Raw genomic sequence first — 144,179 nt, forward strand, 5'->3', positions numbered from 1 at the left:
ACTGTCCACAAGGAGAACTTGAAAATGAGCTGAAAGCAAAGCTAATCTATTGCCTAAAAATCGAAATACAAACTAGCTAACTTCTGCCTACAAAATGACTAACCATTGGCCAACTACTAGCTAACCCAAATGAGGCCCTAAGCCTTCTTATTTATACAAATTGAGGACCCCAACAGTCCTCCTAAACTTTAGGGGCTCGGCTGCCCAAAACTTGTAGTTAACAGCAGTCCTACTTGACTTGCTTGGCTGCCCTTGTGCTAATTGATTTGGTGGCCCTTGAACTCCGAGCTGATGGTGGAGAATTCGAGGTAAGGGCCCATAAATGAAGGGAACACCTTCCTAAAAATACTCTCCACGAATTTGGCTACCAAGTGCTCATTTCAACCATTGACTTTGTCTCCAAATTCACCAAAAAGGCTACACAAAGCACACATTAGACTTGTTGGCATAATGACTAACCCAATTCACTCTATTAGCATAAATATAATCAAAAACATGCAATAAACTAATGAGAATGGTGGATTAAGTCGAATTAGGAGGTTGAATGAGCCCAAATAATTATCCATTTTTGGGGCTCATCATCACCCCCCTACTGAAAGTCTTGCTCATCCTCTGAGCAACCAACCTATCTCCTAATCTTTGATGGCCCTGGTGGCCTCCTTGTCATGCCAAGCTTCTGAAGTGATGTCCACTTCTCTATCATGAAACCATGCTTTTCTCTTTGCTTCTTTTCACTGCCTGTGCTTCTTTTCCTAGAGAATTCTCAACTTTGGTATGATTGTGCAAGTATATTCAATCTGATAGTGGCAATGGTGGTGAAAGGAGATGAAACCAGTGGAGGATGGAAGAAAAGAGTGGTTGCATGCCTCCTCAACAGACTTCAAGCTTCAAATCCCTCTCCATAATTGATTCTAGCCTGCCCAAAGGCTTCTACAGGATGTTTCTGGTAAAAATACAGAACTTCCTGTAGAAAGTCCTGTAGCTTCCTGTAGAAGGTTGAACCATGACTAAATTGTGTCCGAACCCTGAAAAAAAATGAGTGTTCATGGAGGGGATGGATGTGCTTAGGGTGGCCAGCACAGGTGCTGCCTCCCTAGCTAAAATCTCGGCCAATTTTCTCCTTCTGCTGCCCTTTCCCCAAACTTCCTGTAGAAACAGTTCTCTGTCTTCCTGTCCAAACAGTCTGCTGGCTTCCTGTAGAACCAATTTTCTCTAATTTGGCTTGCTTGGCTGGGGGTGCCTTCTCCTTGACCTGTGTTGTGGTTGCCTTGGGTGTGTCCCTACTTGTTTGGCCTTTTTCAGTCTTCTCTGCCCGTGCTTGCAACCGCTTCTCCCTTGGCATTTGTGTTTTTACTTCACCCACAGCTTTGGCCTCAACAGCTTGTCCTTTTCCCTCATTCCTCTTCTTATTCCTTCTGTGGTGGTCTTTCTTGTGTTTCTTTTCCACTGGCTTTCTCTTCTAATGAGTGGTGGGGTAAGCTTTAGGGTCAACCCTCTGAAATCCACAGTTGCTAATGTTTTTGATTTGGGTTGCAGGAACTTAAGGAACTCCTCTGTGATTTCATCATCATGACCTTGAATTTTATCACAGAAGGTCATCCACTTTGCATAGGTAAACAGGTCTACCACCTCAGGAGTTTCTCTCAACTTCTTGGAATCCGAGGGTTCCTTTCTGATAAACCCTCCAGGCATGGTGAGAATACCCTGTTTTCGGCTTGAGCTCTGGTTAGAATGGAAATTCAGATGTGGCTTTCCTCCTTGGTTCTCAGGACAAGATTTCTCTGTTGTTTGTATCTCCCCTTTCACCAATTCTCTGGTTATAATACTGTTGCCGCCCAAAAATAAACTTTTCACAAGGAATTAAGCCCTCACAGACAGAGTGCAGAGCTACTTTTCACACTAACCATATAACAGTCACAAAAAAAGTAGTTTATATGTGCACAGGTGAGCGTTACAGTGGTTTGTCATTAAAATGGGGAGAGTTTTCTGGCAGGAACCATGGAGGTGAATATGACGCAGCACCATTCAAAAGAAATTCTGTGTATTATATAAGCAAAACACTGTCTGGACCCACAGGCAGATTGGTTCCAATATTTTTCACTTCAAACGAGATAATTCACCACCTTTCGAAAATTAAGCATGGGGATGGCATGTTCGAGCCTACCTCTCTTCGAAACTCCAATTTGTCGAAGAAAAATCCAGGCTTTTCTGCTCTGGAAGGCTGTTTTCTGTGTTTCCTGTAGAAGACTTCCTGTAGAAACGCCTGTAGAGCGCGACAGGCGGGAATTTCTTTAAGAAACGGCAGAAATCTCGAGAAACCAGGCAGAAATCTTGTAGAGGACCACTGGTTAACTGATCTGGAAGTGGTGGACATGTGCTTCAGTTGACCGCAGTTGAACAAAGAGTGGTGAGAGTTTCAGCCGAGCGTCGTTTAACTGCAGCGTGATTCACGTGAGAGAGTGAAGTGGCCAAGTGTACGTGGCCACATGCAACTGGAAGTGTTGTTCCTAAACTGTGCGTTTTCCCCCTGTAATCACTGCCGTGAATTGAACTAAAGTTTAACCGGCCAACACTCCTGGTTGCTTTAATTTTCACGTAAGTCAGTTGTCCACGTGTACTGCGTGACTTCCAGCTGAGTGCTAGAGAAGGAAATCGGCTTAACCTTGCTATATTCGTGGCTCAATTTCACCATTCCATTCGTTCATGCATTTCTTTAATTAGATTCATGCAATAGAGGAACAGGTTTTAGTCATGTACCTGAAGTCAAATGGCTGCTGTGAAGTGCTTTTTGCTGCTGCATGCTCATATTCTGCTGCTGCATGCCTGGATCCTTTGGTTGCATGAGGGCTTGGCTGATGATTTTTGGTTGTTTTTCCTTGTGCAGGTGTCCTCTGACCAGATCTAAGTTGCAGGCATTTGTTTCCACGTTCAAATCTGCACCTTCAAGCTGTTGCTGCTGAATTTTCACCGGACCAGAACTTGTTTTTGCCATTGCTTCCAAACGGTGAACCGGATTGATCTGAAACTTGCTGAGCATGTTCCTATCATCATGATGCACCTCCCATAGCAAAATCGTGATCAATGGATGCACAGATTTCGAGAAAAATGGAAAATGGCTGAAGATTTTAGAGATCAATTTCTCGGAAACCGTGCATCGGAATCGGATGAAACTACTTGGGTAGGCTACTATCACCCATGTGCATCTCCCCATGAAACAGGTTTTGAAACGGATGCACGGATATGGAGAAAATGCAAAAATGGCTGATGGTGATGGAGGCTGATTTCTTGGAAACCGTGCACCAGAATGGCCTGAAAATTCTCGGGCATGTTGCCATCATCCCTATACAATTCCTTGTAAAACGGTTTTTCAAATGGATGCATGGTTTTCAAGTTATGGAAGAAACAAATTATGTTCTATGTATTTTTTCTTCAAGGCATTTTGCAGTTTTGTTGCATGGTAAGAAAAATGAACTTGGGCTGTGATGCAGGTATGGAGATGATGGAGGAGGAGTTTGAAGATTGCAGGAGGACTTTTGAACCCTTGAGGAAGCTACCATGTTCGCCAAACTACTTTTTTTAAATCCATTTCTAGCTTCCTACAATTTCTACAGGAACTTCCTGTAGAAGCACAATGAAGAAGCACAATGAGGTGGAAAAGATGATGGAAAAGGGCGAGGGATGGACACAGAGGTGCTTGCAGACCTAACCAACAGATTCCAAGCTTTATGTTCCCTTCCAAAATCAAATCTGACTCGCTTGAAGGTTCTACAGGATGTTTCCTGTAGAAATACAGAACTTCCTTTAGAAGGCACAAAAATTCCTTTGACCTTGTTTTGAGTGACCCTCCTGACTTGAAACGTCCTTGCTGTAACCTGCAATTATTCAATGCAAATTAGCTTTATTTTTCTTTTCTTTTTCTCTTTTTTTTTTTTTGAAAAACAACTAGGGCGCCTCATGGAGGTTTTCACCCTAATTGCCTACCCTGGGCGCCTCCAAGGGAGGTTTTCACCCAGAGATCTTATTCTCTTTTCTCTTTTTTCCCAACCCATTGACCGCCTCATGGAGGTTTTCAATCAATGAGCCAATCTAAGGCGCCTCTGAGGAGGTTTTCACCTTAGATTTTTATTTTTCCTCTTATTTTCATTTTTTTTTTAATCTTTTCTATCTTTTTTTTCTACCCTACCCTACTTGAAAAACAAAATCATTTTCAAGTGTAAGTATACTTCCAATGGAGCCATGTGCACATCGAGATTAGAGACAAAATTATGTGGCGGCTTGAGATGCATGCTTTGACAGCTATCCGGATTTCAGAGACCAAATGACTTGACTTTGAAGGGATCAAACATAGCTGAGGAAGAGAGTACTGCTGCAACTTGGTGAGCGTCTGAAACCATATTTCAATATAGCTCTGATATCCTTGGTCCTTTTGCTGATCTGGATCATGTTTCATGTCACCTTCTAACATGACTTCCTCATCTTCCTCTTTTTGCTGATCTTTCTCTTGAATACGTGGAAGATTTGATGGTAACCATGAAGGATCTTTCTTTATCTCTGCTTATGATGTCTTCTCTTCATCGAGTAAAGCCCGTGGTTCTTTGATTTCCTCTTTTGAATCTTCTTTTGCTTGATGTGGTCCTTCAATGCTTTCAATATAGTCTCTTTTTTGCAATACTCTTCCTGAGCTATGGTGAATATCTTTGAGCTCAAGAGGAGTCATTTGGACATGTTGTGCCTCAGCTTTGCAATTGGGTTGAGCTGATCCATGGTATGGTTTTGGAAATGGTGGTACGGGTAGTTGAGTGGAGGTGTGTATTTGAGATGGATGCGGATGGGGTTGTGGTTGGGTAGGCATTTGGGGTTGCCTTGGTGGAGGAGGTGATGGTTGCGGTTGAGCAGGTGGTGGAGGAAAAGAAGTGGGAGGAGTGTTGTACTGAGGCCTCCACCACTGATGAGGTGCATTCCACTGAGGTTGTGGCTGAGCATAAGAGTGAAACGAATGAGCAACTGGTTAGGCATAATATGGATCTATGAAGGAACAAGGAGGAGGTGTGAACCAGGAAGGATGAGCAAGGGGACCCTAAGAAGGCATGAAAGTGGCTTGATAGGGGTCATAATAGGTCTCGGATGTCCCTTGCAGTTCCTGCTGATAAGATCTAGGTTCATGTGGCCTCCTTTGGTTCATATAATAGAGTGATTCAGTGGCTCCTTTGGCCCTCTGATATGCAGCTTTGATTTGGGTAAGGAAGGGCACTGATCTGTAGGATGGTATTCTTCACATACAAAACACTCTTCTATGGAGTACAATGGACATTCGTTCCTAGGATGCTTTCTAGTGCACCGAGGACAAAAAATGGCCAAAGCCCTCTTGGCTTCTTCTTGCTTCTTTTGGATCCGCAAGGTATCCAGTTGCATGGCAAGAAACTGCCTCATATCACTCTTGAAATCTTCCACCTGATCTTCAAATTCGTCTTTGGACAAGGTGCTACTCCCAACATTTCTGCTTGTAGCCATTTGCTCCAGAGGAATGGTTTCTTCTTCTTCTTCCCTTGAGGTTCTTCAAATATGTCTTGTTGTCCACCTAAGGGTTCTTTAACCACAGCCATCGAAGAAGAGAGAATGTTGGTTGTGTGAAGCAGTGGGGGTGTTGTGCAATCATTTTTCTAACTTATCTCTACTCCTACAAGGCATGAAATGAAATCTTTTTGGTTGATTTTTGTATTTTTCTTCTTGTACCTGCAAAAACTAAAATAGATTGAAATGCAACTAACTATCTTGCTGAAATGAAAATGCGGAATTGAAATGAAAGCAGGAAAGGACTAATCTATTTTGCTCAAATGAAATTACAAGAATGAAATGCTAATCTACGCTTGCAGAATTGAAATGCTAATCTATGAAAGCGGGAAATGCTAATCTACTTTTGCATAAACGAAATTGCATAATGGAAATGAAATAAACTACTTAGCAGAAGATTGTAGTGGAAAATAGAAGAAAAGCGGCAATCACCAATATTCTGACGCTTCCCCGGCAACGGCGCCAAAAAGATGGTGGGCTCCAGTATTGCAGCAATAATGTTGCAACTCCTGGAACTCCCTTTTTTAATTTTATCAACCCGGTAGTTCGTAACAAACTTGAAAGCGACGGTGCTGTATGCACAAGTACTAGCTCTTGCTGCAGCTGTCACTTGGTCAGCTAGCACAAGTCCGCTAGGGGATTAAGCCAACTTCTATGAGCTCTTAGAAGAGGCTTTTTAACTGATGGATGAAAGCTAACTCAAAGGAAGCTAATCTACTTGCGAAAAGAAACTGAAAACCAAAAAGGAAATGCAACCACTAGCAAACCCTAATTCTACCAGCTAGTCCTACTGATGCAAGGAGAGAATGCAAACTACTAGAAGGGATGTCATTACTTCTATGAAGGTAAAATACATGTGTCTAGACTACCTCTACCTGAAGAAAACATCTTTTTGTATTTTTGAATAAGTTATTAGAATTATCATGCATGTGCTTTTAACTGTTTTTTACTGTGCAGAGGTGGATCAAGGAGGCGAAATGCTTGGAAGAGGTCGGGAAGGTTCAGAGAGGGTCTAAGGAGTCCCCAACACCCTTCCAGAGAGTTTCACAGAGTTTGGCTATCGAGAAACCTCATTCGTGAGCTTCTACAGGAAGTCTGCAGGGGTTCTACAGGATGTTTAGGATTTCTACAGGATGTTCTGTAATTTTTCTACAGGATGTTCAGAAATGGGGTTTTGAAGCATGGATGGAGGAAAAAAGGTGGAGGAATGAGTATGGAGGTGAAATAGGGGTGTAGGGGAGTTCAAGACTTGGAGGATGGAGTTGAGGAGTGGCGTAGATGGTGAGATCTGTTCAAGGAGGGATGAAACGATGTTGCACAAGAATATGAGAATCATGGAAAAGTAAGCGGATGAGGCAAATGTAAGGTAAGGGTTCTAAGTGAAGGGTGAAGCAGGTAGGTTGGATGGAGTATGGGCAGGTAAGGAAGGATAACAGGTACTCTGCAAGTGGTTTTTCAAACTAAATAAACAAACACTTATAAAACCTATGACCTAGTTACTTCACTCTAATCTGACCTAACAGCAAAAGGAAATGAACAGAAGTTTATTTGCAAGGAAACCATGTGAAACAACTATGCAACTAAGCAATCATAAACCTAAACATGCATCCAAAACTGATATCAAGTTCTACAAATGAGATTCGAACACTAATAATTGCATGGTGAAGCAAAGAATGTGTTTTTGTGGGCAGCAAGGTTACATTGGTCCCAGCTCATGATTCCACTGAAGGGGAGGTGAGATCCAAAGTACTTGGTAGCCTTTTTCTGAATATATTCCATGTGATTAACCTATCAAGTAAATCTGAACATGAAGAACCTTTTTAATCATCGAAAGCAACCTAAATAACAACACAATATTTAAATCTAAATAGCAGATTTTATTCTAAGAATGCAGCAAAGACACATGAAAGTAAACAAAGGAGGTATTGGGCGCTTGAGATGGGCCCAACCCCAAGAGCTATAGCCTCCTAAGAGAGATTTAGAGCTGGTGCAAAGCTGGATTCATCTTTATTGAGAAAGAAAAGAAGAGTTACATCAAAATTGTCCACAAGGAAAACTTGAAAATGAACTGAAAGCAAAGCTAATCTATTGCCTAAAAATCGAAATACAAACTAGCTAACTTCTGCCTACAAAATGACTAACCATTGGCCAACTACTAACTAACCCAAATGAGGCCCTAAGCCTTCTTATTTATACAAATTGAGGACCCTAACAGTCCTCCTAAACTTTAGGGGCTCGACTGCCCAAAACTTGTAGTTAATAGCAGTCCTACTTGACTTGCTTGGCTGCCCTTCTACTAATTGATTTGGTGGCCCTTGAACTCCGAGCTGATGGTGGAGAATTCGAGGTAAGGGCCCATAAATGAAGGGAACACCTTCCTAAAAATACTCTCCACGAATTTGGTTGCCAAGTGCTCATTTCAACCATTGACTTTGTCTCCAAATTCACCAAAAAGGCTACACAAAGCACACATTAGACTTGTTGGCATAATGACTAACCCAATTCACTCTATTAGCATAAATATAATCAAAAACATGCAATAAACTAATGAGAATGGTGGATTAAGTCGAATTAGGAGGTTGAATGAGCCCAAATAATTATCCATTTTTGGGGCTCATCAATCCCTCTGCCCACCTGGCTTGAAGTTTCCCCTACTGGAGGTCTCTGCATGAGTAGATGTATCTACTCGATCTCCTCTCAACTTCCCCTATTGTGGCTGCTCCACAACCTCCTAAAGTTGCTACACCAATCGTGGCTCCTCCACAATCGTTTGAGACTTCTTATGGCGCTGCATGTTGAGAGGTAATATACCCTCCCTCTCAACCAACAAGTCTCCATCAGTGGCCTTGTTGCTCAAGGCTTTGCGTGCTTCTTGAACCTCAAGAGCATACAGGTTCTTGACCCATGAACCGATTTGCTTCACCTGGCTAGTGATGATGTGTCTAAAGAAAACCTTTCCCTTATTGAAGACTACATCATAGCCTCTGTCTTCTAGCATCGTGATCAACACCAAGTTTCTCTTCAGTCCTGGTACATACTTGACATCAGTCAAGGTAATTCGAGCTCCATGCTCCCTCTGAAAAATAACCGTGCCTACACCTGAGACACTATACTTTTCATCATTACCCATCGCTATGAGTATTTGGAGATCTTTCTCCTCCAAAGTACTGAACAAACTCTTGTCGCCGGTCATGTTGAAAGAAGCTCCACTGTCAAGAAACCAACCACTTCCCACCATGGATGAAACCATGCATGCGAAGAGTGTGAAATCCAACTCGAACTGTGAAGCAAGTGCCTCACCTTCAGATCCTTCCCCGGATCCCTTCTTGGATTTTCTGTGGACAATTTGTAACAAAATGGCCCACCTCATGACAATGAAATCATCACACTTTCGATTTGTCAACCTTCTTCCCACCATGGGAAGAACTAGATTCGGGAAGAGAAACCTTCTCCTTCCCCTTCTTCACCTTACTCGCTAAGGCATAGTTTTCCTCATCCTCCATGGATGAAGAACCATCTCTGGTGCTTCTTCTTATCTCCTCCTGCATCAAATCCGACCAAAGTCATTCCCAATCTAGCAGTTTCTCTATTCCATTAACCGAGTCATAGTAGCTATGCCAGCTCTTAGGAAGACCGAGGAGTGCAAGACTCACCATGTCATCATCAGCTGTCACAATCCCTACACTTCCAATCTCATCCCTGCATGAGGTGAGATTGTTCAGATACGTAGAGATCGTGTCGCCCTTTTCACACTTGATCTTTCGAATTTTGTCCTTCTGTGCCAGCTTCCTCTGATCACTGCTATTCTGATAAAGATCTTTCAATTTTTTCGACATCAAAAACGGATTATCCTTCCCATGGAGGCTCGAGACTATGTGGTCTCGAACTCCCTCCAGGAGGATTCTCCTAGCTCTAGCCACACACTTCTTCCATTCCACCAGTTGAGTAGCATCAGTCAGCTTCGAGACTTCTTGATCAATGAAGTCCTTAAGGCCATTATCTTCTAATACTGCCTCCATGTGATCCTTCCAGACTATATAATTCGAACTACCATCAAGGGCATATTCAAGTCTCAAACCATAGAACGCCATTGGTGAAATAGATGTGATAAGAGCTCAATTCAATATTCAGAAACCACAAACTTCAACTTCTCCCTTCTTGTATACTGTTCTTCCTTGATCACCTATGCTCTGATACCATGTAGAAATTCCCACTGTAGATCACCTGGTAATGCAATGTACTAAAGAAAAACACTTGATCTACTTCTACAAACAATTTAGCAGAAGCTTAATCGAACATGAGCAACATCAATAAGAACACATACAATTGATAAAAAGGAATCAATCACACATAACACAGAAGAATTTACCCAGGGAAAGCACCAGCCTAAAACCCCATCTCTGTATTATCAATCAAGTGGAAATCCTCTTCAAGATACAAAAAGAATCAGCTCAAAAGTTATCCTGCTCTCTCTGTACTCTAATGATGAAGCTCGTAGACTACCTAGGCCTGTATATATAGGCTCCACAAGTCGTCCAAGCTCCTATTTCCTTGCGCAGTTTTGATTGGGTACAATGTCATAACATGTGTGAATTGGCCACATCATACCTATTGTAACCTCAGGTCCAACTACGCAATCCATAAGGAATAACATTCCTTCTGCATGCAATGAATATTCACCAAAGAATATCCTAGCAACTGATAGTACATTGTCCCTCCATCTGATCTCAACTGGGTCTCTGTCTGAACTGACATGCATGAGTTATCCAAGCTATAATATTTAGTTATCTGAAAATACCAGTGGTTACATGCATGCAAGCATTAACAAACTGAATCTAATTAATTTAACAACTTGCTAAATTAATCTAACTAGACTTGACTAAGTTAACTGAGCCAACTAATTACAACTCATCCTCATCGTTTAACTGATGGTTAAATTCCTCAATCAAAGAAGAAACTATTGCATGTCCCCACATAGACTTCAAGTTCATAATTCCTTAACTAATTAACTCAAACTGAATTAATTAATCAATTTACAAATCGTTGTTAATATCAAATTCAAATTTTACTTCCTATTTCTAGTCCAGGGACTAACTAAAATAGGAATCCACACTGAACTGCTAAAAATAGAACTTCTATTTTTAGCACTTCCATTTTTCATTCCCTGTTGCCCAATCCAACACTGGTACCCAAACTGTTATTTTTAGCAGTGCTATTTTTAGCACTTCTATTTTTAGCAATTTCTTGTTGCCATTTTCAACATGGACTTCATGTTTAATAACATCTTTCACCTCTCTGAACACCACATCTTGGTTGTACACAAACTTCCTTGTTACTGGGTTCCAAAGCTTATAACCCTTTAAACCATCCTTATACCCAATAAAGATGCACTTTTTAGATTTACTATCCAACTTGGTTCATTTCTCCTTTGGAACATGTACATATGCATCACATCCAAATACCCTTAGATGTGAAAGAGAGGGTTTCTTACCAGTCCATACCTCTTGTGGAATCTTATCCTCCAATGTTGATGAAGGTGATCTATTGACCAGGTAACACGCTGTCTCCACCGCCTCTGCCCAGAATTCCTGTCCTAACCCAGCACCACTGAGCATGCTTCTTGCCCTTTCCATCAATGTCTTTTTCATTCTTTTTGCAACTCCATTTTGTTGAGGTGTCTATGGAGTAGTCTTCTATCGTGCTATACCACACTTCTTACAGAATTCTTCAATTTCCTTACTACAAAACTCTCCACCATTATCTGTCCTCAGCACCTTTATCTTCTTCTCTATCTGGTTTTCCACCAGAGCCTTAAATTCTTTAAACCTGTCAAAGACTTCAAATTTCTTCTTAAGGAAATATATCCATGTATTCCTTGAGAAGTCATCTATAAATGATACATCATACACAGACTTACCTAGTGATGGAACCTTCACAGGTCCAAACACATCACTGTACACAAGCTCTAATATCTGTTTCGCCCTCTTACCACCAGAGGGGAAACTCACCCGATTCTGCTCTCCATATACACAATTTTCACAGAAATCAAAATCCAAAGAGCTATTACTCATACCTTTACCATGAAGTATTCGAAAGCCTTTCTCTCCAATATGTCCAAGCCTTTGATGCCACAGCATGGTCTTCTCTCCAGAGACCACTATATTTTCTGCTCCACTTTCAGGAACCACAGAACTGTTGCACCCATCAAAAACCATGCTATCTTGCAACTTATACAGAGTTCCAATCCGAACTCCCTGCATCAATACCATTGCTCCATGAACCATCTTGCAGGTATCCTTCTCGAACACTGCTTTTACACCTGCATCATCCAACTTGCATAAAGAAATCAGATTTCTGACCAATGCAGGAATATGCAGAACACCCATAAGTGTTCTAACCCTTCCACCTTGCACCTTCAACTTTACTTTTCCACGACCAATGATTCTAGCCTTCTTATCATCCCCTAAGAAGACATCACCACCATCGTATTTTGTCATACTCGCAGAACCACTCTCTATGGGGAGTGAAGTGAAAGGATGCACCTAAGTCAATCAACCATGCCTCATGATCTACATGTGTACTTGAAGAAGCCAAGTACACATCCCCGCCTTCATCTAAGGTGGTTTTCGTCTCTGCAGAATGAGCATCATCAGATCCCTTTCCTTTATCAAGAGCTTTAGATTTACAGTCCCTTTTGTAGTGCCCTTCCTTTCTGCATTTCCAGCGCACCACCTTTATAGGTTTTCCTAGAGATTTAGATCTCCCTCTAGATTTAGGTCTCCCACTCTATGACTTATTTTGTCTTCTGTTCTGGGACCGTCCTTTTACATACAAGGCATCACCATTCTGGCTCTCCATAATTTTCCGTCTCATCTCCTCCGTCAACAAGGATGAGACTATTTCATCAAACTGCAAGGCAGTTGCATTGCTACCTATTGTAATAACCAGACTATCCCACGAATCTCGTAAAGAACACAACAAACTGATGCACTTATCTTCATCTAAAATTTTAATATCAACAGATGCTAACTGACTTACCACGGTATTAAATGTGTTTAGATGCTCTGACATCAAGTCTCCATCTTTCATCCTCAAGTTATACAGCTTTTTCCGCAGGAACAATTTATTCACTAGACACTTAGATTGGTACAAAGTCCCTAACTTGTCCCACAAAGCCTTCGTCGTAGCTTCCCCTGATACATTCAACAATACTGAATCTAGGACACGCAATTGTATTGTGCTATTTGCCTTCCAATCCAACTTCTTCCATTCTTCATCGAACACTCCCATTGGTTTAGTACTCAGATATACCGTGATCCACTGATCTTTATCCACCAACAGATCCTCCATCTTGAGTTTCCACAATTCAAAACTCTGACCATTAAATTTCTCAATCTCTATATTTCCACTGCTCGCCATCTTCTTTCACCACCAGAATCGATCTCGCAGATCTCCCACTGAACAGGGTCTACCATAGTCTCGAGTGAAACCCCTCAGCAACAAAGGCGTCCCCTTGAAGCCAAAACTACTCTGATACCAAATGTAGGTTTTAACCTCGTACAGAAATTACCTGCATACAAATTCTAAAACACAAAAAATAAACAATGTGAGAGCATAACACATAAAACACGTATACACAGATATTTTCCCCTGGATCCCAAAACCAGGACTACTAGCTTGATTTTTCATTATGTTCCTTTCAATGTTGTAATACATATTTATACATGTCGAAGCATCCAATACCATGGACCGAAAACCATCGCGTCCAAAACCATGGACCGAAAACCATCGCATCCAAAAACATGTGTGAAAATCATGCACAAAACCATAGGTGGGTCTGCCCAACCTAACATAGGTTCCAAAACCAAAATTTTCCAGGACCCCATAGATTGGGCTTACCTACACACCTCAAACCCCCCTGTGACCCCCTCCCCCCCCCCACGCTACGCAATCATCTCAACAAAGGGGGGTCTCCGCCCCCCTCTAACCCCTCGATTAACTACGTGGGCTAGTCGTGGAAAGAATATAACACAACCCAACAAGAAGGTGCATTGGTAAAGCCAAAAGGCATAACCAAAAATCCATAATGACCCTCATGAGTTCTAAATGTTTTTTTCAAAATGTATTTAGTCTTCATTCTGATTTGATGATATCATGAACGAAGATCCAACTTGGTGAAGTAAATTGCTCCATGTAATTCATCCAATAATTCAACAATGACAAGAATGGGAAATTTATCTTTAATAGTGAGCTTATTGAGTTCCCTATAATCCCGACACATGCACCATGATCCGTATTTATTGTCCACCAATACCACTAGAGCATAGAAAGAACTTTGACTAGGTTGAATTATTCCGGCCTCTAGCATTTCTGCAACCATACGTTCAATTTCACTCTTTTGGGCCTAGGGATATCTGTAAGGCCTGATGCTTGGAGAACCACTTCATGGAATCAAATGAATAGCACGGTCATGATCACGAATAGGTGGGAGGATTTTGGGAGTCTCAAATACCTTGGAATGATTGTCCAGGACTTTTTGGAGATCTCGAGAAATAAATGATTTTGATCTAGAAACCTCTAGTGAACATAATTCTACAATCACGCCTCATTGTTATTTCTTTAGAAAACTTTTCATGCCATTAGAGCTTATTATCTTTCCCAATTTCCCTATGATGCCCCTTAATTCAACTTTCTTTCCTTCCCATAAAAAAATCAAGAAAAGTTCTTGAAAATTAAAAGCTATCATACCCAAAGATTGTAACTATTAGACTCCTAGTTCAACATCAACACCACCCATTGGAATATAAAGCATTGGACTATTCAATACATATTCTCCCATGGAAAGCTTGATATTATGGCACTTTCCAGAGAAATTTATGGTTCCTCCATTTGCAATCATCTCTTGACACTTGGGTATTGCTCGAATCAATCAACACTATTACCTTTTTCTTCTTGATATGTCCTTCTATCTTGAGAATTTGAGTGGTAATTCCTGCCAATGCATTACAAGATATGGTCAGATTCATTTCTTATTTCTCTAGGGTTGGTTCTTGGTGTATATCCTCTTCTTTTGACTTTTCTTGTTCCTTTTCTTTCTCCTCTTCACAATCTATATTAAATAATTTCTTCTAAACACACTTATGACCTTTAGTGTATTTTCTATTACAACTGTAACAAAGCCCTTTTGCTATTTTTTCTTCCAATTATTGTAGTGTCAACCTTGTAGGTTGTGGAAGGCTAGGGGGACCAACACTTCCGTCTTTATAGTTGTGAGTGGTAGGCTTCCTTGTTGCCATAATTTTGCTTTCAATTTTTCTTGCCAACCTAAATGTCTTCTCCAATAAATAAAGTTCCCAAAAGAGGACCTCATGTTGGATGTTATCCTTTAAAGTCCCTATGAACACATCAATCCTATGCTCTTTTGGAATATAGTTTACCCTTATATTCAATTTTTGGAAGTTCACAATGTGCTCCACCATTGAACCCTTTTTTTTAGATTTCTTAATTGGCTAAAGAAGGTGTTGCTCTTTGTATCCTCATAATCTTCTATCACTTCCTCCGTAAAAATTGACCCCGTGACAATTTTTTTACGAGAGCAAAGCCATCAGTACCATACAAATTGATTGGGTTCCAAATATAAAGTTGCAATGCGTACCTTTTGTGTGTTTTTCACATTATGGAGATCGAAATATAGCTCCATCTGTAGTATGTTACAGGATCCTTGACATCAAACTTTCTCATATCGATATTTGGAACATGGTGGGTCTTCAATCCAACGTTAGAGTGAGTCTATGAAATCATGATTAACATTTGTTTTTTTCTCATCATGAGTTTCCTTTACTACCCTTTCACCATTTCTTGTAGCAACTTTGTCAAATTTATCTTTAAATATTCCATGTGGCCTTTAACTTTTGCTTCTATACCATCCATCTTAGTTTCCATTCCATTCTTTAAACTATCCATCTTAGCTTCAGTTACTTTTTGTGAGAACGAAATTTGTTGCACTTGGTCTCATAATTTTGATATATCATGTTGCATTTCTTCCTCTTCTTCATGTGTTATAGTAGAGATTTTGGGTTTCTTACTAGGTGTTCCCATTTTCTTTCTTATAGTCATCAATTAATGATATTTATGCTTCATAATTCCCTTTGAATAACTTCAAACTACTTTCTCAGACAAAACTTATGAAAATTTAAAAATAAACTGCACATTTTTTTCGCTTTTTAGGAACTTGATATTGAATCGATGTATCTATGTAATTTTGGATTTCCATGGTCTGAAATTTCTTCCTCTAGTAGCCCTATGAGTCCTCTTTCCAACCCCACAAGCATGATCGAGATTGGATTCTCCAAGAAATAGTTATGCTAAATCTCCCACTATGACCTTATTATATACTGGTTCAGTGGGGCGAACTTGTACAAAGTGCCATGTGTCACTGTTTCAACCTTAGGCTTTGAAAACGATACAAAAAAACCTGAAGTCTGTCTTATTTCTATCACTTTCTACAAAATTTCAATATGATGCAAAGAGATAAAGTTATGGCGATTTTCCCAAGGTCACCTATTTGAGACAAAAATTGGGAGCCTATAAAAACCCTAAATTCCTTGGATAATATCTCTAAAAATATAAAGAGGGAAAATCTGAAATTCGGTCATGAGGTTCATCAAGATTCGGATCAAATGGGTTCTAATTTTAGCTTTTGAAGCTTCTTAGACAAAAATTTATAGTGAAGATTCCACGATGACCTGTCTGAAGCAGCGAGACCTTGGAATCCAAAGCTCTGATACCAAATGTTATGCAACCAGCTCACAAAATAGAAGAAGAGATATATCAACGACTTCAAAACTACCCTCTTTGAGGAGGCAACCTTCTTTACATTACACAAATTAACAATGCTTGGATGATACAAATGAAAAAACTTTCTTTCTATATATAGGAGACTAAAGGGTCACAATATAGTCACAGTCGACACAACAATAATAATGTAAGGGCACAAAAATAAAATAGTGGGCTTCTATGAGGCACAATAATAACAATATGGGGACAACATGGGCATAACAATAACAATAAGGGGCTACAACGACAATAATAATGGGGGAATACACTAGTATTATAGGGACCTAACACTTCTCCCTGCCAAACATCCTTATGAAAGTGCCACCGGATAAGGCATACCAATTTGCAATGTTGAGAAGTGTCTCCATCGTTTCTCGAGACATGCAATGTGGATCATGTTCAAAGATCAACTTGTAAACCAGGATGATGAAGTGGTTAGATAGCCTTTCCATGACTCCTTGATAGTTGCACTCAGAAAGCAACTTGCGATAAGTATTCACAACGTTCTCTGATGGTTTCCATGGCCAACCCATGCCAGGACATTAATGATGGGCACAGATTGCATCGAGTAGGTACGCGAACATATAGAATCTCGCTTGCTCATATTTGGGTGGATTCCGAGCATTAGCCACATACACTTTCAGCTGAAGAGACAATAGATCCAACCAATTGAATGGCCTTCTGTCATTTTCCAACTGGTCCAACACAACCACCCAGCTCTGTGGAAAGGTCTTCATTCTCTCTTGATCGTGCAATCGACATGCAAATAATACCAAGAGTTGGTAGGCCTTTCTGAGTGACTTATTCTTGTAAACATGACTTGGTGTCGCTCTGAACTTCGACAACTCATTCACCCAACGCTTTATGATGTCTCTATCATTCACATTGCTAAGGGGAGCATAGAAAAGTGGATCCATGCGGTTCACTGGCTGTGGAAAGTGATACATTTGATGATTGTTTTTTGTCCTGAAGGTAGCAAGTTGTATTCCACTAGAACTTCTCAATGTCATCGTCTCAGGATCTGTATGTGAGACAATCCAGTGAATGATGTCCACACATGGGAAGTCGGGGTACCTACATGCAACCTTGTGAAAGCGTGACCGATGGATGTTTACATAGACACGTCGATCTTCCAGATCTTCCTTGAAGTTTCGTGTAAAGATGTCCTTGATTTCCTGCCATGTTATTTTCATGCCCTTCTCTATGAACAGTTTTGTGTCTGCATAAATTGGCAAGTTTACTGACACTTGTTCAACTGCTTCTCTAGTGCTACTCTCGACAATGTCCTTTGATGCAGATTTCATGGAAGCCATGTTACCTATACTACTGGAGAGCTTCTCAACAATTGATGTACTTGGAGGCAGAGAGGAAACTCATGACATGCAAATGTTAGCCTGAAATCGAAATCACTTTGAGAACAGATCAAACAAAAAACTGGGAAACTGTTGGGAAGGATTGCGCAATCCTGGCTCTCAAAGGTGACTGACTGTCAACTAGATCTATGCATTGTGCAATCCCAGCTGCCAGTGGGGAGGTGATGATGACTCGAACTGCACAATGCGCAGTTCAGTCTGCCTTGATGCTGGTTGGGACTACGCATTGCACAATCCCAGTGGGCAAAGGCTCAGCGACTAGCTCCTGGTACTGTGTTGTGTGCAATTGGATCCAGGCCTTGGCAGCCTCTGCACAATTCCTGAAGCCAAGGCAAAGTCTTGAGATCCAGAAATGTGCAGTGCATGTTGGGGAGGAGCAAAATCCGGGCCAAAGAAGCCCAGATCTTCCGAAGGGAAATATGAAAATGAACAGATTTGAAAATGTAAGTGATGGTTGGTGAAGATATGAGTGAATGATTATACATGAAAATAAAACGAGTCTAGGAATCAATCAAAATGAAGAAAAATGAAGCTTTTGGAGAGAGTTTCTGCAATGGCGACCGTTAGTGCAAAAACTGGTAATGCATGTGACACTTAGGAAAGTGTTGACATGGTGAATGTCCGTTATACCAACAAGGGGAACTAGCCCGATCGCAAGCCCAAATTAGGCCTACTTCCGTTTGGACTGGCTAGTTCCAACGGGTTTTAAAGGACCCCGTAAATTGTTAAATGCGTTGATAGATTGCTTCCGAGAGGAAGACTTCAATTAAATCAACAAAACAAAACAGCTAACCTCTATGTATTAAATCCTATCTACACTACTTCTACTTTCCTATGCTAAACTTAACTATTCTAGTCTATCCTGCAGGAGCATAATAAAAGAGATTAAACACCATAAAATAAATTCCAAGTCCAAAGAATCAATTACTGAGTTCATAGACGAACAAGGTTGTATTAGATTTGATTGCAATCATATTACTCATACAGGAATACACATTCCTTTCTGCATAAATAAACCTACAACTGGTGTTTAATATGGTTTTGAATCAGTGATCGCTCATAAGTTAACCAAGCAATTGAATCATATTCAAATAAACAAGACTAATCATGAATAGTATGCCGTCAATATGCACAAGCATAAATCACATTTATATTTATGCCAACGACAACACTCTGCTTCAAAACACATAAAAGCAAGGAAAAATAATCAGAAACTACAGGCTCCTTCTTTGACCAAACAGTCCTCCTTATTCACAATAAATCAAAATTGTTCTTATCCAAACAAAAATCCCCTTCTCCTCTTCGGAGGTAATACTTATGCAAAAGCACTTGACTCTACGTCTACCTTGCCTCTTCATCTTCCCCACTATTTTCGATATGAAAATCGAGTATACAGGGATAGAATCATCAGTGTAACCACTGACACGTAGAAAGAATATCTGCTGGAGCGATTCATTTCCTGAGGAAGTGAACAGATGTTGGTAAAAAGGTGGAATGTGTGTTGCCTTCCCATGATGAAAACCGGGACAGATTTGCTTTCAGAGTGTACAGGCAACACGTGGGGTTCCGACCCAGAACGCTTGAGGCAGGACCTTTAAATACAATGCATACATGACTCTTCGAATCCACTCCTGCGTCCTTTATTTCTCGCCTGCAAAGATAGTTATCATTAGCTTCATGATTGTGAACAATATAACAGAAATGTTCAAACAAAACATAAATGTTGCCTTCATTAACTTTTATAAAACTACGGGAACAAGTGTGAAAAGGATTTACGCATAAAACACAGGCAACACACAATTTCTCGCTCAATCCATAGGCTTGGCATGGTCTTCAAGGGATTCTTTTAATTGCAATCGGGTATCGTCCCCTCTGCGGGTCACAGTACCCATGCCTTCCACTTCCCCGATGTGCGATTACACTATCGGGACTCCACAGGCCCGCCTTTTACACTAAAAACCCACTCCCTTTGTTATATCGATAATTTTTGAAAACACAGGAAAACAAAGAAAATCTTGCCCTGATCACTCAAGACGGCCCTCAAATTTTATGTATTGGGGCCTATGAATATCGTCGAGTCCGGAATATCATATCGCAATATGCACAATCCTGGGACTCCACCGATTTCGATATGGGACAGGGCTTCGGACCTGAAAATCTATATATCATATTTGATAAGCTCAGCGGGTCCGCCATATCGTCGCGCACATTGTGTATAAAGCCTGGGCTCCGCCGATATGCGATATGTGATGGGGAGCCAAACCCGATAATGGACACAATGCGGTTAATAATGTTGTTGGGTCCAGTGATCCAGGTGGATGTTGGTGGCCACCCACCTATCCCACTTGGACCCCCACAACTGTCTCTTTTAATTTTTCAGTTTCCGTATTGTAGCACAATTTACTATTTTTAGCAGTTTTTCAGGTCCTGAACTTCAGGAGTATCCAGTTTGAAAATGTATGAAATGTGGTACCTGGAGGAGAGAAGATTGTAGGTCGGCGCCTACGTACTAGTATCTTAGCTAGTACAAGAGCAAAGGGGGTTGGAGCTCCCTTCCAGGAGAGTCTGGAGAACGAGAGAAGGTTGTAGCCTTCTGCAGGTTGTAGCCTGTGTGCTGGTAAAGGACTGCACCAGTACATTGTAAAAGAAGTTTCTTAATAAAGGAAGATAGAAACGAATTGCAGCAAGTGGTTTTCACCCACATTGGGTTTCCACCTTATATCATGGTGTTCATGTGTGTTGCTTATGTGTATTGATCTATCTGTTTTACTGCTACTGTTGACTGTTAATATGGCTAATAATGTTCTGATGCATCCATTAAAGATCACATAACTGAATCATGAGTTTAATGGTTATACGCTAGTTGCAATAGACACACTCGCGTATATACGCGGGTATACTTAACTGAAGTAGCGTATATGAATCTGAGTATGAAATTGAAAAAGTTCAGTTGATTAGATAATACTGATTCACCCCCCCCCCCCTCTCAGTATTATTTCAAACAAAAAATTCCATATCTATGGTGTAACACTGAACACTAGTATAACATGGAAAATTCCTTTTATCAAACCTTCATTTAATGAATTAATTAAGCCTTGTAAGTATTGTCTTATTATTTCCAAATATAATTTGGTAGTTGAACCCTCGTAAAATAAATATATAATGAGTGATCCAACAACAATTTTAAAACAATAATTTTGTAGTCTCACACATATGGTTACTTTATTAAGATCTATAATATAACTCTAGAAACAAAGGATCTATCATCGAGCAAAAATGGGGCAAATATGAAGCCTTATATGAAGATATAAAACTACATACAGAAAATAAATGGATTCCAAATATGAATGCTAAAGATCAAAATTAACTCCTCAACAAAGGTAAATGCCAAAGTTCAAATGGTGACATTTTTTTGTGGTTTTTACATATGGAACTATCAAGTTCCTCTTTCTTGGATGAACCATGAATGAAAACCATATTACTCCTTGAGGAATCAAACCATGTGCTTGTCTCGAATGCACGGTAGAGATGGCCACTGTGTCAAGCTAGTTTTAATGATAGATAAAATGCTTGAACACCAAAGTTCAATGCACAATTCTCCTAAATATGATATCAATCTACAATGAAGATTGAAGCTTTCATTCTCTTGTCTTAAAGCATCTAAACCATGCAACAACATATCAATGTGAATTTTAATAAGAGGAAAAATGTCTAAAGATGAAGAGACCATTGCACAAGTGTGGTGAATGAATTAATCTACCTCTGAGTGAAATGTCCCTAGGAAACTCAAAACCTATAATGGAATAACCCTAAGAATAATGAAACACCCACCGACTACCAAGAGATGGGACAGAAAAATTGATGGACTAAGGCAACTAGACACAATTAAATCATTGAGTTGGATGGTTTACTTGTCTCTAGGGTAAATGGATTAAATCGTTGAGACAAAGTCACAGCTTGCCTTGGAGGTGAGGAGTGTGTGTCATATGGAAAATTCACTAACTTGAGAGGCACATCATGCCTTGGAGCTATTGGGCATCTTGTACAAAATATTTATTACTAAAAACCATGATGATTGGTTCCCACAAAAGGAATTGCTAGGGATGATATGTAGAATGCCCAAATCATTAGGCTTAAGAGTGTGTGTTTTCCATCGAGGCAAGCACTTTGTTTCATATGTGCATTTTGTTAAACGGGGGAAATCTGCCTTGGAGGTGAGTAATATGTCTCACATGAGTTGTTTGCCAATGATATAAAAAACCAATATCAAGTGTCAACATGCCAAGACATTTAAGGAAAAAAATGTTGACCAATTCTCCCAACCATACAATTGCTAGGATTGAGGTGATTCGTTGCTAATCAATGAGTTAATGATGCACTTTGCAATCCTAAGTGAGTGAAAACATTGAGAAAGAAGTGGTGGTCATAATCAACATGCTCCAAGCAAACTTGGTCACCAAGAAATCCAATTGAAATATTAATTAACAAAAAAAATTCCTACAATTAAAAATGTTCCACTTTTTTTAACTCCCATACACAACCTCAGTTGTCTCATGTTAAGCAAGGTTTAAAGGACACCAATGCCTTTCTAATGCCAAGTTAGAAAGATCTTTCACCACTCCTTTAATACCTTTCATTAAACTTATTGTAAAAAATAGTTCATTAATGAGAATTTTTTAAGAACGTTTTCTTCTAGGGCTCTTCATTGATTTCTACTAGTTCGATTGAGATAAATGACCCCAAAATCCTCAACCTAGCTTCTTCTAGAGTTCCGATATTTCATTTGGTCAAACATGAAATTACACATAAAGGGATAGTTTGGTCATCAAACAAAGTGTTGCTTCAATAATGTCAGTGATCATACTTTGGAATGACATCACTGTCATATATTCTTTTATTTGCATTAGTAATCATGTCCAATTCATTACAGAATGGTTGATTAACCTATGCTCAATATACATCCCAACACTCGATGGTGCATATGTAAATGCTATTTAAATTTGGACCAAAATGTTTCATAGCTCAAAAGAGCAAGCATTTGTGAAAAATAAGGGCTAGAAGCAATCATGATTAAATATGCAACTATGGCATGAATATTTTATCAATATATTCTCAAATTTACCCTTTCAGTGACCGTCCTCATTATGATTGTAACCACAAATCTTAAGGTCTAAGTGGCAAACGATCTTAATAAATTTATGGATTTCACTGTACCATCCCACCATAAACCATGTGAGACAAGCACATGAGCCTTACTACTATCAACCCAAGCTTCAATTCAGAATAAGATCAAATTCATACACACAAGCAATTAAATGAAATCCATGCCATAGGGTCAATGAGAGAAGATTTTTGAAAGCATTGCATTTATCAATGCACAAATAACCCAAATTATCAAAACCATGCTTATCATCCAACTAAACCCCAAAGAAAAGTTTGAACAATTGCCAAAACACAGAAATCCATGCACAAACATAAAATCAATGATCAACAAAAAAAATTCGTAAGTTTTAACAAGAATGCACATATAGTGAGATTTGCTAGGCATTTTTTACCCTCTATGCTTTGAATGTGAGTAGAGAGACAACATTCATGCATCTAATGCAAAATTAAGTAGATACACTTGAACAAAAGCTAGATGCACTACAACATAGAACCTAGTAGATGCACTACAACACAGAACCTAGTAGAGTCCAGGGTTATGTGTTCTCAGTGAGAAAAATGAAGAATCTATATACCATTAAAAATTTAAATAAATAAATTACTAGAGGAAAGAGGACTTGGAATAGGCCCTCATAGTAGAACAAAAGGGTCGTTTGTAGACTAGGAAATAATGTTGAGACTCTAAAGCTTTTTAGAGACTCACAGCTAGTGATTCACTAGGTCAAGGGGATTTTAAGGCTTAAAAACCTTACTCTACAAGTCCCCTGAATCAAAATTCAGCACTGGCAAATTGCACCATGTCTTTCACGACAGGTTGGAGAAGGGGAACAATCAATTGGGCTGAATTATGTTCAATGGCAGCTCTTCTCCAAATGGCAGTGGGAATGAATGTTGGCACTAGGAAAGAATGTCTCAAAGACACTGAGAGTTTCCATTCTGCTTTAGAAACTCACAACTGTTCACTAGGTCAAGGGGATTTTAAGGCTTTAAAAACTTTACAAGTCTCCTGGATTGAAATTCAGTGCTGGTGAAAGGTTTAGGGCGATCCACTTTACTCATATATACACAGAACTAAACACGTGCAATGTGTTGCCAGAGCAAGCTGTTGGACAAGAAGAATATGACCTGGAGATCACAGAACAGAAGGTGTTGCTAGTACTTCCTCAAAGCACAAAGTGGTCCTATTAGCCTATGAATGTCATGCAGTTGGCTGATTAGAATGGATCTATCACCGGGCACTTTCATTTGTACTCTAGGTGCATTTTTGGGTATAGTCTAAAGGACAATGTGTGTTTTTAGTTTGCTTTATGATGTAAAAAATGTGACTTCTGATACTCACTGAAATAGTTTGCTTTGGGCTTGAAACAACTCTATGCTTTGTGCTGTTAGAAGATCCTTTTGTTCCGTTTTGTCAAAGCACCCCTGAATCTAACATTAGCTTTCCTTCTTGAATTACAAAAGTTACAATTTTTTCTATTAGAAGAAAATATATTCTAAAAAAATCATATTCAAGACCCATTATGCCTAAAAAGTTCATTATCAAAGATAGGTTTGGAACCAAAGAAAAATTGTCAAGCAAGCCTTGCTGTCTCAACCATATTTTTGCATGCAATCATTCTTTGAGTAAAATGCAGCACTCAACCTCATCAAAAAAATTGCAACCAAAAAGGGCTATATAGGACATCAAAAAGAATTTTCGTAGAAAACATGAGCAAAGTCCCTTCATGTTATATGAAATAATGCCTAGGATTATCTATGAGCACATTTATCAACCATCTTCCTCAATTATATGCCAGACTGTTTATCAATATAATAACAAGGTCCAAGACATAAGAATAGACATTGTATATTTTCAAAACTCCAGCCTATTTGGCATGTCTACAACTCTCATAATTGGATTACAAGTACAACTCTTATCAGCAGCAACACCATTTGCTACATACGTGTCTAAATGAGGTTTCTCTTCACATTGTAAGTATCCGGAGAGTAAACAATGAAAGGCAACTACTTTCACACTAACTGCCAAGTGACGTTCCCAAGGTCAATAGCATTGAAAAATGACATTTTACGTTTAGTTTACCAAGTTCAGCATTGACATTAAACCATAGAAAGAATAAGACATCAATAGATGAATGTGGTTATTTAAAGCCGCTGAGATCTTGACATTGAAATTGAAAAACTCTTGTTACTGACAGCTAAAATAAATTCTGAAATATGAAAATAATCAGAGGTGGAAATATTAACTTTACACCATATTTCTTCAGTTGATGTCAAAAAGAAAGCATGTTACATACAGTTTTAAAATAACCAAAATAAAATAAAATAAAAAAGATAATTTAGTTTTCCAAACAAAAAAATTTCTGGTCTAAATAACCAAAACTGAGGGCAAACAAAACGATGTCTTATACTAAAGTTTCCATTTGAGAAGCACAATTTCTTATGTTGGGTAAAACTTTAACCTGAAGGGGATGTTAGGCCAACTTTCTTTCCTTAAGGTAGCCCATAACAACATGCTTTCTAAGGCAGCATATCTGGGCTTCATCCATACATGCACAGGTAACCATGCCAATTCACATGGCAAACAAACTAGTAAATATTCTTTTCAGCAAATATTTGACAAAGAGGAGGATTTATCATTAAACAGTTCACAGTAAAAGAAAAAGGAATAATTATATTAAACTTTGATAGCACAAAACATCCCATTGTTCAAATTTTTATGTTAAATGACGATTAAAACTGAATAACAAGGAATCACTGAACGTAATGTAAGGAATGCAAACATGAAGCAGGCCAGTTATAACTCGAGTGAGAGGACATGCATACAGAGTTGCACATTTTAAAATTAAAAAGCAAATCCTATGTGCACTATCACATCCATGTGTAAGGTTTTCAACTATTGACTGCTTATAATCTCACAATTTAGTTATTATATGTTTCACTGGTTTATTAATCATCTGGGCAATTAGAATAGCCCAAAGATTTAAAATAAAGTGGGGAAAAGTTTTGTTCCATGTTACTTCAGCAATATATAGGCTTTGAACATTCCATGCTCTTTCTATAATGTCTCAATTACAATTCGAGTTGTGCTCAATGACATCGACAAATCACCTTTTCCGTTCCTTGCGCCATTTATAAACTGGTCCTGCTGTTTGGTGAATAATTTCATCATCGCGGAGTTTCCTTTTCCTACCCTTCTTCTAAAAAAAATAAAAAAAAATAATGAAAATTTATATATGAATGTTGTATCAGATACGCATAGATTAATGAAAACCTAAAATCTTTCAGCAAGCAAATTTTCACAAATCTCAACATATAACTTGAATATTTTATGCAGTTACTCCAAAACAAACTCTCGCAAGTTAAAACATGCAAACAGGTAAATTGCAGAGTTACCAAATATGCATACCATCAACTCCTTACGCAAACTCATGTCCATAGCTAAGTTTTGCAGCTCTTCTGCTCTTTTCTTTCTTTCCTCTAGCTCCTTGTATGCTGCAGCAACTTTCCTATAAATGATGCAGTCAATTACCAAGCAAGCTTTTTCACCAAGGCTAAAACACTGAGAATATCTGAAAGGTTATATCAACAGCTATGTAGAAGAACAGCTTAAGAGGTTCATTATCAGACCAAAATGACAAACAAGAACTTAGTAAAACTGAGAAATAAAGCAAACCTACAGTAACAATCTGCAAATTATTAGGGCAAAATTTTACAAGATAGAATTAACACTTATGTAAAGATGCAACAGCGAAATAAAGTATCTTACTAACAAATGTAATTTATAATAGTCCGCAACCTTGCTACCAGGAACAGAACCTGAGGGGGGCATTCAGGTGGTGTTTCTGGGAAAAACCCTTCCAAAATGGAAGCTGCACCAGAAATGTTGTTTTTGGCATCTGTTTACAGTTTTTTTATGGGAAACCCATTCTCACAGGTTTCTGACCAGCAAGAAACAGCCAGCAGTAAAAGACCAAAACCACAAAAACAATAAGACAAGAAAGACAACTTTATAAAAAATGTTAAACACAACTTGCAACTCGAAAACTTCAGTCCTGATTCGACACAAAACATAATGTTTTAAGGCTCAATGGGTTTTTACTCAACATTGATAATGAAATCTTTTACTCAACATGGGCATTAAAATATTTTATTTGCGACTCATATTCTCCACATTAAAAGGTTTTTTTGTTCTTGATAAATTTTTAATTTTCCTGCTCTCTCTAGCTACACACATGTATATGATATTGAAATATTTTACTTACCATGGATATTCAAATATTTTATTTAAGGCCCACTTTAAAATATTTTTAAACAATAAAAGAATTACACATCTTCCTCAGCCCATAAGTTGGTCACCCCTCCTCGCTTGAGACAATGTTCCATCTCACCTCTCTCCTACATTATCTTTAGATCTTAGCTGATACAGCGAAGGAATGGGACCAATACCCATACCCATACCTGGCCTACTACTCATCAAAGTTACATCACCTAGTTCTCCAGTTCAATATCAGTGCTAGTGTGCAGGGGTCTCAGATCTCCTAGCCTCTATTGATATTACGATGTATCAGCTCCCTCCATTTAGATATTCTCTTAATGCACTCATCCATCTACTGCCCAAATAGGAGATGAACAATGTCTAAGAGGATATCCACAGGGACTTTATACAAGTCACTTGGATAAACCCTCAAGGTTGGTTACATCCAAAGATGGCCTTCTATGCTGAGCATTCCATGGTTATGAGGGATGAACTCATTCTTCAAACCTGGTATGCACTTCACCATTGGATGCATGCTCTTTGGATCCCCATGGCCAATCCAATGTTGGCTCATACAGATTGCAGATTAGACTAACCATCAAATTGAACTATACCATTCCAATAGGTTAGGATTCAGGAGCATTTCATCATTCATTGCACAGTTTACTATGAGATCTAAGGCTGGTTCCACTATCTCTTCAGGGAGCTACACACACTTGGCAGCTTCTTTAGGTAACCTGAGCAGAGATATCTCACTATATACATACAAGAGGACCTCCTGTTGATTTTTCAAGTGCAATAGATACAAGCACATATTTCTGAAATACTAATAATTACTTTTAATGATGTAGATATTCTTTTAGCACTTCCAGTTTATCATTAAGCAGTTACACTTAAGAAATTCAACCATAAATGCACAAGGACAGTAGGGATCTCAATTCACAAAGTGTTAAATTTGGCAACTAGGGCCAAACTCCATGTGGGTCTTCTTATTTATGGCAGCTGGTATTTTTCTTGGATTCCTCGCATCTAGAGGTGTAGGATTGATCTAAAGATCATCCGATTCCGACATATATTCATGGAGATATGAATTTATTTGTGTTATGGGACAATTCGTCAAGGTCGGCCAGCAACCAAATTACACCCATCTATCCTCAACGTTTTACTATAAAAAGAGGTGGCTTGCAAGTCATTAGTCATTCATCTCATGTGATCTTTTCCTCTCCACTCGTTTGGGTTTTGGTGGAAGGAAAAGTCACTAAGAGTATACGCTGCCCTAATGGATGCCCTAGACCCTAACGCACTCTATGGAAGAAGCCTAAGTGCCATATATTACAGTCTAGAAGAAGCCCTAGACGTGGAGGAGAAAGGGTCCTCTTGAAGATCCTACAGCAGCCCTAATAGCAGTCATGACGGAGAACCTTTAACGTTGTTCTAAAGACTTTAATGTAGCCATGGAAACACAGCAAGGAGTGGGTAAAAACGCAGGTCTATAACAGACCCTAAGACGCTGTCCTTATATGCCCTAACTCTGTCCCTAACACAGTCATGGAAGGAGGTTTAACGCAGGCCCTAACTGCTGGCCTTATTCCATTCATACGCTAGAAAGAAAGAGGTCTCTTCCTCAGACAAAGGTTCAATGCAGCAAGAGGAGGATCCCTTCACGCTATCCTAAAAAGAGACCTCTATACGCAGCAAGGAGAAGCCCTATAATATGCTGTCATAATGGAGCTGGAACAACAGTGAGGAGATCTGACCGCAAGCAAAGAAGGGAGATGTATTATGAAGCCCTCTAACAGAAACGCAGGGCTAAAGTCAAGGCACAGTCATAAGCCCTAAACGCTGTCATGGGAGATGACCTTAATGCAGTCATAAAGGAGGTTTTCACCAAGTTTGAACACTGTACTAAACATTGTGTCATGAAGACCTGTTGAAAGAGTCTGCATCTATAGTCTAAATGCTCTGCTAGGCTGCAAGCCATAGCAAGCAGCTAATGCTGGTATGCATTGATAATTGCAGCAGCATGTTGCAGTATGCATTGAATGCATGATGGGTGCAGCATAGTGCAATGAAGGGCACAGCATAGTGCAGCAAGTAGAGCATAATGATGATGATGCTGCAGCATGATGGATGCAGCAGGATAGGCATAGTAATGAAGTACAGCACCGTGATGATGAATGGTGCAGCATAGTGCAGCATGGCAGTGGTGCAGCATAGTGATGATGGGTGCAGCATGGTGAAGCACGGTGATGATGAACAGTAATGATGGGTGCAGCATGGTGCAGCACAGTGATGATGGGTCCAGCATGGTGCAGCACATTGATGATGCACAGTGATGATGGGTGCAACATGGTACAGCATGGTGGTGATGGAATCAACAGAGTTCAGATCTACTACCACATGTGTCACATGTTTGTTGTCTACCCCGTCCGCTGCTCAACCCCGTCCGCTCTACCCCGTCCGCTGCTCGACCTGTCCGCTACTCGACCCCTCCGCTGCTTGACCCCGTCCACTGCTCGACCCTGTCCGCTCTACCCCATCCGCTGCTCGACCTGTCCGCTGCTCGACCCCGTCCACTCTGCTGCTCAACCCGTCCACGCCACTGCTCGACCTGTCCACTTCGTTGCTCGACTCTTCCACGACTTGCTGCCACCGAGCTGTTCGACCTCCTCTGCAGACTTCCATCGAGGCTCCACGCCCCTACTCAACCTGTCCACGCCACTGTCAGAGCTGCTGCTTGTTGGAACGGTTGAAGCTCCACACACAGCAACGTCAACGTTTGCCACAACACTGCTGCCGTCAACCTTTGCCATCACTGCCGCCGTCGACGTTCGCCACAATGCTGCTGCCGCCGTCGACCTTGGCCACACGACCACTGTCGACCCTGCCATCTACGTTTCAGCCCTCTGAAAACCTCCTAGAAATTTTCAGCCCTGGAAAATTCAGCTGCTCCAACCATGACAGAGCAGCAACACAACAAGGACCCCAAGTAAGCCGAAACGCCACTGTCCAAAGATTTTAACAATAGAGGTCCGTTGAAGTACTTACAGCAGTGCCACAATAAAGGTGAGAATGTATACAGCCCCACCGATATTGCATTAGAAACAGATTTTTCTTTCTGGACATCCCAAATTAGACAAATTATGAGGAAAATGGAACATCTAGAGGCGGAAAATCGCGGGCTGCCAGCCGACATCGGCACTTTGTCAAATAGGGTTCTATCGGTATAGGGAGACAACGCATCTATCAAAAAAACACCGCAGGAATACTGAGAACAAAGTGCGGGACAGAATTCCGACGAGATTTTACAGGCGGAGATCAGAGATCTTAAAAACAAACAGGAGGAAATTAGATCCCAACAAATGTCCTTTAAACAGGAAACAGAGTCGCATATCAGCACATGGGCACAGGTGGTCAAAGGAAAGGACAAGGTCCCTCCGCTCATAGCGGTGGAGGAAGTAGTGCAGGCAAAACTCGTGGAGGAAAGAACCTGACAAGCAAGAGAATTAAATCTTAAGGTAAGAGGACTCCCTACACCCCCCCCTCAGCGGACCCAATGGAACTGGGGAGCAGGGTTCTATGTGACACTCTCAACATACCAAACATAACCTTGGACAAAGCCTGGATAGGGCAGGACTCTACCCTCTTCCTCAGGTTCCGTGACTCCTCGGATAGACTTCGAGTACTCCGAGCCAAGCAAAAGCTATTCTCTCTTCCGAATAAAGTGCTTTTGGATGAAGATCTCACAAGAGCTAAAGTAGCTGAATTGAAACAGGCCAGGGAACAGGTTGCAGCAGTAAGACAGGCAAGGAAATGGGCAGTGATTAGAAACCTTCGAGCAGTTATTCGGGACACCTTCCCCCCAGGATGGGCATCCTGTTCAGGTAACTCCAAATGACGGGCCCGAGCGAAGAGGAGGCGGGGCACGGATCTCTCGGTTCACTGCTGGAATGGCAATGGCTCCTTCTGGTCTTCACCAAGCCTACTTTATGAAGCCCTTAGCTCAGTAGAAATCCTCCTAGTTACCGAGACTCATGTGAGCCCAGTCCGATCTCTCCCTGACATTACAGGATACCAGTGGACCGCAGTTTGCAGACAGGAGACACGGAGTTCAGGAGGTGTCAGGGGATTAGGAGGTGTTGCTTGCCTCGTCCGTGATAGCCTCAGGAGTAGAGTATCAGTGGTCGCGACCGATGAGTATGCCAGATTCATGTGGATTCAGATCAGAGCCAGAACATCTTCTGAGAGACATTTATGTCGCAGTCTGTTACTTCCCACCTAGCTCGTCTTTCCTACGCTATTCACAATAGCTCAGACGGAGACCCTTTTACAGACCTGTACTCTGACATCACCATGTTTTCGGCAGTAGGGGACATCATTCTCACGAAGGACTTCAATGCCCGGACCAAAGACCTCCAGACTCCTATGCACAACCAGTCAGAGGATATATTTTGCACTCGGGGGATTGATCCGACCACGATTGGCATGCACTGAACCTCCGAGGATCACTTGGGACCCACCACAGCCTATGGGAGATATCTGCTACAGTTGGGAGAATCTCACGAGCTGGTAATTCTAAATGGCCAACCATGTTTCCCATCCTCGCACTTCTTTACCTGCAAACCATTTGGATGGCAAGTGTGGTTGACTACGCTATTGCAAACCCAGATCTCCTCCCTTACATCAAAAATTTCTTGATCACCCCCATCCCTCTCGCAGATCATGCACTTCTCTCACTCTCTCTACAGTTTGACCTCCCGAATCCACCTCCTACTCTTCTTCGCAGCCCTCCCAGGACCACCTTCCGATTTGAGGAGAGCGACCCTGATCTCTTCTCCTCTATCCTTAGACAGACACTCCCATCAGAGTCCCAGTTCGCCTCTCTTAGCTCCGCCAAGGACAAATACCAGTGCCTCTCATATGCAATCTGGGAAGCTGTGCTCCAATCCTTCCCCCATTCTACCCGTACCACCACCACCTCCCGCAAACTGGGAAACTGCCCTATGAATAAATGGTATGAGCAGGAATGCAAGCCTATGCATTAGGACCTCCGACACGCATTCTGGAACTCCTTAAAAACATACCCAGACCTCTGTTTAGCCTACCGTCGCCTCCTTCGCTACAAGAAGCGCCTTTTCATTGCCCATAGGAGACAGGGTCTTTCTACTCTCCTCCTTCGCTCCCCTAAAGATTTCTAGGGGACCATCCTTTCTCAGCACTCACCTACCCCAGTGGACCTTGATCGTGCCTCAATTTTCTCTCACACCTCCCAGTTGTATGACATTCCCGGGCAGCCTCTAATTCAGGTTACTTCACCCCCCCCCACCTCCTGCCACCTTTTCTCCGACAAAGATATCAGAGAAGCAATATGGACAATGAATAGCAGCAGACGAAGAAGACTTCCAGGCAGAATTCTTCAAGCATGGACTTTGCCCCCTAGTAGGATATCTGGTGGACCTTTTCAACCAGGTGGTTCGGGATGGATTTCCAGATGGTTGGTCACACCACATTATCTACCCGATCCACAAGTCAGGGCCTACTTCCGACCCCAACAACTACAGGACAATCATGGTTGGGCACACATTCTCCAAGCTATATGCTACAGCACTCCCATTTCCTTGAGCAAAGACAACTCAGGGCCAAGGGCCAAGCAAGATTCCGCCCAGACCACCAAACGATCGACCACATCCTTACTCTTTGTGCGGTGATCAAGGAGGCTAGGCATCGATCCTCTAAAGTGTACTGCTGCTTTGTAGACTTCTGAAAGGCCTTTGACTCAGTCCCGAGGGAAGATCTTTTCCAGAGGCTAAGAGAGATTAGCATTTCCTCGACTCTCCTGACAGCTATCATGCGCCTCTACGAGGCCGTCCTTGGCCGTCTCCGCACAGTCAGCGGAATGTCGGATTTCATCCAAAGCACCATTGGAGTCAAGCAAGGATGCCCCCTTTCTCCTACCTTATTCGAGATCTATATCGATGAGCTTGAGTCCTTCCTCCAGGAGCATATCCAGGATACAAATGGGTGTCTTCTTCACCAGGTCCTGATTTCCATCCTCTTCTTTGTAGACAATATTGCCCTTATTGCCTCCTCCCAAGAAGGCCTTCAGAGACAGCTAGATGCTCTCGCAGCTTTTTGTGACCGAGGGCATCTAATTGTGAACTTGGGTAAAACCAAAGTGATTATCTTCAATGGAGTCAAGAAAACCTCGGACTTCCACTTCCTATTTAAAGGAGAAGAGATCGAGATTGTCAGCACCTATACATATTTGGGAGTTCAGTTTTCAGGGCCTCACTTCAGCCTGCGGCCAGCCCTTCAGCCTCGGATCAACAAAGGGTATGGCTCCCTAGCCCTTCTGGAGAGGCAGTGTTTCCAGCACCATTTCCAGGACATCTCGTCCAAAATGAGCATCATGGACACTTTGATTCGCCCCACAGTGCTTTATGGCTCAGAGATTTGGGGTCCCTCTCTCCTAGAGTCAGATTGGGCTTCAGCAGAGCGGGTCCAGACCCTCCTTTTGCGTCGTTTCATTAGGTGCAAGCAGACAGTTCATTAGCACATCATTCTAGTAGAGTTCGGGGCTCAACCTTTCCGCCTAGAGGTGATATTCAGGTTAGTGTTGCTCCTGCATAGGCTCCGAGGCCTGGCAGACGTGAGGAAGGGTCGTGATAGATACCCATATTTAGCATATTGTCCCTCGGAGAACATCGCCTGTATGCAGACAAGCCAATCCAAATGTTGGTACACCGGTGTGACAGAGCTTCTGGAGGCTTCAGGAATCCAGATTGACCATCTCCCTCCTTTTCAATACTCTCTGAATGCTCCAGGCCACCTCCTTCCCAATCAGCAAGAGCTGAATAAAATCATTAAGGAGGATATTTACAGACGATACATTCAGACTACATGGACCAATCCTCCCAATGGGTTGTGTCCAAAAATGGCCTTCTACGCGAAGCATTGCCTGGAGATCAGGGATGGGCTCATCATCAGACCCCAGTACACGTTCCAGCATTGGATGCATGCCCTTAGAATCCCCCTCGGGCAGCTCAAAGTTGGGTCTCACAGACTCCGAGTGGAGACAGATCACCACATCGATAGGGCAGATAGGATTTGCCAGTTTTGTCACTTACAGGAGATAGAGACAGAGACACACTTCATCTTCGAATGCCCTACTTACTACGAGATTCGAGGTTGTTTCCATTGTCTCTTTAGGTCTTCTTAGACTTTGACCAGCTTCCTCAGATATGTTGATCTGGGATGCCTTGCACTTTATCTCCAGGAGGCCTTCAGATTTTGGGCCCATTTTCTTCAGCCCCCCACCAGATCGGACACCACGCAGAAGATCACGGACTTCTTTAGGGCGCTACCATCAGCGCAAGGCACCAAAAGAACCATTGGCCGACCCACAGACACTGAGACCAGATCAGTGCAGTCCCGGGGGGGCCAACCCACCAGACTACACCAGTGCTCCATGATTGGATCCACCCATGGGAGGCGCCCTAGAACCTCCAGGTAACAGCAGCGACAGCCCAGTATGTCCACAGGACAGCAAACTTTGACAAGCTTCTCTCAATTTTCTTCTCTCGACCTTGAATGTTAAGAGTAGGAACTGGACAGGAGACTCCCTCCCCCTTTTTCTTCTCCTTCTCTGCTTCATCGCAGTGCTTTGTTTCGAAGCCGAGAGCTTCTAGCTTCTACATTTACATTTACTTAGATTATAGATGTATTTTTTGCATTTTAAAATAAATGTTAAAGGGGACCGTTTGGTCCACCGGCTTGGCATGATGTAATCATTGTAACCGACAGTCCCGTTGACCTATTATGGTCATTTGTTGGACATTAATAAAATTATCTTATCTTGTCTTATCTTATCTGCTCTTATTTTGTCAAGTCAAAATGTTGACTTCTGATGTATATGTACTATCTCTCTCTCTGTTGAACTATTGAAGAACATAAGAAGAATTGATCAAGAATTTCCCCACATTGGGGTTTGTCCCTGGTTGGCACCACATAGGGTTTGTCCCTAGCTGGAAGAGAGGTTTCCTTTATATAGATTTCAAAAGGGGGTTGAATGGATGCCTTTTGGGGCCTACCCAACTGGTTTAAAAAGGAGGCCGACTTGAATCAAAATACAAACCATGGTTACCACATTTCCAACACGTCCTCTTAGCCAGGGAGTTATTTCTCTCTCTCTCAAGATCAATCTCCCTAACCAATCCATACCTCTCCTGGCCACAACATAAGGGAGAGATCATCAATCATATCATAAGGAAATATACATAGCATCCAACATATCCCACAAGCCACAACCCCATGGCATCTAGGTCAATGCCCTACTGACCAACGGATCAATCAATGAGGTGAAATTAATCATATGCACAGGGTACATCTTCCCGACCATAAATAAGGTTTCCCGACCCACAACCTAAGGGAGGAATTCCTATCTCAATACCCGACTATACATCCTCTCATTCCACGACCTAAGGCAGAGAACTTATCCTTCCTGACCAAACCATAGGTCTCACATCCCACAATGTAAGGAAGGGAACGCAAGATCAATCTCCCTGACCAAACCATAAGGCTCTCAATCAACACCTAAGGGAGAGATCATAGAATCAACATCCCCAACCAAATTGGTTCCTCGATAAAAACCTAAGGGATCATTTCAGGCCTCAGAACCAAGCTCCCTGACCAAACTCAATGACCTCCCAATCAACCAACCTAAAGAAGTGACAATCTTCCTAACCAATCCATAGGTCTCCCAGCCGCATCCTAAGGAAGATTCATGATGCTATCAATCAATGCTCCCTCTCCAAATGGATTCTCAGCCATTCCAGACTTCTCACATAAACATTAGCAACCTGCTCAACATCAAAAAAGTAGTCATGGAAATTTATAAAACATTCCAGTAGACAACAACATCCAGTTATTCATTCAGCTTCAATTGGGGCTTCTCAAAGAAGTAAGTGTCAACAACCATTATCCAATCAAGTAAACAACAAGTGGCTTCACACAGAGCAAATATCAGCAACCTACTTATCAGCAAAAAAGTGTGCCATAGTCAAATCCAACAGATAATAAGTGGCTTCTCACAGAAGAAAATATCAGTGACCTACTCATCAGCAAACATGTATACCATGGTCGAATCCATCAAATAGATCAGCGTACAACTTTTGAAATCAAACTGCTTCACAAATCAGTTACATTTCAAGCTTCAATCATGCCTACATGTTTTGAAAAATGTCACTAGGTTCGGTCTTCATAAATGCATTTGAGTCATTATGTAATGTACTTGTCAAAAGAATGAAAAAGAAATTTTTTATTATTATCACAATGACTTATTAAAGCATGGGTTTCATGCTTGGGTCATCTTTTATTATTCAAAGCCCACATTAAGGACTCCTAGGATTTATATTGAGTCATTAGAGTCATTGTACATTTTATGAGACCCTTCTTGGGCTTTTGAATCATGTAAAAAGATTTATTATTGGGTCAAATTAGATATTTGACACCTCCACACCAAGTTGGCCTCAAGGAGATCAACTCGGCCTCAAACAAGCCAATTCGAACTCACCTCAAGCCTATATATACAAGGAGATCGAATTCATTTGGAGCACACACCCACTCACGCATAAGTTTGATATCGAAAAGAAAGAGTTTGAAAAGTATGAAGAAGGAAAAGGAGGCTAAAAGAAGTGCAAAGTCAAAGGTTCTTCTCTGCACTTACAGGTTCACTTAATGATGATAATGCATGGATCATTAACAGTGGAGAATCAAGGCATATGACAGAGAAAAGTAAACAACTTCAAACTCTATCAAAGGAACCATCTTCTCATGCAGTGGAATTGAGAGACAACAAAAGATATGTTGTTAAAGGTATGATATCAACATCTTTGAAGCTAGAGAATGGAGCTAAACTACATCTCAACAACATACTATATGTTCCATGTTTGAAAAAGAATTCGCTTTCAATTTCTTGCTTAGAAGATAAAGGGGATAGAGTTGCTTTTGTTAATGGAAAGATCTTGGTTTGGGGAAAAGATTCAAGTATTGATAAAGCTAGGGTTATTGGAGTTCGTGAAAGAAGGTTATATAGAGTCATTACACCACCTCCTCAAGTCTTAGTTCATATGCAAATCAATCCCATTGAGCTACAACATAGAAGATATGGTCATCTTCACTACAAGGTTATTCCCGCTCTTAATTAACTAGTTCATGGTATCCCCGATATCAAAGAAGATCGTGAAGGAGTTCGCAAGGGATGCTCTTTGGGTAAACATACAAGAAGACCATTTTCAAATAATGAAACAAGGTCTAAAGATATATTAGACCTCATTCATTCTTATGTGTGTGGGTCTATGTCTCACAAATCACTTGGAGCTCATCTTTACTATGTAACATTCATTGATGATCACTCTAGAAAGACATGGCTCTATCTTCTCTAGAAAAAAGACGAAGTATTTGAAAAACTCAAGGAGTTTAGATCTTAAGTGGAAACCCTAACTGAAAGAAAAATAAAGACTTTGAGACCCGAAAGGGTGGGGAATACTCTTCTAAAGAATTGATTACATATTGTAAAGAAGCAAGAATTAAGAGGGAGCTTATTGTTCCCTACTATCCTAAACAAAATGGAGTGGACAAAAGAAAGAATAGGACAATTGAAGAAGGTATACGAACAATGCTCCTTGATCAAGACTTACCAAAATTTCTATGGGGAGAAACAACAATGACAGCAATATATATCAAAATAGAAGTCCTCATAGAATTCTTGGAATATGACACCTGAGGAAGAATTCACAGGGAAGAAACCAAGTGTGGACCATCTATGAATCCTTGGGAGTCCTACCTATATCCACATTCCAAAGGACAAACGAAAGAAGTTAGATTCTACAAGCATCAAAGGGATCATTGTTAGCTATAGTCTCTCCTCAAAGGCATATAGAATCTACATCAAGGAAGGAAGTCATATTGAAGTAAGAAAGCACGTTATATTTGATGAAAATCATGCCTACAAAAGATCCAAGGACATTCCTATTGATTCTAATGATGAAGATATTCGTATATTCGAAAAAGAAGAAGTACAACACGACAATCCTTCTACAATTCAAGAAGAAGGAGAACCAAGTGAGCCCATTCAATTTGTGGTCATACCAAACACAAGGAAGAGGCCAAATTGGTTGAAAGCTACTCTTGAAGATGTTGAAGAGCATGGAGCTACGAAAGGAACCTTTAGAAAAAGCAAAAAACCGAAGAGATATTCTGGATATGTTGCATATATGACAATACTAATTGAAGTAGAACCGTCTACATTTGAAGAAGTTGCTCATCAAGAAGTATGGAATAAAGCTATGCAGGAAGAATATCAATCCATCATGAAGAATGGGGTTTGAGAAATCGTTCCTATACCTAGTGACAAATCAATCGTCACCTCCAAATGGATCTACAAGATCAAGCATGTTCTTGATGGAAGTATAGACAAATACAAAACTAGATTTGTTGCAAGGGGTTTCTCTCAAACGAAAGACATATATTATGAAGAAACCTTTGCACCCACTACAAGGTATACTATCATTAGATATTTGGTTTCATTGGCTGCTACAATGGTATGGAATATCCATCAAATGGATGTGAAGACAACATTTCTAAATGGGACCATCAATGAAGAAGTATACATTGAGCAAGCCAAAGGCTTTGAAGTAAATAGCAAAGATACTCATGTATGTAGATTCAAGAAGGCCCTATATGGTTTAAAGCAATCTCCTAGGGCATGGTATGCAAGAATGGATGCATACCTTCTAAGAATTGGGTTCGTGAATATTTTGCTCATCCAAATTTCTACATCAAGGTTGTGGATAATGAGCGAGTCATTATTCTATTATATGTGGACGATCTATTCATTACAGGTGTGGAGCGAAGGATACAGGAATGCAAGAAGATGTTGGCAACAGAATTTGAGATGAAGGATTTAGGACTGATGCACTCTTACTTAGGTCTGGAAGTATGGAAAAAGCCTGGGGAGACATATTTGGGGCAAGGAAAGTATATCATCGAGTTGTTGCAAAAAGTTGGGATAATGGATTCCAAGCCCATGACTACTCCTATGATCACTAATCTCATGAAGTTGAGAAGCTCTGACAATCTCGTAGATCCTACCTCCTATTGTCAGTTGGTGGGTTCTCTTATGTATCTAGTAAATACTAGGCCAGATATATGCTTTGTTGTGAAGATTCTTAGTTAGTTTCAATTGGAGCCTCGTCATGATCACTGGATTGCGATCAGGCATATATGGAGATATCTTCATGGCACTGTGCATCACTGCCTAAAGTACAATAGCAAGGAATTCAAGTTTATTGGCTTCACAAATTTTGATTGGACTAGCAATGAGATCGATGGAATAAGCACTACAAGTTGCTTTAGTTCGGGATCTTCCATGATATCACGGATTAGTAGAAAGAAAGATCTTGTTGCATTGAGTAGTGTTGAAGAAAGATATGTGGTTGCAGGTGATGTAGAAAAAGAGGTTGTATCGTTGAGGAAGCCTCTGACAGATTTGTTCAAGAAGCCTCTGGTTCTGTTATTTTTAGATAACAATGGTATGTTCTATACGTAAGAGCGATTTTACTTCAATTTGCTTATTATCCCAATATCAATTTCCAAATCAGCAATCATATTAACATGATCGTAAAATGAAAATATAACATAAACAATAACCAGAAGACAAGCCAAGACAAGAGGACACAATATTTGGCAGATGCCCGAGAAAAACACCAATGTGGAGAAAACCCTTTAATCAAATCTTCTTATTATTCTTCAAAACTTCAGCAAAGAGAGTGTACAATATACAAAATTCACTTGCCCAATCACAGTCAAATTTGTCATGTCAAACTGCATTCAACAAGATGCCCTAACCAGAAAGTCAAAATTAGTCAAACAGGGCAGAATTTCTCCTCCAAATCAACTCGGTCAAACCCAGTCAATTCGACCTCTAAGGATAGCCTGAATCAACCCAAAACAGTCTCGAAAATATTAGTCAAACTCGATCAACGCATAGTCAAACCTGCAGTGAACGTTAGTCAAATAGCCCAGAATGTCTCGATTTTTGTGCCCAAAAATGCAACCAGCCCAAACAGAATTATCTCCAAGAAAAATGCAATCAAACCAAGTCAACTATTGCTCGGTCAATGTTGGTCAAACCCTTTTGCAATTCGATCAACGCCCAAAACAAAAAATTACAGTCTTGTCCTTCGCACATGTGGAGAAAGAGGTTGTCCCAAAATCCGCACCCCCAATCAGATGAAGAGAGAGAGAGATGTGTGAGTGAAGATGAGTGTCCAAATGAGGTAGATGCTCCTTCTATTTATATGCAACATTGAGGATGAACAAAAATGTCTTGTGGGCTTTTGAGCCTACATTAATTTGTTGGCCGACCTTGACAATTTCTCCATAATAGAAATAAATTAAAATTCCATTTGTACATGTCACAATAGATCACAATGGTATCTACCACATGTCCAAACAGCTCACTAAAGAGCTTCCTCAACCAAACAGCTTCACAGGGGGCCATACTAGCAGCAATATATTCGGCCTCAGCAGTGCTCAAAATAACGGTAATAACTGATTTCTGCTTCCTACTTAAAGGATATCGAAGCAGAACCTAGAGAGAAGATCCATCCAGATGTGCTTTTAAGATCAATCACGTTGCCAGCCTAGTCAGCATCAGAATAACCATGGAGCCTCACATTCCCAGCAATGTATCTTTGTCCATAAGTGATTGTGCCCCAAAGATATCTCAAAAGATTCTTGGCAGCAATCCAATGTATGTGATGAGGCTCGACCATAAATTGACTCAATGTATTCACTGCAAAGCATATGTCCGGACGGGAGTTCACCAAGAACATCAGGGCCCCCACGAGTTGACGATACTTAGAAGGACTTCCCAAATCAGGCCCAGCAGCATTGTCACGTAACTTGTTCAAGTTAAGTTCCATTAGAATAGTCACAGACTTGCAATCCACCATCCAAAATCTTTCAAGTAACTTCACAATGTATTTTCCTTGAGAATGGAAAATATCACCTGGCTTTCGCCAGACCTCCAACCCTAGGAAATAATGCATCAGTCCTAGATCCTTCATCTCGAACTCAGAAGCCCCTCTTGCATTGATGAATGAGAGGGTATACACTTGACAGAAAGAGATTGTCCACATAAAGTACCAAGATGAGAGGTCTATCATTCTCAACCTTAAAGTAAAGGTTCAGTTCAGCTTCACTTCATGTAAAACCCAGCTTCATCAGATAGTTGTCAATCCTCTCATACCAAGCCCGTGGTGCTTGCTTCAACCCATATCGGGCTTTCTTCAGCCTGCGTACATGTGTATTTTGATCATGGACTTCAAACCCCTCGGTTTGTTCTACATAGACTTCCTCCTTAACTGAACCATGCAAGAAGGCGATCTTGACATCCATCTGGTGTAGCTTCCATCCTTGAGAGGCAGCAAGGGCTATAATTGAATGGATGGTGGTATATCGAGCAACAGGTGCAAATATCTCATCATAGTCCACACCTTCTTTTTTAGAAAAGCCTCGAGCAACAAATCTGGCCTTGAACTTCTCAACACTTCTATCAGCTCCATGCTTGATCTTGTAGAGTCATTTAGAGGTGAAAACAGATTTGTCTTGGGGTCTAGGGACCACATCCCAGACATCATTCTTCAAAATCAACTCATACACTTCATTCATAGCATCCTTCCATACTTGTTGTTTCACAGCTTCTTCAAATGTGCAAGGCTCATTTTGAATAATGGTGCTCATGGCAATTAAGTACCCTTGGTACCTGTTCGGCTTCTTACTTTCACGAAATGTCCCCCTTGGTGCAATATGTCTCTCGGCATCTTCGAGAGTTTCCCTAAGCCATGAGGGTCTCCTTTTTTAAGAGGGCTCATGGGAGTTGGATCAATGGGATCCATAGGTCCTTCAGCATTAGGCATCGACTCATCATGCATTTCTATTACAGGTCAATTTGGGCACATCAATCCCGACTTCCAGATCCGTATTATTAGGGTCCATCAAGCCCTAATTCAGTTGTTTTCATTCCCTAATGAGGTCAACCTACATCATGCTTGCCTCCCAAGAGTTTCCATGACACCATTCATCCAAAAAGTGTCCCTAAGGAGATCAGCGCAGGTAGCCTTCTATCAGGCTGCATTGCAATGCAGAAACTGTACTGACTGGATGCACTGCAGCGCACTTTGCCTTTGTTTCTCCTACATTGAGAGAGATTCATCGAATTTTTTAAATGAATCCATTGGATTCCTCATCCAATGGATACTTCTGGAAGTTTCCAGGTTGATTGAGCTCGCATTTGGATGAGGAAGAAGATGAATGAACCTCAATCCATTATCCCTTCCTCCATGGAACCACTTCCCAAATTTGGCAGAGCATTCATGAAGGCCATTAATGGCTTAACCTCCTCCATTCAGCTATAAATTGACCAAGCATTCAAAGGCTGGTCTAGGTTGGAATTTCTTGAGCTAAGGAAATGTTGTTTGAATGAGATTAGTAAGAGTATTGTAATGATGTCGAATTATTGCTTCATGAGGAGAGAAGGGATCGAAACTGGAAGGAAGACACTGAATCAAGCATGAACATTCATGGGTTGTAATCTTTCCTTTTATCAAACGCCTAACCCTCTAGACTTAGTAGCTAGTCTAGAAACAACAGCCAAAGTAATTCGCTACCTTTTCTTTAATCAACAGATAAGAGAGGTAAGAGGAAAAACCAACCTGTAGCTTTTGCTTGCTCCCTCTCTCCTTTGACCAATTCTGCCGCTCCTTTCCGTACTTAACTCTCTTGGAAAGTACCTGCACATAAGCCGAGACAGAAACACATCAAAGCATACAAGAAAGATCTGTTAATTAAACATATCATAGAATCGAGAATACGATATACATCATATAAGAACATGAATGGAAAAAGCTTAGAATTATTTATTGATAAAAGGAAAAATTACAACCCATGAATGTCCATGCTTGATTCAGTGTCTTCCTTCCAGTTTCGATCCCTTCTCTCCTCATGAAACAAAAATTCGACATCATTACAATACTCTTACTAATCTCATTCAAATAGCATTTCCTTAGCTCAGGAAATTCCAACTTAGACCAGCCTTTGAATGCTTGGTCAATTTATCGCTGAATGGAGGAGGTTAAGCCATTAATGGCCTTCATGAATGCTCTACGAAATTTGGGAAGTGGTTCCATGGAGGAAGGGATAATGGATTGAGGTTCATTCATCTTCTTCCTCATCCAAATGCGAGCTCAATCAACCTGGAAACTTCCAGAAGTATCCATTGGATGAGGAATCCAATGGATTCATTTAAAAAATTTGATGAATCTCGCTCAGCGCAGGTGAAACAAAGGCTAAGTGCGCTGCAATGCACCTAGTCAGTGCAGTTTCTGCATTGCGATGCAACTTGATAGAAGGCTACCTGCGCTAATCTCTTTAGGGACACTTTTTGGATGAATGGTGTCATGGAAACTCTTGGGAGGCAATCATGATGTAGGTTGACCTCATTAGGGAATGAAAACAACTAAATTAGGGCTTGATGGACCCTAATAATATGGATCTGGAAGTCGGGATTGATGTGCCCAAATTGACCTGTAACATCAATCTTGGATGAGTCTTTGTTTCTCATTTCGTCAAGTGATCCATGGTATGGGGATATACTGATCTATCTCCAGACCCAAGCTTTCCGGCCTGATACCTCTCACTCTCAATAGCGACGTATCCGATACCAAGCCAGAAATTATCTGATCGTTGGTGATATGCTTTATCGTCGTGGTATCGATACGATTTTACGTAAGTGCCTCACTCATGAGGAGGCCGAGAAAGCTTTGAATGAATATCATTCAGGTGCTTGTGGTGGATATTTATCTGGATATACTACAACACAGAAAATTCTCCGCGCTGGTTACTTCTGGCCAACAATATTCAAAGATTGCATAATCGCTGTCAGAAGTTGTCATACATGTCAAATATTTGATCGGAAAACCAGATTACCACCTGCACCTTTGCATCCAGTAGTCATTGTTGGACCATTCGCTAAATGGGGCATTGATTTCATGACATGTAACCCCACCTCGATCGAGGGGCATGGGTATATTATAGTCGTTGTTGACTATTTTACCAAATGGGCCGAGTCGATGCCTATATTAAACAACAGCGGTGAAATGGCTGCATTATTTTTCTTCAACCATGTGGTTGCCAGGTTTGGTGTACCACAAGCCATAGTTACATATCATGGGTCACATTTTCGTAATCACATGATGGTTGAGTTGACTGCCAAGTTAGGACTGTCACATGATAGTTCTACTCCATATTATCCGCAGGCTAATAGACAAGTTGAGGCTATCAACAAAGTCCTTAAGTGCATGTTGCAACGAATGATTGGAGTTCATAAACGAAATTGGCATTTAATCTTGTGCTCGGTTTTGTGGGCATATCGGACCTCGGTGAGAAATGCTACCGGATTCACACCCTTTCAGTCGGTGTATGGTTTGGAAGCAGTGTTGCCAATTCAATGTGAAATTTCATCACTCAAACTCGCAATTGACCTGCTACTTGATACTTCTGAAGAAGAAGCACATTTCTTGGAATTAATCCATCTAGCTGAAACCCGTTGTGATGCCGCATTGGCTAACAAAGCGCACAAGAAACGGGTAAAGGCGCAATATGATAAAAATGTCAAGCCTCGTGTCTTCTCAAAGGGTGACCTGGTCTTGCTTTACGATCAAGAGTCTAATAAAATTGGGGCAGGAAAATTTGAACCACTTTGGATGGGCCCTTATATTGTTAAGCACGTTTTGACGAAAGGTGCCTACGATTTAGTAGATTATGACGGAATTAAATTGTCTAAGCCGAGAAATGGGTTGTATTTAAAACATTACTATGCTTAGTTAAGTATGGTAAAACTCACGTAAATATGCTTGGATTGCATCTATGAGTATGTTTCTTTTAGGGTTTTTATTTGGTTAAGTAATCCACTTCGCATTTGTTGCAGATGTCGAACTTTTCGGAACCATTTGTTGGTTACGCCAATGGTGCTAGTCGTAGTACACAGAACCTATCTTCTGCAGCATGGGCTATTTTCGCTCCAAGCGGCGAGTTAATGAGTTTTAGAGGGATTTGCATTGGTCGATCGACAAACAATATCGCTGAGTATAGCGCGTTGATTGAACTTCTCTCTGATGCCATTTCACTTGGCATTCACCGAATCATCATTAGGTTGGACTCACAGCTCGTTGTACTACAAATTACTGGCGTTTATACCGTCTGAAACCCAACAATTTATCGTATGTTCCTTAGAATTCGTATTTTGGAAAGGTATTTTGAGTTTATTCAATATCAACATTTTTCCAGAAATCTAAACACATTAACTGACTCTCTAGCAAATTATGTGTTAAATAAAAATTTGCAACATATGTAAAGTAAATATTTTCAATTAGCATCATTAGTTGAATAGGACTGCATCACTCAACCATAATAAAACCCTGAAAGCAAAATAGGTAATTGTAAAAAGTTTTTACAAACAGTTTGTGTTCAAGACAAAAATTGGTCATCTGACCCAAAACTAAAATGTATGCAGAAAAAGTAACTAAGTAGACTAGTTAATCCCTCTATGTGATCTTGCAATTCAGCCAAAGTCTCGGCCAAATCCAAGTCTCGGAGAACCGCTCTCCCTACAGATCTTTGTGTTGATCCAACTACATCTCGTGGGTCCCCCACAAGTTGAACAGGTCCGATATCTGAATACATAAAAAAAAAATGGTTTTGTTTAGTCTTGGAATTAATCAAGAAAACACAAAAAATGCAAAAACTTTAAAAATTAAAAACACTTGGTCAAACAATTTACCAATAGCACCCCACATTGCTCCAACTGGTAATGGTAACTCTGGATCGCCACGGAAATCCATTCTTGAATATGGATATTCTGTGAAAGTCATCTCCTGTCGATTGAACCATTCAAAGAATGTAGGGGTAAATACGATCGAAGAATGGGCACCATGCCTAGCCATAAGATCTGTCCACCTCTGCATCCGTGGGTCTCTTGGTCCAGATACACCCAGTGAAATAAGTTGTGGCTGCAAGAGAGGAATTCTCTCCAAGGCAAAAGAAATCACGATTGATCCATAGCCGAAATTCTTGATCTTTCCTCTTTTCACCTTGGTCAGTTGCTCTTTCACAGATGAAAAGACAGCCCCACACCAGTTGAACACCTTTGGCTCTAAACATTCTAAAGCATACTACATGTATGATTTGTTGGCCAAATGAAGTGTTGCACTGCCAGCCAATTTGGCAATGGTAAAAAGGATCGTCCTTAGCGGTAAATCACTAACATCCTTGATAAGTATCCTTCTGTCTTTGCTAGGCTGGGCACCCTGCCTACAGAACTGGCGCACATAATCTTTCACTGGTCTACCCCCGAGGGAAAGTCCTGTTAGTGAAATGGGGGCACCCCGCCTCGACAGTCCAGTTAGGAAGTATATATCATCGATGGTAAAAGGGACCTCTTTGTCCCGAATGTGAAAAGACTGATCAGTCGGATCCCATGATTGAACAAGGAACCGTAAAAGATCCATCTGCTGCCGCATGTTGGATAACTGGAAATACTTGAGTAACCCACAATTTCTTAGGGCCTCAACTGTTCCCTGATTATTCAAGGCTATGATATCCTATTCTTCATGCTCTCGTTCTCTCCATATAATTACCATTTTAATCTCTGAATTAGAAAATGAAACCCTAGGGGCCGCAAAACCCTAAAACCTTTCTTAACTAAAATAGAGAATAAAATGAAAGAGAACAGAATTAGATCCTACTTGGTCCAAACAGCACGAGGAATGATCCGTTGAATCCTCTACAATCAACTAGTGAACTTCGGAACAACTACTCCAGAGATCAAAAGGTAAAAACGAGATGGTGAAAATGAATGGTAAGAACCAGTTTTTATATTTATTCTTTGCACATTAATCGAGTAAATATTTGTTTTCATTTATTTAATCCATGAACATGTATTTTTTAATCTATTTTGATGACATCTCGAACAGGGTCAACAACTGATATGCAGTTATGATGTGCTTACATGTAAATTGAACATCTTTGACCACAAAGCAAACTTTTATCGCTTTTTCGAGCTTTGTTGAAAACAAAAAAGGAACCCCTTTGGAGTCCTCTTTAAGCTCTTTTCAGACTCTAAATATAAAAAGATTGCCGAGTGCTTGTCCTTTCCAGCGCGTTAACGGATTGGAAACGATATCTCTCTTGTATTATTTTATGCTTTTTCGGACTTGAGAGATTATTTTACAAAAAAGAACTTGTGGAGTTTCCTTTTAGTTCCTTTTCAAACTCTCTAAATGTGAAAAGGATCGAGTTATCTTTGTCGTTAAACTTGTTAAAAACATTAAATAGTGACAAACTTGTCCATCTAGACAAGACCGAGTTTCACCTTCACTAGACTCGTTAAAACATCAAATAGCGATGGATTCACCCAAAGGGTGAAATTATACAACAAGCATATGTTATCCTCTTCAAGCTTGATAAGAATAACTGGTCAGAAATGACTGGGGAAAATGGGAAAAAACTGAGAACACTTTATGGTAGCAGGTCACTCTTGGACATGACACTTTCACCTCATCACCGTGACTATGTGGGTTGAGTCATTCAGCTTGATGGTTATCACACCGTTGGTCTATCATACCATCCATTACTTAGTTTTGGGTCAATGCTGCCAATTCATTCAGTGTCGTCGATATGTTCAAGAGAAGTCATTCAGTTCGAAACCTCATCCTTTACAATACAATAAACCTTCATTTTCATGTCTGCCATTCCTGAACCTTGTGTCGTCAATCGATATTTAATCTCCAAAATCATTTACCTCGTTTCGTGTCGTTGATGTGGGATACATCAAGGCCCTCCTGCGACGAGTCGCTTCTTGTCGACATCAGCACATCATTCAAGAGGAGAGAAGGGATCAAAACTGGAAGGAAGACACTGAATCAAGCATGAACATTCATGGGTTGTAATCTTTGCTTTTATCAATAAAGAATTCTAAGCTTTTTCCATTCATGTTCTTATATGATGTATATTGTATTCTCGATTCTATGATATGTTTAATTAACAGATCTTTATTGTATGCTTTGATGGGTTTCTATCTCCGCTTGTGTGCAGGTACTTTCCAAGAGAGTTAAGTACGGAAAGGAGCGGCAGTATCAGTCAAAGGAGAGAGGGAGCAAATGAAAGCTACAGGTTGGTTTCTCCTCTTACCTCTCTTATCTATTGATTAAAGAAAAGGTAGCAAATTACTTTGGATATTGTTTCTAGACTAGCTACTAAGTTTAGAGGGTTAGGCATTTGATAAAACACTAAATTTGCCCAAAACAATTTCCCCCTGTTTTCATGTATCTGCTTCTTTGTCCTTCCTTAAGATAGGAAGGTTGTTAATCTTCCCAAGGGAAGCATCTTCATCAAAGGTGACATCATGACTTATCTCTACTTCCTTTTGACCAGGCACATAAATTCTATATGCCTTAGAAGTTTCATTATAGCCCACAAATGTTCCTTTCTTCCCAAATGCCTCCAATTTGCTTCACTTTTATTTCGGCACATGAATACACGAGACTACCAAAAATTATAAAATGAGAGACATCAAGTTTCTTATCAGTGAAAACTTCTTCAGAGTTTTGAAGTCCAATGCTTGGTGTGGGCATCTATTTTGAACATACATGACAGTGTTGGCAGCTTCACCCCATAGGAACTTCAGAAGGCTTTGATCATGTAGCATGGTACAAGTGGCTTCTATAATGGAACGACTCTTCCTTTCGGCAACACCATTTTGCTCAAGAGTATATGTGGTAGTAGTCTCCCTCTTAATGCCAGCTTCATTACCATAGTCATTGAATTCATTTAATTCATACTCGGTTCCATTATCGGTCCTCAATATCTTAATCTTTTTCCCTGTTTGATTTTCACTTGAAAGAACGAAACCATGTGAACACTTCATCCTTCTTGTTCAAGAAATAAATCCAAGTTTTGCGAGAGAAGTCATCCACAAAGATAATATAATATAAGTATCCTCCCAAAGATGTCACGGGCATTATACCAGATAGATCATAATGAACCAATTGCAAAATGTGAGTAGTCTTGCTTTCACTTGAGGGGAATAGTCCCCTTGTATGTTTTCCTTGGGCACATCCTTGACAAACACCTTCATGTTCTACTTTAAATTCGGGCATCATTGCTACCATCTTCCTCACATCGAGTAGAGCCTTATCATGAAGATGAGCAAACCTCCAGCACCATAGTTCGGATTGAAGAGATGTGTCGCAAGACATATCTCCCACTAGACTTCCTCCAACTTGATTGAAGTTGTCAACCTTGAATCCTTTGTCTTCCATCATTGAGAAAGATACCAAGTTCTTCTTTAGATCGGGTACATATAGTACTTCTTGTCGATGAATGGTGTTAACTTGAGTCAATTGACGAGTAACATTCCCAAATCCTTTCACAGGATAGGTGGCGTTGTCCCCAAGAATGATTTCTAAATTTGTATCCTTTTCTATCAGATTTGAGAGAGCTTCCTTTTACCCAGTGAAGTGCCTCTAGGCACCACTATCAATCAACCAATTTCCCAAGGTGTCTGGAGGAGAGGCAGTAGAGAGGGCAGATAGAAGATAAAATTCTATTTGCTTGTTATCTACAACATTAGATTAGTTATACCTGGAATTTCTTGATCTTTTGGGAGGTCGACTATTTCCATGTTGAGTAGCGGGAGCATTCCTTTTTCCTTTGTTGTTTAACCTGCCATTCCTTTGATTGTTGTTGCCCCTGGAATTGTTGTGGTAGTCATCATCTCGAGGTGTATCCCTTTCTATTAGGACACTCCCTTGCATAGCGTCCAAACCTATTACAAATTTCCCTTCCTTCCTTCTTTAAATCTCGTCTTCCTTGGCATTGCTTCTTTGAATCTTGCATTGTTCTTTCTTTTAGCATGAGCGGAGAATGCAGTAGGATCATTCCTATTTGAAGGCAAGTCTCTCTGCAACATCCTTGTTTCTTCTTGAGCACATCTTGTCAGGAATTCTTCAAAACCTAGAATCCTGTCATTGTCGATTATAGTAGTGTTGAATACATGTCAATCAAGAGGGAGACCTCCAAGGGAAATGAGAGTAAGCTCCCTATCAGCAATAAATTCTCCAATCAAAAGTAGATCGTTCTTGATCTCGATAATCCTCATGAAGTAGGATTGAATATCTTCACCTCTTCCCTTCTTTGTGTCCTTCAACTTGTTTTTGAGAAAGAGGACTTGGTTTGCATTACTAACCTTGAACATGCCAACCAACCTATCATACATCTCTTTGGATGTGTTCAAATCATAGATGTATGCAACCAAGTGCTTGCTAATGGAATCCCTGATGATATTCTTAGATTTGACTTCACCTTTCTTGTACTTGGTTTGTGCAACAACAAAAGCATTTGAAGGAGGTTCAGTGATCTTTCCCAACACATAGTCCATAGCCTCTTGCTCCCCCAAAGTCAAGTCAAGAGACATCTTCCATTCCTGATAATCAGATCTATCATTGAGCTTGTCATCAAATTTGAAGTCAGATATGAAGCCCATTGAATCTTGTCCTTGTCCAACAAATTTCAGTCATTGCTCTTCTCAATCTTGCTTGGACCTTGTCTTCACCTCAGCTCTAATTCCATGTTAATTTTAGATAACAATGGTATGTTCTATGCTTAAGAGCAATTTTACTTCAATTTTGTTATTAGCCCGATATCAATTTCTCGATTATTAATCACATTAACATGATATTACAATGCAGATAGAACATAAACAATAACCAGAAGACAAGCCAAGACAGGAGGACACAATATTTGGCGGATACCAGGGAAAAACCCCAATGTGGGGAAAGCCCTCTCATCAAATCTTCTTATTATTCTTCAAAAGTTCAACAGAGAGAGAGTACAATATACAAAATTCACTTGCCCAATCACAATCAAATCTATCCAGTCAAACTATAGTCAACAAGATGACCTAAACAAAAAGTCAATGCTAGTGAAACAGGGCAAAATTACTCTTCCAAATCAGCTTGGTCAAACCCAATCAATTTGGCCTCCAAGGACAGTGTAAATCAGCCCAAAACAATCATCAAAATATTAGTCAAACTCTATCAACGCAAAGTCAAACTTGTGATCAACTTTCCTGTGGTCAACGCTGGTTAAACAACCCAAAATGTCTCGATTTCTGTACCCAAAAATGCGGCCTGCCCAAACATAATTATCTCCAAGGAAAACATAGTCAAACCAAGTCAATTGTTGCCCGGTCAACGCTGTACAAACCCTCCTGCAAGTCAATCAATGCCCAAAACAGAAAATTACAGTCTTGTCCTTCACACGTGTGGAGAGACAGACTGCCCAAAAATTCGTACACCCAATCAAATAAGGAAGGAGAGAGATGTGTAAGTGAAGATGAGTGTCCAAATGAGGTAGATGCTCCTATTTATATGCAACATTGAGGATGAAAAGACATGTCTTGTGGGCTTCTAACATTAGTTTGTTGGCCGACCTTGACAATTTATCCATAATAGAAATAAATTCATAATTCCATTTGTACATGTCAGAATGAGATGATATTTAGATCAATCCTACACCTCTCGGAAAGAGGAATCCAATAAAAATATCAACTCCGTCATATGATTTGTCCAAGGTGGAGTTTGGCCCTAGTTGCCAAATTTAACAAGATCATACTATGATAAACTGTGATAATCAAAGTTGCATCAAGATGTTTGGAGGTCGTGTATTTCATGCTAAGACGAAGCATATTAACAATAAGTTCCACTAAATTAGGAACTTGGTGCAAGATGGGATCGTGAAGCTATAGCATGTCCCAACAGACAATCAGGGAACCGATATACTAACAAAGTCTCTTCCTAATAAGAAGTTCGAATATCTTAGAAGCATGATTGGTTTAGTTGGTATTGTTGATCTTGTCGATGATGAGAAAAAATTGGAAGAGATTTGTTGAGGTTTTGTGTGTGAGACATAGTGTCTGGGAGGACATCTAGTTGGCACTATATGTTGTTGTCTAGATCCCAAAGTAGGGGCAGTGGTGTGGGTGGCATTGGTCATAGAGCTTTGACCTCATATACGCACCTGAATCCCTAGGTTGATGGTTAGTAAGTAAAATTGATGGTACCTAGAGAGGCTGAAATTTTTAGTCCATCTTAGTCCCACTCGGATAGATTTCACTAGTCAAGAATCTAGTCCGTGGCACTGCGGTGCCTAAACTATTGAGAGACCTTGGATAGATTTCCCTGGTTAGGAATCTAGTCCCTGACATTGCGGTGCCTAAACTCTTCATAGTTCATATGGTTTGAGATCTTCCTTGTACTTGTATATGTTATTATGAATACCTCGTTAACTAAGAGGGAGTGTTGAAAAATGTAACTAGGTTCGATATTCATAAATGCATTTGAGTCATTATGTAATGTACTTATCAAAAGAAGGAAAAAAAATATTATTATCACAATGACTTATTAAAGCATGGATTTCATGCTTGGGTCATATTTTATTAATCAAAGTCCCCATTGACGACTCCTAGGATTTATATTGAATCATTAAAGTCATTGTACATTTTATGAGACCTTTCTTGGGCTTTTGAAACATGTAAAAAGATTTATTATTGAGTCAATTTAGGTATTTGACACCTCCACACCAAGTCAGCCTCAAGGAGATCAACTCAACCTCAAATAAGGCAATTCGACCTCACCTCAAGCCTATATATACAAGGAGATAGAATTCATTTGGAGCGCACACTCACTCATAAGTTCGATATCCAGAAGAAAGAGCTAGAAAAGTGCGAAGTTGGAGAAAGTGGAAGGAAAAGAGAAAATCGAAATTTTGGGCTATCTCTCTCTCCCGTTTGGATTCCTCTGGGAGATGGAATTTTTCCTTGTCTAGGTTGAAGAGTCTCAAGAAAAACTATTGAAGGAAGAGATTTTGACTAGGTTTTCCCCTAGATAGGGGTTTTGCCCTGGCAGAGTGTCTACATCTTGTGTCTTGTGTTTTTGTGATCTTCATACATACACACATAATTTGGTAATTGCTTGATGAAAGATAATATAACAAATAAGTAAAAGAAGCCAACATAATTCACAACTAATTATCAAGAAAGAGAAATCTAACTCTAATTCTACTAGCATTGATTTCTCAACAACATTCAGCAAGAACATCCATGTCATTCAGAACAATACATCCAATCAAGTTAGAGTAAGTAATTCCATGCGTCAGGTGGTTCAACGAGCCAATCAAAGGGATTCAGTACATTCTCACAGCTTCTTCAAATTTTTCATCAAGTAAGTGTCCAGGGATTCAGTCCATTATGCCACAACCTCAGCAAGGATTTCACTCAGTTCATGCCATACTTTCAATCTTACAATTCTTCAATCGGCTCCCTCTTACACGAGACGAAGAGGACCTCGGTCCTTGTCAGAAACACATCATCCACACATAGCAAAAAAGTAATGTGCTCTTCTTCAGCAGATTTGGATCAACACTAATTTTCAAGACTTCAAGCCATCTTCACAACGGACTTCTTTACATCATGAATCAAAACATGCTTCAATTAGGTTCATCTTGTCTGCTCCCATCGAGTCCAATGCTCATCCAATCACAAGTCTTCTTTGTGACTTTGTTCTTCAATCTTTTCAATGATTGCCACACCTTGGAAGTCTTGGAAGAACAAATACAACCAAGCAAGATATACAAAGACAAGAGACAAATAATGAAACAACAATATAAACAATTAAGAAAGTACTTATCTCTTGAATATATGCTAGCGCCCTCTTGATCTTAGTCTTCTTGGGTCCAGTAAACCTTGTTCAACTCATCAAGAAGTTCATCTCGTCCACATCATCATCATCAAGGATTCCATGTCATCAAGAAGTCCATATCATCATTAAGAAGTCCACATCATTAAGGAGTTCATCATCAAAATCAAAGAGTCCACATCATCAAGGAATTCATAATCAACATCAAAGAGTCACATCATCAAGAAGTCCATATTATCAACAAGGAATTGACGTCATCCACATCATTATCAAGGAGTCTATATCATCATCAAGGAATCCACATCATCACTAACTATTCAAAAATAAAACGAAGTACAAGATACTTATCTTTTGAGAAATTGTCATCTCCCTCTTAAACTTTAGCCTTCTTGCATCCAACCTACAAATCAACCTCGTCATCAAGATGTCAAATCTTCTAGGAGCTAGGGTTTCTTTTTAAGCAGAAGCAATCAATCTATAAGCCCTAGACTTTCATCACCAACTATAGATAGGTTTCTCAATTGATTGACTAGGGTCTTAACTACAAACCCTAATGATCTTTCAAATTTAGGCTAGGGTTTACAGACCCTAGCACTTATCTTCTTCAATCAGTCCTAAGGTTTTTAAAAAAGATTCATTCTTGCATTCTTTTCCACTTCATCATTCTTCAATATAAGAAATCTTAGGGTTTTTCAACCCCTAGGGCTTTCTTGATCAAACCCTTACTAGGGGTTTGCAAACCCAAATCACTCCAAGAAACTAGACAAACAATCAGACTTTTAAATCTTGGTTGATTCAAATCCTCGGCAAAATTTCAGGCTTTGAAGAGGAGATTACATGCTTCAAATCAAGAAACTCTTTTATCATAGTAATTGACAGCATCTGTTCAATAGATTCCATCATATACCCTTGTGATTTATACTCAAATATTTGTGCAAGCTCTTAGTTATATAGCAAGAGAGGTGTTGGTCTTCAAGGAGCTTCCAACCCTGGTTCAATACTTTGAAATTTCAAAACTTTGCAAACTCGTAATTTGAGATTTGGAGCCACCTATCATTATTGTCTCATAAGGTATATGACAATGTCTTTCACAACATGTTCCAATTTTAACCCTTCAAACTTTTGTGACAAGCTTTACTTCAATACAACTTCTCAAGAGCTCAAGATGTACCATCCCTAAAGCCCTAGTATGGGGATGGATGATCCTTCTATTCTTCCTACCTTCTCTGGGGATTCATTGGGATACTTCCCCACCTCCTCTCGTGGGTATTTCCCTAAATCTTCCTATTCTTAATGATTAGCTTAATCCTTCAGTACGGATATTTTGCTCCATCCTTCTTATCTTTCCTCTGGGGATTCATTGGGATCCTTCTTATCCCTACCTAGATAGTTGGTATTTCCCCAAATCCTTCCACAAAATTTCTTATATTAGTCGGCTTCATGGCTTCCAGTATAATTAGGCCAGCCTTTTTGCAGTGTAATTCGACATACCTTTATGTATAGAAGAGAGAGTCTCCCACAAACTTGATTGGGTACCCAAACTTTCAATCATATCTCAATGAATTGACTTCGCATGGTGCCATAGGTATATGAATTTAGATTTTCAAATAAACTAGGTGCCTTGTACAACAGAGATAGGTAGCTCGTGCAAAAATATATGAAGCTCGCATATAGAAGCTCAATGACATGCATACCCCCAAAAACAATGCCTCAATCATTAGCATAGAAGGAGTCTCTATAACCACTTTCTTTGTCAAAACAATGAGCTATTGAAGATTTTGAAACTCAAACTTCGACCAAAACCATGAAAATTTTTAAGTCACAACCTTACTCTATAGTGAAGAATGCACAGAACTCAACGCCTCTAGCATAGAATTTCCAAATCAATCACATTCAATTTGGATCATAGATCTTTAATTAAGCTTGTCACAATAGAGGCACGAATCTAGTCACAGTTGATATCCATGGGACTAGAACTCGCACTTAAATACATTTTTTTTGCATACAGGAAGCTCGACCCTTTTATCATCAAATTCATCAAAACTCGGATTACCACAGAGATGTAATATAGACTTCAGCTTCAGTCATGTATTGAACTTGGATCACACCATTGAATTAGGAAGGAGCATATTATCACAGTTATTAGTTTACTGTCTTTGGATTATTCCATAGAGAAGAAATGTCTTAGGAGCTTTGTATATCATAGAGAATAGGCCTTGCATACCACAAGATCTTGCATATTGGATCTTGGATACCTCGGATGTAACATTCACATAACACAAAATCTTGCATACCATAGGAGCCTCGTAAAGTAGATGCCACAGAAGCTCGCATAAGCTACCATTGTTGTTTGCATAAGATGCCACGAGACTCACAAGTGTCAAAAGGACTTCCACATGAGCAACAAAAGAGGAGAACTTATGCATAAGCCACATAAGAGTCACAGAACTTTCGCATAAACAAAGGTTACAAAAATTTGCATGAATAAAAATGTGTCACAAGAAAAACATATAAATAGAATCATACTTCCCTTATTCACATAGAACAAAGGATCTTGCATACACAAATAATAGTGATATAGAACATCTCAAATGAATGTATGGTCCTATTTCACAGCTTGTTAACCACAGGTTCGGATCTTTCTCATAAAAATCAACACAAGTTTGTACCTTAGACTACAAGGGTTATTACAAGATCGACCTTCTAGCTTTGTCCATGGAAATGCTAAAATATGCCATAAGGCTCTCATAATTGCAGACAAGAACCTTGCCACAGATATAATTTTGCACCTAGCCTCAGAGACAACTCGCATTACAAGGGCTTGAACTGCCTTAGGAAACTTCAGCTCGGCCTTATCCAATAGACAAACTTTCAAGGCACGGGGATTCAACTCTCTCTTGCATATTTTCACAAAGATACTTCATGTCACAGGCGCTCGTATAATAGAGATAAGATAACAAGATTACAACTTCAGAGGCTTGGTTTAGAATTTCGTATCTCCTCACAATACTTCTCCACAGAACTTCGAAGCTCAAAATTATAAATGTTTTCCATAGTCCGTTTGATTCATATCATAGTACAGGGATGACATAGAGTTAAGCCTTCCAAAAGAGATCAGTGAAACCACGGAAGGAGAACAAATGCCTTAGAGATGATCCAGAAGTAAAGGAATTTTCTCAACTACTTATCAAACCATAGCCCTCACACTCTGTTAATTTTTCTAGGGCAAACAACCGAGAATAAATTTCCTTCCACAAATAAATACTTCCAATGATTCAGTTAGCATTCATTTCACATATCATTCATCCAATATCATTAAACAACTATATAGAAGAAAATTCAACCATTAAAAATGAAAGAGCAGTAGAAAATAACCATAAAACCATGTGACAAGAGACACAAAAATTAGGTTTGAGTCCAGGGAAAAAACCACAAGGAAAAAACCCAGAAAATTCTTTCCATATAAGAGAGAAAGAGAGTACATAGTCCATCAATGCATCAAAAACAACATCAATATAATAGCCTAAACGTTAACCAAGTATAAGATGAATGCCAAGAGAAGTCCCATAGTCCTTTATATTTTCAACCCCCTTTTGCTCCTAACTTCGTTGGATCAGAGATCATCAAGACAAATCGATGTGGCAAAAAGTGGAGGAGAGGACTCCTTTATATAGATTTCAAAGGGGGGTTGAATGAGTGCCTTTATCGGGCCTATCTGACTTGTTTAAAAAGGAGGCCAACTTGAATAATTTAGAAGGCAAAATTTAAATTTTACAATTTTACAATTTCTTCACTTGATGAAAATGCCAACCATGGCTACCATCTTTCCAACAACTTCTTCCCTACACATGAGGTATAAGGTGGTCTTTCACTATTGTGAGTAATCCTCTCCTTCAGCAAACCTTTGCAATCACATCCTCCTCTTCTCTTGCTCTTCTCTTCTCCAACAAATTCACAAGAAAAATATGAGCTCTTTTGCCTTTTCTCCTCCTTTTTAGTCTCATTATGTTGAGAGAACCCTAACCCTTACAAAAAGGGTTGATATTAGATCTCAGCTTTCCTAGATCAAGTGTGGATGTCTAAACTCCCATTGACCCCCTTTTTATGTCTCCCCACTCATAAATGAGCTCTCCAATCACTTTGATGTTGTTTTTGTACCATGTACCTTTGTCCGCATAAAATGAACTTAAAAAAATTAAGTGACTTTAATAATATAAAGCACATAGTATTTTTATACCTCGTAAAGTGACTTTAATAACTCATAAAGTCTTATTTTAATGCTTCGAGGGTGATATTGATGATGAGGATCCCAATATAGGCAATGATTTTGATGATATATACTATATAGTACTAGTTATTTGTTGTACCATGATTTTTTTGGACTATACAAGCCATTTAGGGCCTCTTTGTTGATGTATTTTTGGTTCGAGATGGATTGCATTTGCACTCAATGCTATTTTGGTTATATGCATTAGCTGTGTGATTGAATTTGTATCATCATCGTGTATATGTTTCATATTTTGTGTAATTCCCTAATTTATATATATATATATATATATATATATATATACATGTCCCTTGTGTCATGTTTCAGGGAGTCATCGTGTCACGTGTTGGATACTCATATTTTTGTGTCTTTCGTGTCCCATGTCCTTATATCAGGTGACTTAGATTGTGATGTATGCAACAAATCCCATATAATGGTAAAAAAAATATTATATATATATATATATATATATATATATTTATATGCATTTTCTTATTTTGTATTTTTTAATGTTTGCCAATATTTTGCCCATATTTCCTTGATTTTTCCCCTTTTCTTGATATCCCATGTTTATGATCCTCACCAATATTTTGCCAATACTGATATATATGCAACACAAAAGAGAGTACACACACTAATAAATTTGGAAAAAAAAAAATTATTAAAAATAAAACTCATCTGATGAGTAAACTAAGAATAATAGTTTAAGGTAAGGCAATCAACAATACTAAGATACATCATTCAGCCGTGTTGACAATCAACAATGTATAAGACATATTTTACCTGAACCCATTAATCAACATTGATAAATTAATTAAATTTGTTTCAACTATTTAAGGGTTTTACATGCCAATTTTAGTTCGGAAAGGAAAACAATTCAATTATTATAGGAATTGGAAATACAGCCATGTAATCATCATCCACTCAAGTAATAACATCCTATCTTTCCAACAAATAATGTGGGAAATGGAAGTGGAAGTAAACCTCACTTTTGTATACGCTTTGGCAATTGAGCAGGATTATTTGCCTTCTCTTTTGATGATAAGATTGCTTGTTCCAATTCTTTTGCCTCCTCCCTTGAATCCAAAAACAGCAAAAAGGAAAAATTAGATGTATCAAGGATATGATAAAGTCTAAAAAATACTAGATTCCAACATAAACTACTTGGATGGGTCACTTGTAAAAGTTTTCTCAATTATTAGAAAGATCAAGAAATTTTATCAACAAAAGATCAAAACAGCAATTACTAAAATAACACCTCAAGCAACAAAAGCAAAAGCAGTTTTTCTCTTTTTTATCTCCTTCATCATCTATATCCTTCAGTTTCAACCGTCTAGTGTTTTCCTATAATTGTGTACATGAGCAAGGGAAAGGACAACCAATTACTAACATAACTTGCAATACAGGTAACAGATAATGCAGACATAAAATCAAGTAAAAAATAATACAGATACAAAATCTAAGTTTTGTCAATATTTTGGTTAAAAAAAAACCTTAAAGCCAAATTTTTAAATTGTAGAGAAAAATGTATGTCTTAGCTCCTTGCACCTTGTTATCCTTGTAAGAAGTGACTGGTGAACAAGAGCTAAAGAAATGGACTTCAAAAAAATTTAGAAAATATAAGATGTGACAACTACAGGTTTGAACTTAGCCCATGTGGGGCAACTCAATTGGCGATCGCCAAGATAATGAAACATTATGAACCAAGAGATTTGAGCTTCAAATCCCCCCCAATTTACCCATCTCTGCCGAAGGGGCATACATAGGCACTCAAAGTGCTAGCAGCTGGATCGACCCCATGTCACACGAGTACGAACTGGCCCAGTTGCCAATTCATCTAGTCATTTAAAGGGAGAGAGAGAGAGAAGGAGAGAGAAAGGGTTACAAGTCTGAACTTGTAACATCCTCACTACAAGGAAAGTGACTTGTTCAATTGTACTACCATAACTTTGTCGATAACCTGTAGGAATTATATTTTTTTCTCCTGTAGCAATTTTTTATTCCTTTGTAACTTTTGTACTTGGTGATTTAATATTACCTTCACTAATTTTGAATGGCCAAAAAAAATTTCTTTATTTAATACCCCTCCTTACTTCAAGTTAGCCCTTTTAAAACCATGATTTTAATGTCGGGAACTTTTACTTAACTAACTTTAAAAGTACCTTCATATTTTTTTTTTATAATATACAAGTGAAAAGCTTAAGATTTGAAAAAAAAACTTTGATTTTTCTTTTCCAACATATACCATTTATGCACTTCTTAAGTAGACTTGATCTCAAGTCACCCTTTAACGCTCATTTATCAAGGTTCAAAATATAGTCTTGGGAAGCATGTTAATCAAACTTTTACTCTTCTAATTAGAGAAATCGCATGTCATTTGTTGTGACACAAAACCATGATATGGTTGCCGAGGTTTAAACTCACTGCAACCTTTTGGAGAGAAATAACACTTGGAATTATTAAGATTCCTCCTATCAAGTAGTCACATACCAAAATAAGTGTATCTTGTTGGGCATTTTGTTTAGATCATTTGTCTTTTGAGATTCTAATTGGTTCAAGAGCCTTGGTATAACTCTCTTTCTTGTTTCATTGCTGAATTGAAAGATAGCCTTACATTGGTGCTTTAAGAGCTAGGGATTTGTAAGTTTTCTTGTTTTAATTAAGCATCTCTTAAGTTGAATGGGCACTGGCATTTTCTAATTTGACTAAGGAACATTGGTTACATTGTCTACTAATCATTGGCTAAGTAATTGTTACTATTGGCTTATACTGTCGCTATCTTGAGCATCTTGGTAAAACATTTATCCTATTAGGCACATCTTGTTAACTTGGCACATTCTCTTATGGCAAAGATTGTCTCTTGATATGAGTGGCAAGTAATTGTTTCCTTAACTCAATATTATAGGCTAAGTACTTAATCATTGAGAAAATCTTAGCCAAAGACTCACTCAATCCACCTTGCATTGCATCCTAAGTTTAATTGCATTAATAACTTACCTCCAAGCATAAGCTTGGTTGATAGACTTCTAGGGCCACCCTTTTAGTCTAGCTTGAGGGGCTTAGCAACTCTTCAGTGGTTAACACGGTGACCTTGCAGTCGTTAGAGCCACAATCTCTGCAGCGCCGGAGACATTGGGTGATAGAAGCCTAACAAAAGGTGTCGTTAATCAAGCCCTCGCTTGTGCTTCCTATTGGCCTCCTTCCCACAACCTACCTTGGAGCCTAGCTTCAAAACGGTTAAGGGAAGGTCATACTTAGAGTAGGCATTTAATTAAAAATAACCAAGATCTTTGCATCTCACCTAGGTCTGAGGATTTGCATTTCATATAAGTTAGTGAAGCATCCAAGCAACAGTTGTCCATCCGGTTACTTGGTCTTACTTCAATAAGCAAGATTTTTGACTCCATAAAGCACTGGACTCAAATATAAATTTAATCTAATCCTTAAAATCTTGCTAAATTTAACCAAGTAACTAGGCCACTCAACTATCTCCCGGACTCGTTGGTTCCCAACTTGTCCTTCATCATCTCATTTCCATAGGGTCTACTCCCCATAGCCTACTGTTGGGAAACAACTAGAACAGAGAGGTTAGGGATCAAGGTGACAACCCCCGACCTGAGTCGTTGTCGCAATGCCTGTACAATCTGAGCAACAACAGTTATGACAATGGCGAGAATGGGATTTGCAGTTTGATTTGTTTAATTAATCTGACTTATTGATCTTGTGGAAGGTCACGATGGTCAACAATGTGGCTATTATTCAATAACCGACTCGATTGAACCCGATCTTAACTCTCCACTATACTTTTAGGGATAGATAACATTGAACACACTGTGGCCACAATTGTGACTTGCCTTCTTGCGATGGTATTTTCTGCAATGTTTTTGCTTAGTGGCAAGTGGTTAATCCCATAGTGATGGACCTATATCTTAATAATATTGCATGGCTCACTTCCAATAAAGTCTTCACTAACATGTCCATCTGTCACAAATCACATCGGCAGCTATAGGGGTTAGGTGGATCATAGTGGGACTCTTTTTTTTTTCTTTTTTACTTCTTTTTTTTGAGAGGGAGGGGAGGAATAATTTTTTCGCAGCATGCTAGTCTCTCTTCAGCGAATAGTCTAGACCCTATTTTTTCTCCTAACGATCATTTTCAATTTTCGAATTTCTAGTTTTATCTGATTTTGTAATGGACCAATATTTCCATTAATGGGAATCCAAACTGTAAATGGCCAAGAGTCTGTTGCAATTAAGGACCTGCAAAAATCAAAGAAACAATGACTGTTAAATATCCAAAAGATTTGGAATATTAAAAAAAAACATTTAGGATTAAATAATATATATTGATATGGGATATAAAGAAACCCATTTAGGATAAAATAATATGTATTCAATAAATCTATGAAAAAATGATATGACGATAGTACAATGAAGGTCTCGCTATAAATACCTAGGTGGGGGTGCCCATTCCATTAAAAGTAATGTCCTTTAGTCGAGACATGTAATTTCACTAGGATGTGTCTCTTCACTAATTATTATTATATACACATATTTATTAGAGTGTGACATCATCTATGAGGGGCAACCCATTCATGTAATAAATGTTAATAACAACATGGCATCACTTGTGAAATATATTGGAGCCCCTTTTTTGAAATTGACATATTGTAAAGAGACCAGTTTATGTGCATGGACATTTCAGTTGGCCAACATTCAATACATATGAATTTTGACATGGAACTCCCTCTCAAATTTTTCATTTTGTGGAGCCGCCTACACTTCTTCCCGTTGTATCTCTCCATGGAAGCATCTCTTCAAATTGAAAGAGGTCAAGGTTGATGCCAAAATGCAAAGGATCACACTGATTTTCACTTGTGAACCTTGGCATTTACTTGAGGGAAGAGTCAATACATGTGTTGCAGTTCATCGTAATTACTCCTAATATAAAGTTTGTCACAAAGATGATGTCGAACCCCTTTGACTTGAGGATACTGTTGTGAAATCTAGGGCATCGATATTAAGTGATTTCTCTTCTATTAGTGCTTGCTTGTGAATGCTTTTTACTTTCCTAGATTAGGATCTTCCTTTACTTAGATTATTAGTGTTCTTTTTCATCAAACAACTACCAATGCGTAAACCATAAGGAGGCAGGAGACACAGAATATATATTATAGGCTATTAGCTAGTGAGCCGATATATATGATACCTAGGGTAGAGACATGCATGCCTGTGTGTATAAGTGTGACAGACCTACGAGCCATTGTACATTTATCTTTAGAGGCAAGAGTGCATGTGTGTTAAAAGGCCAATAAGCCAAGCAAATATGTTGAATTAATAAAATAACATCACAGCTAGAGACCAAGGGGCAAAATATTGGGGGCTATGACTCCACAAAAAGGGAAAGATGAGATGGTGGAACCAAGACATGGTTCCTAAGCCAAATAACTATTACTATTATAATATTTCTTAAGTAACTAAATGGGATAAAATTAAAACATATTATAATGAACTATTATAATATATTATTATCCTAAGGCATGAATAAAAGGTAAAGGGAGAGAGAATTATTATTTAGCCTTCCTAGCCTTCCTTTTTACTTTCCTAGATTAGGATCTTCCTTTACTTAGATTATTAGTGTTCTTTTTCATCAAACAACTACCAATGCATAAACCATAAGGAGACAAGAGACACAGAATATAGGCTATCAGCTAGTGAGCCGATATATATGATACCTAGGATAGAGGCATGCATGCCTATGTGTATAAGTGTGACAGACCTACGAGCTAATGTACATTTATCTTTAGAGGCAAGAGTGCATGTGTGTTAAAAGGCCAATAAGCCGAGCAAATATGTTGAATTAATAAAATAACATCATAGCTGGAGACCAGGGGTCAAAACATTGGGGGCTATGACTCCACAAAAAGGGAAAGATGAGATGGTGGAACCAAGACACGGTTCCTAAGCCAAATAACTATTACTATTATAATATTTCTTAAGTAACTAAATGGGATAAAATTAAAACATATTATAATGAAATATTATAATATATTATTATCCTAAGGCATGAATAAAAGGTAAAGGGAGAGAGAATTATTATTCAACCTTCCTTTCCATCATATACTAACAAGGGATCACTATGGTGGTGTTGGTTTTGGAGAGAACCAAAGGACCCCTAGGTATTGTATCCTAGGACCCTAAGTAGTCCAGGGCACAAGTGCATTTCTCCTTGGGTTAGTTGCCTTAGGCAAGGTTGGAGCCCTGAAGGGAGAAGTGTAGAGACAATTGTCCCTGTATGGGCTTGGATGGTGCCTAGAGACCCTCGATGGTAGTTGGAACTCCTAGAAACCATAGGACTCTAAGACATCCTTGGAAAGTGTTGGTTGGCTTGGAAAGGAAGTGGCATAGCTGATGGACTGTGGGTGCAGAGAATGGGGTGCATTATCTTCAATTGTGTGCGCTAATGTGGGATGTGAGACTTCGTTGGACATTGTTGGGGTTTGCTACCTTGGCTTCAGTATGTTAGTATTAGTTATGTGCATGGCTTTAAGTAGCCATTGTCATTGTGGAGTCATGAACACAACAAGGGTGACTGATTGTTGAGGGGTTATAAGCAGTATTGCCTATGGTTGGGTGGAACATCCAAGTTTTGTAGCCAATCAACAAATTTGTCAAAATAAGTGTTCAAACTGGTTTTATGTTGTTTATAGTTCTCAAGCATGTTATTATGTATGTGTGTTTGGGGCGGTGGGGGGGTTTGTATCAATAGCACTGTGAGTGTCGCCACCCCAACTGGGTAGCTGGGGGGCGCTACAGGTGGTATTAGAGCATCGGTTACAACATCAAGCCTTCATAGGCTAGAGACAAAGCATATAGGCAAATACTGGGTGAACCTACCAATTGTTTGACAAAATATCTGAAAAGGATGCAATCATGGATAGAAAATTTGTCCATTGGACTTCCTTTCCAATAGTCCTTAACAATGTTGCAAAAATCACAATTGGGATAATCGACAAGGGTCCAAAAAGGGAAAAAAATTGATAATAATCTGCAAAACATCGACAACATTTAAAAATACAAAAAAAAAAAAACATTTTTGTTCAATTTTTAGCATCTAAGCATCCACAATTTTTTGACGATTTTTATGATATTTTTGGCGATTTTTCACGATTTCTTGGCGATTTTTACCATTTTTTTGTGATTTTTATGATTTTACCGCCATTTTTCATTTTGGACAAAATCACCATGCGGAAAAAATCGTGATTTTCACAATACTGGTCCTTGATATTATGAAAACTCTGAACTCTCTTGAATAAAGAGGAATTTCAGTGCCCAGCTTTCATGCGAGGTTGGAATGGTACTATACCAACAAGCATGGAGGAGGAAAAAATTTTGACAAACTCTAATAACTATGTCAATCTCTAGTAGAGTCGTGGTCCCATAAATGTTTTCTAAGAGGGCAAGCCACTCCATGCCCATATCACCACAAGGGGGTTTCTTACATATGTCATTCTTGGAAACCACCTCATCAATCTATATGCCAAAATGTAAATATATCCATCTTGTCCGCCATCTTGTGCGCCATATGCCCATCTTGTGTGCCACATCCATGTTATGGTACCAGTTGTATTCTTGGCAAAGATTTTAACACGAATCTTCATAAAAAAAGAAAAACGAGGAGGATCCCTGGAAAGATTAAAACCAAGAAGCCATGGAAGACTTAATTGGCAATCTCAATCTGATAGATATAAAACCCACCAAGATGCGATATACGTGGAATAACAAAAGTATGGGACCAGGGCACATAGCAACTCAGTTGGACAAATTTTTTATCGCAAATTCTATTCTCTCTATAAATCTCAGACTTCAATCCTACATCCTCCAATGGAACAGATCAAATCACAGGTCGATCTTGTTAAAAATTAGTGCCTTCAAAACTTCGGTCCAATTCCCTTTTGGTTCTCTGATCTGTGTGTTCAGTCTCAGGGGGTTTCTGAGGTGGTAACAGCTTCTTGGAATCAATGGGTAGATGGAAGTCTAGTTGATATATGGGAGTCTAAGGTAAAAAGGCTCAAACAAGATATAAAGAGATGGTTGAAACAGGGAAGATCGACAAATCAAGCATCGCTGCAATTTCTAGAAATTCAAGTTGCGAAAATCCAATCTCAAATACAATTTGACCATGTTACAAAAGATCTTCTTAATCAAGACGTCCAAACATTCAAATATTATCGTTCTCTCCTTCATCAAGCAAAGGAGCATTGGAGGCTTAAGTCAAGAAGTTTATAGTTGAAAGCTTGGGACAGAAGAAAAAGAACAAGACTAGTATATGTTAAAACATATTCCTTCTTTAGTTTCAAAAGACATGAACAACTACCTCATTGCTCCTCATTCAAATGAAGCAATCAAGCAAGTAGCTTTTTCCTTTCATCCAGACAAGGCTTTGGGCCCTGATGGTCTCCTGACCCTCTTCTATCAGGATTTTTGGGATTTGATCCAAAAGGATTTGATTGGATATCTACTTAAATAGCTTTGTATGGGAAAAGGTATAAACTCTTCTTTCTTGGCTTTAATTCCCAAAGAAAACAATATGTCGTCCTTTGCCAAATTTTGGCCAATCTCTTTATGTAATGTGTCCTACAAAACAATCTCCAAACTTTTGGCTCTTAGAGTTAAAAAATTCCTTCCTCGGATCATTAATGATAACCAAGGAGGATTTGTCCCTAGAAGGCAAATCTTCGACAATGTGATCATGATCCAAGAGACTGTTGATTCCAGTTGGAGAAGAAGAGACCAAGGTATGGTCATAAAGCTAGATATGGCAAATGCGTTCGACAGGGTCCGACATCAGTTTTTTTAAGGTAATGAACAAAATGGGATTTCATGAAAAAATAATTCAGTAGATTGCATTGAGGGATCTGAGGCAAGGTTACTCTTTATTATGGCTAACTCTCTGAGCAAAAGACTAGAATATGAAAGATCTACAAGGAGACTCCTGGGTATTTTGCTTTTCTGAAGGAGTTAAAAGTATCAACCATGGGCAGTTCGCTGACAATATGATCCTTCTGGGAGGGACATCTGTGGTGATCACCAAAAGTTATAAAAAAAATCTTGGATAGCTTTATTTTGGCTTTTGGAGGTTTAATCAATGAGACCAAATCCAACATTTATTATTGGATTATCAACCCAATTAGACAAAAGAAAATTGAGGAAGCTCTTGGGTTTAAAGTCAGAAAGGACTGGACTAAATTCAAATACCTACGAATCCCTATTTGTCTGAAAAAGTCCTACTCAAAATCTTGGCAACAAGTTTTGGAAAGAATCAAACTCAGAATAGAGAACTGGAGGCTAGATGGCTCAACCTATCTGACAGAACTATCTTATCTAAGGCAGTGTTATATGCAATCCATTTATATCAGCTCTCATCCATATTAGCTCCTAAAGGTATTTTGAATAAGATCGGAAATTATCTAAGAATTTTTTTTTGGGAAGGCAGTAAAACCAACATAAAAAAGTTCCATTTAGCCAGCTAGAATATGGTTAGAGCACCCAAGCTTCATGGAAGATTGGGTATTAGAGACCCTCATATAATGAATATTGCAATCGATGCTAAAATAGATTGGAGGATTCAAACACAACCAAATAGTTGGTGGGTTCAAATTATGAAGATAAATACTTTCATCCTTCCTCGAATGAGATTCTTCCTCATTGCTCCCCTATTTGGAAGCTTCTTTTCGCAGCCTCTACTAGATCCCTGAAAAAGGAGATAATATAAAGATCTGGGAAGATTCCATTCTTAACAGTCCTATGTTGGTAAAGCAAGAAGCGTTGCACCTCTTGATGGATTATATGCACTCTCAAGTAATGTACACATTGGCCAACATTTCTTCTTGGAATACTGAGGGATTGTCAAGTAATTGGAATTTGCAGTCTCTTCCTGATGAGCTAAAGCCTCTAGGAGAAGACCTAATCAAAAAATTGGCTGGTAAGGCACCCATGAATCAATTTCAGTGGGATAAGATGGGTTGGAAAGCTTTTAGGTACACACTATCAAACAAGGGTATATGGATAAGTTGTTTAACTCCCAGATTCCCTCCAAGTCCTCCCTATGGAATGAAATATGGTTGCCTAATGTTATTCCCAAAGTTAACATTTCTTTATCGTTGCTCATTCACAAAAAGATATTGCCTTCGGAAAATTTAAAGAAGAGGGGCATTATTGGCCCTTCAAGATGCCCTTTGTGTGAAAAGCACGAAGAAACTATCTCACATTTTTTTTTACAGTGTCCATATGTTAAGATAGTTTGGTCTCTCGCTGTGGGTCCTATTCACTCTAGGTTGAGATGGCATTCTCATCTGCAGATATTCTTCTCTTCAAGGCAAAATTAGTATGTGGGCTCCCTTCAATCCAAATCCTCCATGAAACCTGTCTAGCTCTCCCTCCCTAAATATATTTGCTAGCAAGTTTGGCTCTCTAAAAACTCGATCGTTTATAAATCATCTAAGCTTTCTACTAGATCTGCGCACTTAAGGCTTCCTCTCTCTGTCTAGAAGCAAATCCGCTTGGTTTGGACTCGACCTTGGATAACTTGGAAGCTTTCTAGGTTGGCTCACTTTCTCCTCATCCCAGTCCTGCTTACCTCCCAAAGCCTATCTTCCAAAGTGGAAACTTAGATTAAGCAGGGAAGAGCAAAATGACTAGAAAGCCCATTAGCAAAAATGGATTTTGCATTTTGATGGGGCCTCCAAAAATAATCCATGGGTGGCAGAAGGGGGAGGGATTTTAATCAATCCCATAGGAATCAATGAAATTAAGTTTACTTGGAGCTTGGGAAAGAGGACAAAAAATCAAGCTGGAATTTATAGTCTCTTTCAAGGCCTATATATCGCTAAGGAAAAAGGATCACAAATATAATCATCCTTGGTGATTCTCTTATTACTATCTTATATCTTTCAAAAGAAGGATCACCATTGGAAAACTCTTCATCTCAGATCCTCCAAAAAAATCAGAGGCATGATAAAGTCTTTTCATTCAAAAAGCAATTTATCAAATTTTGAGGATCAATAACGAGGAAATTGATTTGGAAGCCAACAATGCTTTCACTTTGAATGAAGGTATGTTGGTGGCTAATGACATTGTCATTACCATCCTATTCCCTAAGTTTCATGACAATTTGGCTTAGGTTCTTCCTTTCTTTCCACTCGACTCCCCCTTGATTTCCTTCATCCCTATTACGGCTTTTTCCCCCTTTCCCTTCTCCCCTTCCCACCTCACCTCTCCTTCCCCTAACCCCACTCCCCTTCCTTCCTCCTCCTTTTTCCCTATTCCTCTACCCTCTTGCTTCTCATTTCCCATCTCCCTCCCATCATTAGCTTCCCTGTCAAGTCTTCGTTGTCATTGTCCTTTCTCTTAATGGAAGGTGGTGGATTTGGTTATTATCTACCCTCAAGAACTCAAAGAGCACGACAACTAAATGATTTCAGCATCAAGCAAGTGTTTTTTATATATCCTCGTACGTTCGAATTTGCATTGATCCTCTGCCATCTCTTTGGAATCGACTTCATCACAGATTTATGATGACTTCTCTTGGATGTCACACAGGCAAAATTAACGGAAAAATGATGCAATTCGTTTGGTTTGATAGCCACAGTGAACTTAAATGGACGGCAATCTCTCCTTTGGATTCATTCATGAAGGCATCAGCCTCGTGAATTTGTTTACCTCGGAGGGTGAAGATTGGGTTTGGGTTCTTGTCTGAGATTTCAGTCGTGGCATCTAATCACGACTTTTACAGGCTCTGTGAGGAGACTCTTCTCAGAGTCCAAATCCTTTCGCTAGCAATTGGGAAGCTGTGGGTTAAGCATTTCTATCCGTGGGTTGTTTGGCGTAGAGGGCTTTCAGGCTTGCAAGGTTCCCTGGCTAACCCTAGGTATATTGTGCTCACCAGACTATTTACGGTTCCTGCACTCTAGTCTAAAGAGTTTACTGGGCATCTCATTTGTGCTCTGAGTTTTGGGATTTCATTGTGAGAGACTGCAATGCAGAATTTAGAAAATCTTGTGGTGCTTCTACTAGTAACTGGCTATAGCAATTCTTGGGTGGTTGTTTAGGATTCAACTCTACAGTAGGTTAAGCCTTCTCTGGGTTGATCTTTGCCAGATGTCCTCTCCAACTTCAGATTCATCCTTAAAGGATCACACTTGCTCTATGTGTTTGTCGGCAAATGAGGCCCTGCAAAAGGTTGTGTATGACCTCGAAACAAGTTTTGTAAAATGTACCAAGTCTAGGTTGAGTTGGAAGATCGAAATTTGGCAATATAGCAACTTATTCTGAGATTGGAGGATAAGATAGACGCAACTAAGGTCAATAATTGCAGACCTTCAATTAGACAGAGATCATGCTTTTGTGCATCTCCATAGAAGGTTTCCAAGCTCGATATTGATCTTAATCTGCCTACTAATGATTCAGAGTGACTATCATGCAATCTCTATGAGGTTTTGTCTAGGCTGCTAGAAGGCTAGCCTCATTTTGTTTTTGTTGTAGATGTGCCATTCTCTATGTGTTTCTTGATGCTTCTATGTAGATAGGACGTTTCTATCTAGTTGTATCAGTGTTTATAAGAAGCTACTATGTTGCTATAAAATTGTAGATAGAGGATATATGTCATTTTGAGAAATCTGAAGCAATGCCCTATGTATTTGTTGCAACCAAACGCAAAATTAATCTAAATATTACTCATATTTGTTTAAAAATAATAATAATAAAAATAAAAATAAAAATGGCCCATGGTATTGAGAACCCACGGCATTGACCCATGGTATTCATGTGGAATATAGCATATTTAAACAAGCAAATTAAACCAACATGGATCCATCTTGACTCTGAATCTACCAACCGCCGAGAGGGATCAAATATTTTGATATGCAAACCTCTACTATAGTGAAAAGAGATTTGATCCCTCTCCGCGTTTTGTCGATCCGAAGTTAAGATGGATCTAAGCTGGTTTATTTTGAGTCATGTAGGCTCAGGTTGGTCAGCAAGGCCAAGTGACATGACCCTTGGGGTTTGACACCCCTTAGGCAAGTATAAATATAGGCCAAAGGAGAGGCTAGAATCACAAGTGGAGGACATCCATCTTATTGAGTGAGGCTAAAAGAGACCAACCGCAAGAGTAAAGGACAACTAAAATAGATTATTTTTCTGTGTTTTGGCATGCCAAAGGAGCCACAACCAAGAAAGAAGACAAGCCAAGTTCTGTGGTTGAAAGAAGGCCAAGTTGAGGTTAATTTTGTGAGCTAGAACAAGGCAATCGAAGTCTATTAGAGGGTCGTAGTCCACATGCAAGACCGAGGACCCTAGGAGGAAGCCGAGGGTCTGGATGGCTAGTCAAAGTGAGAACAAACCTAGTTGAAGTTTGTTAGGGCCAAGGAAGGTGGGCCAAGGCCTACATAGAGCTAGTAGAAGTTGGTGAGGGTAGGTCGAGACCTATAGCAGGGAAGCCAAGGCCAAGAAGAGGCCAAAACGGTTGGTCAAAGATTTGTAATGATCGCTGAGAACTGAACAACAAGGACCAAGGTTTGATCAAGTGTGCCTAGGAGTTGGCAAAAGGCAAGGAAGGTAGCCATAGGCCTATGGGAGCCTGCCAATGCTACAAGAAGGCTGGACAATGGCCTAAAGTTACAAGTCAAAGGTCTAGAAAAAGGAAGAACAACAGTTGAAGGTGGCACGGGGCCTAAAGGAGGGGACCTAGTGCCAAAAGAAGGTTGTAGCTACGGAGGAAGGTTGAATGGTAGCTATGGCAAGGGAACTGTTGGCTAAAGGAGCATGCCCAGGTAAGCGGCTTGTTGTTAGATGATTTACGGTGGGTTGGTTAATCCCTAGTAGTGCTACAACTATGTGACTGAATAATTTTAGGTGTATTTGATTTTGGGCAAACAAGTGCCTAATGGACTAGGCCTTAGCCTTAGTTGTACTGGGAAAAGGACAGACTTGTATATTAGCATTGTACTACGATTTGTAAAGGGCCATGATCCCTAGTACAAGAGCACAAAGATTTTCTTATTGAAGAGAAAATAAGGAACTTGTTTTGTGCCATAAAATACTATGCATTGTTATTGATCTCATTGTTATTTTATTTCGTTATGCAAAGTACTTTATTGATGGGCATGTCTAGTATGTTTGTGTTTCTAGCTAGGGCATAGACCAAACCTACGGTGTGTGGAAATTAGAATATGGTATAAGAGCTACTTTGAAGGGCAACTAGATGAGAGTGTGCACAAGTATTGTTTTGGGCCATAAAATACTATGCATTGTTATTGATCTCATTGTTATTATATTCCGTTGTGCAAAGTACTTTATTAATGGGCATCTCTAGTGTGTTTGTGTTTCTAGCTAGGGCACAGACCAAACCTACGATGCATGGAAATTCCAATATGGTATAAGAGCTACTTTGAAGGGCAACTAGATCAGAGTGTGCACAGGTGCCAACTCTAGGAGGGAGTTGTGACACTGTTGCAAGTAGCAGCAATGTTATCAAGTGAGTTGGCTAAACATGGAGTAGAAGGTCCAACAGAGAACATGGAGATGTGATCGTCACTGGTTTGGTGACGAGATCGGATGGGAGTTCTAGTGGATCGGTGGAGAACTTGATGCACAACAATATGTTGTGTTGTAAGCTACTGACATCGTTGATGGACTTCTAATGATTTTTCAAAGTATGTTGAGACAGTTCAAGGGCCTTAGCAAGGAGTGCTTTGGCATGGACGAGGTAGCTCTGTGTGGATGGCAAGATGATTGCAAGATAATATCTTCATTAGGTTGTAGAGCTGCACATCCAGCAATAAAGCCATGTGTATATCACTTGTTTGACCCGAAAGGATGAAAACACTTACAGAGTTGAGTTGTAGTGGTTTAGAGTGGACTAGGCCCAATGTTCAACCGCAACTCGAGCCTGACCTTGACAGGAACAAGTTCAGTTGCAGCACTTTCAAAGAGGAAAACCAAATCGAGCTAAGGGGAGGTTGTGTAGGCTCGGAGCGAGCTTGGCTTCGGAGATTACGAACGAGGGTCAGCCACCCAGTGGAATTCTAACCTTTAGATTCAAATCATAAAGTCTTCCAAGCCATGCAGGGATAGTCATGAACCACGCAAAGAAAGTCATGGTGGTGCAAGGAAAGTTGTATACCATGCAAGGACAGTCATGGTGCATATAAGGAAAGTCATGGTACATGCAAGGCTAAACATGAACCACATAGAGAAAGTCATGATCACGCAAGATACGAAGGCACGGCCACTTCTAGGTAGGGGTAGAAATACCTTCCTCACTAATAGGGAGTGTTAAAATTAGGTGGCTCTAAAGGTATTTACAAGTGGAGAAAACCAACAAAAAGAGAGCTTATGGGCAAGATACCCAAATTTTAAGGTTTTGGACCTAAAGGAATGGACTTGAAACCCAAGAAAAAGAATTTAATTTAATTTTGAGTCACGTAGACTCCGGTCGACCACTAAGGCCAAGTGACATGACCCTTGGGGTTTCACACCCCTAGGACAAGTAAAAATATAGGCCAAAGGAGAGGCTAGGGATCACAAATAGAGAAGGACATTCATCTTGTGGAGTTAAGCTAAAAGGGACCTAACCGCAGATCTATGGAAAAAGGACAACCACAGGAGCAAAGGATAGCTGAAAGAGGTGAATTTTTGTGTTTTTGTATGCCAACGCCAAGGAAGAAGACAAGCCAAGTTTTGTGACTGGAAGAAGGCCGAGGTGAGGTCAATTTTGTTAGTTGGAACCAAGCAGCCGAAGTTTGTTCAAGGGTCGAAAGCAGGGCTAAGCGTTGTAGTAGGAATTCGGGGTTTGGATGGCTAGCCGAGGTGAGAACAAACCTAGCTGAAATCTTTTAGGGCCAAGGAAGGTAGGTCGAGACCTACACAGAGTTGGCAGAAGTTGTTGAGGGTAGGTCGACACCTATACCAGGGGAGCCAAGGCTTAAAAGAGGCCAGAATAGCTAGACAAAGGCCTGTAATGATGGTTGGGGGTTGAACAGCAAGGGTCGAGGTCTGATCAAGTGTGCTTAGGAGCATAATGAGGTTTGATCAAGTGTGCCTAGGAGCAAAAGGCAAGGAAGGTAGCCATAGGCCTAAGGAAGTTGGTCAAGGCTACAAGAAGGTTGGACAGTGGCCTAAAGGAACAACAAAAGGAAGAATAGTAGTTGAAAGAAGCACAGGACCGAAAGGAGTAGACCCAATGCTAAAATAAGGTTGTAGCAATGAAGGAAGATTGCCTAAGAACTACAGCAAGGGAACCGTGGACTAAAAGAGCATGCCCATGTAAGTAGTTTGATGTTTGATGATTTATGGTGGGTTGGTTAAGCCCTAGTAGTGCTACAGCTGTGTGACTTGACAATTGTAGGTGTATTTGTTTATGGGAAAAGGGGGGCTTGATGGACTAGGCCTTAGCCCTAGTTGTATTGGTCAAAGGACAAACTTATATATTAGCATTGTATCAAGGTTTGTAAGGGCCATGATCGCTAGTACGAGAGCCCTAAAGTTTTTTTAATGAAGGACTAATAATGAACGTGTTTTGGGCCATAAAATATTGTGTATTATTATTGATTTATTGTTGTTATATTTTGTTGTGCAAAGTACTTGATCCAAGTGGCTCTGGAGAGGCTCAAAAATCTAAGTCTTGAGATTTCATTGAAAACATGACAAGATCGAAGAGCTCAACATCCTAATTCCAATGGCACAGTCCGTTTTGCAATTTGAGCAGCCATTTTTCAAGCCATTGTTAGATTGGGAGGCATAATGATGCATTTTGGCCACTTTGCTTGTTTTTGTTTTGGCGAAAGGACAATTGTATGTTGCAGATTCAAGGGATCTTTGTATGCTGCAATAGGACAACAAAATCTGAATCTTTGCAGGAAATTCATCATTTTAGCGTTTGCACAGAAACAGAGATGGTGCATTATTGATGAAAGAGGGGCGTGTTGACACTTTGCTAGAAAGTAATCATGTTTACAGCCATTGGTCTCAGAATTGCGAGATGATTATGATGATGATGAGTATGATTTGAATCTAATCAATGGATTCAAGAAGACCATTTTGTGCCACTTTATGTGAGAGGTTCATTTTATGCCACCTTCTGTGAGAGGACCATTTTATGCCACTTATGTGTGAGAGTTCATCTATAACACTTTTGTGAGAGATCGTTCCTTTGTCATGTTGAAGGAGAATGTCTCGTGAGCGAGAGTTCTTTGTATGACAACATCTCTTTGGAGGGACATGCCACTCAAGATCAAAGTTCCATCCTTGTGTTGACAAAGATTTTACTATGTACTCATATTCTTCTTGCAGAAACTAATGAAGTGGCCTCCCCACTTTTGACCCAAGGCCCAGAAACATAGTCCACACTGGACGAACTTTGTTATCACGGATTGTATTATGTGTGCTTCTTGATTATTTGCTTCTTGTAGGGAAATGATTGATAGTGTATGTTGCACAAACAATGGCCTCTCCCAAAAAGACAATTTTATATTCTAAGAATGAAGCATATAGCAAGCCATTTCCATGATGCCCTATTCTTATGCTTAGCCACTCTATTTTGTTCAAGAGTAAAAGAAAAATGGCTTCTTCCAAAAAGACAGTTTTATATTCTAACAATGAAGCATATAGCAGGTCATTTCCAAGATGCCCTATTCTATGCTTAGCTAGTCTATTTTGCTCAAGAGTAAAATATAAATATATTAGTGCCCAACAGATGACCACAAAGTAGGTCAATGGGACCATTGAAATGCCATGAGTGGTGAAACCAAAAGAAAGCATTACCAATATACTCGCCTTCCCCATTAATCCAAAGATACCTGATTTGTTGTTTGTGTTGAGCTTCAATAAGAATTTTGAATTGTTAGATTTTCCAAACACAGCATCCTTCAATTTAATGGTGTAGACCCAATAAATCAAGGGCAATCAACAAAAATAGAGATGAACTAGGCTCTCCCAAGACAAGTGGCAATGAGAACATAAATATCATCTTGAACTAACCCAAGGACTTAAAGGCACACCTTGAGTTGTCCTTTGGAAGGGCTTGACTTTCAGTGATGTTTACCCATCACACATCCATAAAAAACACCACTAGTAGGGTTGATCTATGGAAGACTCTTACTGAGGCTAAGACAACTCATGTCTCAAGGACGCATAATGGATGTGGCTTAGACAAAAGTACCATAGTTTACTGTCATCATCAAAATTAGCCTCCATTGTAGTAAATTTATTCTAAGCTAAAGGTGAAGAAGACTATTCAAACTTGTACATATATTTCACTTCATCAAAAATATCAGGAAGCAACAAGTTTGACCCCGTCCTATATGTCTTTAACGACCCATCTATTCAGCCAAAATTGGACCTTTGTATTTGAGTGTGTGACATGATAAATAGATACAAGATTTGGTCCAACTCCAAGAACACAGAGAACATCCCTAGACAATGCCACAACCCAAATACAAAGAGAGTTGAATCATCACCAACAATCACCAACGGTTAGTGAGAAGGTGCTTGTGCTTTGTCATATGTCTAGTTGTCCGAAAATCTACAATCCATTCATGTGAAGAAATTGAAGACCATAAAGCGAAGCACACAACTAGATGTGCATACAACTACAAGTCCTAGCCTTGTCTTCAAAGAGGTTATTGTTGCTAATGATTTGCTGAGAGACATCTTCAGTTTTTTGAAGATGAAAAGACAATTTTGGAAATAATGTCCTTCCTTGTAGTAATCAGAGCACACCATCCTCTTTTTCTTGGAGGAATTGGTCGTTTCCTCTTCAGGCTCATGAATAAATGAGGACAAGGTAGCCTTAGAATAACAGGCTTAATAACAAGGGGTTAGGTCTCCTGAATTCTGCAAGGTGACTTGATTCTAGATAAGGATCAACAAACATATCCTCTAAAGCAGAAATGGGCACCTTGATAAAGAGAGGAATGTTGTAGAAATTGACAACAAATTTTTTGAATGCAGGAAAAAGATTATTCATAACAATACTTACATATTCTAAATTAGAGTTTTATGAGCCGTTGGAGGTGACAATGTCAGCATATACTTGAACTTTGTGATGTACTCTTCAATGCTTGCAACAATAGCAATCTCGAGATTAGAGATCTCATTTTAGAGTAGATCGATTGAGTAGTGTTCACTATGCCAAATAATTTGGGAAAAGTTTACCAAATCTGCTTTGTATCTTATTTCAGGGCAGGAAAAGGTTTCTCCAAAGGCATCCATAAACCTTTGCTATAAGGAAGGGTTGCCATTTTATTAGCCCAAATATGATAGTTGGCCCAGTTAAGATGGGAAAAGTCATTTTCCATATCTAGATGCATAAGATACCAGCACAGCAATAAAAGAGCTAAAGTATTTTGGCTGAAAATAGAGAAACAGGAATCCACTGCCCTGGAAAAAGGCAGAGATTTGCAAAAATCTCCCATTAAATCCACTGAGAAGTCAAAACCCTGCCCAAAAACAGAGTGTACTGCTGAAAGAATAGTTAAAATCCCTAAAAATCTAGAATTTCTTCAGCACTTTATTAGGACAGGTCAAAAAACCATAGAAATCTCTTGTAGTCCTTCAAAAAGTGCTGAAAATAACCTATATCTAGACCTCAAACGGCCTTCAAATGGTGTTGGATAGAGAAAAATGAGTTCACACTGGCAATGATACCATGTTGAGATCATAAATAGGGAGTGGATATATGGTGAACTCTCCAACATACCATGATCCAGTTAAGGAAAACACAAGAGAAGTGTAATAGCAGAGCTCCAGATGAAAAAAAAAAAGTGTTGGAAAAAACCCAAGATTCAGAGCTCAATCAGCCTTAAAGCAGTGTCGGATAGAGAAGAAAAAGTTCACACTAGCACTGATACAATGTTGAGGTCATAAAGAGATAGCCAGTATATGGTGAACTCTCCAACAAACCATGATCCAGTCAAGAAAAACTCAACGAAAGTATAATAGCAGAGCTCAAGATGAATGCATGCACTTGAGAGAAAAATTCAAACATAATCAGAGAGATTGCTACAATATTCCAAACACATGAACAAAAAAAGCATGCTATATAAGGATTGCTCTTGGTCCTTAGACCTTTATCAAAGAATGACCTGAATGAATGATTTACAAATAAGAGTATGCTTTATTTATACACATACTTTAGGGTTTAGGGGAGCCCCAAGAGGATGACTAGGCTGACCTCATCAAATATAGAAAAGTACAATAAAGTGGGTTAATTACCCATATGTAGGCTAAACAAAACCACCAATACATCTAAGAGAGGGTCAGCACATGGCCTCTAATGAAAATTAACCATAATCCCAACGTTAACTGCATGCTTACTTATTCCCAAAAACTGGGCAGCTACTTGGTTGCAGTTGCCCATAAAGCAGTGTCCACAAATATAGAATGACCAACCAGGGAAACGACCATTGTCCACTCTTGTAACATACTGCAATAATGTTTTGTTAAGATTTGTTCTCTTTTGCTCCATTTTATAATTGTTCAGCAACAAAGGTCTTTAGAAAATGGAAATATTGATACATCACACAATCAACAAATACATATTTCATAAATTAAAAAATAATCAGGTATTCATTTTAAATTATTAATCAATTATTGAACAATGTTACAATCTCACGTGAAACAGGTACCAAATTTGAAATGAGTCATGACAAAAACATAAACCAATTCAAGTGAAATTTTCTCAAGGAACATCCAGGGAATGTTGGGAATGTCTGGGGAACAATTGGGGACTGATGGGCACTGTCAAGGAACATCTAGGGAACATTCCTCAACAAGAGGGAACATTTGGGGAATGTTCCCCAAACTACCCCAGATATGGGGGGATCATTTGGAATGTGCCCATGTTCCCACCATTCTTGATGGCATTCTCCCCAGATTGGGGACATTCTGCTCCAATCCCCAGGTTCCCCTGCAATAAATAACACCACGAACAGGTTGCCAATACTCTAGGAGTGCTTTTCATGCTACATAGAAAATTGGCAATATGTGCAGAAAGGATATGGTTTGTGGTTCTTTATGCATAAAGAGACAAAACATAACTGACCAAGACACAAGTCTTTGTTTCTGATGGATGTACATTTTTCATTCAGAGAGGCTATATAAAATAATCTTTCTTTTCCAAAATTTTAAAAAATTATTGACAAACATTATCAAACTTTTGGGCAGGTAAGTAAATTGGCCAGGATAATATTAATGACCCACATAGGTAATTTACGTACTATTATAGTTTTCCATATAATTTTAAGAAAGCCACTAACACTGAAGATCATATTAACCAATGTTGTGAAAAGCGCGAGCGGGATTAAATCGGCGCGGGGAACGAATCGGAAAAAATCGGAAAAATCGGGAAAAAAGCGGAAAAAAGCAGGAAAATAACTAAACCATCTAATATCTAAACCATCTACAACATAAAATAAATACATTGACACATAAATATGATAAAAAAACTAATATATAAGATGTTTAATATCATTTCTAGCGCTAAAATCACAGATAACATTGAATCATGTCCTTAATAGTAAGTCCTGACTCCTGAGTCCCAACTCAGCCTCAAAATATCAACAAAAAATACGATAATGTATCTCATCATGTCATAATGTCATATACAATAAAATGAAAGTCTAATCCTATTGATTTCCTCTGCCCCTCTTGCGAGAAAATGCCACAGCTTTCCCTTTCCCTCTAGATGTAGATGCTGGTGCCTGTGCTGGTGGAAATGGCAGTGGAGCCTGATGTGCTCTAGAAGCTGAAGAACTAGAAGTAGGAGCTACAGGAGGTAGACCATGTCCTCTACTGGTGGCAGTGGTAGCCCGGGTAGGCGGTGTCACCTCCTCCTCCTGTTCCTCCTCCTGTTCCTCCTCCCTCCTCCTCCTCCACCTGCTCCTCCTCCTCCTCTCCCTCCACTACATCCTGCACTAACCAATCATCAGTAGAATCCATGAGGCCTCTCGACCTCAACCCTCCATGCAGCAGTGGTGTCAATCCCATCCAATGAGATGGCATCCACATCAGGTGTCCTCTCAAGTTGCCTCACCCACAATCGAAGATTGTAGTAGACGTAGACCATGTCATTAAGTCGCTGGGACTCCAACCTGTACAAAGATCATGAAATAGTAATTAATAGTTAATATTATAAAAAAATATTGTTTAATGAATTCAAAAATTTATTTGGAAATTTGCAATATTTTAAATGTTTAAGTGTTAACCTGTTGCGCTTCTTGTTGTGTATTTTTTCAAATACACTCCAGTTGCGCTCACATCCTGAGGAGCTGCATGTTTGGTTGAGGATGCGAATGGCAAGCTTTTGCAAAAGGGGTACCCTGCCACCATACATTTTCCACCATGCATCTACAACAAAATTACAAATAAAATTTTAAATAAACATAAGGAAAAAATGGAATTTGAAGAGACAATGAAATTTGAAACAAAGTTACAAACTAAAAAATACCTGGCATTTTAATCGTCCTATCAGTGATAGCCATCTCAAAGCCAAATGCGCCACCTGCCATCTTATATATCTCAATTTGTTTAGAGATCTCTATACGTTGTTCTGGAGATCGCACCATCTTCTGGACACGGGATAAGAATCCATCCATGATCTCAGCATCAAAATCAAACCCACATGCATAAGAAAATGCAGGGTTCAGGAAAATCTCAGCAGCATGAATGGGACGATGGAGTGTGTTGTTCCATCGCTCATCAATCACTCCCCATAGAAGGAGTTGTTTCTAAAACCCATCATCTCCCTTATCATCATAAGTAGGCTCGAATGGCTTCTTTGGCCCTGTCCATGGCTTCATACAAATAGCCCATTGCGGGCTTCTCACCATCAACCAACCAAAGAACCTTTACCGAAGGTTCAGTAACGGCGCACACCTCCTGCACTCGCGCCTAGAAGTCTTCCTGGTATGAAACTAGTCTGCATACGGCCTCTCCTTCTGGTTTGCAGCTCATTGACAAAGCACGCCACTCCTCTAAAAGAAACATTCTCTTCACATCCCACATAGAATTCAAGAGGGATTAAAGAGATATGAAACTCGTGGCAAACCGTGTAATGGCGGGGCGCACCAACTCTTTGTTATTGGTGAATCTTCTCATCAAGCTAAGCACAGATGTATGATTATATATAAATTTTGTGATGCTTTTTGATGAGCCAACAATATCTTTGACAAAGGGAATTTTCCCTATGTCCTCTAACATCAAATCAATACAATGGGCAGCACAAGGTGTCCAAAATAAAGTAGGATGCCTGTCCATAAGCATTCTACCAGCAACAACATAATTTGCAGCATTGTCCGTTATGACTTGGACAACATGTTGTTCACCCACCTCCAAAATAAACACATCCAGCAAATCACATAAAGTTCTTGCATCTTTGATTTGATGAGATGCATCAACAGATTTGATAAACATAGTCCCCTTGGGACAACTAACCAAGAAGTTTATAAGGGTTCTCCCCTTTTGGTCAGTCCAACCATCTGACATAACAGTGCATCCTGTTTGTGCCCATGATGCCCTAAAATCCTCCAATCTTTGGGTGCAGACACGCTTTTCATTTTGAAGAATCTGGCCTCTGAAATCATGATAAGAAGGGATTTTGTACCCGGGCCAACACTGGCAATAGCATCAACAGTAGGTTGGAAAAATGGATTATTCCGTACAATGCTGAAAGGAATATCACTCCAGAGGAGAAATTTTGCCATCAACCTGTCAGCTTGTTCTTTATTGGTTCTTTTTAGCATTGAACCGATAGATGGTTGTGAACCAGGTGTGGTTCGAGGAACAAAAAATGATGATGCAGCTACCGGATTCATTGATACTGCAGTAGAACCAGTGCCACTTGGCCCACTTCCTTCAACTGATCTTTTTAGTTGCCTTTTGAGTTCTTCTTTGGCCTCTCTAGTGTGCTCTAATTCTTCCAATGCTCTCATGGCTCTTTGGATAAGTTCAGTATTTGTATTTGTACAGGGCCCCAAATCATGTCCAGGGATTTGTGCAAGGTGAAACTTCAACCTGTACCCCCCCCGCGTATCTCCTTTCCACACAACTTGCAATTCAAGTTTTGTCTATCATTTGGAGCTTTAGGTTCACCATATTCCCAGAAAGGATCCAAATTCCTTGGCATGTTTGTTTTTGAACTTTGAATTTGCAAACCTATGGGAAAATAAGGATTAGGAAATAGGAATTTAGGATTACAATTTAGCATTTACAAAATTACAAGTTACAAATTTCCAAAATCCAAAGTTCCAAACCCAGGTTACCCAACCAAATGGCAAATGCCAAAAACAATGAAAAAACATAAACAATGTTTCAAAAAAATGAAAACAAAAAAAAAATTGGTTCCCATAGTCATACCAAGTTACCCATCCCAAATCAATGAAAAAATACAAAAAATTCTTTAAAAACAATGAAAACAAAAGGAAAATGTTGCCCATATGAAGTTTCCCAACCAAAAACAATGAAAAACATAGAAAAACAATGTTTTTAAACAAAGAAAACAAAAAAAAAATTAATCAACATACCGTTTCTATGGAGAAATCGGTGGTCTCCTCTTGAATTTGTCCTCTAAGCACTTAGATTTGGTCACAAACCCTCTTTAGCTGCTCTCCAACACCTCCTCCTCCTTCCACGCGCGCCCACTGTCCAAATGACAAACAAAAAACCCAAAAACGCATTATAAATCGCGCTGCTCGGCAACCCCGCGCTTTTTTTGGAAAAAATCACGCTTTTTTTGGAAAAAATCGGCAAAAAATAGCCAATTTTTTCGTGTAAAAATCACGATTAAATCGGCGCGGGGAAAAAAAGCGCGATTTTTTCATTAAATCGCAATTTAATCACGCTTTTCACAACACTGATATTAACAATAATGTCATTGTTGCCAATTCCTAAGACGATAATATTTGGGTATCAAATATAGGGTAGTTTCTATGTACTCTACTACATATAGTTCTTTCCCTTATGAGGTGTTAGGTAGATTTTGGAGATAACAAGATTCTCACTACCACAAAGTAGATATAAATTAAAATGAGTGGTAAGATGCTTCAGGTGAGAGGAATTGCGACTCGTCAAAGCTAGGAATCTATAACCAGATTTGTCCAACGTGATCAATGCTTTCTTCACTGTTGTCCAACCATGTTTCGCTAGAAAACAACAGCCAAAGACTTAGATTTCATTCAGATGTCAGAGCAGGGATGACCCAAATCTCTTCCCCCAACCTCCACCAGCAGGATCTCCTTCTTCTTATAGATATTTGAGGAGAGCCTGCCCGACAGGCTGGGATAGATTTCAAAGGACTAGCAGGCATGTGGATTCTAAGAGGTCCCACTGCCAAAGGTTATTTCCTTCGATCAAAAGTAGTAGTCTCCATGCTTCATTGAGCGGCTAGTCATCAATTCAATGTTTCTTCCACACGAGCTTCAGTGGTAGGAATGGAGGGGGTCCTTTCTCTAGGACTCACCCCAGGATTACCTCTATTATTCCATTGCCAGACAAAAGCACAAAATTCGATATGAATTGCTGAATTTAGTAGCAAAGGGAATCTAAAATACCAAAGAGGTACAATGACAGAGCACATATATGAATAACTTGTTAACACAAATCATTGATAACTATGTTAGATAATGAATATTTCTCAATGACACTGTTAAAGAAATAAATGAACTCATGAGTGAAATTAATGTTGATGTATGCATTTGCTTTTGTCGTATCTGTGATCATACATTTGACCACTAAAAGTATTATGGCTTACTGAACAAAATTGGCTTGCTAATAATACCTGTCTTCGGCAAAATGAATGTGTCTGTTTGAAGGAGGGCAACCAATGCAATGAAGTGCAGACTGAAGTCGCTCTACTTTCTGCATCATTCATAATAAACCCATTAAGATATTGCAAAAATATATAAAATTACCATCTGCCTTCATATTGTGCAATGCACTTAGTAATGTTTGTACCTTCTTTTCACTCTGTGCTTTTTGAAGCACGTACTGAATGTCCTGGGTCTTCATTAATAACAGTTCCTCATTGGAATATTGCTTTGCACCAGTTCTAGGCAACAAAAAAATAATCAACTTTTAACATCTTAAACTTCGTTGCAAATAAAGCAAGAAAAAATGAAATATTTCCTTACTGTGGACGGTGCACTCCATCAACGGTCCTAGTGTTGATCATCTTAAAATAAAATTCATCAGGGTTTCTAGATGCTGCTTTCTCTAGAAGCCTCTACATTATCAACAACAATCTAAACCATCAGAAGGAAAGACAGTGAAGAAAAGCATACAAAGAAAGTAACATATGAACATGCATAAGCAAACGCATGCTGATTTATATAAACTACACAGACAACTGTATCATAAATGAGAGATGCCATTGTGGATCAATGCGACTTCACAAGAAGAAGATTATGGGTGATTAGATGCAGCTTCTACTGTTTGCAAATGTAATGAGAAACAATTTCAACCCAAAATTAATTTATCGAAAAATAATATAACAAGAAATTTTGAATGGCATGCCTGGATGTTTTCCTGCTTCTTGTGGTAATCACCAGCCCTAAGTACATAGTCCTTGTGTTTCTCTAGTAACCCAAATTTACACCTTGCAGCCCTGCATGGACAAAATGCTAATAGTCTATTTTTTGCTTCCTGATTTATATTTCTAGGTTTCCAAAGTTTACAAAGAAATATGCCAGAAAATCATATTATTGTAGTACTTCCAAAGGAAATCACTGAGACTGAAAATTCAAAGAAAGAAGAAATACATACGGCTGGGCGCGTTCCTTGTGAGCCCGCCGCTTTACAGCATTTCTTAACGACGACATAATCGAAAACTAGATAACGTAAATCTGCAAAAACAAAACAATTTGAAAATAGACAAAAACTTCTTTTAGTGTACTCATCATTACGGAGTGCCCAGACACACAAGCTAGATACCATGATTACTGCCTAATGGGCCAATAAATCAATCAGACAATATATGTTTCTAATTAGTAGGAAGTTAAACACCAAGTTCATATAGTTCAAATCTCAAGCTGAGTCCAGAGTTCAAATTGTCGGCTGTTGAGTTGCTTCTGTTCAAACTTCAGTTCAGGCTCTAAAGCTCTCTTCAGTGAACCAGTGAGTGAGTTCAAGACGGCAACCGCTTCAGCTTCAACCTTCAGTCAATCAACATACAGATCTCCTGAGCTTCAACCTGATCGGTGCCGGACAAAGGCGGAGATTTTCTATCAGGTTGCATCTGGGGTTTGGCTTGCAAGCAGACAACTAATGCGAATTTGCAAAGCCCAAAAATGTCACGAATACTAGAGAAAATCCAGCTGTTTCTATTCTAATCGATACAGAAATATGGTTTCAGAAACAAGAAGGGAAATTTGCAGGTAGTCCCTCCCTTTAGACTATAATCCACAACGGTTTAAAAACTGATAAAAAAACAAAACAGAAACTGTACCACAATTTGTTTAATTTCTTAAAAACTGTTTTTTATAAAGGTCTATATGTTTAAAGCTCATTGGATGTTAAATAGGCAGCGATGAAGTGTTATATTAAGTTACTTTGTGATATGATGCTTTGTAATATTAAGGTACTTTGTGATATGATGCATGTAATATTAAGGTAATGTAATATTAAGGTACTTTGTGATGTAAAGTTTATTGGTTTGAAATTTTGTAAACAAATATCTAATCAGGTTAAAGGCTAGTGTGACTTAAGCTGAGTAAGATTCCAAATAATTTTGATAGCTTTAATACCTCTGAGTCGTGATTAAACGTACAATCATTTCAATAGTCATACCACTTAATAAACAAAACCATATAACATAAACAAATTTAGTAAACAAAACCATATAACACAAACAAAACCAACGAATTTATTGAGCTAGAATGGAATAAACTTTCCAAACAAAGCCGTACCAGACAAAGAAATTGTTTATTTCTGAAGATAAACCTCAAGTTTCCAAAAACATATTTCAAGAGAACTGTAATCTGGCTACAAATGATCCCATTTGTAGATTCGATATTAATTTAGCAAATTGTAAACTTATTCCAAATGAGAAACATATAAGTCAGAAAACCTTTTCTATTCAAAAAAAAAAAACATAAACGAGTCAAATTGCAACCAATGAAATTTGAGTGTTAGGAATCATTCTTAAATGGAATATGAAACATACATTTCCGCTTGCCTTTAAAAATACCGTACAGAAGTTGAACTGACTAACTGATATTTTATAATTTGGTGTGAAAATCTGACCAACCTATAGTCAAGTTCAAATGAAGGATATCTTTGCAGAAAAAGACTTCTGATCGGAAGTGCGGACGAAGCAAACAATTTTACCAAGGAGAAAAAAAATACAAATATGAATCATTTTCAACATAGCTAAATTGACCGAATTGAAATTTCTAAAGCAGGACATCAAACCAAGTGGTATTTTAGCAGTGCAATAAAGCCATCCTCAGTGATCTCCAATATCAGTAATGCGCGTAGTCATCAGGGGAAGGAACTGAAGAAACCTTAGCCACCTCGCTGATGGTTTCCGGTGCTGGAGGGCCTGACCCTCTGCCTCTTCCACCCGATCCTGATATCGATACTTTCAATGCACTGGTTGACTGTGGTCCGAGGTTCTAGCGTTCCAAGCTGGCCCGATTTTCGAAGAAACTGGATAATGTCCCAAAAATTGCAGTTCAAGCCGATCAATCCCGTGCAATGGCTCTTAGTTTGGCGGAGAGAGGCTTCAATGAATAGTTTATGGCCCTCGCCACACTCTGAAACTCTAGGATCTCTAGGTGGATAAAAAATAGAGAGTCGTGATTAAAGGATTTTCTGTTTCCTTCGATGGGAGGGGTTGGGGATTTTCTGTTTCCTCTTTGAAAAGAAAGTAGACTCAGAATTCAAAGAAGGCCATATCTCTAAAAGCCATCCATTGTTATCGTTAAATTGCATATTTTGTGTAAGATTTTGTGTAAAAGCAGATCTTAATAAAAGACGGACTCCGGATGACAATAAATCTCCAACTAGATAACTGGACTCGAAGTGAATTATAATCATTATTTAACATATGAAATATAATGAATATGGGCATTTTACACGAAGATTCCTATAGGCAGAAAAATAACGAGGAGAACAATTACAGCAACCAAAAAGAAGAAAAAGTTTAATTTCATCATTTATAATCATTAGCACACGATTTACCAGTTTTTCAAGTGCAGTTAAAGACAGTAAAATTACTAAACGTCGCCATAAAGAGCTTTTCAATGCGTGATATAAAGAGTAAAACCGAGTTCCAGCCTCTAACAAAACCTGGAATAGAAACCAGTACCTCAATAACACTCAAGGTTTCTCTTAACATCTGCAGTATTTACAAAAGATTGGGCAATGCAAACAAACCGGTGATTCAAAATAATTACGATAACTCCAACCCCGGTTCTCTATTTTGTTATAAAAAAAAAAAAAAACTTTTGGAAAAAAGAAAAAGCCCCAATCCGGTTATCATCGGGATGCGGGTCGATGTTAGAGAGGCTAGGTTGGGATGGGATATGGGTAGTATGAAGACTATAATGACCGCCGCGCCCCACATGGAAAGAGATAACCAGCTATATATTGGGTATTTAATGCCCTCAGAGCAGCACGCGACTTAACGCGATAACACGGGAGCGGGCAAATTCGGCATTAAATAATATTTGCCCGCTCCCGTGTTATCGGGCTAAGTTGCGTGCTGCTCTGAGGGCATTAAATACCCAATATATCGCTGGTTAGCTCCAGCCCGCCCCACATGCTCAATGCAGGGTGCGATGTCTTTCGGTATGAATGCATGAATGGTGAGTGGGTAAGGTGGCGGAGGAAGGAATAAGGAAGGGTGGCAGAGAAGGTTTAGACATTCGACGTGCAGGGTAGGAGAGAGCAACTGTGGAGACAGGAGGCAATTCAAAGTTGGGGAGGGGGCGAAGGCAAGCAAAGAACCTTGGCTACGGATAAGCAACGAATTCCTGGTATGTAATTTGGCCCTGCCCCTGTATTGATTCCATGATCTAGTTGGGGTTTTGCTGGGGGAAGGGAGGGGCAAGCGGTCGACGCAATGGGGAGTAGCTTTGTATGGGACGCATTGGGGGCGGAAAGGGTATGCTATGGTCTGGTGCTGCTTTCTGATTTTATCCCAATCGAACCAAAACCTTGGTTGCGGAATTGGCAAATGCGGGCTAAGAAGATACGTGGGCCTATCTTTAATTTCTCAGGCCAGAGGAATAAGGGATAGTGGGCTCGCCATTCCTGGTGCGCTGAGTGATGAAGAGAGAGGCACAAAAGCGTTGAGAGCAGGGGGAATAGGAATTCAGCGATGGCAGTAGGATGTAGAGAAACCCTTGGGAAACCGGGCACCTGCATGGCACTGAGGGCAAAGCTAGGGATCCCGGGCAGCAATCTAGGCAGAGGGGCAAGCAAAGCCATGGCTTGCATCTGCTCGCTGAGGGTGCAAAAAGCGAGTATAACTGCAGGCGTCCTCGAGCTTGTGAGCTTGGTTCCAGATGCAGCGAGACGACCGGCATTTGAACCATAGGAAGGGGTAGAGGTACTATGAAGAGCTATGGGAGAAGAGCCTGAAACCCACTTCCCTTGGCCACCTATGCGCTCTTGGCTACTTTAACTCTCAGGGGGATAAGTATGGAAGAGGGGCACTGTATGAATGGCAAAGATGGGACGTTGAGCAAGGTTTGACGAACCTAACTTTGTTTGGATGTAAACATGGCTCCAGTGCACAGGTTATGGCTCGAGCAATGAGAGGATGTGGGCGTGGCAGGAGAGGCCCACCCCTCCGGACAGACAAGAGACTGAGCACATCGGAAGCTCACAGGGGTCGCAAGCCTGTCGAGCACCTCATAGCAGAGGTAGTAGCAGCATATCGAAACGGGACAGACACGGAAATTCAGAAGCTGATCGAACACTGGAAAGCCGAGATTAAGTAGGAAAGTGAATCAGAGGAAGAGATCGACAATTGGAAATCGTTGGTCCCAAATCCAGGGAATACCCGTGGGAGAATTAGTCAGTTTAAACACACCCTTTATCTGTATTTCCTAATGAAAAGTCTTCTTGGAAAAGCGATGGAACAAATCTCTGTGGGGATGGTGGGGCCTGCCAAACTATAAAAAAGATATAGAGAAAATCCTCTTCCAATTGCACAAATAGGATATCAAGATGGATTGAATTGACCGCCACAACCCTTGCATTTTGGAGCTGTATGGAATGCCAAGGGCGACTGCTGAAAATCCTGTTCGTGTTGCTTATGTCTCAGATGAGCAAAAAGAGCAGAAAAACTAGACCCCCCATGCATAGTTTTTGTTTAAGCTATTAGCTTTTAATTTTCCTGTTGCATATGCTAGTTTTTACAGTTATGTAGTATCTCGATATGAGATCAAGAGTCATCTAGCTTGGCTATAAACACTGAAACGATTCTGTTTTTGGATGGCTTATAACCTTAGCGATTGCCAAAAGACTTGGTTTCCCCTCAGAGCAAGTTGAAGCCACCACCCGATCAATCTATGTGGTGTCAATTTACCTAATATATAATAGAAAATAGATAGACTTCCCAAACTTAAAAAAAAAATAAGATCGAACTGATAAAGAAAATAAATAAAAAATAAAAAGAAAAGAAAATATGTGAAATTCATGCCACCAAGACTAACACATAAATTAGAAGCAGTAAGTAATGCTCCCTATATAAGCTTTCTTTTCTACAGAGAAATTAGAAGTTTTTTGCGCTCGCAAACCTTCATTCGAGGTCATTCACATTATTGAAATTCAAACTCGCTATATCCCGCCGCCTGACCAAGGGCCTGCTCTTCACAGAGAATTCAGAACCTGCACAGTAGGGGAGATGAATAAATAGATGAATTTAAGTGAAGATCGCGGGTAGAGGAGTTACAGGACCAAAGTTTACCCGCGGATTTACAGGGCCAAATTTTTTAAATGCACTTGTTAAAACGGATGTTGGAGATTATGTGAGAGTTTATCTATTCCATCGATATTTAAATAGTGGTAAACTTCTTGTCAAACTAAGAATGGAGATCAGATTATTGATTTGTCTTTCCTCTGATCAGAGTAGGCATTAAATAGTTTGGGAAACTTATCCTCAAAAATTTAATTTTATATATATGTATATATATAAAAATGGATGTTGGAGTTTATGTGATAGTGAATCTATCTCATTAATTTTATATATATAAAATGGATGTTGGAGCTGATGTGATAGTGAATTTATTTTATATATTTATATTTATATTTATATTTGAACATGATTAAATTTATTTTTTATTTTAAACAGGGTTAAATTTGTTTTTCATATATATATTAAATGGCGAGAAATTTATTCTCAAACTAATAGTGTTGGAGATTAGTGTACTTATTTATTCTCAAACTAAGTGTTCCAGATTAGTGTACTTATTATACTTTTGGTGGGCATGGTATAACTGTCTTTGAGTGGGTATTAGTTTGTAGTTTATCCATAGTTTAACATTAAGAATTAAATTTTTATTATTGTTGAAATTTATTTATTTGTAAGGTGATTGGTTGAGGTCTTATTATGGGTTGTTTAGTAACTTCCGTTTCTATTAGTGACTAATTTTTTGTTTTTAGTTTTATTTCCTTTTTATTTAATTTTTTTTTTCTTTTTTTATTATTTTTAATTTCAAGAATTATAATTTTTTGACAATATTTTCAATTTAAGATGACTTATTATTATATTAAAAACACATTTTAATAAATTTAATTATAGACAATTGTATATATTAATACAAATAAAACAAACACACAAATATATATATATAAGTAATATTAGTTAATCATATTTCTTAATTTTTTGTGATGGCATTCAGCACTATAGTATTTTATTAGTTGTTTTATTTTTGTGATGAGATTTTTATCTTTGTTATTTTTTTTGTTTCATAAAGCTATATTTAAGCTAGGCAAGGACTAGCTACTATGTAGCCCTTGTTTATTGATAGCATTTGATTAATTTTTTTTTAAATTATATATATATATATATATACAATGGTTTTAGTTCTTATTGTGATTATGTGAATAAGAGCTTCTGAAATGTTGTTGCACGGATCGCCTGAGCTGTTGCGCGCTCGGCCCTGCTCTGCGAGGTCCGCACCTTGCAGATCTGATCCCTGCGGCCTCGTCCGCTCCTTCATCCTTCGGCAGCTGCGACTGGGTCCGCCGAGAGGCCCTCCTCCTGGCTGCGGTCGTCCAGAGATCGCCCGCCGATTTCCCTAGCTTCCAACTGCGGCCCCTAGGGTTAGAGCTGGATCTCCATGGAGGATCCGGATCCCCCCCTGGGATCTTCCTCCCCTCCTCCATCCTCTGCAGCTGAGGCCTTCAGATCCTTGTTGGCATCTCTTCCCAAGAAGAAAGTTGTGGAAGCCGCTAAGTTCGTTAAAAGGCTCGAAGACATCCCTGAGATCGCTCTTCCCCCTGAAGGTCCGATCCAAGTAGCTCTTTCATTGTCGGAACGCGCCCTGGTGGGTCAGTTTACAGGTCTCTGGCCCTCACCGAAATCAACAGAGAACTGGGTCTCCAGAAACTGGGCTCCACTGATCAAGGGCAAGGTAACATCTTACTTCCTCGGAAGAGGATACTTCCTCTTTGAATTCTCAGAAAAAGAGGACAAGGACCTTATTTTCAGAAATGGACCCTACTTCATGGGACCTCAAGGGTTGTGCCTGAACAAATGGACGCCTGATTTCGACCCGACAATGGATGTTCCTTCAGCAGTCCCAGTATGGGTAAGACTCCCCAACCTTCCAATCCATTGCTGGAACTGGGATTCCCTGAAACACATCAGAAACACCCTTAGGAAATTTATAGACAGGGCCAACAATAGAGATCAGTATGATTGCGCCAGAATTTGCGTGGAGGTGGATCTGCAGGTCGGTCTTCCAGAAGCTATCAAAATAAGGGTGGGTCCGTGGACACATATACATAAGCTGGACTATGAGCAGCTACCGTTCAAATGCCGGAAGTGTCAAGTCTACGGTCATTTCGCTAGAGATTGCCCGTCCAAAGGGGTTGAAGAAAAAGGGAAGGAGGAAGGATGGAACCAGGCGAAGAGATCCAGAACTTCCTTCAGGAAGCCTGCAAATGCTAACACCAGAAACCCCCAATCGGGCCATGCTCAACAGCCGCCCATGGGAAGTCAAGGGAACAGATTTGAGATCCTTGGTTCAGAAACCATAATGACCCAGGAGATAGAAACCCCGAAAGAAGTCTCTCCGCCTAAATCTAAAAGTGAACCAGAGAGATCCAAAGGTAAGATGTCAGAGGACGAGGAGGAAACACAAGAATCCGAGGAATCGGAGGAAGAAGGGGAAATAGGGGAATCGCAGTCCACCCCCAGAAGATCTACAAGAGGCCGAATGTCAACAAAAGAAAAAAGGGAGCAAGAAACATACAAAGACAAGCTCCAGGGCAGCCAGCCTACGCTAGAGAAACTCCTAGCAAAAACTCTGAAGATGAAGAAGACGCAAAACCAGGGCTCCAAAGGAGCTCTCCACAGCAAAAGTAAATAATGAAGATAGTCTCCTGGAATTGCAGGGGAATGGGATCCAAAGCCAAGGAAGAGGCGATGATAAGCCTGATAAGGCAGGAAACCCCGGATATCCTACTCATCCAGGGGACTAAAATGGAGGAATCAGCCTTCCTCCAAGCAAGTAGAAAGTTTTGGAAAAAAGACGGAGCGCATGCAACCTTGGCCCGGGGAGCTTCAGGAGGACTTGGGTCACTCTGGAATCCAAATAAGTTCTCCCTCATCTCTAAGTCCCTGAATACTCATTGGATATTGTTAAAGTTGCAGCACCTAGAATCTAAAGAAATTATTAGTCTAGTCAATGTATATGCTCCTAATAATGCAGGTGAAAAGAAGCTATGCTGGGACTCCCTCAAAAACCTGGCAGATTCGGAAGATTTGGGGAACATCATCTTTGCAGGAAATTTCAACCTCACCCTCCTGTCATCAGAAAAGAGAGGAGGCAATATTGTCAGAGACCCGGCAAGAGAAACAGTGGAGGATCTCATGCAGGATTGGGATCTAATTGATATCAAGCCAACCCACCAGCAAGTATACTTGGTCAAACAAAAGAGCTGGACCAGGGCACAAAGCTGCAAGACTGGACCATTTCTTGGTGCAAAGTTCCTTCCTACTCATTGGATTAGAAGCTAGATCGTGCATCCTGCACAGCAGTACATCAGACCACAAGCCTATCAGTTTGGAATTGCTGACCACTAAAGATCTAGGGCCTATCCCATTCAGATTCAGCTCTCTCTGGATCAAGGAGGCGGACTTCATGGATAAGGTCAGAGACTGCTGGAAAAACCCAGTCAAGGGTTCTGATTTATTTGTGTGGGAGGAAAAACTCAGAAGAGTGAAAGCCATGCTAAAAAATTGGGCCAAGACCTTGCCCAATCCAGCTGAGGAAAGGAAAAAAAATCAATTAGAACTAGGAGGGCAGCATCTTCAATTTGAAACAGCTGAAATTTCAAAAGAAGATCTGGACAAGGAGGCCAAACTTCAGCAAAACTTCCACAAAGCATGCCTGGCTGAAGAAGAGTACTGGAGGCTCAAATCTAGAAGTCTTTGGCTTAAAGTTGGAGACAGGAATTCCTCCTTTTTCCACAAACAAGCTCAAGCTAGAAAAGGTCGGAACTCCATCATAGAAATAAAAGAAGACAACAGTGTCCTAAGGGACTTTGCAAACATAAAAAAGGTAGCCTCAGAGCATTTTGAGAAGCTGTACAGGGATGATATAAGAGCAGACCAAAATAACAGCCTTCTAGATGCCGTCCCTAAGCTCATCACCTCCAAAATAAATCAGATTCTAGAAAGCAAAATCACGCTCAAAGAAAACAAGGAGGATCTATTCGCCATGGATCCGGATAAAGCCCCGGGCCCGGACGGTTTCACGCCAAGATTCTTACAAACTTGTTGGCAAATAATCGAGAAGGAATTCTTCAAAATGATTCAGAAATCACAAGACTGACAGAAGATTGGAGGCTGCACAAATTCTGCATTTCTCGCCCTCATCCCTAAGGAAAAAGGGGCAAACACCTTTAGCAGATTTCGTCCGATTTCCCTATGCAACATTGGGTACAAAGTGATCACCAAAGTGATAGCAAATAGGCTAAAAAGATTCCTCCTCAAAATCATCCCGGACAACCAAGGGGGATTCATCAAAGGCAGACAACTAGTGGATAATTTCGTGCTAGTCCAGGAGGCAATCCATTCCAGCCAACATCAAAAGGAAAAAGGTATGGTCATCAAACTAGACCTAGCCAATGCCTTTGATCGTGTTAGTCATAGCTTTTTGTTTGATGTAATGTTTAAAATGGGATTCGGGCAAGGCTTTATAAAGTGGATAAAAGCCTGTATTTCGGAGCCTTGGATCACTCCACTGGTGAATGGAAGGGCCGCTGAATATTTCAAAGCCTCTAGAGGACTGAGGCAGGGGTGCCCTCTTTCACCCTTTCTTTTTGTCCTTTAGGCTTCTGTTCTTAGTTTCTATTTGAATAAAAAGCAGCAAGATCATGCTATCAACGGGCTGTGCATTGCAAGAGGGGTGAAGCGCATCAACCATGCCCTTTTTGCGGACGATACCCTTCTTCTGGGAGCTGCAACTCCTCAATCAGCTATCAACTTCAAAGCAGTTTTGGATGACTTCTGTAAGACCTCAGGCAGTGAGCTAAACAAGGGGAAATGTCAGATATTTTGTTGGAATATCCCTGCTTCCACTGCAAATTCCATAGCTAGATGCCTGGGATTTGCAGCCTCCACTATTTGGTCCTCTTTCAAATATCTTGGGCTGCCAATCTTCAATAAGAGGGTGTCAAGCAAAGACTGGGCTCCTCTCATAGACAAATTCAAAGCAAAGATGCAAGCCTGGGGATCCTCTTGGCTCAACATTGCCGGTAAAGCAGTACTCATCAAGGCAGTTCTCAGCAGTCTTCCGATCTTCAAATTTGCTGTCCTCCTGGCACTTGCGGGAATTATAAAGAAGATGGAAGAATTAATCAGGCATTTTTTCTGGAAAGGAGGTAAGCAAAATGACAAGAGATTCTCTCTAATCAGTTGGGAAACAGTTACAAAACCATATCTTGAAGGAGGGCTGAACCTCAAAGACCTGAAGGCTCAAAATCTCGCTATGGGAGCCAAATTAGTATGGAAAATAATCGCTCCTAAACCAAACTGGGCTCAGACTGCATTATGGAGGAAGTACTTTAGAGGTTCAAGGCTCAGGTGCTTAGATCACCCAAAAAATTCACCCAGAACGCACTTCAGCAGCTTCATCAATAGAATCACGCCGATGATAAAAAACCACGCTCATTGGATACCTGGAAACGGAAAGAGAATACAACTATGGAATGACAGGATTATGGATCGTTCTCCTTTGGAAGAAGCCGGAGATTTTGCAACGCTAAGAAACTGGTTGGACACAGCTCACGTCCACACTTTGTGGGACATCTCGCTGTGGACAGAGGACTCTTGGACGGGTTGGAGCCAATTATCGGTGCTTAGCGAACTGCAAAATGAATGGGCAGTGTTCAAATCCCATCTACACGGGCTGGCCCCTATTCACCCAAACAGGAGGGACGCAAGAGGATGGGGGAAAAGTCGTTCAGGTTACACTATCAAACAAGGATACTACAAGTTCTTAGAGCGCCCCCACGTTCCTCCCAATCCTGCTCCCTGGGCAGGGCTATGGAACTTCCCATCTATTCCAAAAATTGACCATTTTTGTTGGATCCTCTGCCATCAAAAAATCCTTAAAGAGAGGATTTAATGGACGTCTAGATGTATTCTCTGCAAGGCAAACTCTAAAACAGCCCTCCATATTATGATTGAATGCAATTACACAATCGCTGTCTGGAAGGAGCTGCTGGATACTTGCAACTTCGATCTCAATTTTCCCACCTCAGTTCAAGAGTTGTTCGCAGGCTGGATGGCCAGATACCCAGGTATTCAACCAAAAAACAAAAAGATCAGATCAGCATGGAGTGCTTTGCCAAAATTTACCAGCTGGCAGGTTTGGTTAGAAAGGAACAGGAGGATATTCCGCAACAAAGCCCAGGATCATAGAATAGTAGCCAATTCAGTGAAATTCCAATTAAACGAGTGGCTGGAAGGCATAGGTGACGATTCAAATCTTAGTCAGCAAGACAGAGAGCTGGGTACTGCCCTTAAGCTCAGCTTCCATAAAGCAAGAAGCTCACCTCCAGCTCCTGAAGTTTGGCAAATCAGAAAAAACGAGATTGACTTTCAGAAATGGTTGTCCAAACATTTAATTCCATCTCTATTCTTTGATGGCGCAGCTAAAGGGAATCCAGGGAAGGCCGGGGCAGGAGGACATATTATTATGCCGGACAACACTTCTTCTCATAATTTTTCCTGGGGTCTAGGCCACACATCTAGCATGCAGGTCGAGGCGCTGGCCCTCTTGCAAGGGGTAATCTTCCTTAAGGAACTGGGAATACAGGAAGCTAATATTCTTGGAGACTCCCAAGTAATCATAAGACCTGTGGTGACCAACTCCAACCCAACTGATCTACACCTAGCAAGGCTACTTACCAGAATTAAAAGCATTTCAAAATCCCTACACTTGACATATTTTCATGTTCTGAGAACAAATAATAAAAAAGCAGACACCCAAGCAAACATTGCAGTCCACTTAGAAGCTGGAACTATTCTCAGAAACAAGGAATCTCTATGGGCTCCTATTCCGTGAAAAGACATGTTTTACTGTTTTCTTTTAAATCAGTTTGTCTGTATCTTTCATTTAGGACAATCGGCATCAAAATAACATTTTGGAAATTGTAAAAAGAGGAAGTGGATAAGAGCAAAAGCCAATCCCCTCTTGGTAGAAAGGCATGCTGGAAATCACTCCCTATTTTGTAACCGAATATGTGGCCATTTGCCAACCAGTTAATGAAACACTATAACCGTTCTTGTTAAAAAAAAACAATGGTTTTAGTTCTTAAAATTGGAAATTTAATTTTAAGTAAATATTTAAGATATAAAGAATTTTAATATAAAATTTATATGTTTCCATAATATATCAAGAAGCTTTGATTTTTCTATAAAATAACAAGTAGTTTTCTCAATAATTAACAATAGAAAAAATGATTTTTCCATAGCTAATTTTGCATTCAAACTTTAAGAAAAAACTGTAAATTTTGTATGACTTTTCAATTCAAGTGTAATCCATTTATATATATCAATTGAGTGAAGTACAACATTAGTTTCATGCTAAATATGTAAGTTTTGATCTTTTTCAATACAAATTAATTTTTCCAATGATTCATCTATTTTTATTTGAATTTATATTAATGAATTATACTTATGTGTAAGTTTTCATCTTCTTCTTTTTTGCACTTTGGCATTTATCCCGCGTGGTTGGGACGGCCAGCTTATAGCCTCCCCACCTGGTTTCGATCCTCGCTGCATGACAGCACTGCGCTGCAGCATATTGTAATCAATTTCGCTTCTGTATATATGTAAAAATTGTGATTTCGAGTTAATATAAAGCTATATATAGCTTCTACAGAGGGACTCGCCCCAATCTCGAACACTTAAAATGAATAAAATAATTTGTGGGCTCTCATACCAGGGATCATGACCCACTTACAAAGGTATTCAATTAAACCCTTTATACTAATATGTGCTTCATATATGTGATGAAAATCAAACTTCTTTAAATTGTTGTTGAATGATGTAACAATGTAACTGAGCAACAATCAACTTTACTTCAACTTATCAATCTGAACAATAGCTCATGTTTGTTGATGAAAAGTGTGTCACAATTGAACCTAATGATGTCCCATCAGTTTGTTGATGTCAAATTAGTCATTGACTACCATAAAACATCTTGCTCCACTACATAATGGACCTTTATCTTGTCCTCAATATATCGATGCTTCTGCTCTTAGTATTTATTGTAGATGAGGCCTCTTCACAAAGAGGTATGGACTTGATAAATAACAATTATGGTCTAAAATAATTCATAAATCAATAGTAAAATCTGAAACCCTTATTCAACAAACTGAAACTAAAAAATAAGATGAATTGCCCTAATAAAAATGATATTAGCCACCATTGAGAATGCTTAAAGTAGTTGTGATTAGGGCTTGATGTATGTCATTCGTAATTGCTAGTTTGATATCAAAAGTATCCCTGATATAGTCTACAATATATCTTATTGAAGAGTTCTCAAATTATATCATAGATTATGGTGCCAAACCAAAAATACATCATAACTATGCCACTGATCAATTGTTAAAAGAGGGTCCTAAATACACCTTAAATAATACATAGTTTATGCTTGTAACAACATAATATGTGGCTATTGGAAAACCCTTACAACATGTAGATCTTATCAATAAATTTAAGCATAACTTACCATGGGTGTCAAGCAACAAAAAGAGGCATATGCCATAGGTATGAGGTTGAGATATTCCATAGACAAGGAGCCTCAAATAGTTTGGATTTGCCCAAGGAGAACACTTCTCATAAAACCTCAAATATATGCCTCAAACATTCACCGTGAAGATGCAAAATTCTGCCTACTTAGGGCTTGGATATCTCTATTAAATATAGCTTTGAATCACCCACAAAAACCCTTTAGTAGTCCACAAAATTATCACTATCACTGAATCAAATAGGCTTCAGAGAGAAGATGTTCTTCTCCAAGACTTAAATAGGTCTCAACCATGTATCGAAATATGCCTCCAAGTTGTTCCCTAAGAGGGCTAAAAAATCTCAAATTAAACTGCCATGAAGTGATGTGAACAACCCATAAATAAATGCATATTTGCTTTAGAAAAAGTTCCATATCAACCTCAAAAGACCAGATGGCCTCAGAATAAATTCCACCGAAGAACTATAACCCAAAAAAAAAGGATGAACCCAAAAACCATCTTCAACTTCAACCTCCTGCCTCATATTTTCTTAACTACACTGGGTCATAGAGCTTGGACGAAATCATAGAGGATTAAATGTTGAATTCATGTCCTTTGTGGATAATTTTACCACTCTTTAAAGATGTTGAAGGGGTATCATTAAGGGAGCTTGCTTGGGAAAAATTGGATGGAAGCCAACTTCAGATTTGAAATTCAAATTTTGAATTTCAAAATTTGAATTTTGGAGCCAAAATATCCAACAAAATTTTGATAATTTGTCCTTGATCAAATTTCCTTTTGACTTTAACTAGGATAGCCCTTTTTAATTTCAATTTCCTTGTATAATACCAAATTGCTTGAAGTATATTTTTTGGGGTTTCTTTACCAAAATTGGGGATCCAGTATTTAAGGAGGTGTAACTCCTCAATCGTGAGGAATTGAGAGACGTAACACCCACCAATAGAATTAAAATAATGAGGAGAATCAAATGACAATGATCCTGACCCCAAAGAAGTTGATCTTCCTTGTCATTTTTGTCATCAAAAGTGGGACTTCTTTTGGTTGCTTCTTGGGTTGACATCGATGGCAAACATTGTTAAAAAATCTCCCCCTTTGACATCAATGGCAAAGGGTGACTCCCCCTAATAAGATACCTTCTTGTCTCTTCCTATAACATGCATTTCTCCTCTTGTCTTGATGGAATGCGTATCAATGTGAACCTGATAAAAGCCCAAGCTTTTATCAAAGATACTCAAAGGTCTCTTGAGGTATAGGTTTGGTGAATATGTCGATTATCTGCTCCTTTATGCCATTGTGTTCTACCTTGATATTCGTTTTTGTAACCTCCTCCTGAAGAAAGTGATATTTAATAAGAATTTGTTTTGTCTTTTAGTGCATGATTAGATTCTTGGAGAGACTTATGGTGTTGGTGTTGTCACAAAACATTGGAATTGGCTCATCAAATTTCACTTGGAGATCCTACAAAGTTTGTTTCATCCAGAGAACCTGAGTACAACATGTGGTTGTTGTGATATATTTTTCTTCTGTTATGGACAAAGAGACTAAAGATTGCTTCTTGCTCTACCATGATACGAGACAATCACCCAAGTAAATGGCTACTCGATTGGTACTTTTACAATTATTAATATTGTGTACCTAACCTGCATCTGTATAAGTTGTGATAGTTAGATCACTTCCTTTCACATACCATAGTCCAAATATCTTGTTCCATTAAAGATCCTTTTCATTGTAACAACATGTGATTATTTTGATGTTTTTTGGAAACATGATACCTATCCAACTGCCTATGTCACCTCTGGTCTCAAATGCAGAGTCGGTGGATTCCACCATTGTTCGCTTCAGTTCATGGACCTACTCCATTGTATAGACATGCCAAGGCTTCACCACCTCGGACTTTTGTGATCTCGTTCCCTCATTTTTTTCCTTCAGTAATTTTGGATGGAACCTCTACGCTCTCGCTTTCTGTTACAACTGCAAATGGAGGAGGGGAAAACGGAACATGTTCAGTGACAAGCTAGTTTTCTAAGTTTTTCAATTTTTCCGGCCTGCATGGAACGAACTAGGTGAGAAAGAGATAGTGGTGGCTTGTTGGTTTTTCTCATGAATAACCTCTTTTGAAGTGGCTATTGGTCACGCACAAGACTATGTTTTGTCCAAGTGTTACACGAAGTGCAAGCAGATCAGAGATTCCTCTTGTTCAATTTGTCCAATTCAGATTCCTTTGCATTGAGCCTTCTAAGGATCCCTTCTTTAGAGCTCGTCAGTGATGAAATAATAAGGTAAAATCATTCGTAGTATATTTATTTAGGAAATAAAATTGCTCTTTATTTTCTAAATATTGGGCCAACGTCCTTTGGACACTTCACAAGTGCAAGGCAGTGACTTGGTCAACAACATTGTGTAACCTGTGTTCAATGGTGATCTTCACTCCATTTGCATTGAATACTTTTTGGAAGCTGGTTGGGTGCAACTGTAAGCTTGAATGTTATTCAAGATTATGTAAAACACATGCTAAGAGGACTCATGGAATTTGGGCTTCCAATCACTTCAAAGTTTCTATGAATATTTACATGAAAAAATAAGCTCTGCATTTGGATACATATTTTTGATAATTTGATGCAATCAAAGTTGTGAAGAGTGAAGGTATGTAGTGATTTATGTGTGCGTTGAGAGCCTAATTCCCTCCAATATTAGCAAATATAAAATACTGGTATTGTAGCATTTCTTCTTTCACTATATAGAACAAGGATACAAGTCTCTGCCTCTCCATTTATGGTAAAGGTGTTGGGAGCAACGCTTATCACCATACTTGATAATGCATTAGAGTTTTTAAGTACCTTAATCCATTCCACTATTGATGAGATGGTAAATATTAGCAGAGACACACTGTCAAACATTCAAACATGTCTGCAAAATGCACAAGATAAAATTGATTTTTTGCAACTTGAATCTCAAATACAACAACATTGTAATCATCATTCTGAACATGTTTCTGTTCAGAACAATTCCCTTTTTGAGTCGGAAATTGACTCCCATCAACATGCAGAAACTAATCAAGACGGTAAAGTTGAGGTTGATTCAAGAGCAGATGTGCATGCAGATTTAGAGTTCAACCTACAATTCCCAAGCCCATCATTAGACCTTGGGAAGAGTTTGTCAACAACAAGCACAAAACAGGTCTTAGATATGATAAGGAGGCATCCTTTCATATTCTAGACTATTCCAAGACCATTCAATTTCAAAGTGTTGGGTTTATTCATGGTGGTTCACCTTCATTTGTTCCAAATCCTACTCCTCCACATTCGCAACCAAAAGTTGTTAAATGCCAACATTGTGACTGAGTTGGCCATATGAAAGATCATTGTTTTGATCTTCATATGTGCAAGCATTGTGGTCAACGTACTCATTATTCACATAGATTCTTCAAAAACAAGCCTCCTACAAGAACAAAGATTCATCTTGGATGGATCACTTCTTGGCAATGGGCTTCAACAACCAAGAAGATATTTCGCTCATACAACAGGATTTGTTCTCGAATATTGAAAAGTCTTGCAGTTGAGATCTCTTCATATTCTCACCTTGTATCTGACAGGGGGAAGGGATGGTCATATAAAAGCTGAAATCCACATCAAGCGAGCTTGAGCCACAACCTGAACCTGTTGCCTAATTCAGAGTTGTAGCTAGCAAGACACGAAAGTTCAAGCGAGCTTGAGCCACAACCTGTTATACCAGATTCAGAGTTGTAGCCAGAGATAAATATTCCCCTAAGCATGTTTTTGGTTGGTGGTCAACACTAAACCATCTATGTGGGGTGAGACCTCCCTTTTTAGGCTGAGCTTATTCCTCTTCAAAGAATTTGGGACACTTCCTCTAGCAGAAGACTTTAGCTTCTTGCAAGTTTTGGAGGAGTTCCAGAAATTTCATTAAGCATTCGAGAGTTGGTGGTCATCCTCAAACCACTGCAAGTTGCAGACCTCCATTTTCTAGGTTGAAGGTCTCCCTCTTCAAAGAATTAGGGACACTTCCTCTCGCAGAATATTTCAAATTCTTGCCAAACTTGGAAGAGTTCTGGGAATTTCACTAAGTGTTCCAGTGTTGGTGGTCATCCTTAAACCATCATCTTATACCAACATTTCAAAGAGCACATTCAACCTAGTGTTGTCATGCACTATTGTACATTTTGTATTTCATCTCTCTTATTGGACTCATACATAACCCTTCAGATTAGGGGGGGGATGTTAGACACCTAATCCTCTAAAGATTATGGTGTGGAAGGTAAAGAGTCAAAGGAGTCCAAGTGACGTTGGAAGATGAATCCAACAGTCACAATAATGTATTATAAATGCACATTTATGTTAATAATAAAAAATGCAATTCATTGTTTTATCATTTGGTTGTCTTCTCCATGTGTGTTTAACAGATCATATCCCTCCATCAAAGGTGGATATCTTACCCTAGATTGGTAATTGGATAAGAACTCCCAACTTACCATACTTCTCTATATATTCCCAACCTTCTATGTGGTTGGGGGTTATCTTTTGGAGAGTGATTATGCCCTTATGTTGTTGTAGTGAGTGGTCATCATCTCATGCATTTAGGGTGATTGGAGGTTCATATTCTGACAAGGAAAGGACAAGTCAACAACTTGGAGGAGCTCTTATACAAGATCAATTGTTACTTATGGTTGTAATCTCCTTCCATTTAAAGTAATGCAAATAGTTCTTTGTTTTCCTATATGTGATGTTGTTATTTCGCTTATTTCAATACCATGTTGATCTATTAAATGAAGTACTTAGGTGATACTGCATAGATCTCATAGTTTCTTGGCTTGTGTTATCTGACTGTGCAGGTTCTAATTTTGGCAATCAGAGTTGGGATTGGAACTTCTATGCTAAAAAATGAGTGAAGTGTGTGAAGAAATCCAAGTAGGCCTCATTCCATCATCAAATAACTTTAAGGAAAAGCATTGTGTTCCTTGTCTCTCTATTGTTCTAAGTTAGCCATTGACCTTGGGGAGATACTTTTGTCCGCAATCTTAAATTTCGTATAACAAATTGGTGACCATACTGGGGAAGATAGTATTCCCTTGGTGGTTTCCTTGTACATTGTGTTTGATTACCCCCTTAACAGACATTTGTTGAGTCATCCAACCAAGAACAGACTTAAGAAGTGATTTCATTGAACATTTTTTTGTAATTTTTGTGTCAGAAACCTCTTTCCCAGGCCCAACGCACCCCCTGTGCCTTTGACAGAGCGTTGCACCTCACCCTAGCCCATTATGCACTAGTGTTGCAACACACTAGTGCCTCTTCTGCACCAACATTGGCCCCTATTTTTGCATGAATTTTTCCTTGGTTCTTGAGCCTAGTTTTGGTCAACCTACTTCAAGCTGAACTTCCCTGAGTCTTCAGTGCCTTGTGGTATCTCTAACACCTCCATTTGGTTTGCATTTATGTTGTTTGCCTTTGGTAAGAATTGGTTTTGAATTTTCTTTGTTCTTATCACTTGGTCGCTTGCAAACTATTTTGTTTGATTGTTAATCGTTTAGATGAATTGTTATTTTAGTCCTTATTCTGAAAAGTTTAATTTAATCAGTAATTGAACATTTGCATCTTAGTTTTCTCCAATTTGAAAATTAAGTGTAGTGAAAATAAAAATTTTGCGTCGACATTTAGTGTTTTCATGTGCATTAGCATAGGAACGGTTGCATTGGAAAGGAAATTGCATCATGGATCTTGTTTTTTTGCATATTGTGTGTTTCATCTTGATTGTTTTTTCCCTTCCTTAGCTAGATTTTCATTGAAATAGAAAGGATTTCTATTTTCTCACGTTAGATTTGCATTTTAGGAAATTCAGGTGACATTCGTGGTGAGCCATAAAACTGAATAATACTTAAAGATAAATAGTAAAATTTATTGAATCAACCTAAGGAGCATTTGTAACATTAACGCAAACATTTAGAGGTCTAGGCTAGGGACGTGTTCCGACTTCGTTAAATGTAGGAGTTGTCATTATTTGTTAGAATTGCATCCCGAGGGTTAAATCTCATTCCACATATTTGAATGTAGGATCGTACTCCACATACTTTCGGGTATATTGGTGACGCTCCACGCACGTAAAGTATATGGGAATGCTCTCATCGAATGGTTACACATTAGACAACACTACTATGGACTACACTCCCACTTACTGTCATCTATATTTTGGGAGTCCCCAATAGGTTGCTATCCATCCATAGGTAACTGAGTATGTCACCTTGTATACCATGATACACCGAACACAACATTCGGGGAGATTGGTCATCGTAAGTTAAGTCCTTGGTTCGCCAAGATGTATATTGTAGTTCACGATTGCTTGGTAATCCTTTGTGCCTACACTACCCTCTTTTTGATTCGTTTTTTTTTGTGTTAATACAATTTATTTCCCAGCGTGGAAGAACAAAATACGCCTCCCCATTGTTCACGTAGAATGCAAAATAATCCTTCGCTTCCATCAGAGGCTACTCCTAACCATCGTCCTAGACATAGGAAAACACAAACTACCGAATCGAGAACATCTGGAACTACTTTTGGCCCTGCACCTGCTATTGATCAGCCATAATCATCTGTCCCTTTGAGTTCTGAACCTGAGATTACATCTATTCCTGTTGGTGACACTAACACAATTGAAATAGAAGTCCCTGAAACTTTGTTACTTAAGGTCATTGAATCTGATTTCCATGAGTCATAAACTTTGTTTCCCGAGGTTATGGAAATTGAGGAGCCACAACCATCTTTACCAGAGTCTTTGAGACATTCCTCCTCGCTCCCTTTGTTTCAGACGGAACCAATATATTTTGGGTCTGACGGTAGACCTTTTCCATACAGACTCCTAAGTATTGAAGAGATACATCAAGAAAAGCCTCGTCCTTCTACTCTTGTTCATTGGGAAGAACTTAATTTTTATCAAACAGTCCTCTTTCATCTCTTCAACCTCAGACACAATTTTCTTTACTTGATTTTTTGTGCTTACTACGTATTTCTCATAGGAATCTTCATTGGGATTGTTAGCCATGATTGGAAATGATTCAAACTCCCATAGTGTTTCCACCATTATGGTGAGACATCAAGCATCACATCCTCATCTATGTTTGTAAGATCACCAGAATCTCATTTATATGGTGGCCCATCCATTCCGCCTGGTTATATGTCGTTATCTGGTACCTTTTTTGGTGTGGCTTCCAGTCCTTGGACCTCTCCCATGACATCTAATTTAGGAATAATGTCTAGTACCTCTCTTATGAATTCCACATAATCTGATCCTCTTCCTCCATCTACACCCACAATAGAGCAGCAAGCTGGCCCTTATGTCAGTGGGAAAAGCTACCCTCAATAGACCAACCCTCCTTTTGTTAGATACCTTCCATCTGGATCACAGTTGCCTCCATCATCCCCTCCTCCCAGGGCAGGAAGGCAACCTGTTGTTGGTATACCTCAATATCTTAACCCGCCTAGTTATAATCCTCCTCATCCTGGAATGGCTTCCAGTGTTTGGCAACCTACTTTACCCATACAACTTGTTTCATATTGGGATCAATTGTTGAATTCTCAAATTGTACCATCTTCATCGCAAATTCCTACCTTTCCATCAGCACCTGAACAAGCTCAAATACATGTGTTCCAACCTTTACAGGCCATTCCAACGGTGTCTAGTTCTCCCCAAATCTCGATTCGTCAACCTGTACAAGGTCCCTCACCCTCTCATTCGCTTGCACAAGGTACTTCTCAAGTTTCGATAGGTCAAATTATTCAAAATTTGGCGTATTCTCAATCAGAACCATACCAGGGGACAATGCAAACACCAATGAAGCAACAATATGAATCACATCAAGTGCCTTTTCAAGGCCAACAAATCCAAACCCAACCATTCCAGCAGCTTTATCGCCATCCTGGGATTGGGCAACAAACCCACTTGTATGTTGGTTATCAGAACCCTCCATATTCTGGTAACCAAGTTCCTTATTATTAGAACCCTCCTTATCTAAGAATAAAAGTGCATGTTTCTCGGCTATCCCTTCATATCCGTGTCATCTGCCTCTGGACTTTAACAGGCAGCTGCCTTTTGTGGCTACTCTCGAATTACTGGATTTAACTCGGCATACTAATGACCCCATTGCTCATTCGCCATGGTGGTCGATTATTCCCACTAAGTTGTCTTCTGATATCCCAAAATTCAATGGAAATCTTGGAGAAGACCCGTCGATGCATGTCACGACATATCATCTATCGTGTTCATCCAATTAACTTAATGATGATCCCATTAAACTATGTATCTTCCAATGAATGCTTACAGGTACCACAACTAAATGGTATATTGAATTACTTAGAGCGTCTTTTCACGACTTCAACACTTTAGCCACTACCTTCCTCACATAGTTCCAGTTACCCAGAAGATATGAAATTGGAATGGAACTATTGACTAACTTTAAACAATCAGACTCTACTCACATTTTGGATCACATTCATGAGTCGAGACGTCGTCGTCGGTCGATCAAGACTTATGTTTTCGATCAATTGTTAGCGAAATGGTTTTTCAAATATCTATTAGCTCCCATAACATAAGATGTGGCCAAAGGTGGAGGCATGACCAAAGAGCAAGTTATTTCTCGTGCTCAATATTTAGATCTGGTCTATAGCCAATTGGGCTCTATGATAAAATACAAAACACTTTGAGACCTTCGAATATTGTTCCTCTTCCACTTGGTAAAGAACCTCATGCCTTTGATAAAATTATAGGTTCTTCAAGTTAGCAATCGGCGAGTAAACCATCTGATATTGCTCGTCTTTCCTACATAAAACCCTCCATCTCATCGTCATGTGGCTTTTGCTTCCAAGATAAATGTTGTCTCATCTGATAAAGACAAGTCTCAACAACAACCTAGAAGCAAGAAGAAAGGTAAAGGTAATAAAAGAAAGATTCCTCATCACAAGATCAACAAACAAATTCGTCTTTCAATGAGAAATGAAAACCTTGATACCCATGTTTGGTTTGTAATGAGGATCACTTTACACATGATTGTTCGCACCACATTGAAGTGAATCAATTCCTTAAATCATCCACTTCCATCGTTGTTCTAACCGACCCATTTCCTAATCAGGAGACCCATACAGTTGCCATGGATGCCTCTTCCTCTAACACAGTTTTGATGCTTTGCTCCTCAAAATTAAAATTCGATGTCATGGTGGCCACTCGGAATAAGGACTATGATAATGTGAATCCACCGAACAGTCAAGCTACTGATCAAACTACTAGTTCAGCACCACCTTCATCTGATCTTGTTCCACCTTCGGTTCCTAAATAATTAACTATCAAGCCTCTGAAGGGACTTATCCATAAGTCTACTTTCAATCCTCATTCAAGAGCACTCAAAATTACAACGTATTTGAAGACTTGGCTCAGACCACTTTGGCTATGTCGACTCTTGAGGTGTTGCAAAACTGTCCCACCCAAAAGAAGGACTTATTGTCAGCTATTAGATGTGTGGATCCATCAAATTCCAACCTAATGGTTTTCTCTCATGAAAACTTACCCCTTGACTTCCGACTTAGTTAGCTTTTACGATCCAAGTTGTTGTCCATGGTAAGAACATTCATCATTCTATTATGGACAAGGGAGCCTCAACCTATATCATGTCTTTTTCTTGTTGGAAGGCAATCGGTTCACCCAAATTGAGTCAATTGACCACCACATTAAAATCCTTTGATGGAAGGACATACAAACCTTGTGGGATTCTAAACTCCCTCTAAGTGGAATTAAGGGGCAAAGTTGCCTTCGTTGAAGTAGAAGTTATTGAAAAACCTTTGGATTATAATATTCTACTGGGATGTGCATGGGTTTATGTTATGGCTGCCGTTGTTTCAACTTACTTTCACATGATCGCCTTTCCTCATAAAGGTGGGATCGTGGCCATAGATCAACTCACATTTTTTGCCTCTGATTCGAATGTTACTGGAAGTGTCCCTCTTGTAGGGGAAGCCCTACATTCCTATTAGCATGTTGGAGTTGGTTTATTGAAGGATTCATCACTTATGGGAATTTTTTTGCTCCATCACCCTCCCTTTCCGAGCTCCTCCACTTTGGTTGCTTGTATCAACATGATATCATCATCTACGATCCTGGCCGATCCTGGGAATGTTCTTGATGAAACTAACATCAATTTTTTTGGCGACCGAATGTTGTTTAGCCCTGTTGAGCAAGATTACGAAGCCATCTTATTGGCTTGTGTGGCCCATACTTTTTCTTCGATCAATTGCGTAGATCAATCAATGGATTATGACACGCCCTCTTATCCTTTCTCGCGTACATTCTCTATCGATGGAAACATCATGGAAATCATGATGTCAGATGATGTGCCTTGGGATGAACATCATCACCTTTCCTCCTTCCCATATACCATTGAATATAATATCAATGGTGTGTACCTACCTAATTTTGTCTAACCTTTACGAATTTCATTTCCATTCATGAGATTGACTCTGAAAATAACCTTTCGAATACCGAAGAAACCATTCCTCTCGATATTTTGATTAAACCAGGAATTGTCAAAAATTTATAAATCGGAGCATCTTGCACTTCATCTAAAGTCGAAATTTATCAAGCGTTTTTTCATGAGTTCAGAGATGTCTTTTCTTGGACATCAGGTATCAACGCAAATATCGTATTGCATGAAATCAAGACGTATCATGATGCCAAACCCGTCTGATAACGCCTTTGTTTGGTCCATCCCAAGAATATTGCTCTCATAAAAGCTGAAATCAAAAAGCTTCTTTGAGTTGGTTTCATATATCTTGTTCTTTAATTGATTGGGTATTGAACGTTGTGCCTGTCATGAAGAAACAAGGCTCGATTCGAGTATGTGTCATTTATCGAGACGTAAATCGAGCTTGTCCAAAGGACAACTACCCGACCTCGTTTATTGACTAGATTGTTGATGATTACACTGGCTGCGAGATTTATTCATTCATGGATGTAAAAGCCCTGGTGAAAATTTCCATGTAATAAAAGTTAATAAATGCAAAATAAGACCACGATTAAGGGACACTAATTCCAAGCTGAATGTTGGGCAAAGATATCCTAGTGGCATCACTGGATGTGTGTTTTGGCTAAGGAAAATTGGCAAAGGCATAAAAAGGGAAAAAATGCATTTTGGCACAATTATTTATGAAAATAAAGGAAATTAGGAGAAAAGTAAGGTGAAAGGTCATAGGTTGCATGCGAGGAGGAAAATGAAGGAAAATAATGGAAACTGAAGAAAAGAGAGGCCTCATTAATAAAAAAGGCTTATGAGGATCAATTCATGGCTTTTGTCATTTCAAGTTTGGAGCTCTCTCATTACTCTCTCTCTATCACTCTTGGTCACTTAGAGTTTTCCTGGAAGCTTTCTAGCTTTGGATTAAGGAAGGAAAAGCAACCAAAAGGAAAGGAAAAGCAAGCAAAGATCTTGGAAGGAAAGCAGGATTAAGCAACTTCAGCGAGAATACTTGCAGATAACCTTTTGAATGTGTGATTTCCTAGCTAGGTTGGACATGCATGGCTTTGCATGTTGGTGTATGGTTCTCTTATTGTCGGTGGCATGGTCTTGTCGGGTTATGATAGTGGTTTTCAGCCCAGCCTTGCCTTTTTCTGGATGCCACGGCGTTGGGATGTTTACTTCGGTTTTGAACTTTGGTTTTCCGGATGGATTTCGGAATCCAGGGCGAAGGTGGTCTCAAGTTCCATTCCCAAAGTCCTACAAGTCCCTTGACCAGTTTTGGCGAGATACATCGTAAAGCCTGAGGGAGAAGTCTCTGTTTAGGGTCTAGTGATCTGGATTTGGATTGCGATAATGCCTGAGAGACAAGAAGATGGAAAATTCCTCAAGGATAGTGATGGATTCCAGATGGAATTCCAAGTTCAGTTCGGTTTTGATAAGAGCACCAATTTTGGTGTGATCACGGTTTGATGAGGGTGGAGGTGGTTTAACCTCTAGATTCCCTTGGTTGTTATTGGATTGGTTTTTCTATGGGATACCTAATTCATGTTTTGAATATGGCACGGGAGTGACTGGCTAAAAGAGATATTTGGTTTAGCCATGTTTATGGTTGGGTGGTACGTGGAAGTCCAGAACCTGGTCGGATTTGCCTATGATTAATAAAAGTTAAGTTCTCCTACTTTTGCACTTGTTTATATGTGGATTTTTTGGTTGTCTTATCTCTAATATTTACATGGTTTTATGCTGGTTATAAGCATGGTTGTATGACTAGTTCATGTCATGGTTGATTCATGTATTTACTTGTAATTGTTGAAACAATGGATGCAAGACCTAATTGATGTTATAACACTTCAATGGAGAAGGAGGTGATCCATCTGGTTATGTTTCTCAAGTTCTTTCATTCATTTATGCTTTGTCTTGTATCCTAGACCTGTAGGTTGCATTGATGCCAAGTGTTTGAGAGAATGTCAGTCCTGGTTAGGGATGCTTAGGCCTAGTCCTGAGGTTGTTTTTTTATTTTCTTATCTTTTCATCATGTCTTTGATGGATTCTGGAGGTTGTAACAAGTTCTGGGCAGAGGTTTGGATTATGGGCTAGAAAAGTGGCTCAAATTATGGGGTCGCTAGCACAGGTCTGTTGAAATTGGTCCCTAGACGTTGGTACTTAGGCCCATGAGAGCGACTATGGCTTCTGGACGCTGTCAAACCTATATCATGAGAGAAACCAAGGGTTAAAAGGCTCAAAACATTAGTGGGACCCAAGAACAGGATGTTTGACTGGCTGACATGTCTCTTGAGGGTGTTGTTGCTGATGTGGATGGTTTTGTTTGATATGTTATGTTGGTTTCATTTCTTTAAGGTCACCAAGGAAGTTGAAACCCTTATAGTAACCTCTCTCGTCACATGTTCACCCCGACTGGATGGTTTCTTGGGTAGACCTCGGAGGAGGGGGTGTTACAAATTGGTAACAGAGGCCGAGTCCTCTTAATTCCCATCCTCTTATGATTTTGATTTGGTCATTGGTAAGCCAGTGCGAGCGGAAAAGTCAGTTCCATTGGCTGACCAGTTAAGAATAGAAAAGAGTCAGAGGTTTAAGAAGACTTACAGTTTCTCCTATGAGGTCCAGTGTTAGAATGATGCTCTTTATCAAGGTAAGGAATGAATCATGTCGGTGGGGGAAAATTTTAAGGATGGAAATTTATCTTAAAGTTTAGAAACCTTGGCGAATCCCACTAGTCCATAATATGAAATCTATAAAATGTTTGGAGATATTTTTGTAAAAATATTCAAATTTATTATATTTTTATATAGTCTATATATAATTTTTTGGCGATTTTTAGGGTAAAATAATTTCATTCTATAAAATTTGGGCAAATAATTTTTACAAAAAAATGGAAATTAGTGAATCTTTTTTTTGGAAAAAGTATAGAAAATTAGCCCATGGGTGAATATTAGCCTGTAAAATTTTCCCTCATAGCAGGTTGCACTCTCTTTATGTCACCTCTGATACTACAGATTGGTATCGGAGTGGGTAACGCTCTCTTTGGGTCACCTCTGATACTATAGAGTGGTATCAGAGCGTGGTTGCGCTCTCCTTGGGTGAAGGAGTTCGTTATGCATGCATGTCAGTTGCATGAGTGTCTCTTACACCTACATTCCATGTGCTTGTTGAATTGCATCATGTTGATCATGGTTGTACTAAGGTCATCATGAGGAATTTGATGTGGTTTTGTGGAATGTATCATCAGAAATATATCATTGGTTACTTGATTATATGCAGAGTATATGCAGCTTGACTACATCCTTATATGTTAGGTTGCATTATTGGTTGTTTGATTACATGTATCAGTCTGGTAGGTTGGTTACAAAAATTGATTGCTTATGCTCAACTACATGTGGTTATGTGTATGTGTACTTGATTAGGCATTGGTTATGCATGTTGATAGTTGCATATGGAAATGTGTATGATGGAATATTGGTTGTTGTTGTGCATAAGGTAATAGCATGCATTGTTGATATGGCCTTGCATTGATGATTGGACCCTACTTAGGATGATGTTTATGCATTGATGCACTTATTCGATAGATGTTTATATGCTATTATGTTTATGTTATACATATATCACTATGATTTGATGATATTGCAGACAAGGTATCCTCCCCAAATTATGGTAAGGTATGTTGGTTTACTGTAATTTGGTTTAGTTGACATAGTATGCCTTTCAGGAAAGAGATTAAATGGTTAGCAAGGTGGTAGACTACATAGAATATCCTTTTGCATCAAAGGAGTAGCGTGGTGTGGGGCGTTCTTTTGAATTGGAAAATACATTGAGAAGCTCACGGGAAGAAATAAAGAGTTGCAAAGTAGACAATGATAAAATCATGCAGGCACAAGAGAAACAAGCAGAGGTGAATGCAATACTACTTCAGAGTTTGTTAGAATTGTAGCAACAAGGGCCACTTCAGATCAGCCATGGGCAATATGACAGAACTAATGGGGCATATGGCAGTAGGTCTCCTAGTAGACACAGGTCTTATGGTGGTCACAGGTCAGATAGATCTGACACGATCAGAGATGGCAAGTTGTTGGACATTATGGATAGGAGAGGTGCTCGACATAAGTATTATTCTAGTTCTGGTTCTGACAGGCATAATGTTGGGTCCTTATAATACTAGTGATTACCCCATTACTATTGTAGTTATACCCCTTATTTACATTATTGTGCCCCTATTACCCCCATGTTGTTGTTTCTGTGCCCCATAGAATCCCTCTATCGTTATTTTTGTGGCTTTATATTATTATTGTTAGGTCGGCTAGATTATATTGTGACTCCTTAGACTCCTATATATAGAAAGGAGGTTTTGTCATTTGTATCATCAAAGAATTGTTCATTTATGTAATGTAAAGGAGGTTGCCCCCTCGAAGAGGCTGAATTCTAAGGCGTTGATCTATCTTTTCTATCTTCTCTTGAGCTGGTTTCATAACATTTGGCATCAGAGCTTTGGATTCTAGGGTTTTGCTGCTCCAAACAGGTCATCGTGAAATTTTCGCTATAAATTTTTTTCTGTGATGTTTCAGAAGTTGCAAAGAAAACCCATTTGAGAAGAAATCACGCTGAACCTTGGTTCCAAATTTCAGAGCTTTTCGCGCGATATTTGCGGAGATATGATCTGAGGAAGTTGGTCTTTTTGCAGACTCCTGAATTATATTCAAAACAAGTGACCTGGGTAAAATCGTCATAACTTTCTCTCTGGGGATCAGATTGAAATTTTGTAAGAAGGTACAGAAATTGGACAAACTGTAGTTTCTTGTATGCATGTTTCATATTCAAAGGTTGAAACAGTGACTCGTGGCACGTCGTACAAGTTCGCTCTACTGAACTAGTCTAAAAGCAAGTCATTGTGGGAGATTTCACATAACTCTTCCTTGGAGAATCCAATTTGGGTCAGACTTGTGGCATTGGAAAGAGGACATAGAAGGCTACTACAGGTCGCAATTTCAGAACTGGATGATCTGAAATTACAGAGATACATCAGATTCAATATCAGGCTTCTATAAAGTGAAAAAAGGTGTGTAGTTTTTTTTTAATTTTTGTGTAAGCTTGGTTTAACGGAATTCAAAGGGCATAGTAAAGCATTATTATCGGTAACTGATGCCCCGAGGAAAGAAAATGCAAACACCTAGTAGGGAACCTGAAAGCTCTAGCATGACTCATGAAGAACAGGAAGAAATGCTACATGATATATCAAAATTACAAGAACAAGTGCAACAAATGTCACGCTCACAAAAGCTAACAGATGCTAAGATAAGTGGCGTGGAATCTAAGATAAATGGTTTGGAATCTAAGATAAATGGCATGGAATCTAAGATAAAGGGCATGGAAGCTAAGATGGATGATTTGAAGACAGATTTGAGGACAGATTTGAAGACAGACATGGCAGATTTGAAGACAGATTTGACAAATTTTCTACAAGAAATACTTACTAATGGTGAAAAGGTTGTAAAGGAAACTCATGATGTGAACAAAAGTAATGTTAATCATGATTCCATAGACGCTAATGTTGGATCGAAGACCCGCCATATTCCAAAAATCGATATGAGGAAGTTTGATGGGAAGGATCCCGCCACATGGATATTACAGATGGAGCAGTTCTTCGATCTCAATAATGTGCAAAACACACAAAAGGTACGTATGGCAACTGTATATTTGGAACCAAATCAGTTTGTATGGTATCAATGGCTTTGCTCTCGTAAAAAATTTATCACTTGGGCAATTTTTACGGAAGAATTGATAGCACATTATGAAGATACAAAAAGCAACACTTTTTTTAGCCAATTTATAAGTCTCAAACAAAAGGGTACAGTAATGGAGCACATTGAGGAGTTCCAAAAATTGAACATAAGGGTAAAAGATATTCCAGAGGAGCATAGGATTGATGTGTTCATAGGGTCTTTAAAGGATAATATCCAACATGATGTTCGCCTTTGGGAACCTGATTCATTAGAGAAGGCATTCAGGTTGGCAAGAAAAATGGAAAGCAAAATTATGGCAACCAGGAAGCATACCACTCACAACTATAAAGATGGAAGTGTTGTTGCCCATAGTCTTCCACAACCTATAAGGTTGACACCACAACAATTCGAAGAAAAAAGAGCAAAAGGGCTTTGTTACAGTTGTGATAGCAAATACACTAAAGGTCATAAGTGTGCTGAGAAGAAATTATTCTACATAGATTGTGAAGAGGAAGAAGAAAAGGAGCAAGAAAGGTCAAAAGAAGAAGATATACTCCAGGAACAAAGCCTAGATGAAGAACAAATAAATCCGACCATATCTTGTAAAGCATTGGCGGGAATTACCACTCCTCAAACCATCAAGATAGAAGGACAAATCAAGAAGAAAAAGGTAATAGTGTTGATTGATTCAGGAAGCACCCACAATTTTATTCATTGTAGGGTATAAATAGAATTGAATTGCTTCCTATATCCAGCACCAGAGTGTCAAGTGATGATTGCAAATGGAGGAACAATAAATTGCTCTGGAAGGTGCCATAATATCAAGCTATCCATGGGAGAATATGTATTGACTAGCCCAATGCTTTCCATTCCAATGGGAGGTGCTGATGTTGTACTAGGAGTCCAATGGCTACAATCCTTGGGTACAATAGCTTTTAATTTTCAAGAACTTTTCATCAAATTTTCTACGGAAGGAAAGGAAGTTGAATTAAGGGGTATTGTAGGGAAACCAGGAAAGATAATCAGCTCTAATGGTATGACAAAGCTTCTAAAAAAGGAGCAAAGAGGTGTAATTGCACAATTATGTTCGCTAGATGTTTCCACATCGGAATCGTCTATTTCTCCAGATCTCCAAAAAGTCCTTGACAATCATTCCAAGGTATTTGAGACTCCCAAAGGTCTCCCACCTATGCGTGATCATGATCATGCTATTCATCTGATTCCAGGAAGTGTTCCTCCAAACATCAGGCCGTACAGATATCCCTATGTCCAAAAAAGTGAAATTGAACGTGTGGTTGCAGAAATGCTAGAGGCTGGTATAATTCAACCAAGTCAAAGTTCTTTCTCTGCTCCAGTAGTATTGGTGCACAAGAAGGATGGATCATGGCGCATGTGTCCGGATTATAGGGAGCTCAACAAGCTCACTATTAAAGATAAGTTCCCCATTCCTGTCATTGATGAATTACTGGATGAATTGCATGGATCAATTTACTTCACCAAGTTGGATCTTCGTTCGGGATATCATCAAATCAGAATGAAGATTGAAGACATTCCGAAAACGACATTTAGAACTCATGAAGGTCATTATGAATTTTTGGTCATGCCTTTTGGCCTTACAAATGCACCTTCAACATTTCAAGGTTTGATGAATTCAATTTTCAAACCATTCCTTAGAAAATTTGTGTTGGTATTTTTTGATGATATACTAATCTACAGCAAGACTTGGAAGGATCATGTTGAACATGTTGACAGGGTGCTACAACTATTGGAGGAGAAACAATTATATGCAAAAAGATCCAAATGTTTCTTTGGAGTCCAGGAGGTGGAATATTTGGGTCATATTGTATCTCATGAAGGAGTTAAGGTAGACCCTAGCAAAATTAAAGCCATTAAGGAATGGAAAATCCCCACATCCATAAAGCATCTGCGAGGATTTCTTGGGTTGACAGGGTATTATCGCAAGTTTGTTAAGAATTATGGGAGAATAGCAGCACCTCTAACAACATTATTGAAGAAAGATGCATTTTCATGGACTCCGGAAGCAACAAAGGCCTTTGAACATCTTAAAGAGGCAATGTGCCAAGCACCGGTCTTAGCTACACTGGACTTCACAAAAACCTTTATTGTGGAATGTGATGCTTCAGGAAATGGAATTGGTGCTGTTCTAATGCAAGATGAAAGACCCATTGCTTTTGAAAGTCGTCCAATCAAGGGAAAGTTTTTAAGCAAAGCTATTTATGAGAAGGAAATGTTGGCAATACTCCATGCACTTAAGAAATGGCGACCCTACCTAATGGGAAGACACTTCAAGGTAAAAACGGATCATGATAGCCTTAAATACTTTTTAGAACAAAGATTATCCTCTGAAGAGCAACAAAAGTGGGTCACAAAGATGTTGGGTTATGACTTTGAAATCATCTACAGAAAAGGGAAGCAAAATGTGGTGGTAGATGCACTCTCAAGAAAGGATGAGGATGTGGAAGCATTGTTGTGCGCCATTTCTATTATCCAACCAGATTGGATAAACGAAGCAAGGGAGGAATGGAAGAATGATGAAGAAGTGTGGGCACTTATTCGAAAGCTACAACAAGATTCCAGTATGTCGGATACATTTAGCTAGCAAAATGATTCATTATGGTACAAAGATCGCTTATACCTCTGTAAGAATTCCCAGCTAAAACAAAAGATTCTTTTGGAATTTCACACTTCTCCCTTAGGAGGGCACTCAGGATTTTTAAAAACTTACCACAGGGTTAAGAAGGATTTTTTTGGGATGGCCTTAAATCAGATATTCAAAAGTTTGTGGCGGAATGTTTGGTTTGCCAACAAAATAAAGTTGAAACAATTAAGACACCGGGTCTATTACAACCTTTATCCATTCCAAGCCAACGTTGGGAGGAGGTTTCAATGGATTTTATCACAGGTTTACCCAAGTCTGAGGGAAAGAGTGTCATCATGGTGGTAGTTGACAGACTTACCAAGTATGCACATTTTTGTGCATTATCACATCCATTTAAAGCCAGTACAGTTTCTACTGCATTTATGGAAACAATTCAGAAGCTACATGGAAACCCAAAGATTATTGTAAGTGACAGAGATCCCATTTTCACTGGAAATTTTTGGACATAATTATTTTCTTGTCTTGGTACTTAGTTAGCTCATAGCTCATATTATCATCCTCAATATGATGGGCAAACTGAGATAGTGAACAAATGTTTGGAAGGATATCTTCGTTGCTTTGTATCTGATAAACAGACACAATGGGTCAAATGGTTGCCTCTGGCTAAATGGTGGTATAACACTTCCTTCCATACAGCAACAAAAATGACCCCATTTATGGCACTTTATGGGTATCAACCACCATCCATCACATCATATTTAAGAGAAAATTCTAAGGTTCAGGCAGTGGAACATCACATCGAACATCAACAACAAGTCCTCCAACTCTTAAAGGATAACCTCGTGTTGGCACAAAATAGAATGAAACAACAGGCAGATCAACATCGCAGTGAAAGAAGTTTTGATGTAGGTGATTGGTTATTCCTACGGCTACAACCATATAAGCAAATGTCCCTAAAGCAAGCTAAGAAGGATAATAAATTATCACCAAAGTATTATGGTCCATACAAGGTGTTGCAAAATATTGGTACTATGGCATACAAATTGGAGCTTCCTGCAGCTTCTCGATTGCACCCAGTTTTCCATGTTTCATGTTTAAAGAAGGTTATAGGTGACAAGCTCCCAGTGCAAACAATATTGCCAAAACTTGATGAGGAATGAAAAATTATATGGGAACTGGAAGCAGTCACAGAAACAAGAACTCGACAGCTACGAAATCGGTCAATTTCAGAGTATCTTATCAAGTGGAAGAACTTATCCGTTGAAGATTCCACATGGGAGGATGAGAATTTTATGCAGAAGTATCCAGAACTACTCAAGCATTGAGGACAACACTTTTTTGAAGGAGAGGGGCATGTTGGGTCCCTATAATACTAGTGATTACCGCATTACTATTGTAGTTATACCCCTTATTTACATTGTTGTGCCCCTATTACCCCCATGTTGTTATTTCTATGCCCCATAGAATCCATCTATTGTTATTTTTGTGGCTTTATATTATTATTGTTAGGTTGGCTAGATTATATTGTGACTCCTTAGACTCCTATATATAGAAAGGAGGTTTTGTCATTTGTATCATCAAAGAATTGTTCATTTATGTAATGTAAAGGAGGTTGCCCCCTCGAAGAGGCTGAATTCTAAGGCGTTGATCTATCTTTTCTATCTTCTCTTGAGCTGGTTTCAAATTATGGTAAGGTATGTTGGTTTATTGTAATTTGGTTTAGTTGACATAGTATGCCTTTCAGGAAAGAGATTAAATGGTTAGCAAGGTGGTAGACTACATAGAATATCCTTTTGCATCAAAGGAGTAGCGTGGTGTGGGGCGTTCTTCTGACTTGGAAAATACATTGAGAAGCTCACGGGAGGAAATAAAGAGTTGCAAAGTAGACAATGATAAAATCATGCAGGCACAAGAGAAACAAGCAGAGGTGAATGCAATACTACTTCAGAGTTTGTTAGAATTGTAGCAACAAGGGCCACTTCAGATCAGCCATGGGCAATATGACAGAACTAATGGGGCATATGGCAGTAGGTCTCCTAGTAGACACAGGTCTTATGGTGGTCACAGATCAGATAGATCTGACACGATCAGAGATGGCAAGTTGTTGGACATTATGGATAGGAGAGGTGCTGGACATAAGTATTATTCTAGTTCTGGTTTTGACAGGCATAATGATCGTCATCATTATCATCCTTACTGGATGAGTGATAGGAATATTTGTCGGATGAGTTTAAGAAAGCGAAGCCACCTACCTTTGATGGAGAGATGAAGAAATCACAGAATGCAGAGGCATGGTTGCTTGCAATGAGGAAATTCTTTGGATTGCATGAAAGCAAGGATAGCCACTTTCAATCTCAAAGGTAAAGAAGATATTTGGTTGGAAGGTGTGAAGAATGTTAAAGGTTTTGATGAGGAAGATTTGACTTGGAATGGATTTGAAAGGCCCTTCAAGAAGAAGTACTCGTCAGATAGGTACTGTGATGATAAGGTTAAGGAGTTTTATGAGTTGCGGATGGGTTCCATGACGAATGATGAGTATACTAGCAGGTTTTTGGATCTATTGAGATACATGCCTTACCTCAAGGAGGAGAAGGCCAAGGTTCAGAGATTCATCAGTGGACTACCATACAAAGACTAGATTGACTTCGATGAGCCTAGATCGTTGGAGGAGGCCATCTGAAAGTTGAAGCATTGTTATGAGCAATCGAAGCACAAAGTTGAGCCGAAGTGTGACTTGAAAATAAATGACAAAGCTAAAGGAAAATGGACACCAAAGGGAGGAAGACATTAAGATGCAAGTGATAAAGAAAATGTAGTTCCTTATAAGAAGTTCAACACAATTGAGAAGGGACATGGATAGCAGCAAGTCAGAGGCGGTGGCAGGGAACCATTGCAGTGTTGGATATGTGGTAAGGATCATCATAAAAGGATTGTTTGCAGTATCAAAGTGGTGGTAGACCCAAAATCTACAGTGCTTGAGGGCGCATACAATTGGTTATGTTGGTCATAGCATTCCTCGGATCTGTGCAATTGTGGACAAAATGCGGGTGGATCATCAGGTATCGATCATTGAGATGGGAGGTAAGTTTTGTGATCAAGTTGTTTCTATTTTGATTGATCTTGGATCTAACTATAGTTATATTAATCCTGACCTGGTAGACAAGTGTGGTTTAAGAAAAGAAGCGTATGCATAATCTTGGTTCGTATGGTTGATACAAAGAAGTGAGTTCACCATTGGGTATGAGCTTGTGCATTTGAGTTAAATGGTATGCTTACAACAACGCATTTGAATGTGTTGCCATTAGGATCATATAATATGCTTTTGGGTATGGATTGGCTATACCTTCACAAAACCAAAGTGGATTTCTTTGATAATGCCATTGAGTGTGTGGATGATAGTGGGGAAAAGAGAACCTTTCAGGGAAAGAAGAGGCCTACATCAGTGAGGATGGTTATCGCTATGCAGGCTAATTGTAGTTGTAGAAAAGGTTGTGTGATCTCTGCAGTGCACATTGTTGGGTACTAAGTTGCTCCTAAGGAATCATCTCAATCCTATGTCTGTTAATCTATCAACTTGGGGTTCTTCTTTCTGTTACAAGGTTGTCAATACAGTTTATGCAGGGATAGTGCTTTAAATTACATGGGGCATATGTAAGACTAATATAAGGAAAAAGTTGTAAAGGAATACTTTCAAAATATATTAAGTCTTATGAAGCTGTAAACATAAATAAATCATTGTGCAGTAATCATAAATATGTTTAACTATTTCTTCAGAAACAAATATTAAATTATATCAAGCTAACAATGTGAAATTTTAGAATGTATAACGCTCTTCAAAGGAAATTTACTCTTAATCACTAATTACTACAATCACTCGTAAATGCTAACAGTAAAGCATGGTAATGGAAATTAACTTTGTTATAAATTAAATTTGAAGATGCACACAACTAAATAATGAAATCTAAAAACTCATTCAACTGAATAGTAAATCTTAAGTATTCACGCAACTGAAATATAAGTCTAAAGATTCACACAGTTGAATAGTAAATCTAAGAATTCACACAGTTGAATCGTAAATTTAAGAATTCACACAGGGGACAACAAATCATTCAAGTGAAAAGTAACAAAAGTAATAATACAAGGAAGACAACAATCATTCCAGTGGCTGGGCCCACAGTCTACGGAAGTAACTATCTTAAAGAAAATTCAATATAATAGATTAAGGCTGAACCATCTAAACTTTTGTTGATATCAAAATGAATTACAAAAAGGTTTGTAAAACTTTAAGGCAATTATGTTATTCAATCACTTTGTATAGTTAGTGAGAATAATAAAATACCATATATCTATTTTATTGAAGTTTAATATATATTACAATGTATTTCTAATACTGGAATGGTAAAGCTATCTCGAGAATTAGAATATTCTTAGGTTCGCTTATTTAAACTATAAAATCTATGAGATAACCTATTATATCTTCTCCTTGACTATCCCGTGCATAGAGGCTTGAATCCTGAATCAACATACCATGATTAGCCCAACAGTCCTTCCATAACTTGATTTCTCTTCAGCGTTTTGAGGGAACAACAATCGTTCATCAGATATATTTTGTACATAAACTAACTCAAATTTTAATTTTATGATATCTTAAGAATTTGAATTTACTCATTAACAAGGTAAAATACTAAGATATTATTAACTACTTCTCTTGAGCTTCTATCTCTCAAATTATTATGAACTGAACTTAAAGAACTTGAAAAATGAATTATTAACTGAAGAAACAAAGGGAAGAAACATACCAATTCCATGGCCCAACATCACTCCCCAACTTACCTTTTTGCATGTCCTCATGCAAAGATATGATTAACATGTAAGAGTGTCAAAGAATAGGTTGGGTAGGGTTGTTCACCATAGTGTCAAAACCCATTTCTCTTTTGGATTTCCTTGAAGGCCTTGGTCTTATCTTTTTTGGAGAGCTCATATTCAAGCTTGTAATCATCTAGAGGGTACCAGATGATAGGGAATTTATATCTGCAACCAATCCATTTAGGTCCTTCAGAGAGGACCAAATGAGCATACTCTTGCATTCTACTGGTTGTCGCTTGAAATTTTTTGTAGTTAAATGGTTCCTTGTTTTTCACCTCGTTGGTGGACATCTTCCACCTTTGTTTGACTACTCGGAGGGCTTCTATTCTGATTTCCTCAAAGTATTCCAAACCAACCTGGAGAACATCATTATGAACAGGTGCAAGAGCAGGGATAACACCAGACTGTTCCATAAGCTTTTTATGCTTAATGAGTTTATGTAAAGGGATTTTTGATTCACCCTTGACCTAGAGGTCGAGGCCATTTTCCCTTTTTTGGACTGTGTCATGAGATTTTGACCACTTAATTTGATTTTTAGCAAAAAAGATAAAGGCCTGAAATTACACGTCACCAATAAAGGGGCTAGGGTTTTCATCCCTCTGGTCCTCCAAAAATAAATTATGTATGTACAGTTCACAAAAAAAGTATTTTACATGATCATCTTATTGTTGAAAAGATTTAATGAAATCAGAGGTAGTATTAAATTCAGAGGGTTTTCCGAACTGAACAACTTTAATTTTAAGAAATAGATATCGTTCAAGTAAGAACAGAGCATAATTCTTGGCTGGGGACTTGCAGGACAAAGCATTGGAGTAAATGGAGCAAACCTCCTTGATTTGTTCCAAAGCCTTATGAAGTTGGCCATGCACCATTTATGTCTTCTTCTTTGCTGCCCCGAGTTTAGCATACGTCTCATCCTTAGTGATGGAAAATGCTTTGAACTTCTATAATAAATCCTGGTGCTCCTTTCCGGGCACCACTTCTCCTTGGTATCATTTCAGGGTCTATTGTTGCTCCTCCAATATTTTATTCAACACTTGGATAGTGGCATCCATGATCAATGGGGTGTAAGGAGGTATTGTTTCTGTCTAAGTGGTCCTATTAATGGAAACCAACAATTTTGTTTGACTGGATGCCTTGGTTGTCATCACATTAGAACCCAAATCAGTTTGGGTTTTTGCAGTAGTAGTGAGGATCTCCTTTATCTGGGTTTTTGTAGAGGTAAGAAAATGCTCAGTTTGGACTTCAGTTGTCCAAGTTTCTTGCCTTATCTTGTAATTTCTTTTGCTAATCCTTAGCCATCTTTTAAGTTGCTTCACTTTCCTTTGTAGTCTCTGATTTTCTTATTGTAATAGCCTTATCTCATGGTTGGTTATCCTTCTTGTACTTCCAACAAGTTTTTCAGTTTGTACAATTGAAGTGGAAGGGCCAACAACAATATTTTCACGCTCCTCAATTGCGTCTTTTTCAACTGTAGGGAAAATTACAAGGTTTATAGGGCCCTTGTCAAACCGAAGCGTATCAATAAGGTCGTCATTCGTCTTTTGGTGCTCAGGAGATGGTAGAACTGCTTCTTCAGAGGGAGAGACGGGTTCCATGACGGTTGCAATAAATTCTCTTGATTGTTCCTCGGAAGAAGGGTTCCTAGGGTCCTCTGAGGGTTGTAACACAACATTAGATGTCAAATTGAGAGGGGAAATCAGACATTCAAGCATCAGATTTCGCTCGAGCGGAAACCTCGAGCAACCTGCATCTTCATCAGGATTGAAAAAGGTTCCCATGTTTTCTAGTAGTTGGGTTATCTCCTCCTTATGAATTTGAGGTGAATTGTCTTGATGTGTTTCCTGAACTTCATTAGACTTCTGGGATATATCCTCCTCTATTGGCTATTCACTAGAGTCTGTGGGATTTCTCATTTTAACCAATCTAGCTGATCTTTTATGTTTGGAAAGTAAGGATACTAGAAGATATGATATTCTCTTCTCGGCCCTAGTCAGTGAAACTGAGGTCTAGGCTTATTCTTGCATGACCCTCTCAGCTTCTGGTTACTCAGATTCTATAATAGGTCAACTATACTTGGTTTAATTCCCTAACTATAAACTTTATGAGGCAATGATGACTGACTACTAAGTTATGGTCTTTATCTCTACCAATTCTAACAACAATATCATGCAAGAGAGAATTTAAAAAGAAAGGTATATTTATAGTTACCTTCTATTTCAGTAATGCCAAGAAATTCAGATGTCATGGTCTCACTACATCATACTGACCATCACAGATAATGTATCTCTGTACTACCTTTGCTAACTCTTTCCATGGTTCCAGAAAGGAAGCAGGGTGATAATCTTTGCCTTTTCGAACCAATGCTTCACCAGGATCCATGAAAGTCAAAATAACACTTTGCAAGCCAGTATGCCTATATATCCACTTCTCTCCTTCTGTGGAGAGGCATGTAGCTTCTACCAAGTCTGCCTCATTAACCGGCATCTGCCTACCTTTTACTGTTGTTATTGTTCAGGTTTTGTAGAAATTCCAAGGCGACTGAATTTTCAAATCCTTGTAACCAAGAGAAGTACTCAATTCGGCCTAGTTGTTCTAGAATTCTCTGAACTTGTTTAGAGACCCGTAGTTGAGTTGGTTCACTCCAGATTGATCGTCCACCCATGCTTGCTATTTCTATAAAAAATTATTTGGAAGCTGCATACAAAGTTTTAGCCAACAATTGTAGAAAAAATAGCAATATTCAACTATTATCTCAATATAACATATGCAAATAGAATTACTGCAATGATTAAGCATTCTTGTTAAATGTGTCGGTATCATATCATGCATGTGATTTTTTACTCCCCCCAATGAAAATAAAGATCGGTCATGACCTTTAGTGATATGGTAAATCGATAGTATATTAATACATTTAATGATCATAGTGGGGAATGGTCAAATCAGGGGAGGTCACTTGGTGTAGTGATGAGGCATATTAAATGTCAAGATATGCTGACTCATGAATATCTATGCGGAGTTCGAAGCATAAAAGAGATTTAAATCATTGGTAAGTGTGATGCCAACCATAAGATTACCCTTTAAAGAGAGAATAAGATAGATTTAGCAAGGTCCCTTTATAAAAAGAAATATGCATTCCCGATATCTAAGGATAGATATTTGTTCATATAGGCTTTGAATTACCACCTTAGTTGTTGTAACAAATTTCCATAATAGTTTGGTGATTCCCCCTTTATTTATTAAAAAGGGAAGTCAAAATCACAAAGTATCAATATGGAGATTCCAATTATACTTCAATACCACGGGCAGATCCTCTACTGCCAACAGGCGTCCATAGCCTCGACAAGGTTGCCTTTTAACCCCTGGACATTACAGTATCTCATTCCACTAAAAAATCATGGCTTCTTAAAAATTTCTCCAAAGACCATTGTTATGGCATGGTGACCACTTGGTAACAATGTCATTCACCTGGTCTTAACAAAGAGAACAAGTTGAATCATGATGAGACTTCTTGTCCTTTGATTAAAATGTCAAAGGCCATTACCTTGGCTTGGTGACCATAATGGTATTGTCAATGTGTTAAGTCTTATGATCATGGTAGGTTGGCTTGTGATGAGGCCTCCCGTTCTTTTAAGAGAAAATATTTTCGTAAATTCTTTTTTTGATAAGTTTTTCTTCCTTTTTTCTATAATGAAAAATTAGTGAACGAGGTGGCTTATCAACTCCTTAAGAGTTAGGGATGGTGTAAGAAGAATTATAACAAATTTTATATTTTTAAGTTTTCATTTGCTTCCCACAAATTTATATTTGAAGGAGATCACCAATCTATATGGAGAAGAGAAAAACACTACCTTTGTTGTAATCGAGGTAACGTATCATGAACAGTTTATGTTACTTACAATATCATGATTGCTAATTTTTTATTTTTATTTTCATAGGGTTTGCAAAATCAAGTAAGATATTGTTCATAAGGTAATGATTAGAACAACATAATATTTTTCACCATGATAAAAGAAAAAAGAAAGAATGCTTCGACTTCATTAAGAGAATCAAGTAGTTATAAGGGAACAATAACTGTAAATAAAGGAACATCAACAATGTCCAATGGGAAACATCTACTATAAAAGGGTAACAGTGGTTGTGACAAAGGAAAACAACAACTGTGATGAAAGGAGCAGCGACCGTTATAAAAGGAAACAATGTTGTTATAACAAAAAATCGTGTGGCAAGGGAACAACTACTGTAATAAAGGGAACGACAATTGTAAGCAAGGAAATAACACTGGTAACCAAAGGAACAACAACTGTGATCAAGGAAACAATAATTGTGGCTAAAGGAACAACAACTATGATAAAGGGAACCATGATCGTGATTACGAGAACAACAACTGTGAGCAAAGGAACAACAATTGTGACCAAGGGAGCAACAACTGTGATAAAAGAAACTGCAACCATAATTAAGGGAACAACAACTGTTATAAAGGAACAATAGTGACAAAACAACAAGTTGTGCTGCAAGGGAACAACAATCATGATAAAGTGAACGACAATTGTGATAAAAGGAACAACAATTTTGACCAAAGGAACAACAATTACAAAATAGGAAGTTGTGCGAGCAATGACAGAACACTAAGCTATGCGGAAGAGAACAACAATCGTAACCAAGGGGACAACGACTGTGACAGAACAACAAGTTTTGTTACAATCGACAATCCATTTTCCCTTAGTTTATTATCATAAAAAAAGAAAAGAAAAAAACTAAACAAATTTCACACAAAATATATACATTATGTACAACATGAAAATATTTTTTTTTGAGAATTCAAGGAGATGTAGCTACTAGGTTACTTGCCCAATCAGCTACGATTTGGATATTAGGATCATTACTTATCTCATGGTAAAAAGACTCTCTCATGAGCGGTTAGCGATAGAGATGTAATCGATGTTCGTTTGCAAGAAAAGAGGCACCATACCCATCATAGTGGTTAAGGTAACTGTACCATTATCGTAAACTTCAGCGATTTCGTAAGGTCCTAGTCATCTTGTCTGGAGTTTTCCCATAAAATCTTGAAAATTGGAATCGTACAACAATGTCCAGTCACATTTCTGAAACGTCTTCTTTTTAATGAGACGATCATGCCACTTGGCCCTCTGTTGTTGGATAATTATTGTGTGTTGTAAAGCCAATATATGTGCTTCGTCCAACTCAGTAAGCTACTGTAAGTGTTGCTTCTATGCTTTTGTGAAGTCCAAATCGACTTCTTTTATGATTTTGAGAGTCTTTATTTCAAACTCAATCGGAAAGATAGGTTTCATACCAAAAACAAGGCGGTATAGTGAGTGGTCAGTAGTGTCACACCATGTTGTTCGATAAGCCCATAAGGGCTTTTGAAATTTTAATTGCCCAATTCTGACGATTCCCGGATATTGTTTTAGTTAGAATTTCCTCCAAGACTTTAATAGTACTTTCCACTTGTCCATTTGCCTGGGGTGGTAAGGAGAAGTAATTATGTGCTTGATATGATAATTCTGCAGGGTGGCTGAAATCTTATGAAGATTAAATTGTGACCCCTCATCTGTTATTACTTCTCTTGGTAATTTGTATCGCACGAAAAGTTCAAATAGGAAGCTAATAACTGCTTCTTCGGTGGCTTTTGGAAGGGCTATTTCTTCCACCCACTTAGTCACGTAGTCTTGACAAAATAGGATGTACGCTTTTTGATTCAACAGTGGATTAAAAGGACCCACGAAGTCTAATGCCCATCTTTCAAAGGGCTTTATTACAAGTTGTGACCACAGAAGCATTTCGTTAGCTTGGCCATGACGACCCATTCTTTGGCAGCTGTCACAACTCTGAACATACTTTTTGGCGTCTTTGAATATTGTGGGCCAATAATAGCCCATCTGACGTACTTTGTGTCCAGTTCTATGATCCACAAAATGCCCACCCCAAGGCTCGTCATGGCAAGCTTTTAGAATATCGTAAATTTCATTCTCCTGATGCATATGCGAATTTGAAAATTGGAGCCCATGTGAAAAAGATATTCGTCTATCTAGGAAAACCTTGCACTGCGCTGAGCAATCAATTTCCTTTCCCGTGGTGAAACATATACTGGAAGTTTCCCTGTTGTTAGGTAGTTCACCACATCAACGTACCAAGGTGTCTTTATTGTCACGACAAACAGGTGTTCATCTGGGAATTGATCATCCCCTGGTGACGGATCAATTATTTTAGGTACTCGGGACAAGAAATTTGCAACGATATTTTATTTTCCTGGGTGATATTTGATAGTAATATCGAAATCCTGTAATAACAACAACCATCGAGTCACTCGGCCATTAGTAATAGGTTTGTTAGCTAAATATCTAATAACAGAATGATCATTGTACAGAAAAACTGGATATCTTGTTATATAATGACGAAATTTATTAATAACATATACAACAACTAAAAATTCTTTCTCTGTCACTATATAATTTAATTTGGCCGATGTAAGATTTTTGTTGATATAGTAAATGGTGTAGGGTTTCTTGTCTTCTTCATATCTGAGGACAGAGCCTATTGTTGTGTTTGATGCGTTTGATGAGATATGGAAGTGAAAATTTCAATTTGGTCCTCTTAATACTTGGGTTGTTGAAACCAACTTTTTAAGAACTGAAAAAGTGACATCGCATTTGTCAGTCCACTCAAATTCAATGTTACATGTTAAAACATACAATGGTGCAGATATTTTTGAAACATGTGCTATAAATATGCGATAATATCCAGCATAACCAAGGAAATTGCATACCTCGGTTGGTGTACGGGGTGTGGGTAACTTAAAAATTACCTCAATCTTTGCCGGATCTACTTGAATACCTGTAGAAGAAATATAATTTCCTAAAACTACACCTTTTTCAAGCACTTTTCCAAATTCTTTAAGGCTTGATCAAATTCATCACCATACGGGGTAAAGTCACCCATATACAACTCAAGTCTTTCATTAATCAAATCAGAAAAATACTCAAGATCGTCCTCTAAAAAGTAGTCGGAGCATTACATATCCCAAATGGTAAAACTCTATATGAAAATGTTCCCCATGGGCAGGTAAATATGGTCTTGTCTTGATCTTCGAGAGCGATTTGAATTTGGTTATAATCACTCAAACCATTGAGGAAGGAGAAAAAATTCTTCCCAGTGAGAGTGTTAAGGACTTGGTCTACAAATGGGAGGGGAAAATGGTCTTTTTGGGTAGCCTTATTGACTTCTCTATAATCTACATAAATTCTCCACTTCCCACTCTTCTTAGGGATGACAACTAATGGGGAAACCCATTGGCTGTTCGAAATAGGATATATAAAATTGACATCGAGCAGTTTTTGTAATTCTTGTTTTATTATATCTCTGAGATGTGGATTTAATCTTCTCTAGGGCTGCAGAATAGCACGAACATCTTTCTCTATATAAATGTGATGAGTACATAATTGTGGGTCAATGCCCTTCATATCTAAATATTCCTAGGCAAAATTCTATTTATATCTGTTCATAATCTTGATTAATTTTTCCTGTTGTAGATTGGAATTAATATTAAGGGTTTTACCAAGTTCAATTTCAATTGGGATCCTATTATGGACGACAGTCGTGGGTATATGATCATTGCCTGGAATTTCTAATGGATCCTCCTTGGCTTCATTATCGAGTATAGATTTCAACATTTGGCGCGTTGGATTCCTCATGGTAGACAGTATGTTGTTGTTGTTGTTGTTTTTTTTTTTTTTTTTTTTCTGAATCAGACTAATCTATTATATTACAAAAAAGGCAAAATTTACATCATCAGTGTTACAACAGAGCCGTAGCCCTGTGTTTCCTGTCGAGAGAATGACAGAATGCTCAGGAATAATCATCTCCAAAATTACATAAGACCGACACTGAACCATATCGACAGTACATGAGACCGACACTGAACATACATGATTAGCCGAAACTGAAACACATAAAGACTGGAACAAACATGGATATCCGTCACAGTAACAGATAAGGACAGAAATACATAAGGACAAAGACCTGACACATATAAGATAGCGGTGAGAGCAGGCAGTGAAAAAATTCCTTTCTCAGAGACCTGTGGCGAACTGCAGAGCGAGCTAGTCATCATCAGTGGTGTGCGGATCTTCCTCCATTTTGCATCCGAATTGCTTGGGGATGTCCGATTCGGGGAGAGTGTTACGCTGCGCAGGTTCACTTGGGCCTGCCCCAGGATCTGGGGAGAAGCTTTCTTGAACGGGACGCAACATATCGACAGCAGGGAATTGCATGTCTACTGTGGGAGCCAACCCAGGAATCCGAGGAGGGCTCGCCTGTATAGCATCGTCTTGACCACCAGGATCGCTGCAATGCTCCACCGAAACCGTAACAAAAAAAGTTGAATGTGACAGAGTACATGGAATACGATATCTCACCATGGGATGCGCAGAGTGCCCACATTCCATAATTTCTCGGTGTTCCGCTGCTCTACCTTGGCCAACTGCCCGTCCCCTGGAGCGTCTGCAGTCGGAAGAAACCTCAATTGAGGAGGAGGGGGAAGGAGCTTGCCTCTGAGACGAAGCCCGACCTCTGGAGCTGCCGCGCCTGCTTATCATCCTTTGGCGCTCACGCTGCATCCCCGAATTGTTCAAAGAGCAGGAATACCCCCTCGCAACCTCCCTCAGAACCAGAGAGTGAGCCAACACAACCTCCGAGCACCCAAATCTTATGCCAAACTGCGGGAGAATGACAGAGATGCCATACATCCCCGAATCGTTCAGAGAGCAGGAATACCCCCTCGCAACCTCCCTCAGAACCAGAGAGTGAGCCAACCCAACCTCCGAGCACCCAAACCTCATGCCAAACTGCGGGAGAATGACAGAGACGCCATGGCTTTGTAACGCCATTTTCCCGCTACCAAGAAGAGCAGTAAATGCCGAAAGGACTCGTCTGAAGTCGCGCAGATGAACAATCACCTCCATTCTTAAATGAATCCCTGTCCTGGCATATGTGGCTCGTCCGGGCTGACACATGCCCTTGTGATGAGCCACTGACTTGTTACTCATTATAACCACCCGCATCCGGGATGGTAGACAGTATGTTAATGAAGCCATTAATTATATAATATTCTATCTGTTTTTTAATCCAGGTGGCTCCAGGCACACTCAAAGGTCAAATAGGGCTAATAATAGCTCAAAATTCAAAGTGTTAAATTTCTCTTGAGCCAAGTCTAGGTCTCAGTGTTCGTCGCCTTGATTCCAACGGTGTGAATGACACTCAAATTGGAGTTCGTATGAAGAAGATAGAGATGGTCAAAGTTTTGGTCAAACTTTGCCAAGTGGCAGGCTTAAGGAGGCAAAAAATTCGCCGAGACTCGGCCCATGGAATCCGACCACCAGAAAGGGTGAATTTGTTGAACACTTAATTTTCCTAATGACCCTTATTTTCAACCAAGTTTAAAAAGGCCACTTTGTCGTATGAAATTTTTTTTTTTTTTTTTTTTTATTAAAATTGGAGTGCGGGTTGCCACCCCCAGACCGAACCACACCATAACTAAAAGGTGGTTGGGGGGCGGGCCACCCCCAATGGACCCGCCAACCCCCGGTGGTATCAATGTTATATATATACAACTGAATCACAACAAACAAATCGTATGCAATAACTCCGCCAACATTAAAAACTATAAACGGTTAACCGCAACCTCTCCATTCAAACATGGGGTTAAAATATATATATATATATATATATATATATATATATATATACACACGCCATTCTATACGAGGGTTCAATTGGGATTAAACCCCGACCTGACCGCTTCCAACGTCGATGGTTACCAACGGGCCAACAACCCATTCCTTGAAACCTCCGACCACCATACATTATTGAACCCTTCGGTAAATAATTCGACGAAGGGGCAACGAAGTGGAGCAGAATGCTAAGTGATGGAACAACAAACCATAAGTGGAATCGGGAGCTAAGTGCCAGAACCATGCATGGGCATGATTTTCGAGAGAATATTTTAAATAATATTCTACATAATCTTTTTTATGCTTGTGAGGAATCTTTGAGATTCCTTGGGAGGTAAAATTTGACATTGTCAGAATGCTATCAAGTTTATAGTCATTTTTATCAAATTTTCCCAAGGAGTGATGGTGAAGTCAGAGTCGCCATCTGAGCAGCAAAATTGCAAGTTCCCCCCAGCGAGGAATCTTTAGATTCTCTTGGAGGTTGAAATTCGCCAGAGTTAGAATGCAACCAACTTTATACTCAAAAGTCTTAGAATTCCACAAGGATTGCAAGGGTGAGATCATATTTTCCATTGAGGATCAGATATCTACACAACCCATGGTGGAGAATCTTTAGAGAATCATGGGGAATCTAAAAGATTCCTGAAGACCTAGATTTTGACGATGCCAAAATTTGATGAATGGATAGTCAATTTTACACTACTTGATGCCAAAAATTTAGTGGCGCAATCAGTTTTTGCAGTCGAGCCTTTCATTTTTTGGTAATCTTCAGAAGTGAAGGTACATGAAGCAGTGATGTTATGGGAAAAGGAGCCACAGGATTTGGGCATTGCCTTTGATACTACCATCAAATTTGGGAAAATCATCATGGAAGCCCAAAATGTACAACTGTCACTAGCGAGATTGTTTGATTCGCGAGTGAGGAGAACACGGGCTTTGCCTGCTAAATGATTCCAAGAGCCCAAAAGAAGAAATGAAGGTCAAAAGGGAGGAAATGCCTTCTAACATAATGAATTTATTGCATGACCTGACTAATAGGGGTGTGAAAATGGAGAAAATATGCAAAGTCAACAGAACATGCATGCAAACCAAAAACCTTTCCAACATAGGAAACCATTTCAACAAGCAAAGCCTAAGACCCAAAAGCCTCCAATCCCTATGGCTAGTGCCAATTGTGTGGATCATTCATGTTTCAGCCGTTATTGATGGGCTTATGAACTTCTCCACAATGAAGGGTGTGTTATATTAGAACAAACGACATATCTTTTCCCTGGATCAATTTGAGTGGGCATCTAAATATCAGGAGGATACTTTGAACATGCTCTTGGTGATGGAGGAATCTGATGACCCTCAAGTTTTTCCTGTTTTTTATGGTAAGATGGTAAGTCCTAAGGATTTTATTCATTTAGATTCAGATAATTTTAATGCATGTAGGGCTTACATGTAGCCAACTAGCACGATGGTTCGTAGAAGCCAGACAACTCTAGTACACATTGAGAAGGCCAACTCTAAAGCTACATGTATGGTGGTTAATATCACTAAAACATATGCACATAAAGGTAAAGCTTCAAGGGTGTTAGACTCACTAAATTGAAAGACAAATTTGATAAGCGTGAGATGCATATTATTCACAAGATATACATAAAAATACAAAAAAAATCTTACCCTTTGTTTCATATTCTAGGGGGGTCACTTGGACTTCTCATGACTATTTGTGTTCACTTGAGACTTTTCGCCTTCCTCTCGTATGAATAAGCTAAATTTACATAAGAGGATTATGTTTCCAACATTCCCCCCTCAATCTAAAGGGGTTTATGTGAGTCCAAGAAGATAGTTCTATAAATATGGTGGTTTAAGAGAGACTACAAACTAAATGGGTGGAAGAAGTCTTCTAGCGGTGTTGGTTTAAGGCTGAACACCAACTCTGGAACTTGGTTCGAAGAAATTCCTCAAACAATTCCAAATCTAGCTAGAAGTTGACGCCTTCTACAAAATCGAAGTGTTCCATGATGATGGTTTAAATATGACCCCAAATTGATGAAATGGGTAGTAAAAGTCGAAGTCTTCTACTAGTGGTGGTCGAAGGTTGGCCACCAACCAAATTGAGCTTATGGAACATGAGTCTATCTGTAGCTACAACTTTGTTTCTAGCTCTAGGTTCTAGTTGCATGTTCTGGTTTAGGCTATGGCTCAAGCTCACTTGATATGTGTTATAGATCTAACCCAGATATATTATAGATCTGATATGAAAATATAAGACAATGCAAATATACGCAGAAATAATAAGATAGAAATAGATAGAAATTCTTCTTTATTGATATCAAATCCTTAAGGTAGGGCAACACCATACATTCACTCCTTAAGGAAGGAGAACACTCCACAAGCCATATGCTTGTTCATACAATATTTGTTGACAAAATTCCTTGACATCCCTCCATGTGGAGTCTTTAGCCTCTATATAGGCCTCATACATATAATACCATGGGTCATTACCATGGTTCCCTCATACCATCAAACTAATACCATGGGCCTATTACATTATTACTAACTACTTGTGGTCCCTTACATGATATGGGTTAACCACCTTATTTATTACTATGGCCCATCCCATTATTACATTATTACCTAGGGTACCTCCCTTGGTACTCCATATTATCCCCCCCATGTATATAACATTCCACCCCCCTTAGCATGTTTCGTCCCCGAAACATGGGAAGAACACAAATAATAAGATCTACTCAAAAGAGTAGTCCACTGGTACCATGCACGTGCATCTAGCCATCCAAGAGAAAGGTAGCACCTGTAACCTTTTCTCCTTCAGCCTCTGTTTGTGTTTGATTGTCTAGCATCACTGGCTCATCATCTAATATGTCAGACCCTGGAACATCTTCTGCTTCAGTCTCCTTGGAGTCTACCTGTTTATTAATGGAAATATCCTGTAAGGTAATTTTCTTCTTTTTATACAAGAGCTTAAGGAATTTCTTCTGTACATTAATATTGATAGTACCCACTGATTCCATCCAAGGGTATCCCAAAATAACATCCATGTTATCCATATCTGAAGCATAAAAATCACCATGCAACACATATTTATCTATAGAAATCTTCAAATCCTTGTACACTTGAACATCCTCATCATCCACTTGTGTGTTTTCAATGTCTTTTGCTGGAATTTGCAATTTTTTTGCCAAGTTGACATTTATGAGATTTTTCTTGCAACTCGGATTTATAGACACAATGATTTTCTCCTTTTGAATCAATCCATGAACCTGCAATAAGGAGATAACAGCAGAAAATGACCCTTTAGGTTCCTTAGTTTCCTTCTTTCCTGTAAAAATAAAATCTTTGCTAGGCTGTGTGTCTGTCTGTGTGAGCTTATCCACAAGATTAGCTTTACAGTCAAAGTGGTCCATAAGAGCTTTTGTGAATGTGTCCCAAGTCAAGGACCTTTGATAGCAACGTTGATGCCCTTGCTACCATTGCCTTCTTTCATTGTTTAAGTACATTTTTCCCACACTCAGCTGAGTCTCATCATCCATGATGTAATGCAATCTAAAAAATTTCTCCATTCGTGCTAGCCATTTGGCTGGATGAGAGCCATCAAATTTATACAAGTCCCTCAAATTCTGATCTAACCCAGACATATTATAGATATAACCCAGACATATTATAGATCTGATATGAAAATATAAGACAATGCAAATATACGCAGAAATAATAAGATAGAAATAGATAGAAATTCTTCTTTATTGATATCAAACCCTTAAGGTAGGGCAACACCATACATTCACTCCTTAAGGAAGGAGAACACTCCACAAGCCATATGCTTATTCATACAATATTTGTTGACAAAATTCCTTGACATCCCTCCATGCGAAGTCTTTAGCCTCTATATAGGTCTCATACATACAATACCATGGGTCGTTACCATGGTTCCCTCATACCATCAAACTAATACCATGGGCCTATTACATTATTACTAACAACTTGTGGTCCCTTACATGATATGGGTTAACCACCTTATTTATTACTATGGCCCATCCCATTATTACATTATTACCTTGGGTACCTCCCTTGGTACCCCATATTATCCCCCCTATGTATATAACAATATGACATTGTGTGAAAATTCTATTGCAGCTAATCTGATTATTATCCTCCTATCTTTTACATATTATTTATCCCAACAAATTAATTTACTACAAATACTTAATAAAACAGAACTGCAAATCTCACCTATTATATAAATCACACGAATTGATAAAACAACACACATAAAATCGACACCAAAATTTTTGGACAAATTGTCCCTGGAAAAATCCCAAGATGGGGAAAACTAGTTCGATAGATGAGGGTTTTATATTATTAATTCTTTAGAAAAAATTTGATTGAAATTTTACATAAACTGCTTCTCATAAATTTGTAAAGCTCTAACAAATTATCTCTTTCACTTCTGCAAGCTAGTTCAATCTCTTGGAATCTCTTTTCCCCTTGGAAAAATCATAATTTTCTTTAATAAAGGAAAATTACATATTGTATATGCATTGTGCATTACCTCCTGGAAGCTATTTGGCCCCTCATAATCAATTCGACCCTATTGTATGGCCCTGAATCGACTGACAAGTGCGGTCTGGAGAATAACTCGGCCTCCGCTGACAACTCACATAACCTGGAAAAACAATTCGTCTTCCATTGGAAAATCAATCTCTACTAGTAAACTCAAATTTTCTCCTACAAATCGATCTCTCTGGTAAATTCACTCTTCCTCCAGCAACTCAACCTCTCTCTGGAAAATTGGCCTCTTTCTTCCAATTCACACCATCTGCAAAAATTCGGCCAATGCAGAATAATTCAATCTTCCTTTGTCATTGAGAAACTAGAAATCAATGTGAATAAATTCAAATCAATGTGAATAAATTCTCTCTGGAAAATCAATCCCAATCATTGTTGAACCCTCTGCTGAGTCAACCCATGCTATCACTGCAACCTTTCTTACTGGTATATTGTATCTCCAATATTCCCATCGATTTCCTCTTATAATCTCTCGTTGAACAATCCACAACCACGATCTAATCACAATCAATGGCCAAGATCATCTTGACCTCATTGTAGAGCCTCATGAATGCTTCATCTTGACACTCTTCTTCACTCATTTTCCTTCTCCTTGATGATTTATTTTAACTTGATAGGCATAAAATTGCAGGTTTTTGACATAGGTAAGGTAGTAATTATCCTATTTTTCATATTTCCTAAATGTTCCTTATTATTAAGTTAAATTTTGCATTGGCTACCAGATTCGTGCAATTATGCAGCTAACATTTGTTTTTGTAGCCAACTCCATTGTTGAACAGGGTCCGAGGCGCCATTCAAGGAAAGAGAGATATGGGCAAAAAGAGATTGATCCCCTTAACGATCTCCTCCTATTCACTTGCACCAAATTGTAGCTGGAGCAAGCGAGAGAGAGTCTGAGATGAAAATGCCTCACGATTTTCTTTGCCGAATAACAAATTGTGAGCGAATCGTTATCTATTTATCAGTTTAATAGTTAAATTAGAACTCCGTTAGTCGTAAGTAGGCATGAAAGCCTCAAACAATTATTAAATGACTCTTATGAATATCGTAAGGTAGGAAAAAACAGGGGACGGCGTGAATGAATTTCTGGTGACTGTAATCATTTTAAAACTCTATGTTTTTATTTAATGGAAGCGCCTTTGAAGACTTGATGCACAATTAATTGTTCATTTGGAGCTTGTGACCGCCTGTTTGTGGAGGGCCCCTACAAACAGTGAGGTTTTTAACTTATATATTTCCATGTTTATTATTATTTGCTGAGTATTTTCGTACATGTTTCATTTCATAATTCTTAGTTTGATTTCAGAATTGGATAGCAGTTGTGATATTTCTTTTGACTAGAAAAGAGGTAGTGAAGTTCTTCATTAGCTATTTTTTATCATCGAATATTAATCTTGGCCATCCATAGTTTTGGTCTTCTTATGATAACATTACAACCCTCTTTTACAGTTTATGTAGTTGATTTGACTCATTAAAATACCAGTGGTTTCCTTGTGATTTCTTTGGAATTTCATCAAAAATCATTTCAATTTCATAGCATAATATGTTTCTCTCTATAGAATTAGGTATATAGATTCCTATTAGCTTTATGTTTAGAGAATTTTTTATTCAAAAGTGATTAGTTTAATTTCAAAAAGAAGTGTGGTTTGATTGTAGTTGCTTTATTGAACTTTCAATTTTGAAGAAAGTGTGAGTTAATATAGCTTTCATTTAGCAAGTGTGAGTTAATCTAGTTTTCATTTAGCAAGTGTGAGTTAGTCTAGTTTTCATTCTGCAATTGTGAGTTCTTTATAGTTTCATTTTTCAGGAAAGGAATATTGCTTTAGATTCACAATCATTTTATTTTCACTAGATAGCAATGTTAATTTCATTTTTAAAATAAGAATACAAAACTTAAAAACACATTTCCAATAACTCAATCAATTAATAAATCCAACTTAATAAATAGGCTTCTAGCATATATTGTGCACTTTCACTTCACAAGTTTACCAACTCCGATCAATAATTTATGTAATCAATTTAAGACAATTAAATTGACATTCATTTTGGTGCTGTTGTTGGGTAGGTGTAAATAGAAGTCTTGATTTCTTTTGGATAAAAAAAAACAATAAAAACAAAAACATGATATGCATAGGGAAAGAGACTCTAGGGTAGATTTGTAGGTAGAGGAAAGAGCTTAATTCCAACAACATCACTTACCCCACCATGACCTCGTAGTGCCACACCACCCACACAAACTCGAATTCCATCCATAGCAGGCAAACATAAACTCCTTGAGGTATTAAGATCTGAAATCCAACCTAGAGATTCACCAACTTCATCAACAGAAGCCATAATAGAAGAAGAAGATCCCATATCCCCAACAAGAGGAGTAATTTTCCTATCTTCAACTCGAGAACAAATTCTAGCCCAAGAGTTGGAAGTTCCTACTGAAGAAGAGGAAAAACCTACTTCAAACCATTCATAGAAGAACCAAAGGAACTAGAGGAATTTGAAAACCCAATCTTAGAACCAGAACCAAAACCCTATATTAGTTCTGAAGAATCTACAATTGTTGGAGAAGGGGAAGGAGAGGTATATAATTTGAATGATGAACAACCTAGGATTAGAGGGGGAAGAGGAGGTGGAAGAGGAAGAGGAGAAGATATCAATCTAGAACCCTTTGGATTTCCTATCCTCGATGAAGATACAACTGTGACAATGAAAAATATCTCACCCTCTATCCTTCCAAGCTTTCATGGATTAAGGAGTGAAGATCCTGAGACATTTCTCTTTGAATTTGAAGTATTGTGTAGATCGTATGATTATCTACATGATGCTCAAAAGTTGAAATTATTCCCCACAACCCTTAAATATGCATCATTAAAATGGTTTATGAGTTTAGGAATAAAATCCATTAGAACATGGGAACAAATGAAAACTACATTCGTAGAGAAATATAAGGACTACAATATGCCCCATAATATTAAGGATGAAGTATTTAAAATGGTACAAAAAGAAGATGAAAATCTTGAAGACTTCGTTGAAAGATTTGCTTATAATGTTAAAAGGGAAAAAATGAATAATCTAGATGAGGAAACTTTGAAAGCTCTCTTATTGAAATCCATTAGAGATGAGTGGATTGATCTTCTCAATCTAATGGGTAAGGGAGACATTTCTTAGTTGTCACTAGGAGAAATTTGTGAGTTGTGCATACACATTTCAAGAGGCAAAGCAAGAACCAGGAAAAATCCAAGAGATCCTCTTTTATCAAGGATTAATAAATCTGCAGCTGGGACAGTAAGTAGAGTAGAATTAGGAAATTTTCTTGATAATTTTAAAATATATATTTTAGGGAGTCTTAGTGAACAAATTGACACCCTTAAAATACAAAACAAGCAAAAAGCTGAAAATGTTGCATTGTCCATTTTTTGTCCTAAGTGTAGAAAGAAACATGCCTTGAGAGAATGTCCTCTTGATTTAAAGAGTGTAGAAACTTGTGTTATTTGTGTGGAAAATCATGATACAAAAGAATGTCCCTCAATACCAGGTCTTAAAGTTGTCTATCAAGAAGGAGTACCAAATCAGGTAGATCCTCTTTGTTTTATTGCTAAAAGACCTTGGCAGAATCCACAACCAAATACAACTCAAGGTTTTAACACTCAACCATTTACACAATCTTCACAAGGTAATTGGATTGCCCCAATGCCTTGACAATCTTGGACACAACCTTGGTCACAAGGATGGCAAAATCCTTATGGAAAATACCCTCAATATCCTCAATATCCTCAATTTCCACAATTTCAACAATCATATCCTACTTTTCCTCCACAATATTGTCCTCGACCCTTTCAACAAACTCATCCTCACAATTTGAATCCAAAACTTTCATTACCATTTCATCAAATACCAAACCAATTGCATGCCCAACCACTCGCAAATCCGAACAATAATAAAAATTCACAACCTATTTACAATATGGAAGGACAAAATTTTTAAACCTACATGATAACGCCACTAGATCTAAACAATGTTCAACTTAGATCTAGTAGAATATTAGAAAAGAAGTCCCCATTAGTTGTTATTCAAGAAAGTGAAAAAGAAAATATCTTTGAAGAAGAAAAGTCTCTTAATAAAAAAGAAAAAACTCAAAAACAAGTTACTCCAATTGGGTAAAACAACAATTCAGAAATATCTTGATCCAGGAAGTCCCATTGTGAAAACACACATCAATGGTGTGGAGATCCAAAATACATTGATTGATCTAGGAGCAACGATAAATATCATGAGTAAACAAAATATTAATCAATTAAAACTTTCTAATCTTCAATATACACCTACACTATTACAATTGGCGGATAGATCTCTAATCAAACCTGATGGTGTATTAGAAGATATATATGTATCCTTAGATTCTTGGGAATACCCTGTTGATTTTATGATTTTAACACCCAAGAATAGCTTAGGAGGACATTCATTGATTTTAGGAAGACCATGGCTAGCTACAACCAATGCTTTTATAAGTTGTAGATTTGGTGATATGTTCATTTCTGATGGGAGTACAACAAAGTAATTCACACTGTATCCACCAGCAAAAAAATAGTAGAGGTTGAAAATGAAGATTGGATAGATGACGACTTTGATATAAGAGCAATCTTTGCTACTTCACAAATAGACGAGGAAGATCAAATTTTGAATTTAATGGAAAATATTGAATCTTCATCATATTGTGAATCTAGTTAAAGTTTTCAAGAACAATGCAATATTGAATATTTATCATCCCGTCAACTATCCTTGCATTCTATGGAAAAATTTGGCAATTCTACAATTGAAATATTTCAAGGAAAAACATTGAATATCAACAATAATTTGGAAGAATTTCAAAAGAAAGGATTAATAAATATGTTACAAGAACATTCTTTTGCTTATGCATGGGAGTATACTGACATGAAGGGAATTGATCCTAATACTTGTATACATCATATCTACATTGAAGAAAATGCCAAACCAATTCAATAACCTCAAAGAAGAATGAATCCAACTCTAAGGGAGATTGTTAAGGAATAACTACAAAAACTGTTGAATGTCAATTTCATCTATCCAATGTTAGACAGTCAGCGGGTTTCACCTTTAGTAGTCATTCCTAAAAAGAATGGAAAATGGAGAGTGTGTATTGACTATAGGGAATTGAACAAATCTACTTTAAAAGATCACTATCCACTCCCTTTCATAGATCAAGTTTTAGATACATTGGTAGGAAAGAAATATTTTTCATTCTTAGATGGTTTTAGTGGGTATAATCAAATCCAAGTAGCCCCAGAAGACTAAGATAAAACTACCTTTACCTGCCCATGGGGAACTTATGCTTACCGAGTACTTCCTTTTGGATTATGTAATGCTCCTGCAACATTCCAAAGAGCAGTATTATGCATTTTTCTGATCTAATTCATGATTGTGTGGAAGTGTATATGGATGATTTTACAGTTTATGGAAATTCTTTTGAAGAAGCTCTTAAAAATTTGGAAAAAGTTCTCATTAGATGTAAAGAGGCAAATCTCTCATTAAGCCATGAAAAATGTTTTATGATGTTTACTGAGGGAATTGTTTTAGGACACCATATTTCAGGAAATGGAATTAGAGTGGATACATCTAAAGTAAAATTTATTTCTAAATTATCAATTCCAACTAGTCAACGAGATGTTAGAAGTTTTCTTGGTTTCACTGGTTATCATAGAAGATTCATAAGAAGCTTTACAAAAATTACATCTCCACTTTTCAAACTGTTCACAAAAGACTGTGAATTCAATTGGAATTCTGATTGCCAAAAGGCCTTTGAGTCATTAAAAGAGAAAATCTCCGAAGCACCTATTCTTAGAGGACCAAATTGCAAATTATCTTTTCACATTTCAACTGATGCTTCAGACACAACTTTATGATTTGTACTAGGAAAAAAAGACTTAACTCCATATGCCATTTATTATACCAGTAAAATTTTGACTCCTGCAGAGTTAAATTATATTGTTACAGAGAAGGAGTTTTTAGTTATTGTTCATGCCATCAATAAAGTTAGACATTATATTACTGACTATGAAACTTTTGTATCTACTGATCATTCTGCAATTAGATACTTAATGAATAAACCAATCACTAATGGCAGAATCACTAGATGGTTGTTGTTGCTGCAAGATTTTAACATTACTATTTTGGATTGACCTAGAAAAGAAAATACAGTTGCTGACTTTTTATCAAGGATTCAAAATGATGACAATGACATGCCTGTAGAAGATAATTTTCCTAATGAATATCTTTTTTCAGTATCAACTAAATTTCCATTGTTTGCAGGTATTGTTAACTATTTGGCTATAGGAAAATTACCATCATACTTGTCTCCTTGAGAAAAAAGGAAGGTAATTCAAATTAGTGCATCTTATTTATGGACAAATGAAGAATTGTATAAAACAGGGCCAGATCTGATCATCTGAAGGTGTGTTAGAGAAGATGAAGTACCAGAGATATTGAAAGCTTGTCATGATGAGCCATGTGGAGGACACTTCACTGACAAAAGAACTTCTTACAAAGTCCTTCTCTTAGGATACTATTGGCCTTCCATTTTTTAAGGATGCCATGGAGTATGTTAAGAGATGTGATAATTGTCAAAGGATGGGGAAACCTGTTCTTTCTAATGAGATGCCTCTACAACCTTAGGTACTTATTGAGCCTTTTGAAAAATGGGGTTTGGATTTTGTTGGTCCAATCAACCCACCTTCGAGACAGAAAAGGTACATTCTTGTTTGCACTGATTATGCTACAAAACGGGTAGAATCTAAAACATTTCCTTTTGCTACTGAAAATGTTGTAGTTTCATTTCTTTTTTAGGATATCTTTACTCATTTTGGTGTCCCAAGAGAAATTGTAACATGTCAAGGTACTCAATTCACATCCAAGTTGGTACAAAAGATAATGGAGGAGTACAAAATCAAACATCAGAAGTCTACTCCATATCATCCTCAAGCAAATGGACAGGTGGATTCCACCAATAAAGTCATTGAAGCAATTCTCACCAAAACTGCACATCTGCATAGAAGAGATTGGGTAGAAAGGCTTCCAGAAGCTTTATGGGCATACCATACCACACAGAGAAATATTACAGGGCATACTCCCTATGAGCTTGTTTATGGGAAGCAAGTCCTGTTTCCTATTGAGTTTCAAGTCAAAACTTTCAAGACAACAGTCAAATTGGGTCTTAATATTTCAGAGGCACAAAAACAAAGAATGGAGAAACTGAATGAACTTGATGAGATAAGACAATATGCA

At 38.9% G+C, this 144,179-nt stretch overlaps 2 protein-coding genes and 1 long non-coding RNA gene across 10 annotated transcripts; 1 reads left to right on the top strand and 2 right to left on the bottom strand.

The window, feature by feature from the left end:
* Window positions 1-25,662: 25,662 nt before the first annotated feature.
* LOC149216348 (putative U3 small nucleolar RNA-associated protein 11) lies at window positions 25,663-87,412 on the bottom strand. Of its 8 annotated transcripts, XM_089391185.1 has the most exons (10): window positions 86,894-87,410; window positions 85,395-85,581; window positions 85,155-85,234; window positions 84,906-84,996; window positions 84,524-84,615; window positions 84,348-84,441; window positions 84,172-84,251; window positions 59,328-59,414; window positions 26,350-26,449; window positions 25,669-26,140 (listed from the first exon to the last, which is right to left on the bottom strand). In XM_089391185.1, the coding sequence occupies exons 3-10, from the start codon at window positions 85,208-85,210 to the stop codon at window positions 26,048-26,050; spliced, it is 693 nt and encodes a 230-aa protein (XP_089247311.1). In that variant the 5' UTR covers window positions 85,211-85,234; window positions 85,395-85,581; window positions 86,894-87,410; the 3' UTR covers window positions 25,669-26,047. The 8 variants fall into 8 exon arrangements, with proteins under 8 accessions (XP_089247316.1, XP_089247312.1, XP_089247314.1 ...); XM_089391190.1 differs by lacking the exon at window positions 86,894-87,410 and having other exon boundaries at window positions 25,663-26,088; window positions 26,350-26,444; window positions 85,395-85,801; XM_089391186.1 differs by lacking the exon at window positions 85,395-85,581 and having other exon boundaries at window positions 25,668-26,140; window positions 86,894-87,412.
* LOC149216349 (uncharacterized) lies at window positions 80,323-80,738 on the bottom strand. The gene is made up of 2 exons (XR_016251298.1): window positions 80,603-80,738; window positions 80,323-80,488 (listed from the first exon to the last, which is right to left on the bottom strand). It is a non-coding gene; the product is annotated as an uncharacterized LOC149216349 (long non-coding RNA).
* Window positions 87,413-93,712: 6,300 nt separating the features above from the next.
* Window positions 93,713-94,405, top strand: LOC149216350 (uncharacterized). The gene has a single exon (XM_089389917.1). The coding sequence runs from the start codon at window positions 93,713-93,715 to the stop codon at window positions 94,403-94,405; it is 693 nt and encodes a 230-aa protein (XP_089246043.1).
* Window positions 94,406-144,179: the final 49,774 nt, after the last annotated feature.

The sequence above is a fragment of the Pinus tabuliformis genome, chromosome 1_1, assembly GCF_031772625.1.
Source record: "Pinus tabuliformis cultivar Carrire ecotype Pingquan chromosome 1_1, CPIR1, whole genome shotgun sequence".
NCBI classification, from domain to species: Eukaryota; Viridiplantae; Streptophyta; class Pinopsida; order Pinales; family Pinaceae; genus Pinus; species Pinus tabuliformis.

What these genes read in the sequence shown, in the direction of transcription:
- LOC149216348 (XM_089391186.1), bottom strand. Translation starts at nt 85,210, where the DNA reads ATGTCGTCGTTAAGAAATGCTGTAAAGCGGCGGGCTCACAAGGAACGC. An exon ending in ATTCATTTTGCCGAAGACAG is followed by an intron (nt 59,415 to 84,171) that starts GTATTATTAGCA and finishes TTTGGATTCAAG; the next exon opens with GGAGGAGGCAAAAGAATTGG. An exon ending in GTTTGCGTAAGGAGTTGATG is followed by an intron (nt 26,141 to 26,349) that starts GTATGCATATTT and finishes TATTTTTTTTAG; the next exon opens with AAGAAGGGTAGGAAAAGGAA.
- LOC149216350 (XM_089389917.1), top strand. Translation starts at nt 93,713, where the DNA reads ATGGATAAGGTCAGAGACTGCTGGAAAAACCCAGTCAAGGGTTCTGAT.